This window comes from Oryctolagus cuniculus, chromosome 2 (assembly GCF_964237555.1).
Source record: "Oryctolagus cuniculus chromosome 2, mOryCun1.1, whole genome shotgun sequence".
Taxonomy (NCBI): domain Eukaryota; kingdom Metazoa; phylum Chordata; class Mammalia; order Lagomorpha; family Leporidae; genus Oryctolagus; species Oryctolagus cuniculus.
Genome location: NC_091433.1, coordinates 108,150,447 through 108,294,625, shown reverse-complemented (window position 1 = coordinate 108,294,625; position 144,179 = coordinate 108,150,447). Strand labels below are relative to the sequence as shown.

At 50.0% G+C, this 144,179-nt stretch overlaps 1 long non-coding RNA gene and 1 other non-coding gene across 6 annotated transcripts; one reads left to right on the top strand and one right to left on the bottom strand.

Moving 5' to 3' along the window:
• Positions 1-74,427: 74,427 nt before the first annotated feature.
• On the bottom strand, positions 74,428-137,422 carry LOC103346962 (uncharacterized). 5 transcript variants are annotated; one of them, XR_011386464.1, is made up of 8 exons: positions 136,805-137,422; positions 130,158-130,275; positions 104,685-104,763; positions 104,310-104,454; positions 102,865-102,946; positions 88,727-102,656; positions 87,535-87,653; positions 74,428-85,296 (listed from the first exon to the last, which is right to left on the bottom strand). It is a non-coding gene; the product is annotated as an uncharacterized lncRNA (long non-coding RNA). The 5 variants fall into 5 exon arrangements; XR_011386463.1 differs by having other exon boundaries at positions 74,428-87,653; positions 88,727-88,808; positions 88,961-102,656; XR_007915465.2 differs by having other exon boundaries at positions 87,535-102,656.
• On the top strand, positions 116,519-116,621 carry LOC127490425 (U6 spliceosomal RNA). The gene has a single exon (XR_007918380.1). It is a non-coding gene; the product is annotated as a U6 spliceosomal RNA (small nuclear RNA).
• Positions 137,423-144,179: the final 6,757 nt, after the last annotated feature.

Below are 144,179 nucleotides of genomic sequence, written 5' to 3'. Positions count from 1 at the left end.
CAAATATGATCACGAGGGGCGGGTGCCGTGGCTCACTTGGTTAATCCTCCACCTGTGGCGCCATCATCCCATATGGGCACCAGGTTCTAGTCCCGGTTGCGCCTCTTCCAGTCCAGTTCTCTGCTGTGGCCCAAGACCTTGGGCCCTGCACCCGCATGGGAGACCAGGAGGAAGCACCTGGCTTCTGGCTTCGGATGGGTGCAGCGCCGGCCATGGTGGCCATCTGGGAAGTGAACCAACAGAAGGAAGACCTTTCTCTCTGTTTCTCTCTCTCACTGTCTAACTCTGCCTGTCAAATAAATAAAAAAAAATATGATCACGATATGTCAGCTGCTAGGCGAGATATTCACATATCCAACACATACATGGGTACTTCAAAAAGTCTGTGGAGAAATGGAATTAAAAGATATGCTTTTTTGATATGAAATCTTTTAAAATGCATGCATAGGTTTTTCACAATTTGTATTTTACATAAACTTTTTAAATATCTTTTGTATGCATGGCTTTCAAAAATTTAAAAAGAAATTTGTCTTTTTGTCCCATTTTCATAAGCTTTTGAAGTATTCTTGTACATCCACATCAAGACTTTTACACAAATACCTACCGTAGCTATATTTGTCAGTTTGCCAAATTGGAAACAACTTAAATACATATCAAGAAGTAACTGGTTAAACAAATTGTGGTATATTCATACAATGGAGTACTGATCAGCTTAAAAAAAGAATTATCAGTTCAGAGCACAAGGCAGATGAATCTCAAAATAGTTATGCCGAGTGCAAGAAGACAGTTAAACACAGAACAGACTGAAAGTCTCCACGTGTAGTAAATTTCAAGAAAATGCAAGTGATCTAAAACGACATGAAGCCAAGTGGTGAGGAGTGTGGAGGGCGGGAGGAAGGGAGTGCAAAGGAGTGTGAGGAATATTTTGGAAATAATAGATGTTTCAATTATCCTGATTGTGGTCACTGGTGACAGTCTCAGGGGTATATACATATGTTAAAACTTATCAAATTATTTAAGTATGTGCAGTTTCATATCTACCAATTCAACTCAATGGACCTATAAAATCTAAAAATGTGGTTTTTCCCACAAAGAAATGTTCAGGCCGAAGAGTAGTCACTGGTAAATAATACTACACATGAAAGAAGAAATAATACAAATCTCACGCAAACCCCTCTGGAGAACAGATAAGAAGGAAATACTATCCATCTTGTTCTATGAGGCTAGCACACCCTTGAGAGCAAACCCAGACAAATAAGACAATACAAAAATTAAAAATATTGTCCGCTAATCTCCCTTATGATGAAAATCCCAAGGAAAAAATTAGCAAATTGAATCCTGGATTTTATAAAAAGTGTAATATATCACAAAGAAGTTGAGTTAAATTAACATTGTATTTCAGTCAATGTCATTCACTATCAAAATAGAAGTAAAACCAAAATATTCTTTTAACTCTATATATTCTAATATATAAACAGCATTTGAACAAATCCAATAGGTGTTTATTAAAAAACACAACAGTTGGCAAACTCAAAATAAAAGGGAAGTCTTTAATACAATAGAGTGTTTATAAAAATTCTATAATAAACATCGTGTGTAATGGTGACGTGGGGAAAGCTGTTACCCCATGGTCAAGCATGAAAGATGGATGCCCACTGTCACTGCTTCTATTCCATATCCTACTGTACAGCGTGGCCAGTACAGGAGATTTGGAAAAAAGTTAGAAGAATCGGAAAGGAAATAATAAAACTGCTACTTTCCACAGCAACATGACTGTATACACAGAAAAGACTCTACAAACTGTTATTAGAATTAATAATGAATTTAGCAGGACTATTGAAAATGGAGTCAACATATAACAATCAATCAATTGTATTTCTTTTTTTTTTTTTTTTTTTTTTTACAGGCAGAGTGGACAGTGAGAGAGAAAGAGAGAAAGGTCTTCCTTTAGCTGTTGGTTCACCCTCCAATGGCCGCTGCAGCTGGCGCACTGCGCCTATCTGAAGGCAGGAGCCAGGAGCCAGGTGCTTTTCCTGGTCTCCCATGAGGTGCAGGGCCCAAGCACTTGGGCCATCCTCCACTGCCCTCCCGGGCCACAGCAGAGAGCTGGCTTGGAAGAGAGGCAACCGGGACAGAATCCAGCGCCCGAACGGGACTAGAACTCGGTGTGCCGGCGCCGCAAGGTGGAGGATTAGCTTATTGAGCCACGGTGCGGGCCGTCAATTGTATTTCTATATACCAGGAACAGTCACAGAATAAAATTTTAACAAGCTAGCATTTAAAATATCATCACCACCAAGGATCATATAATCAGGAATAAATCTGCTTGAAGCTGTATGGTTCTTCTGTGTCGAAGATCACATGATGGGTATCTAGAGAAATTAAAGACCTGAGTAAATGAACTATATGCCATGTTCATTTTAATACTATAAAATCTCATTTCTCTTCAGATTTATCTGTTGATTTACATGGGAATGCAAAGAACCAAGACAAGTGATGACCATTCTGAAGAATACAAAGAAGGCTCAAGTTCTTGTTCAACCATTGGCAAGCTCCTATGCAACACAACAGCACCCAGAAACAGAACTGCACACATACTCTCGCTGCTTTATGACAAAGGTGAGACCTCAGTGCCCACCGAAATGATTTGTTTTTTAAGCGAAAGCAGCGCTGAACCAACTGGCTACCCATAATGGACAAAAACCTTGACATCTACCTCACACCATACAAAGAAAACAATTCCAGATGAATTGTAGATACAAATATGAAGGGTAAAAATAAAACTTCCAGAAGAAAACACTGGAGAATAATTTAATGACACAAAGGTAGGCAGAGATTTCTTAAAGGGGACACACACATGTACCAGCTAGAAAAGAAAATTGGTAGATTATACAATGTTGAAATGAAGAATGTCTTGCTCCCCAAAAGATACTACTAGGGAGTTAAGATACAAATCGCTGATTAGAACAAGGTTCTTGAAATTTAGATTTGATGAGAATTTTTTAAAGATTTATTTATCTATCTATTTGAAAGACAGAGTTACAGAGAGGCAGAGGCAGAGAAAGAGAGAGGGGGGGGGGGGAGAGAGAGAGAGAGAGGTCCTCTATCTGCTGGTTCACTTCCCAAATGATCGCAACAGCCAGAGCTGGGCCGATCCAAAGCCAGGAATCTGGAGCTTCCTCCAGGTCTCCCATGTGGGTGCAGGGACCCAAGGACTTGGGCCATCTTCTACTACTTTCCCAGGCCACAGCAGAGAGCCAGATAGGAAGTGGAGCAGCCAGGGCTCGAACCGGCACCCTTATGGGATGCTGGCACTGTAGGCGGTGGCTTAACCTGCTATGCTACAGCGCTGGCCTCTTGATAAAAATTCAATAAAGAACTCATATCAATCAATGAGGGAAATATAAACCTTGGACAAAACATGGAAGCACCTGTATCGCAGAAGGAATACATAAATGCTGAATATTAATAGGGAAAAGGGCTTAGCATCATCCCAGGCCAAAAGAGGACACTACCACATATACAGCAGGATGATTCAAGCTTAAAACACAGGCAATAGCAAGTGCTGACAAGCGTATTTTATTCAGCTTTGCATCACTATAACAAACCCCTGAGAGAAGCTAGTTTTGAAGGGAAAGGATTTATTTTGGCTCTCGGCTTTGGGGGTTCATAGCCCAAGACTGGGTGGCCCCGTGACCTGACATCTGATGAGGCCAGTGTCTGGTGGACTACACGCAGAGAAGGGACCACAAGGACAGCCGGGGGCAGAGACAGCATACTTGTCACCTACAGCTCTGTGGTCCCTCCCTACAGAGTCACCATGTTTTGATCACTGGGGCTCCACCCTAACCATCCCCTCCAATCTAACCACTCTCTCACCTCTGGACACCATAACTGGGTTAAGCCCCGTCCTTCACCCATCCATACAACACTCCAGGGCTCGTGCCTTTAACAGATGGGCCTGGGAGGGATGCCCAGACTGTTACCCAAACCACAGGATATGGAGCAACTGGAACTCCCAATCCCTGCTAAGGAATGTAAATTTGTGCACCCATTCTGCTGTATTTGTGAACGCTGTCTGCATACTTTCTGGCATTCTGCCCTCAGTGTATCCCCAACATAAATGTATTGAGCAGAACAGCTGTACAAGTTTCATGGAAGCACTCCTCATGAATGCCACAGCAGGAAACAACCCAAATGCCCCAGCAGTAGAATAAATGGCTACATTGTGCTGCAGTCATACAAAGAGTATTCTACAGAGAGAATCGGCAAACTATTTCCATCAAGGGTCAGATAGTAAATACACTTTAAACATTTTTAATTATTTGAGAGGGAATGAGAATAAGGGAGGGAGAGATCCAACCACCAGTTTGCTCTTTCAATGTCTACAACAGCTGGAGCTGGCGGGGCTGAAACCTGAACCAGGAACTCAATCCAGGTCTTCCACATGGGCGCCAGGAACCCAGTCACTTCAGCCACCACTGCTGCCTGCCGGAGTGCACACTAGCAGGAAGCTGGAGTCAGGAGTGGAGCCAGGTATTGACCCCAGCCCCTGGATAACAAACATTTCAGGTTTTGCAGGCCACTTATTATCTCTGCTGCAGTTTCTTATTTGGTATGTTTTACAATCCTTTGCAAAAGTAAAAGCCAGACTTAACCCATGAGTCATACAGAAACAGGCCATGGTCGGATGTGGTCTGTTTGTCCCTGCTCTAGACCCACGGCAATGAATGCATTGTTGCTGCATTCAGTACCGTGACTGAGTTTCACAGAGGCGTATCTGAGAAAACCCATTCACAAAAGAACGCATCCTTAACAATTCTAGGCAAAGGTGACGGCCACGGGAATCCGGACAGCAGTCACCTTGGGGGACAATGGTGGTGACGAAAGAGCCACAGAGAGGGCACAGGAGAGGCAGCAACACCGTCCCTGGATCTGGGATGTGGGTGGTAGTTACACATGCGCACGAATGCAGTGAAAACCTACTGGACTGTGCACTTGTGCTATATATGGTGTGTGTATACGTAATATATATACCCCTTTGTAATTTTACTTAAGAATCCCATGAAATCACTGGAGTCCGGTTCCCCCCTCCCCCTGCCTACACACACACATAATTTAATTGCTTTCTCCTAACTGCCATTTTACACCAGGTCCTTTGGAGCTGCCCGAATTAGTAAAAATCTTAGCCCACCAAAGTTTCTAAGCTCCGTCTACAGCATTCGCCAGTGGCCTGGTAGGTTATGTGTGTGTCTCACAGTCGCTGCGCTGTTATTAAATAAAAGCACCCCAAATATTGACCTTCCTGTTAACGAGTGGAGGAGGGCAGGAGACGGAGAGGCAGCAAGAGGCACCACGCTCCGGCATGTGGCCCGGCACTCAGATTTCAGCGGAGGAGAATTAAGAACACGGTTTAGTCAGACACACAAAGGCTCTCTGAACATATTTTTCTCATTTGGGCTTTATCCTAAACATTTGTCAAGATTTAGCAGCTCCCTCCAGCAAGCCCTTTTTAATGCACATTCCAGTAATAGCCATTTCAGAAATGCTTTCTGAAGGCCGCTGTTGTGTCCTGGCTCCAGCAAAGACAAGTGACTTCATTCTCAGGGGCTTGGGGCAACCTGGTGATCGGGACCCACGGGACAGGCGAGAAGGTGATCTCTCCGAGTGTGGCGTCCTCGTGCCCGGCTCCGGCGTCCCCCAGGAGGGGGCCAGGGCAGGGGGGCAGGGGGGCAGGGGTGGGAGAGAGAAACGTAGAAAACAGGTAAAAGTTGTCTTCCCCTGTAGGAAGTGCGGCTGGGCCTCAGCTCTGGGTGGAAAAACTGATGCATCCTGACTTTCCACTCCGTGCAGTTGAACTGGAGATGCAACAGGATTAGGCTGCTTAGAACAAAAACAACAACGGGTTGACATAAAGAGACAGATCTACTGGGGGGTACTAAGGGGGGAGCCCCTGGGAGGGGCAGGGGAGATGATGAGAAGCATGTGGGTAGGCAGGAGGTGGGATATGGGGAGAGAGAAACAGAGAGTGAAACAGAAGTGAAAGGGCGGAAGGAAGGTGCCAGGGCCAGCACCCCGTGACCACCCAGGGCCTCCTTGTCTGCCGATGGAAAAGACAGGGGCCGTGTGACATCTCAAACTCACCTCCTAAGCAGAGCAGGCTAGCGCTCCCTCGCCAGTGATCTGAGCCCCGCTATACGCCATTGTGCTATGCCCATGAATGGAACTCGGGAGGCAGGAAGGGTAGAAGTAAGAATAATACGTGGGCTGGCACCGTGGCTCACTAGGCTAATCCTCTGCCTTGCGGCGCCGGCACACCAGGTTCTAGTCCCGGTCGGGGCGCCGGATTCTGTCCCGGTTGCCCCTCTTCCAGGCCAGCTCTCTGCTGTGGCCAGGGAGTGCAGTGGAGGATGGCCCAAGTGCTTGGGCCCTGCACCCCATGGGAGACCAGGATAAGTACCTGGCTCCTGCCATTGGGTCAGCGCGGTGCCCCAGCTGTAGTGCGCAGGCCGCGGCAGCCATTGGAGAGTGAACCAATGGCAAAAGGAAGACCTTTCTCTCTGTCTCTCTCTCTCTCACTGTCCACTCTGCCTGTCAAAAAAAAAAAAAAAAGAAAGAAAGAAAGAAAGAAAGAGTAAGAAGCCAAGACATGGATGCTGTCCGACTTGCCCGAGGCTACCCAGCCACGAGTGGTGTCATTTGAGATTTTAGGACTTCAACTTACTGCCCCCCCCCCCAACAAAAATGCCTATCGCACAGATGACCAGAACTGGTACTGAGGAGGTCTTTTCCAAAGCGTGCTCCATTCTGCCTACCCCCCCAATTCCACTGGAGACTCATTGCAGTGGGATTTGTTGCAAAGAGCTCCTACACAAGCTCCTTAAGGTTTAAACCAATGGTTCTCGAACTTCAGTGCGCATGAGTCAAACGCGTGGCAATAACGAGGAATCCGATTGAGAGTCTTGGGTGGGATTGGGGATGGGGTAAGGGTGTGGACGTGGTGGCATCGTTCAATACTTTGAAGGGTGCACCCACTCAAGGGTTTACAGGTGGGTGGGGGACTGACTGAGAGATGGGTGACCATGGCAACGAGCTGCCATGGCAATGTATTACATTTTTTTAGGGCTCTCATAACAAACTACACAAACTAGGTAGCTTAAAGCAACAGAAACTAACTCTCTCAGAGTTCTGGAGCCTAAAAAGTCCAAAAGCAAAACAGAGGAAGGCTCCTCCCAACGCTCCCTCACCTCTTCCAGCCTCTGGTGGTTGTCACAAATGCTTGGTGTTCTTTGCTTGTAGAACCATCACTCCAGCCTGTTTCCCTCTTCTCCTGGCCTCCCCTCCTTGCATGTGTGTGTGTGTGTGTGTGTGTGTGTCCAAATTCCTCTCTTGTTACAACGACACTGGTCATATGGAATTGAAGGCTCACCTTAATTCAGTATGCCCTCCACTTCATTATAGCTGCAAAGGCCCTATTTCCGAATAAGGTTCCATTCACAAGTTCCGAGAGGACATGAATGTTAGGGGGCACTATACAAACTCAATTCGGACAATGATAGTAATTATACATGTGGGTTTCTCATAGATCTAAGCAGTGTCTGTAAAGGAAAGAAAACCCAGAACACTCAGAAAAATCATGAAGTTTCTATGGCAGCATTGAGGGAATCCCTTAATTCCTACAACTGTAGGACCACTGAGGACTAAAGCATGGGTCTGGATGTAGCAATTAAGTGTTGCTGCATCCATAAAGTGCTTGGCCCTACCAGGTCTCTTTATAACAGGTGTCTCAGGCCACTGCACTAGGGCACCGCTGGGAATGAGATGGGCTTTAAGAAATGGGATGAGGACATTTGGACAGACATGGAGCAGCTGAGAGTTTTGAGCCATTAAATCCCCCTTAATTTATTGACAGTAGAAATCAGACCCTGGCCCTCCCCATGGGGTAAGGGGTGGTGTCACAAGACCTACTGCTACCATCCCTCCTGACTTCCAGGCCCCAAACAGAGTTCCATTGCACTACAGACTTAATGATAGTATGTAAGGCCTGTTGCAGAAGGCAATAAATGATACACCCAAAAGAATTGTAGAACTTTGCTGGGTTTCACTTGCAAGCAACCAGGAAGCATGTAAGAAGAAAACGTTTTGAGTATAAAGCTAAGAAAGAAGGTATACAAAACATGATTGGACCAAATTAATTGTGATGTATAGATCAAGGATTTGGGATTTAAGATAATGGCTTGTGCACCTAAGGGTGGCATTCAGCATTGGTTAAGAGTAATTTAAGTCTGGACTCAAAATGGTAGCCTGTGGGGAGCAACTCGGACTAGACTAAGTTACTGGAATTAAGACTTATTCTATGCATCTGCTCTCCCACAATATGGCGCTGGGAGAGGAGTAAAAACAACTTTTACACAGCTGCCTCCAGTTCAACCAGTAACCTGCAGGAGCTGATCCCGCTCCTGATTGGAGGAGAGCAGCATGCTCGGCGTGTGGGTAGCAGAGTTGGGATTGGTGGAAGAGGACTATAAAAGAGGAGAGAGACAACATGCACCAGGAACATCTAAGGGGAACACCTGAGGAACATCTGAGCAGCCCCCGAGAAGCCCCCGAGAGAGCCGGCCGGCGGTGTGCCACTCCCCCGCGGAAATGGGGAAAGTGGCAGGGGGAACCGCCCTTCCACGGAGGTGGAAGGGACGGTAGCCAACCCGGGAAGAACCAGCAGCAAACCCGGGAAGGGCCGAGCAGACAAAAGAACAGCGCAGGGCCCTGTGTCGTTCCTCCGTGAAGAGGGGGAGCGACATAATGGTGCCGTGACTCGGATAGGAAACCTAGGCAGGGTTTAGTGTCATTCCTCCACGAAGAGGGGGAGCGACAGTAGCCTATGGTCAATGAGGCTAAACTCTAGTGGCAATGCTTTGAACACCTCAAACCCATAGGAGGGGACTGGTGCACAGCTCTGAGGTGGCCAGCCTCTGCAGGCGGGAAGTATTTGTAGGAGTGCCAACTTAGTGGATTTTCTTATCTCAATTGAAACTGGAAGTTTCAGAAGGAAGATGGCTGTATTAGGGTGCAGAGACAGACAGCTACAATGAGTACCATAAACAACAGAGACACAGCTGTTTTAAAAATGTTTTGACCTACGTATGAAAAGAGCTACTGGATGGGCAGCCTTTGATGGTGTTGCTTTACAAGAATATGTAGGAAGCGTCTAGGTCTGATGAAAAGAAACCTAACTTGAGTCCCCACAGTAGGAATCGAAAGGTTCCTATGAAGATCCCAGGCACAAGCCAGCTCATAGCTCAAGAACTTCTCCTTTGAGGGGAAGACTTGACTCCTTTGAAGCAGGACTTGGCAATGCACATGCAGAGGTGTGGAATCCTGTGTGCATTCTTTCATACCTTCCCCAGAAGGATGCGAGGTCCTTTTTCAGGACTGTGCCCTGAAGTCCCCAGACTTCCCAGGAGTTGTTAAATGCTGGCTCTGAACTGGTGCTTAATTCCCAGAGAATCAGAGCCACTGCGCTCCACATGTCGCAGTGGGGACCCTGTTGGGGAAGCTCATTGGCATACATCTTTTTCATCTATATCCAAATAGATCTACCAAGACTATGAACTCACCCTGTGACTAAGTTTCCCATCACTCTGGTTTGAGAGTCTGTTGCTTCTAAAACTCATGTTGAAATTTAATTGCCATCATAACAGTATTAAGAGGTGATTGGGACATGAGGTCTCTGCCCTTAGCCCCATTTTGCCTCTTTGCTCTTCTGCTTTTTGCCATATGATGATTAAAAGAAGGCACTCATCACTGCCTTAATATTGGACTTCCCAGCTTCCAGAACTGCCAGCCAATAAACTTCTGTTAATTAAATTATCTAGTCTGTAGCATTCTGTTACAGGAACACAAAGTGAACTAAAATATCCACTACCCTAATTAGGGTGTAAATAGATGTACATAGGAACTGGCCAAATCTCAGCACTGGGTCCTAGGCCTAAGGGATCAAGACTTTGAAGGTACCAGTACTGTGTTACAAGGGGTAAAGCCACCACCTGCAGCACTGGTATCCCATATGGGCACTGGTTTGAGTCCCAGTTGCTCCACTTCCGATCCAGCTCTTTGCTACGGCCTGAGAAAGCAGTGGAAGATGGCCCAAGTCCTTGGGCCCCTGCACCCAAGTGGGAGACCTGGAAGAAGCTCCTGGCTCCTGACTTTGGATCACTGCAGCTCCAATCATTGTGGCCATCTGGGGAGTGAACCAGTGGATGGAAGACCTCTCTCTCTCTCTCTGCCTTTCAAATAAATAAATAAAACCTTTTTTTTAAAAAAAAAGACTATGAAGGTAAGAAAAGTCAAATTCAAGTCCCTGAAATTGTCTCCAACACCTGTCATTAAGAAAGAAAACAAAAGGAATGCCAGGTCCCCAGTAACTTACAGAGATTAGTGCCGCTATGAAAGACCAGATACAGGCCTGGGCAGAGATGCCATCCACATCTCTACTTAGATCATCTGTTGAAATAGCCAGATGACTCCTGGGGAGTCACCAAGCTGATCACAACTTACCCACAGGGTTACGATGATTGCAATCAATGATGGTTCTGGTTGTAGCGTAATTATTGAAATAAATCTGATTATCAAAGGGGAGATTGGGTGATGCTACAGAATGGGAGTAAGAACAATTATATTTGTAACCCAGGGGATTTCCTGGTGTGCCTGATAACACTAACTTGCCCCAGAGCCAGCGCTGTGGTGTACAAAGCTGGCATCCCATATGAGTGCCAGTTCCTGCCCCAGCTGTTCCACTTCTGATCCAGCTCCCTGCTAATGAGTTGGGAAAATCAGTGGAAGATGCCCCAAGTGTATTGGCCTCTACCACCCAAGTGGGAGACTGGGATGAAGCTCCTGGCTCTGGCCTGTCCTGGAACTGGCCTGGCTCTTGCAGCTCTCTGGGGGAGTGAGCCAGCAGATGGAAGACCTCTCCCTTTTTCTTTCTTTTTTCTTTCTTTCTTTTTTTTTTTTTTTTTGAACAGAGTTATAGACAGTGAGAGAGAGAGAGAGACATCACCCCCCAGATGGCTGCTATGGCCGGCATGCTACGCCACTATGAAGCCAGGAGCCAGGTGCTTTTCCTGGTCTCCTATGCGGGTGCAGGGCCCAAGCACTTGGGCCATCCTCCACTGCACTCCCGGGCCACAGCAGAGAGCTGGCCTGGAAGAGGGGCAACCAGGACAGAATCCGGCACCTCGACCAGGACTAGAACCCGGTGTGCTGGTGCCACAGGTGGAGGATTAGCCTAGTAAGCCATGGCGCCGGCCGACTCTCCCTTTTTCTCTATAACTCTGACTTTCAAAATAAATAAATAAATCTACTTTAAAGAGATACTCACTTACTCATTAGGCAAAACACTGAAACTCATGTTCTGCTGGAATAAAGATTTGAATCACCTCACCTGTTTGGCCAAGATGTTGGCAGAGGGAAAGGAACCCATGGCATGCATGGTGGAAAAAAGAGGCTGTGGCATCACCTTGGGCTATGACCAGCTATGGGAGTGGGGACTGTAGCTGCTGGGTTTGAGAATGAGTTACTGTTACCTCTAGGTTACAAGACAGAGTAAAATGAAACTGTCTCTTGATACAGTCGCTGATGGGACTCTGTGTCCCTTGGCTGAGGATACCAATTATTTATCAAATGAAAGACAGTGAGAGGCCGGTGCTGTGGTGTAGCTGGTAAAGCTGCTGCCTGCAGTGCCGGCATCCCATATGGGTGCTGGTTCGAGTCCCAGCTGCTCCAGCTCTCTGCTATAGCCTGGGAAAGTAGTGGAAGATGGCCCAGGTCCTTGGGCCCCTGCACCTACATGGGAGACCCAGAAGAAGCTCCCGGCTCCTGGCTTTGGATTGGCACAGTTCTGGCCGTTGCAGCCAGTTGGGGAGTGAACCATTGGATAGAAGACCTCTCTCTCTCTGCCTCTCCTTCTCTCTCTGTGTAACCCTGCCTTTCAAATAAACAAATAAAATCTTAAAAAAAGAAAGACAGTGAAAGGAGCGGAGTCTGCTGGGTATGCCCCCACTGTCCTCTCGCCCAGCCTCTCTCCCCTTCTCTCCGCTCAGTGCCCAAGGAAGCCAGCCTGCGGGGGCTGCTCTCACAGGCCTCGCTGCTCCTTTCTTGTGGTTGATTGGGCCAGTGGGAGGCACCTGCAGGGGAAGTATTTACTTCCTCTACCAACTGCCTGCCTACGGCTGCCTCCCTCCGCGGAGCCCGCAGCTCCCCAAACACCACTGTTCTCTCCACTCCCAGCTGGGCCTGGGGAACAACAAGACTGCCTCCAGCACTGGCTGCTGCGCTCTCTCTTGTTGACTTCCTTCTTTTACGAAATCATTCAAGCACACGCCATGTGCTCTCTGTGTCCTGCCAGGACGCTGCTGCATACATAAAAGAACAGTTTTCACCACCCCCCACCCCGCCCCCATTCAGAAGGTGCAGTCCCATTTGTGGCACCTGGGCGTGAGATAGGGCGATGGGGGCTGCAGCCACAAACGCCCTTGCAGCCTACCTGTTTACCTGTCTCCTTTCCTTCCAACCAGAGGATCTGAGGGACCACGAACACCCGTGACCTGCAGCACCTCCACTTGCATTTCACCTGGGGCTTCCTCTGGTGATCTCCTGCCCCAAGCCCCAGTCCCCTTGACTGCTGTACTCTGCCTACCTCCCGCCCTCCCCAAATCTCTTCCAGATGCAGTAAAGGGATCTCTGGGAGCCAGAACTCATCTGCTTTGTCCTAGACTGTCTCCTGGTCACTGAGAACCCATCATTTCTAAAATCAGAGCCATTGTTGCCAGTTTACCACAAGGCTTGGCCACCAACTGCCCTTTGTGAGCCAGGGCAGTTCCTGTTCCTTCCAATCAATATTCTTGACCTCTGAGTTAAGCCCTTACTTAGTTTTGATTCAAACTTCCTTCAAACAGGCACACATATAGCTCAAACCAGACAGTTGCATAGCACCTAAAGCAGTGTTTATGCACCTAGCAGTTCCCCTAATAAAGGCCATGACGTGTCAGGAAGCACCATTGAAACCCTATTGCCCTGGAGATGAAGGATCCATTGTTGACTTATCTGTTGACCGTCCGAAGAGCCAACACGGGTGCAAGAGTTTTGCTACTTGGGGCAGTCTTTCACATAGTTGATATCTGTAATGTGACAGCGAACACAACCACACAGATTTATCTTTCAGAAGTGTCATTTTTTTTTCTCTCCTAGAGGTTGGTTAGAAAAAAGCTCACGTCCGAATCCACAGAGAAATGGTGGAAACACGGTATTGCACTCTGAGCGTGAGCTGGAGGCCACAGCTCACTAGGATTGTGGTACCCAAGTCTGCCTGCATGAGTGCATGGGTGTGTGTGATTGTGTGTGTGTGCGTGTGTGTGTGTGTGTTGGGGGCAGTAGCAGTTCCATGGCAGAGAAAGAAACAGCAGAGGCTAAAGATTTCTTAACTATATGTTAAGAAGAAAAACTTGGCAGAGGGACTGTTAGGAAGCAAATGGATGCCTTTCCCTGAGCAGAGTGAAGCAGATTGGCCAGGGAACATGGAAAGTTTCCAGGCCAATGTTGAGTCAAAAACACAAAAAAAGTTGTGCTCTTGGGTCTTAAAGAAGAGACATTGAGATTGCAACACTTAAGTGATGACACGAAGTTTAATTTGTACTGAGGAATTATATTTGTTTTAACCCTTGCTATACCTGGCAGTAATGCAGAGTTTTATAATGAGACATAATAACAATAATGACAATGGCAACTAAGATGTACTAAGCATTTACTACATGCCAGATGTGGTTCTCTTTTCTAAAAGACATCTTATTTATCCAGAAGGCAGAGTGACAGAGAGAGACAGGAGGGGAAGGGAGAGGGAGAGAGAAAATCTTCCATCCATTGGTTCACTCCCCAAATGGCCACAATAGCCAAGGATGGGGGGAATGGCCAGGCCAAAGCCAGGAGCCAGAAACTCCAAGCAGGTCACGTGGGTGGCAAGGATCCAAGTATTTGGGCTATTTCCTCCGCTTTCCCTGATGCATTAGCAGAGAGCTGGATCAGAAGCAGAGGAGCTGGAACTCGAACTGGCATTCCAACATGGGATGCCCATCTCGCTGGCAGCGACTTAACCTGTTACACCACAGTGCCAGCCCCCAGGTCTGGCTCTAAATCCTTAACATGCATTAGCTCACTTAGTACTGCTGACAACCCCCTAAGATACATTCTTCTAGTCCCCCCACTTCACAGATAAAGAAGCTGGGGATCACTGGGTCTGGGTGGTACGTTGCCAAAGTTTACACAGCAGTCGGGGTGGAGCCTGGGATTCAAGCCACACAGGTTCATTCCAGAGTCTTCGGGGTCTACCTGCAAAACTGATTCACATGCCATTTTCTTACCACTTCCATTTTTGTAGATAAAGCCGAGGGAGAGAATCATCTGTTTGATTGTTGTTATCCAATGCTGAAAAAAAAAACTAAATGCTTTATCCTACACAAACTTCCAAACTGTCTACCCTGGCATTAGCTAAACACAGGGTGGCCAACTGTCCCAGTTTGCCCAGGACTGAAGGTTTCTAAGGACTTGGGATTTTAACACCGACCTTGGGAATACCCCAGGCAAACCACGATGGTGGTCATCCTAAAGAGACCACTGCTCCACGGGAACCAACGTACCCCCATGGCCTCTCAAGTTTACTTTGTTTTGGCAACAAAAGTATCACCAGGGCAGTTTCTACATGTTGTCTCTGGCATCGGCTAGCACCGTAGTTTAAGTATAATGGCCTCATTCCCTCATTTGTTTTTCATTAAGCAGTGGCTTTCTTCCCAGGCATCCTGGGGTGATTTTGCTCTGTGGTTTCGGGGAAGGAGTGGGCAAGGGGACCCCCAGGCTCTTTAACCCACCGCAGGTCAGGGACTGCAGGCAGAGCTGGGTAGAAGGGAGTTCCTCTGTGGAAGGCAGGGCTGGGTGTGGGGGAAGGGCTGGGAAGCTTCTGGGACGCTGGGACTCTTTCTCCCAGAAGGTGCAACCTCTGTGACCTCGGAGGAGGAACTCTGTGGACAGCGCGGCTCTCGCTGGGCACTGGCGGAGGCCCTCGTCTGGTGTGGGTGTGTCATAAAGGCACAGATGCCAGCACGCACCACCCTGGATCCATCAGACGTGTGCTGGGTGAGCCCTTCCATTCTGCGAGGCCTGGTGCGCCGGCGGCACCTCTGATGTCCCCCTGCTAAGTGGGCCATGATCTGTGCCTCTCTCACTTCTTCACTGCATGGCCTCAGAGGCTCCTGTGCATTGTGCCTTTGGCTTTCTTAGTCTCGTGGCTTCCTGCCATCTGCTGATCTTTGCTTTCACTCAAGCGGCTTGGGAGACACGCACACGTTAAAACCAGTGTCCCCTGTGGGATCATCCTGCTGTTTGCCCCATGCATCCTCTCCTTTGTCGCAGCAAAGCCCTCACTCACAGGCTCCTACCATTTCCTCAGCCCAGGCGACAAAGTGCAGTGACAAGCACTGGAGGGTGCTTGTCGCTGAAGCCTGCAGTCGTGCCCGCTAATGACCCGCAGTATCTGGGCTGAGGCCTTGTAGGCTGCAGACATAAACTTGAATGGCTGCTCATTGCAAGTGGCATAGATAAAGTCACTGGGTCAGAAAGCAAGCGTGCAGGAGTCCAGCGCCTGCTTCAAAGTGTGTGACAAACAGTCGAGGAATGAATAACCTGGGATTCAGAATCACTAGTGTTAGGATTCTATTTGCATAAAGAGGGCTCCTGGACCAGAACCAGAAACTCTGGTTGCTGTAGCAGACTAAATCATCATGAGCGGTGAGCACTAAAATGGAACTCTGCATAATTTCCTGACATTTCCATATCTCCTCTGCATGAGAAATCAGTTCTGAAAACCCAAACAGCTTCTCAGGGAAAAAAAAAAAAGAAAAAGTATTATAAATAGGAAACTAAGTTTTATTTTCTCCCCAACTCTCCAGATGGAGTGGTACCACTTCAAAAGAGGTACAATTAAATCATTTAAAATCCCCACCTGAATCTACCATAAAACCGTAACAGCCCCATTCTTCCTGGGGGTGAGCCACAGTCCGCTTGAAGGATGCTGCGTGTAGTTATTTTGCCATTCTAAGCATAATCATATTTCTGAAGCCTGGTGTTTACTGTTCTGATCTATTTGTTTCCCTCCCGACCATCAGCTGGTTCCCCGTTACAAAGATGAGCCTGGAAGGAAATTAGGCCCTTTCTAAGAACTAATAAAAGACCATCTCTTCTGCAAGTGGTGTTTATGTTATGTTTGTCATCATTTGGCTGGAAGACACGCTAGGAGACGGGAGGGAGATTATTACACGAGAATACATATTGTAGGGAGAAATAAAGATGTGCCCATCAATTCTGTGTTCTATCCCAGAAATTACAGATCCAAGATGCTCAGTGATGTTCATTTATTTGCTTTGGGGGAAAGAGAAAGGGAGAGAGAGGAAGAGAGGAAGGGAAGGAGAGAGAGAAGGAGGAAGGGAGGGAGGGAGAAAGTTGGAAGGCAGCTCTGCGTAAGAAGCCAGCGCTATTGTGTGGGGTCCTGGCATGGCACCGAAGACAATCACTGAAGAATTCGCAATTAACTCATGATTAAAACACAACTAAAAGACCCTGGCATGGCCTGGTCTGGCCTGGCTGGTGGACACCCCAATCTAAAAAAGGGGAGGGAGCTCTTTTTCTCTGTCCAGTTTTGCCTAAGGGACCAGGGGGAGCTGTGCCATGGATCTAAATGCAGGGACTGTTGGGAGGAAACAGTGGGTGACACACCCCATGAGGCCTCACGGGCAGCGCTTTGAGCTGTGACTTCTCAGCTTCCTCCTGATACAAAAGCAATATACATTCACTCGAAGCCAAACCACACATTTAAGTTCTGTGTTCTCATCTTTTCCCTGGCTGGTGACATATAGCATGACGCTCTCCTGTGGTGCGGGGCAGCCACGGGTCCCAATCAGCCGGATGGGTGGCCAGGAGGGGAACCCCTGACACACTGCATCTTGCCAGCAGTTTTCGAATACAAGTAGTCAATAAATGACAAGGGAGGTGTCAGCACCTGGTTGGAAAATAGGCTTTGTGTCAGATGACGTTGCCCAACTTCCGGCCGGTGTGTGTTTTGAGTGAGGCAGGCCCGGCTAAGCAAGGATGCTCAGGGGTTGGCAGGATTAGATGCTTCTTCAACCTGACATGAGTTCATGGTTTTGTGGGCTTATTCACCCCCTGCTTACTCTTGCCCATGCCAGTGCTCCCTGTCTGAAGAGCTCATTCTTGCCTCCTTCCTGGGAGAAGCCCTGGGATTTCATCTGCCCCATGTAGTCCCTGCTTCACCTCCCTGTCTGGGTCTGGTGTGATGGTTTGTGTGATTGAAGACAGCTCCCAGGTCAGTGCTAACGGTCAACACCCCGGAGTCCCACGTGGCTTTGGCTTCTTTATGGGGATGTGTATTTCACTTCCGTGTTTCTGGATCCATCCAGAGCCGTGTGCGGATTTTCTGGTGGTACTCTGGGACTGTGCAAGGTCTCTAGATGCGCTTGCGTGTGGAGCAGGTGGTTCATGGGGACTGGGGCATCGAGGTGAATTGGAACATCAAATATTCATCTCAAGCCGTCAGAACCAACCAAAGCCAGATCCCCAAATTCAGGGGCTACTTCCAGGATTGGCATGTCTCTTGTTCCCTCAGGGTTCATGCAAGGAGGACCCATGTCAGTGACTTCCCGCTGACCTTTACTGTATCTGACGAATTCAATTTTGTTGCTGTCTTTGCTTGTTTTAATCAGGTTAGGCTAATTACCGACAAAAACAAAATCGGAGTGATTTTAAGCGATGACAATGTATTTCTTTTTTTTTTAAGATTTATTTATTTGAAAGTCAGAGTTACACAGAGAGAGGAGACGCAGAGAGAGAGAGAGAGAGAGAGAGAGAGAGAGGTCTTCCATTTGATGGTTCACTCCCTAGATGGTTCACAGCCGGAGCTGCGCCAATCCGAAGCCAGGAGCCAAGAGCTTCTTCCAGGTCTCCCACGTGGGTGCAGGGGTCCAAGGACTTGGGCCATCTTCTGCTGCTTTCCCAGGCCATAGCAGAGAGCTGGATCAGCAGTGGAGCAGCTGGGTCTTGAACTGGAGCCCATATGGGATGCCGGCATTTCAGGCCAAGGCATTAACCCACTGCACCACAGCACCGGCCCCGACAGTGTAATTCCAGCTCGTGTCACAGCCACCTTTTTTTTTTTTTTTTTTTTTACAGGCAGAGTGGACAGTGAGAGAGAGAGAGACAGAGAGAAAGGCCTTCCTTTGCCGTTGGTTCACCCTCCAATGGCCACCGTGGCCGGCGTACCACGCTGATCCGAAGGCAGGAGCCAGGTGCTTCTCCTGGTCTCCCAAGTGGGTGCAGGGCCCGAGCACTTGGGCCATCCTCCACTGCACTCCCGGGCCACAGAAGAGAGCTGGCCTGGAAGAGGGGCAACCGGGACAGAATGCAGCGCCGCGACCGGGACTAGAACCTGGTGTGCCAGTGCCGCAGGCAGAGGATTAGCCTGTTGAGCCGCGGCACCAGCCACAGCCACCTTTTCATCAAAAGGAAGCATTTATGGCTTCTCTTCAGCATATCCAAACCACCGGCATCCAGGGTCTTGTGCTCTGTGGCCTCTATAAAGTGGAATAAAAGTCTGTTGAACACATGCACTACAGTATCTTGACAGTGACTGATAAACCAGATTGCTACTAAATGACTAACAGTAGGGTAGCACACACAGTGTGGAAACACTGGACCAAAGGGTGCTCAGGCCCCAAGCAGGATAGAGTGGGACAGCATGAGATGTCATTAAGCAACTCCGAACAGTGCGTCACTTAAAACTTACGATTTGTTTATTTCTGGAGCTTTCCTTGGTTTACCTCTCAGTTGTTCAAAAACATGTTTTTAAAGAATTATGTATTTGGAGACAGATACAGATAAAGAGAGCAACAGACAGAAATGCTCCCTTGCACTGACTTGCTTCTCAAATGCTCATATTAACCAGGGCTGGGCTAGGTCGGAGCCAGGAGCCAGAAACTCAATCCAGGTTCTCCCCATGGGTGGTAGGGACCCAACTACGTGAGCCATCCCCTGCTGCCTCTCAGGGTGCACATGAGCAGGAAGCTGGAACTGGGAGCACTCCAACGGGGCACATGGGCAACTTAACCACGCGGCTGCAATTGCTTTTTATATATGTGGGACCTGCTGCTTGCGTGCAGTTATTATCCCATGTTAATGCGTCTGCTGAGCCAGCTCCTCTTTGCAAATCACAGACAAATGCTCACTCACTAAGCAGAGGATCTCCACTTCACAACTGGCCTTGGGAATAAGAATCCAGAGTCCTCAGGAGTTTGGGGGTTTTGTTTTGCTTTCTCAATTAGCAAGCGCAATCAGTGGCATTCATGCATGGACAACAGTGCGGGTAGCACTCGCTGTTTGCAGTACTACGGGGAAGATGGGGAGGTACTTTTGTGACCAAACTAGATTTCCCTGTAGCTCTGACTTCGATGGAAAACCGACATCTCTTAAAGTGAGATTTGGATGGGCCGAGTCCTTCTGTTCAACTCATATCGAAGAAGGGACATTTGTAAAGATTCGGTTTCTCCGCCCCGCCCCAGGAAGAACACTAAGGGATCGATTTCTGCCCTTCAGGGAATGAGTGCACTGACAGATTGAGAGGGACTCAGATGTTATCACTCAAACGGTGCAGGTTTGGGGAGCAAAAGTTGGAGCCGATTTCCGATTGTGATTTACGACATTTGGAAAATCTCAAAGCCTGTGTTTACTCTACGTGGACTAAAACATCTGGCTGAGAAACGGGACCAAGGCAAGACTTGTGCGTTTTGCTGCCTCCCCGGTAAACACCCACAGGTCCGGTACTGTGCAGTTTCCCAGCCAAGGCTGGACCAGCAGACACATCCGATGTTCTGCACGAACATCCCTGCCTCAGTCGCTCACTGAGGGCCGGTGGGGAGGGGATGGTGTCAGGTGCTCTAAGAAGCACCGAACAGCAAATGAAGGCACAGTGTCCCCCTTGTGACTTTCCGCAGCTCACTGGGGACGCAGGTGTAGGAGCTGATTCAGCTCCCAGGGAGGAGGAGTTGGGCTGTCCTGGGCTGTTCACCAGCATCACAGGGAGCAGTCACTGGCTGGGTGGAGGTGCTGGGTGGTGGGTACACTCTCTAGCTAGTGAGCCAGCACCTCCAGGGTTCAAGACACTCAGAACTCGCTTATTCACTAAAGACAGCACATGGCAAGAACGGGGGAGACCTCGGTGCAACTGACAACCAGAGCTTCACTGCCACACTGATGTAAGAATATACAGGTGGGGGCCGGCGCTGTGGCTCACTTGGTTAATCCTCCACCTGCAGCGCCGGCATCCCATATGGGCGCCGGGTTCTAGTCCCGGTTGCTCCTCTTCCAGGCCAGCTCTCTGCTGTGGCCCGGGAAGGCAGTGGAGGATGGCCCAAGTGCTTGGGCCCCTGCACCCGCATGGGAGACCAGGAGAAGCACCTGGCTCCTGGATTTGGATCGGCGCAGCGCCAGCCGTGGCGGCCATTTGGGGAGTGAACCAACGGAAGGAAGACCTTTCTCTGTCTCTCTCTCTCTCTCACTGTCTAACTCTGTCTATAAAAAAAAAAAAAAAAAGAAAGAAAGAAAGAAGAAGAAGAAAAGAAGAAGAAGAATATACAGGTGCGGCTCCTGAAACACAGTCACTTTGAGAGTGGAGTCAAGGGGAGGAGGGTCTCCCCCAAAACACACACACACATCCTTTGCAGGTCCTGGCACACCTCTGCAGTGCTCACAGGTGTCCTCGGAGGGCCTTCACCTCTGCAGTCAAGAGCACTCCCCTTTCCCCGTCACTGTTTCCAGGCTCCCCTGCCCCGGCCCTCCCCTGGGGCTTTAGTCTGACTGTGGCCTTGACCCGCCTTGTCAGTGTCATCCACCCACTTACCGCTCTGATGGCGAATGCTTGATCCACCTCTCATCCTACAAGATCCCAAGGGCTCTCTGTCCACCTGTGTGAAGACCTTAAAAGAATCAAATCCTCAAGTCATGAGCCTAGTGTGTCAGTGACAGGGGAGCTACAGCTATTCTCTTCCACACCTTTCACTTCAACATAGCCCCAAGCCCCACACCTGCCACACTTGTGCCTTTATTCAAACGCCCTAAAAGCCAAACTCACAACCGTCCTCTCCTATCCACCCTGATGAAACACACACACCTGCCGTTGCCAGGCCCTCTGTGGGCATTCTGTCCCCATCTGGCCTGCTCCCAGAACAACAGAGAGCCAGCGTCCCCTTCCTATTCCTGAATGTTCGAGGGTTCTGGTCTGGGGACGGCCAGGACACCCCAGGGCCCTACAAAACCCTGTCCCCACGTGGGAAGCCTGAATACAGAGTGTTGGGCAACTATGCGGTCCTCCCAACTTTTCCTGCAGGCTCAGCTTCAGGCCAAGACAAATATGGAGTTTGGAGCTCAAACCCATTAAGGGGATTTATGCGTGACTAAAAATAGAGAAAAATTCATCACATTCATTTCTTGTAAGAAGCTAGATTTACTTTGCCAAATGTGTCTCAGAAAGCGCATCTCTCTTTTTTTTCCTGTCAATAATTATATTTGCTGCCATTCTCATTATCCATTAGACAATCACAACCTAAGGGAATTCTCAGTAAAATGCCATCTTGGCCCAGGAGTGCCCAGGTACACCTTGCTCTCACAGATCGAGATGGTCTTCAGTGACTTCTCGGTAAAGCAACTCAGAAATGCCTGACATTTCTGGAAATTTTTTTTTCCTGTGCCTCTGACTTCAGAGAGGGGAAGAGAGAGTGGGGGGGGGGGGGCAGTGAGGGCAGGAGCCCAGCTGGTGCCTGGGCCTGGCTGTGGCTCCAGGAAGCTGGAGGCCCTGCCCGCCCCTGGGAGGTCACAGCTAAGCAAGGCCCCGGGCTCTGGGCTCCTCTTCCCCTCCGCCTCCCCTCCTTGCCTGCTTTGCACCATTATCAGCCCCAGACAGAAACCACGAGAGATGGGAACAGACGCCGCACGGAGACCATCACAGAAGCAGCAGGAAAGTGGTCTTTGCTTCATGCACGATTTACAGCGATCGCCAGCAACACAGTAGCTTCTGTATTGCAAGGTCCTCTGCGTACAGCTCTAAGGATGGCATTTGCTGTTCTAGAAGTTTCTGTGTGGGGCTTGGAAAGCTTCCTTTTTTAGACTCACACATTGCTTATATCGGGCAGGAGTCAGCTGGGGCAGCTGGCATCCCATTCACCCCCACATCTCCCCACTACCCTCAGATGTGCTGTGCAGAAGGACCCCACCCACCTGGGGCTCCCACGTCCTCTGCCCCCAGGTGGGGTCGGATGTGGTGCCCCACCCCAGAATCTCTCGGCAGAGCCACAGAGTTATAGGATCCTCTACGAGGACCTGCCCGGAAGCCGTGGTGGAGTCTAGGACGGCACAGGGCGGCCTCCTGTTGTACACCTCACACCTTCACCACTTCCCCTCATGGGGTCCCTTTTGGTGGTAACGAAAATGTTTTGGAAACAGAGGTGATGGCTGCACAACTTGACAAATGTGCTAAATGCCACAGAGTTGCACGCATTGCAATGGTCATTCTTAGGTCACGTGAATCTCACCCCAAAAACACAAAAATTAAGACACCTCAAGCTCATCCCAGAGCCAGGCCCTCAACTCCTTCAGACAGGTGCCCTTGCCTGGGACCCCCACATTTGCCCTCACAAACAGCTCAAGAGCATACACTTTTTTTTGACAGGCAGAATTAGACAGTGAGAGACAGAGAGAGAGAGACAGAGAGAAAGGTCTTCCTTCCGTTGGTTCACCCCCCAAATGGCTGCTACGGCTGGTGCGCTGCGCCGATCCAAAGCCAGGAGCCAGGTGCTTCCTCCTGGTCTCCCATGCGGGTGCAGGGCCCAAGCACTTGGGCCATTCTCCACTGCCTTCCCGGGCCACAGCAGAGAGCTGGCCTGGAAGAGGGGCAACCGGGACAGAATCCGGCACCCCAACTGGGATCAGAACCTGGAGTGCCAGTGCCACAGGCAGAGGATTAGCCTAGTGAGCCGCAGCGCCAGCAGTCAAGAGCATAAACTTTACATGGCCTGGCCATGGATGTAACTAACCTTCGAGAAGGGGCAGTCAGAGGCAAACAGTGACATTTCTGTCCACCCTGCTGGCTTAAACAAGGGGTGTGAGGAGTAGATTGGGGCACAGAAGAAGGTCTAGCTGTGCCTCCCCTCCCCTTTTTTTTTTGAGAGAGAGAGAGAGAGAGACAGAGCTCCCATCCACCAGTTCTCTCTCTAAATGGCCAACACAGTCCCCAGCTGGGGCCAAAGCCAGGAACCAGGTATTCAAACGGGGTCTCTGATGTGGGTGCAGGAACCCAATTGCTAGGGCCACCCAACTGCTGCCTCCCAGGGTCATCATGGGCAGGAAGCTGGAATCAGGAGTGGAGTTGGGCGTCTTAACCATCAGGCCAAACGCCTGTGCTTTGGGCATTCCATCCCCTGCATGACTGGGCATCCGCGGGTGAACATACAGCTCTCTCAGCCATACAGCTTGGTAACCTGCAGTCCAGCGGTCAGTGCTGGAGTTCTGTGCTCCTCTCCACTTACCGCAGTCTCTGTGCACTTCATTCCCCTCTCCTGTGATGGGATCGTAACACTGCTCGCTTCGTGTGGCCATGGGAAGTGCTAGGTCACGAGAGGAGGCCAGCATGAAGCCGGAGATGGTTAACGTTAGGGGCTCAGAGAACAGGACTGGCAGAATTACTCCAGCGCTTGGAGTGTTGACTTGTATTTTCTACAATATTTCAAAGTGTGTCCCCTTTTAACCTCAGCATTTCCAGGGAACCTTCCCAACATGAATCAAACATTGGGGTTTTCCTGGGACAGCAAGGATGTCTGGATTGGGCAAGATGAGGTCCCCGGACCTAAGCATAAGTTCCGGTTGAATTGGACCTTGCTCATTTGCTTCTATTTGCATGAATTACAGTTTACAAAACAGCTCCAGGATAATTTTCTCACTTGTTTTCACAACTGTCCCAGGAAGCAGATTTCATCCCCATCTTTAGAGATGAAAAGCTGGGTCTCAAAGAGGTTGGGCAGCCGGCGCCGTGGCTCACTAGGCTAATCTTCCGCCTAGCGGCGCCGGCACACCAGGTTCTAGTCCCGATCGGGGCGCTGGATTCTGTCCCGGTTGCCCCTCTTCCAGGCCAGCTCTCTGCTGTGGCCAGGGAATGCAGTGGAGGATGGCCCAAGTGCTTGGGCCCTGCACCCGCATGGGAGACCAGGAGAAGCACCTGGCTCCTGCCTTCGGATCAGCGCAGCGCACCGACCGCGGCAGCCATTGGAGGGTGAACCAACGGCAAAAAGGAAGACCTTTCTCTCTGTCTCTCTCTCTCTGTCTACTCTGCCTGTCAAAAAAAAAAAAAAAAAAAAAAAGAGGTTGGGCGAGTTGGCTAACACCACACGGCAAAGAGTTAGAACCGGAAGTTAAAACCAGGTGACTTCGCAGGCCAGAGCTGTGGCCACCAAGCCAGGATCCTCCTCAGCTGAGTGCTGCCACGAGCCCAGCACTGGTGCCACTAATCAAAGAAAGGTCCACGTGTAACCCCTGAAAGGGGAGCTCACAGTCTCCAAGGGGATGGCCAAAATCCTGCCGTGTGGCAGTCCAGCCCCGTGAGACAGGTGGCCCAGGAGCCATGGCCTGGTTCCTGGGCACAGTCGGGAGACCAGGCCCTGCCGCTGGGTGACCTGGGCAAGTGGCCAGGCTCTCTAAGCCTCAGCTCAGTTCTCTTATCTGTCAAGTGGAGGTCATCAGACTCTTACTTCATAAGCTTAATCTAAGCATTAAATGAGAAGAATACATGTGAAACATTTAGCACAGTGTTTGAAATGGTTATCACCCACTCACGTGAGCTCTGTTCCCCGTTGACTGTGTTTAGTAACAAGTCGGACATGAGTCGCCCCTTTGAGTTGTGTGCAGTGATTGTATCCTAAGGGGTGAGCTGCTTCCAGTGCAATGAATTTGGTCGTACCTTATTCTTGTACACGCATGCTCCTAGGCACATATCAGACATCTACAGAGCACTAAAAACACCACCATAATGAATGGAAGATGCCAAGTTTATACTTTCAAGAGTTGGTTCTTTTTTTTTTTTTCCCAAATCTCAGGCACAGAAAAAATTTGGGACTGGTGGCACAGTAGGCGGGTTAAGCCACTGCCTGCAGTGCCGGCATCCCATATGAGTGCCGGTTCGAGTCCCAGCTGTTTGGCTTCAAATTCAGCTCCTTGACAATGCGCCTGGGAAAGCAGTGGAAGATGGCCCACGTGTGTGGGTCCCTGCCATCCACACGGGAGACACTGATGGAGTTCCAGGCTTCTGGCTTTGGCCTGGCCCAGTCCTGGCCATCACAGTTATTCGGGGAGTGAACTAGCATATGGAACATCTCTCTCTCTCTTCCTATCTCTGCAACTCTGCCTGTCAAATAAATAAATAAATAAATCTTTTTAAAAATAGAAATTTAGGAAAAATTTTAATCATAAAAACATTTTTAATCTACTATTTCATTTAAATATCATGTGTACCTATACCCATACATGTACATATGTGCATGGCTATATGTATGGCATGCATATGTTTCTGATATGTATAGAATGCATGCATGTTTATGAATGTTTACATATGCATATAAAATACATACAGCTGACCCTGATACGTATATAAATATACATGAGTACATACATGTAATACACACATATATGTGACATTTGAATAAAACAGTAGATAGAAAAATGCATGATTTAAGAACTATCTTATAGAAGGTAAAATAAAACATTTATTTTTAAGGAAAAATATTGAGGAATGTTTAAGAAATAATAATGTCTCCCTCACATCTTTTTTTTTCCTTATCCATACGTTTTCTGGGGGAAAAAAAGGAAATAAAACGATTTTCCAAAGAGAGTCCTCCTCAAAGAAACACTGAAAGTAACCGCCTTTATATGCAATGGCAAGTTGGGTCAGCCACCATATTTAATAAAATTGATTAATGACCAAGCGTGAACAAAATAGGAAAGTGAGTAATCAGGTGGAATTTATGTTATCCTGGACCTGGAATAAAAGTCTATGAGATGGAAAAAAAGAAAAAAAGCCTTTGGGAGCTTGGCCAAGTTCTTAATCAGGAGGCTGAGCCTCAGCTCTCTCAGGAACCAGCGTCCACTCTCCCAGACAGAGCCTATTAAAAATTAACAAAATAGTTTGCGATCACTATTTTCAGCGTCATGAATTGGCAAGTGGCAAATACCTCGCCAAACAGACGACTTGCCTTTGATGCCTAATAGCCAATTTAAAGGAAATGGACCACAACAGGCTTTCCGTCTCAGAAGCGGCCGTCAGCGCTGAGACGGGGGGCGTGGGCCACATCTAAATGTTGGGATCAGCAGTGCCCCAGGGAGCAGGCATAAGAAGCCCGCATCTAATTTCCCATCAGGGCTGGGCACTTGCTAGTGAGCTGGGGGCCGGTCTGCCTCGCAGTGGTCTCAGGACGGGGGGCCCAAGCAGCGACATGGTGCGAAAGCTTAGACGTGATTTAAGCGTTTAGCTATTTGAGGGGCTTTTTTTAGACCACTGTGTTAACCATGATTTTATTTTCTGTACTTCCTGGTAGTTGACATCTTGGGATGGTGGTGACCCTGGAGAGGCTGCCCTGTCCAGGGATGCCAATTCTTGGAGATAGCAAATGCCTGGCCTGCCACATGCCTCTCGTCTGTACCCCCATCAGCTTCCTTCACCATACTCTCACACTCTGGGCCAGGCTGCACCTGCCCCAGTCTCCCCAGGTCCAAGTACCAGACAGCTAGAGACAGCCCCTACACCCCGGATCCTGCTGCAATGACCAAAACCCAGCAACCCCATGCCTGCCTGCCCTGCCTCACCCATTCCTTCCACAGTAAGGTCCTTTGCCTGTGTTTTCCGTTCACTGTCTACCTCCTGATGGGCCCCACATGGTCTGGCCTGCCCCTGTAACAGTCACTTCAATGGCTGACAGCTCCTGTGCTTTTGGCCTCGCCGTATCTGAATGACAATAAAAGCTTCATATAGAAACAGCCATATGATCAGCACGGTGTGCTGGCCACAGCGCGCCGGCCGCAGTGGCCATTGGAGGGTGAACCAACGGCAAAAGGAAGACCTTTCTCTCTGTCTTTCTCTCTCTCTCATTGTCCACTCTGCCTGTCAAATAAATAAATAAATAAATAAAAAAGAAACAGCCATATGAAATTGTCCTGGCTATTGAAGAAGTCCCATCAAAATGTCATGTAGCCGGGTGGGTGTTCAGTCGCCACCAGGGATACCCACATCCCATATCAGAGGGCCTGAGTTTGAGTCTTAGCTCTATCCCAATCCAGCTTCCTACAAATATGTACCCTGGGAGGCAGCAGATGATAGCTCAAGTACTAAGGTCCTTGACACCCACCTGGGAGACCTGGATTGAGTTCTAGGCTCCTGGCTTTGGCCTGGCCTAGCCCTGGCTGTTGTGGCCATTTGGGGAGTGAACTAGTGGAGGGAAGATCTCTCTCTCTCTCTCTCTCTCTGACTTTCAAATAAATGAAAACAAAAAATTTTTTTAAAAAACGCTGCATACTCGGGAAAGACAAGGCTCAGAAGGTGACTTTGGGCTCCATGGTACAGGGCCTCCGTGCGTAATTGACTTCACAGTCCGTGGAGAGCTTCTGCAGGCTCCTGGGCAAATGGGAAATGACTTCAGGTGTACTTGAACAAAGTGGATCAGATGCTAGACTGTAGGATGCAGTGAGGAGGCAGGGAAACCAGTGGGGAGGCAACAGGGCCAGGGCCAGGCCATGGTGGAGAGAACTAAAGGGACACTGTAGACCAGAAAGGAGAAGATTTGCTAACTAATGGAATGTGGTGAGCTGTAGAGGCTGAGCCATCGTGGCCCAGAGCCCCCTGAAAGACAGAGGGAACCAGGGCAGCAAGAAGCCCATTGGTGCAATGAGAGGGAGTACGGGTAAGGGACCTCTCCATTTCCTCTTTTCAAGCCTGAGTGATAGGTACCAACAGGTGCATCCTCATTCAGCAAGCACAGGCCTGGCTCCCAAGGCCCTGTCCTGGGTGCCAAGGTAAGGAACAGACAAAATTGCCCATCTGCACACAGCTTAAGCTCCAGTAGGGAAAATGCTGACGGATGCATTGCTTTTTTCTTCAGAGAGCATTAGGATTCGGACTTAAAAGCAAAACACTGTCATACACACACCCTTCTCCAGTGACTTGCTTTCCGTTTCAGCCATCCAAACATGTCAGCACCTGCCACATCAACCTCACTCACCCCGACACGAGGAGGTCATCAGAGCTGTTAGTGGACAGGCCAGAGTTGGTCGCACCCAACTTAGAAATCCTTATTTGTTTGTTTATTTATTTATTTTTCCCTCCAAGTAACCAAGTACCCATGAAAAGAGCCGAGGGGGGTCCACGTGAATTCTGGAGCAGCGTGAGTGCGTGTGTGAGGAGAGGGACTTCCCAGAAGTCACTGCTCCTGCACTGAGGCCAAGAAGCACCCCCTTCCCGTATCTGTAGCACACGTTGGGCTTTATTTTCCTCCTGCCTACAGAGAAACTGCTTCACTTCTGGTTGCTTCTCTGATCCAAAGCCCGGGAGCCACAGGTCAACAGCAAGCCCTCTGCTTAGGAATCAAGAGAAATGCTCAATGGGCAAACCAAACACATCCACGACAGGAGGAGGGCGTTGCCTACCGTCCGCCTGGGATCTACCCTGTGAGCTTGGGGGCCGGCTCTTCTGCCCTAGCTGTGAGTATTTTCTCATTGGCCCAAGTCATAAATGGTTCCTCTATATTCTCTCATTAAGGATGAATTTGAAGAGATTAGACATGGAAAAAAAAGAACCGAGCGGAAGGTAAAGGTTTTCATGACTTAATAATGTCAATTTTATCATCCCTTAGCATAACTTCTCTCTGCCAATTTTATCATCACTTACAATAACTTCCATTAGGGTAATAAGGCATTAAGTATATGTTGATTGCAAATAATCTGGTTATACTCACTAATTATATGGAGGCTGATTTTTCCCCTTCTTTAAAATGTAATTCTAAAACATCTCTACTTCCTAAAAAAACAAGACATACCCAAGTCAAGTGACACATACGCTGCAGAGATAGAAAATGCAATTTCTGTGTATTTGGCGAGTTCCTGATTACAAGATGAAAATCAATGGAGAATTTTCCTTTAGAAATAAAGAATGCAAATGGCTCACTCTAGCTGATTTGCTCCCACCTTCTCTCCCTTGGGGTCAAATTAATATGTTTGCTGCTGATAAGGCCTGCCGCGTAGCCAAAGAGATTGTGCTCAAACACTGTCTCAGAGAGAGAGAGAGAGAGAGAGAGAGAGAGCATCTCCCCGGATCACACAGTCTTTATAGACGCCAAGAGCAAATCGCCAGCCTCTGGGTTTCGAGTCTTCCACAGCTGTTTGGTGCTGGTTTAAGTGAGAGCTGCAAAGCTTCGGGTGCATCCTGCTGTCACTTGATTTCACAAAGCCACCCATTCTCACCCCAGCATTCAAGTGACTGCCATCACTCAGCGGGAACAGCGACACCGCCACCACAGGTAGCAAGGTGCCACCTGACCCCTGGCTTAAATGCACTGGATTCAAATGATTTGTTTCCAATTGGATAAAACATCCCGTGGCTGTTTGCAAGTTTGTAAGACGATAAGTGCTCTGTGTTATCCAAGCGAGAGCTGGATTTTCAGAGATGGCCTCTCTGGTATTTCTGGAACTGGAAATGGTTTCCTTTCAGCCACAGGCATTTTCTAATCTATTTTTCAGTAGTATGTTCAGATCTTTTTGGCTTAGAAGGAATAAAAAAGCCCTCAGAGTTCAATTTTAAAAAATTATAATGATAGTCTGGGCTGTGTTGTGTTTTCAACTACAGTAGGCTACCCACGGCTTTGCTTCTTGTGGTTTCTGTCCCCTAGTGTCAACTGTGGTCCAAAACATTCAATGGAAAATTCCAGAAATAAACAAATTCGTAAGTTTTAAGCTGTGCGTTCTTTGGAGTAGTGTGAAGAAATGTGGCACGACCCCACTGCATCCCACTCCATCCTGGCCTGGATGGGCCACCTCTTGGTCTAGCATAGCCATACACTGTTCACTGTGTGCCCATTAGGCTCTTACGGGTTGCCCTGGGTATCGGAACCACAGTTGCAGTAGCACCAGTGCTGGTAGTGAAGTAGCCCTTATTTTATAAATAGGGAAAAACTGGGGCCTGCACTGTGGTGTAGTGGATAAAGCCGCCGCCTGCAGTACCAGCGTCCCATGTGGGCACTGGTTCAAGTCCCGGCTGCTCCACTTCCAATCCAGCTCTCTACTACAGCCTGGGAAAGCAGAAGATGACCCAAGTCCTTGGGCCCCTACACCCATGTGGGAGACCTGGAAGAAGCTCCTGGCTCCTGGCTGCAGATCAGCCCAGCACCAGCCACTGTGGCTAACTGGGGAGGAGTGAACCAGCAAATAGAAGACCTCTCTCTCTCTCTCTCTCTCTCTCTATTTCTCTCTCTTTCTCTCTCTGCCTCTCATTCACTCTCTGTGTAACTCTGATTTTCAAATAAATAAATAAATCTTAAAAATAAATAAATAAATAATAGGGAAAAACTTGATATGTATATGGGGTCAGTAGTATCCAGTTTTAGGCATCCACCCAGGGGTAGGAACATGTCTCCTTCAGGCAAAGTTGGGACTCCTGCATTTAAAAACACTTTTATATTATTTTCTCACTCTCTCTTTAAAAATCCTGAGCATTAGGAGAATATTTGTTACCCTTTTTACTTTTTTTTTTTTAGATTTTATTTTATTTATTTGAAAGGCAGAGTCAGAGAGAGAGAGAGATTTTCCACCTGCTGGTTTACTCTCCAAAGGGCAGCAACACTAGGGCTGAGCCAGGCCAAAGCCAGAAGCTTCATGCAGGTCTCCCAGTAGGTGCAGGAGCCCAAGCACTTGGGCCATCTTCCATTGTTTTCCCAGATGCATTAGCAGGGAGCTGCATCAGAAGTGGAGCAGCCAGGACTCAAACCCACTAAGCCACAAGATTGGCCCCGCCTCTTTATACATTTAAACAAGTATTTGTCCATGTTACAGGTAAAGAATTGAGGCTTAGGAAGGCCACATGACTTGTTCAAGGCAACAGATCAAGTGAATGTCAGGATGAAGATGAGAAGGACCCAAGTGCCCATGCCCAGTGCACAGCTTGTCAACCACAGGACATGAGACGCCTAGGACAGGAAATGCAAACTTCTCTGTTCACTGTTAAGTAAATCATAGCATACCTTGGCTATCATTTCCCCCCCACATGAGGATGTGACTTTTGGTGCTAGCCTGGGCCGGGTTAGGCCCATGTAGGGAGCCTGCCTGTCTCCTTGCCTGGTGTCGTTCAACTTTGCATGAGTATTGTCGGTTGAACCAGAGAGGTGTCCAAGACAGTCAACACAGCCTGCCCTATGGTTGGCAAGTGGGCACACTTGAAGTGGCTGCTGGGGCACTAGCTGTGCTACCCCCACTTCTGAGGGCCTTGAGGGCCCTCTGTTCACCGCCTGTCCCTGCAAGCACCTCTCAATCAGCTCCATTACTCTGGGTTCCTTCCTAAACATACTGACAGATGGGCCTAAGTTCTGTCTTCCTGTAGGTTCCCAAAGACCAAGGAGAGGGGCACAGCTGCTCGTGACACCTGCATCCCACATCTGAGCACCAGTTCAAGTCCTGGCTACTTCACTTATGACCTAGCTTCCTGCTAATGTGCCTGGGAAGGCAGTGCATGGTGGCCAAGTACCTGAGCCCCTGCCGTCCATGCGGGAAACCACAATGGACTCCCTGACTCCTGGCTTCAGCTTGCGATGCCAAAGCAATGGAGGATGGCCCACGTCCTCTGGCTCCTACACCCACGAGGGAGACCTGGATGAAGCTCCTGCTCCGGCTTCAGCCTGCCCCAGCCCTGTTTCTAATTCACCCTAGGTTATAAGCCTGACTTTCTGATTGCCGACGGTGACACCAGGATGTGTTAATTCCCACTGATGATGCTACTACACCTGATCATTTTTATCTGGGGAAGAAAAGTGAAGGAAGTTTAGATCAGGAAGGTCCAGAAACCCCTCAACACAAGAGTGTGTTTTTATTCTAGTCTCTCCCATCTGGACAGACGCCTCACAACGGGAACCGCCCACCATAAATTCCCAGACCATGCCAGAGCCCAGGGAAGCAAGTTTTGTGTCCCCAGCCTGAATTCTCAGCACTCTGCATTCACATTCTGCTCTTGACACTGTAAGGTGCATGTTTAAACCACAAAAAATGATCGCTTGGCTTCCCTAAGTGTGAAATCACCACGGCTTCCCCCCACCACATGATTTCTCATTGAGAGCTGAAAGGTCATGACAATGACCCCATCGTCACTGCGTCCGATTTACTGAACAACCTTTGCAAGGTGCCATGGTGGAGGACGATCCCAACACACAGCCCGGCCCTCAGTCTCAGTGCTGACAGTCCTTAGATGAATGACAACACACTTCTAATTATCCCAAATTCTGCTACAATTAAGCCCAAATGCTCAATTTTCCACGTGTTTCCTCTTAATTAAAAATGAAATGAAAGAGGAAAAGAAACCATCAAAATTATATAAATAAAAGCAGATGGGATGCAGTATTGGATGTTCTCTTGGATACTAACATTCCCTGTAACAGAATTCATTGGCTAATTTGGTTGATAAAAGCAATGTTAAAATTAAAGAAGAATGAACATACACGGGTAAATATTTGCAGCCTCCTTCGTGTGCTACCACGATAAAGGTAATTTGGCTTAAAAGCAGTCATCATCTCTCTTCATAACTGATAAAGCATTACTAATTGTGTGTGTTAATATCACACAATATGGGATTGAATAAAGATTTTATCTTAATAACATCTCCATTAAATTAAGGACAATGTTGTAAGACAGGAAAGATAAGTCTGTTTATTCCGAACTAAACCATCAAATGAACAACTGTGGGGGATGACTTGGAAACTAACACGTTCCATGCTATTCTAACTGGTGACATTACATTTGTAGTCGGTGTTGTAAGCAATGCTTCATTTGTGAGATGATCTAGCTAATGTTTCATTGAGAAAAGTGATATTTGAATTTCGATGCAAACAATACTGCTCCTTCCCTTTCTGTATCTGACGGGATTTTTTTTTTATAAACATGATGCAGGGTAGGAAATAATCTGACTCTATTGCGATAAAATAACTGCCCTTTGTTACTGTCCTTGGGTCTCTGTTAGCCAGACACCAGATCACAGGCAGCCAGGGATAGCCCAGGAGGGACCTGGTCCTCTGCTCGTGAGAGTGAATAATAACGGCTTAACTGTGGCAAAGACGGTGCCAGGGCTGTCCACCAGACCCCAGCCATCTATGGGTGTGGTTGTCCTTTGCAGGGCTGCCCTCCTGCTGCTGTGCTCTCTCCGCTGTGCCCTCGCCAGGCGGGTAGGGCAGGATTCACTCTGGAGCACCAGCCAGTAGGAGGCCCCAGGCTGGAGAATGCAAAGCCCAGCTCTGATGGAGAAGGGGAGATTGCGATCCGAGGCCCAGCTCCCTTGCCCACGTGGGCCTGGGCAGTTTCGCTCTGATTAACACATCATTGCCGTGGCACCATCTGCCCTGGAGGACCAGGAGACATTTGGAATCTGAGTTATGCATTGCCATGTGGACAGGCTCCCACGTCATCGCCCTGTCTTTGGGAGAAAACATGCCCAGGGCACCACACACACGCAAGGGCCTCGGAAGACAGGGCTCTCTGCTGTGGACTTTGGCATTCGCATCAGGTGCACGTGTCTGATAAGAGGCAGCAGTAAGTGTGAACAGCCAGCGTCGATAGCAAGTACTGGCTGAGAATGAAAGCAGTTCAGGAATGACGATAAACCTCCCCCAAAATATGCTGCTCCAAAAGTCAGCCTGCAGGAGCGGATGCCAGCCCTATTTTTATACCAACCCGACTGAATTCTTAATGCCCGACCTAAAAGAAAATCGCGGCTTAACATAAAGCGAGAGATGTAATAAATAATGAACTGTACTAACAATTTAGCATCCAAAGGAGACAGATGGAAAACTTCTCTCCTGAGATGGCTGCTTCCAGAATTAGACAAAGGGCTCCCGGACATGTTCAGGGTACAGAGTTCAAGCCTCCCTATCAGTGAGGTAGGCATGGTTTTTGGTATAAAAGCAAGAATTTCACGTCTCCCTTCTAGGAAGCAGAGAGATGACAGCATGCATCTGTCTCACCCAGGACACGACAAGCCAAACCCCGGAGCTCAGGCTCTTCCAGCGTGTCCAATTCCATCTAGCCAGGGAAGGGCTGCAGGCGCTGTCTCCTGCAGAAGTGCTACGATGCCATCATCTGTCCAGGGAAAGAAAGGAAAGCTCTTCCACGTGCTGAAAAGCTATCAGAAAACAGGAGCATGGAGAAGAAAGGAATTGTTTCCATGAGCAAAGCAGGATCTGCCATTGGCTCACAATGGGCTAAAAGGCGAACACCTGCACCTCAGGGCCAAACCCCCTGCCCTGCCCAGCTCCAGGTCCTGGGCCCAGGGCTACAGCTGGGGTGGCCTGGTGCCGATCCAAGAGCAACGTGTGAGTGGCTGTGCCGCCCTGCCCAGCTCTGCTCTGTACCACGTAGCATGGCACAACCACCTCGTTCTCTTTCTAGGAAAGAGGCCCATTCACAGATGAACACAGAAAGGCACAGAGAATCTTGGAAAGCCTCATATCCCATAAAATCCTAACCCCTCTGGCTGCCTGGAGTCCCCTCTTGGACTAACCACCTCCTCTGCTTAGGTTATCGGATGGTGGTTTGTTTTGAGAGAAAGCTCTGTGCCCCTGTACTTTTCCCCACAGTCAGGAGACTCCATATCTGGGCTCCAGCCCCCATGCCTGGATACCATCCACAAGGGGATTCTTTTTTTTTTTTTTTTTTTTTTTGACAGGCAGAGTGGACAGTGAGAGAGAGAGACAGAGAGAAAGGTCTTCCTTTTGCCGTTGGTTCACCCTCCAATGGCCACCGCGGCCGGCGTGCTGCAGCTGGCGCACCGCGCCTATCTGAAGGCAGGAGCCAGGTACTTATCCTGGTCTCCCATGGGGTGCAGGGCCCAAGCACTTGGGCCATCCTCCACTGCACTCCCTGGCCACAGCAGAGAGCTGACCTGGAAGAGGGGCAACCGGGACAGAATCCGGCGCCCCGACCGGGACTAGAACCCGGTGTGCCAGCGCCACAAGGCGGAGGATTAGCCTAGTGAGCTGCAGCGCCGGCCCACAAGGGGATTCTGCTTTAGACTTTGGCTTCCTACCTGTTTCAAGTGACCTCTGCTGGCGTCATCATCACCGTGTTAACGTGGCTTCACGTGATAATGGCTTAGAGATTCCTTCAAGAGCAAAATTGGCATCACATACTGAGGAGGGTTTGGGGGCCACGCTGAGCACACCTGCCAGTTGGCTTTCCCCAGGGGGACCTGAGCTAATAGGTGGCTGAAATGTCACTACAGTTACAGGCTGCCACATCAAGAAGCCCAAATCCTCCAAACCCCAGCAGACTCTCACAGGAAGCACCCGTTTTAACATGACAAATGCATGTCGCCTTCTCTGGGGAACATTGCCAACAATGATGGGATCCCGTTCCACCCAAACGCCCCAGATGAAGTTTTCAGCCCCAACCCTTGAACATACGTGAATGGCAGCACAGACAGTGAAGGGCAAACTCAAGTTCAAAATGTCAAAAAAAAATAGGAGTTGCAGAATCAGATGAACTGACCTGTAAATGGCAAGAACGGTTAGGAAATGATCAAATTAAGGGCATCTTTTTTTCTCCTCCTCTAAAACCAAGAGGAACAACGACACACACAAGATGTTAGCAATCTGAATTGTGGGTGTGTCAGTGATTCAAGTCAGGCTGGGGAAGAGCGCGGATGGGGAGACACCCCACGGCAGGAGCTCTCATTCCCCTCTGTCTTCTCACCACCCACGTGATGGAATACCCACAAGTCAGAGAATGTGTTGGTACTCGGGACGGTAACCGGTCACGTGGCTGACAGAGAGCTTTTCTTTTCAAAAATACCTTGTTGCTTAAGATTTCAAACTCAGAAAATTTAGAGGGTGTGGGGAGCAACTCGGACTAGACTAAGTTACTGGAATTAAGACTTATTCTATGCATCTGCTCTCCCACAATATGGCGCTGAGAAGGGAGTAAACAACTTCTACGCAGCTGCCTCTCGCCAACTTGAGTGATGACCTGCAGGAGCTGATCCTGCTCCTGATTGGAGGAGAGCAGCGTACTCGGCGTGTGGGTAGCAGAGTTGGGATTGGTGGAAGAGGACTATAAAGGAGGAGAGAGACAACATGCACCAGGAACATCTAAGGGGAACATCCGGATAACACCTGAGCAGCCCCTGAGAGAGCCGGCCGGCGGTGTGCCGCTCCCCTGCGGAAGTGGGGAATGTGGCCAGGGGGAACCGCCCTTCCACGGAGGTGGAAGGGACAGTAGCCAACCCGGGAAGAACCAGCAGCAAACCCGGGGAGGGCCGAGCAGACAAAAGAACAGCGCAGGGTCCTGCGTCGTTCCTCCACGAAGAGGGGGAGCAATAAGAGGGATGAATCAATCCTATTTGTCCTTTTTCTGGAGTCACAAAATGACCCTATTTTCCTACACAGGCTTTAGAAGCACTCTTCAAAAAGTTAATGGAAATGCCTATTATGAGAAAACCATTTTTCCATGAACTTTTGGAAGGGCTCTCCCATCTCTCTCTAGAAAACACATTATAGTTTATTTTTGCTGAGGTTTCTCAGGGTAGGTTGTAGGTATGATGCCCCCTGGATAAGATTCGTTCAGAAGACATTTACACTCATTTCCTGTTACTGTATAACATACTGCCACAAAGCCAGCAGCTCAAAGCAATGCCTATTTACTATCCCATAGTTCCCAAGGGTCGGGAGTCTGGCCACGGCTCTGCTGAATTCTCTGCATAGGGCTGCATGAGGCTTTCCTCAAGGCGTCGGCCAGGCATGGTCTCCTCTAAGGCTGGACTGGCGAACAATCTGCCTTTCTGGGCTGCCTGCAGTCCCTGACGGCTGTGGGACTGAGGGCTTTGGTTTCCTGTGGGCTATCTGCTAGAGGCTCCCTTCACTTCCTGGGGTCACCCTCAGTCCCTCCCAGCACCGGCAGTTTGCAACATAGCGGCTTGCCTCTTCAAAGCCAGCAAGAGAATGAGAGACTTCAGCTACATGGGGCCTAAATCTTGTAAAAGACGCTCCTGCCACAATGTACATGCGACCACTGGCCTTGGGTCATTTTTGCCATATTGTGTTGGGTACCAGAAAGTCCTAGGTGCTGCCTACCTGCAAGGAAAGAGCCTTATACAAAGCAAGAACAGCAGGAGGTGGGGATGGCTGGGAACTCCTTAGGAGTCACCCACATAAAATGACCAAGCCCAGGCGGTAATACGGATGCTGTCCTCAGTACTTCAGTACTTGATGTCAGCTTGTCCCAGCTTAGTTTGTATTAACTCTAAATTGTTTGGGGAAGGCAGGTGGTGTCTACCAGGTTTCTCATCTGTTAAATCTCCCCATTTTCCCATTGTAATTTTGAAGTCACAGCCTGTTCTTCAAAAGGATGATTCTCTGCCTGTATCAACTATTACCATGATGGTTGCAAAATGGTGATTTTTGAACCCCTCATTCTTTTTTTTTTAGCTTCAGCATTGCAAGCTGGTATTCTGCCGTGACACAGCTTTCCTTCCTCCCAGGTGTCTGTGGGCTTTCATTGTTTGCTGGGCGGTCAGGCTGAGCTGCAAGCTGGATGCAACGTGAGCCCGGCCAGTGTTCAAAGGGCCCCCACGGGAAGAAACCAGCACAGGATTCAAGGTCCCTGGGAAGAGTCACCATGCAGATGGGGCTCCCGTGGTGCAGTGTCACTTAGAGCAAGAGACAGAGGGTGTGCACACAAGGCCTAGCTGCTGCTGCTGCTTCTTCTTCTTCTTCTTCTTCTTCTTCTTCTTCTTCTTCTTTTTGACAGGCAGAGTGGACAGTGAGAGAGAGAGAGAGAGAAAGGTCTTCCTTTTGCCGTTGGTTCACCCTCCAATGGCCGGCGTGGCCAGCGCGCTGCGGCCGGCGCACCGCGCTGATCAGATGGCAGGAGCCAGGTGCTTTTCCTGGTCTCCCATGGGGTGCAGGGCCCAAGCACTTGGGCCATCCTCCACTGCCTTCCGGGGCCACAGCAGAGAGCTGGCCTGGAAGAGGGACAACGGGGACAGAATCCGGCGCCCCGACTGGGACTAGAACCCCGTGTGCCGGCGCCGCAAGGTGGAGGATTAGCCTAGTGAGCCGCGGTGCGGGCCACAAGGCCAAGCTTCTCACCTTGCACTGATCCCCACGGCCAGCCAACCTAGTCATGGGACTTGGGCAGGGTGACTGCGTCATGCACCTCACTTTGTGCTGCAGGGCAGTGACCTGCACCCTAACTGCTCTCCCAGGGGGTCTGAAATACAGGAGGCTGGGAGTGCACCTGTGAGCCCCTGACACCCGCACTTAGGCAGAGCAGAGGAGTATGCATGAGTCTGAAACAGCGCGGGCCATCATCTTAGAGGAGATAAGCCCAAACAGGGCATGAGGGCTCTTTATCTCCCAATAAAGAAATGTTCCGGGCCCAGGGCCCATTCTGCAGTAAATATGATGGACAGACCACAAACCACTGCCTTTCCCAATAGTCTGTGTGGACTTACACGGGTAGGGACCCATGGACTGTTATTATTTTAATGGGTTGAGATACATGCTATCGCTATCATCATTTATTCTGATGCTCAGATTGTCCCAGATTTGGTCAATGGAAACCTTTTCAAGCTGGCTTCTGCCTCCTGAGCCCTTTTTAACATATTCCCCTCATTGTTTGAAAGCTTCCTTAAAATTGTGGCACTATACAGTCATCCAGGTCCATCTTGACCTTCCTGCCCGGTCCTGGGATCAGACATTTCTCCAAAGAGCCTTGGTTCCTTGCACTGCAGAATGGCATTTCAAGACAGAGATCAGTGTGGACGAGAGGGTTTCAAACAAAGACATGGGCAACTGGGGCAGGTGTTTGGCCTAGCAGGTAAGATGCTAACTACGATACCCACATCCCACATCCGAGGGCCTGGGTTCAATTTCCAGTTCTGGCTCCTGACTCCAGCTTCTTACCAATGCAAAACCTTGGGAAGCAGCAGGGTTTTGCCACCCCCATGGGAGACCTGGTTTCAGTTCCTTTATCCCTATTTTGACCTGGCCTAGCCCAGGCCATCATGGGCACTTGGGGAGTGAACCCGCAGTTGGCAGCACTCCATCTATCTCTATCTACCTGTCTCTTTCTCTCTCTCAAATGAACTAATTAATTAACTAAAAAAAGAAAACATAGACATGGGTAATAGATGGGAGAGGCCACTGCAGTGGTGATGGTGGGCACCTTGGATATGAGTGGGGCTGTAGGTACCTGAGAGGTTAAGAGTTAAAGTGTGGACAACATTTTTCTTAAATGCCCTGATCTGTTTAGAGTTACACTAAATCTCTCATACTTCACTGTGAGTATCTGGTTGATCGATTAGTCCATTCACTCACTATACTGCTCAATAATGGAGCCAAAGTTAGTTTATTGATACATTTTCATGGACTATTGCAATAGTACAATAAAGTGTGTGAGCTGCTAGAGGTCACCCAGCCCACTCCTGCACTTCACTAATGAGAGTTCTTGGACCTCAGTGAGGGAAATGCCATCTCCAGGTCACACACTTGGCAAACGGCAGAGCCAGGTCTGGATGCGGGTGCCAGCCCTGCTGGCTTGCGCCTGCTGCATCTCTCATCAGTTCAACTTGGTACAAGGTGCCAAAAAGAATCCATTCGTTTTCACAGAAAAAAAATCTAAGGCCTCCCTGTGATGCACCCAGTGTGGCACAGTGATAGCAAGCAGCATTACTCCTCACTCATTCAAAAATAAATGACATTTTCTTTCTTTTTTTTTTTTTTTTTTGACAGGCAAAGTGGACAGTGAGAGAGAGAGACAAGAGAGAAAGGTCTTCCTTTTGCCGTTGGTTCACCCTCCAATGGCCACCGCGGCGAGCGCACTGCGGCCGGCGCACCGCGCTGATCCGATGGCAGGAGCCAGGAGCCAGGTGCTTTTCCTGGTCTCCCATGGGGTGCAGGGCCCAAGCACCTGGGCCATCCTCCACTGCACTCCCTAGCCACAGCAGAGGGCTGGCCTGGAAGAGGGGCAACCGGGACAGAATCCGGCGCCCCAACCGGGACTAGAACCTGGTGTGCCGGCGCCGCAAGGTGGAGGATTAGCCTAGTGAGCCGCGGCGCCGGCCATAAATGACATTTTCTAAAAAGCCAGTTGTGAGTGTTGCTGTGCATCACTGAGGCCTCCATCTATGCCCGATCTCTTGTATACGCCCTCTCTAGTTACCATAACCAACTTTTACAGAAAAATCTGGGACCAAAGAGGTAAGCAGTCTGGTCTAAAGGCTGACCACGGTGTGGAAGCGAGGGAGCTGGCAGCTGCACCCTGATCCAGGGACTCCGAGCAGGGACCTCCTCCAGGCAAGGATGCAAAGGGCGTGAACAAGCTGAAAGGCTGAGTTGAGGGACCAGGCACTCATTCACCTGCTGCCCAGCACCTGGATTGGCCCAGATCTCCCCGCAATCCCTCCCCCTGCTCCCTCCCCATGCACCAGCCCTCAGGGAAGGCTCTTCAGGCAGAGCCTGGGCTCCCCACTGCCCACAGGTTTCCTGCCTTCCTAAAAGGATTCAGTTACAGCCCTTGAGGTTTTAAATCCCAGAACATTTACCAGCAGGGCCAGCCCATAAAAGTGCTTAGCTTGGCTGGAGGCAGACATGAGCCACCTTGAGTTTTCCCCTTGCGTTCGGAATTTGCCCGGGAGCACCTTCTAAGGTGTCCAGATGCCCGGATGTGAGCCTTGAGCTATGGGCGGCTCCTCCTGGTGTCTTCCCTGGGAGACACTTACAGGGCTGCACCTAGGGACGGAAACAGGAAGTACTTCTCCTAAAGACTTGGGATGTTTGGTTTCTACTGAGGGACCAACATTCAAATAAGAGCGTTTTAGTGACCCCAAATAGAACTGACACTGGGCGTTTCCAGCAACAATTAAGAGGTTACAGAATTTGGGGCTGGTGCTGTGGTGTAGTGGGCTAAGCCTCCACCTGCAGTGCTGGCATCCATATAGGTGCTGGTTCATGTCCTGGCTGCTCCTCTTCCAATGCAGCTCTCTGCTATGGCCTGGGAAAGAGTAGAAGATGGCCCAAGTGCTTGGGACCCTGCACCCACATGGGAGACCCGGAAGAAGCTCCTGGCTCCTGGCTTTGGATTGGCTCAGCTCTGCCCATTGCAGCCACTTGGGGAGTGAACCAGTGGATGGAAAACCTTTCTCTCTGTCTCTCCCTCTCTCTGTAACTCCACCTCTTAAATAAATAAATAAAATATTTTAAAGAATGAAGCTACAGAATTAGACATGGTTTCAATACCTTTTCTACCCCTTAGCAGCCATAGGACCTTGGGAATGTTATATAACTTGATATGGGCCTAAATATTTGCCACACCCTCCAGGGACTGGTCTGTCCTGGAGCTAATTATATCAGTCAACTTGACACTGCTGTAACAAAATTCCTGAGGCAGGCTGCTTATGCAGAAAAGAGGGTAACTTAGAGCCCGGTGTCATAGGTTCAGGGTGGGGGGGCATGGTGTCGGCTACAGCTCAGCTCTGGTGGGACCCTCTCAGCTGCATCTCTTCACAGCAGATGGCAACGGCAGAAGCCAATGATCACATCTTGGTTCAGGAAGCCAGAGGGCTGGATGGGGCCAGGCTCAAGGTTCATAACACCCTCTCAGGAGAACCACCAAAGATTGCAAGAAATGACCTTACTCCCTTCCAAGGCCACACCTGCTACTGGCCAGCAGACATCCCCTAGGCCAGTTCTCACATGTCCTGCACCAGCTCTCAACATCGCCACTGAGGACCAAGCTTTCTGGGAGATAAACCGCATCCAAATCATAGCACTGAAGACTTTGGGGTTTGGAATTTTGTATCCTTAATCTGAAAGGATTAATCTGATATAGGCTGAAGAGAATGAGTATCACGTACTGTTACATAAAAATAGCTTAATATGATGAGTATACAACGAGTAATACCCTATTAATATTCTATAAGGTTTCGTTTGCTGTTTTGTATCATTGGTTTGAGAAGTCTTTCCAAATGATATATCCTCCAAAGACTCAGATTCATGTTTTCCCATTTCTGTGGGCAATTTACCTGTTTAAAGTTTCCATTGCAAGGGCTGGCACTGTGGCGTAGCAGGTAAAGCCACGACCTGCAACCCAGCACCCCATATGAGTGCCTGTTTGTGTCCTGGCTGCTCCACTTCCAATCCAGCTCCCTAACAGCCTGGGAAACTAGTGGAAGACAGTGCAAGTGCTTAGGCCCCAGCTACCCACATGGGAGACCTGGAAGAAGCTCCTGGCTCCTGGCTTCGCTCTGGCCCAGCCCTGGTCATTGCAGCCTTCTGGGAAGTGAACCAGCAGATGGGAGACCTCTCTTCTCTTTGTCTCTCCCTCTCTATATAACTCTTTCTAATAAATAAATATTTTTAAAAAAGTCTCCACTGTTGTTTCTCCCTCAGGAAGAAGGGTCATGGTGGAATTGCTAGCTCTGCTGACCAGGGAGCCCAAAGTGGAGGCCAGAGTTCTCTGGGAGATGGCCTTGTCATACTGATACAGGTGGTGTTAGCAAGAGGAGCTGAGGTTTGACAGCCCCAGCTGACCCACAGTGACAGCTGTGGCCCAGCCCCTGCATGAAAGCCCAGCCCACGTGACAGCCCTACCTGCACTACCTAAACCGCCTTTCTGTTCCATGCATCACCTGAACCTTTGGGTGCACCATCAAGCAAGGCCCTCCCCCACCCTGCCGATTCTGCGTAGAGGAAACCCCAGGTTCCACAATGCTGTAAATTTAGAACCAGTATCAGGTGGAAATATCCAGTACAGCTGTAAGATGTGTCCTCACAATGACATTAGGTCATTATAATGTCATTACAATGAAATTACCATGGGGGAACTTCCACTCCCATCATGCACCAGACATGGTGACACTTTGGTATTTCCAAAGAAATGGGTAGTACTCGAGCTTTGTCTAAAACCCACCCCCTTCTGAATATTCAATTAAGCCCCACCGCAGTCACTACCCACTATGTCTCCTGACAGTATAAAGGACAGCTCAAACCTCATTGAGGGTTTTTTTTTTGTATGTCTTATATTTTTCTTTTGGTTCTCTCTTTCTCACACACTTAGGTTTTTTTTTTAAAGATTTTTTTTTCTTTTATTTGAAAGACACAGTTACAGACAGAGACAGAGGGATCTTCCATCCACTGGTTCACTCCCCAGATGGCCACAATAGCCAGGGCTGGGTCAGGCTGAAGCCAGGAGCTTCTTCCATGTCTTGCACATGGGTGGCAGGGGCAGAGCCCAAGCATTTGGTCCATCCTTTGTGTCTATCCCAAGCGCATTATCAGGGAGCTGATGGATCAGACGTGGAGTAGCCGGGACTTGAACCTGTGCCCACATTGGACGCCTGTGTTGCAGGTGGCACGGCTTTACCCACTACACCACAATGATGGCCCTGCCTCACTTAGTTCTTGAGTGTGTACCATCTCTTTGCCTTTCAATAAATCCTGCTTGATGCATACCTTGGATTCTGTTGTGTGTTCGGGGAAGAACCTAGAATAAGTCCAGCTGGGCCCCACCACTCACAACATAAGAGGTGCGCCAGCCAGGAGCTTGGAGCAGACATTGACTGGTGAGTTTTGCCTGACACTCGCTTCCCTTTCTCTTCTGTTCTGGCCCACTACAGACTGACACCCACCACCGTTACCTAACCACATCTGGCCCCTCCCGTGGCTGTTGGCAGTGGGAAGGTCGAGAGCCAACACTGTGCACACAGGACACTTTGGGTCCTCTGCGAAGGTCTTCAAGAGGACTGGCTCCCAAGCCATGCAATACCTGGATAGTCTTCTTTCTACCCAGCACGATCTGGCTAGGGACCTGCCGCCTTGTCTAACTTCTCTTTTGCCTACACCCACACATACACCTCTTGTGGTTTTGCTTTTTGGGGATGAATGCCCCATTATATATATTTTGTCATAGCCAATGAGATGCTTGGTCCCCAAGCTTACGTATGGCAAACAGATCGCCATCCTTCGAGCCGGGAGCACCCTTACTGTCTCTTCCTGGCTTTACCACCAAACAACTCTGACCCCTCCCATTTACTTTGGGGTTCTGCCTTCTTCACCACTGTTACAGTGTCGCCACCCTCTATGGGAAGCACAGAACAAGGGTCTTGAGGGAGTCCTGGGATACAACCGATGGGATTACTAAGGAATATTCCATTCAGAAGTTCCTCCATGTTCTTCGACACAAGGAGCCTCTACCCTCCCTTCAAATGATAACTTGTAGGCTTATTTTAACAGCCATATAAATGTGTTATTGGCTGGACCTGAAGCACCAAGCAGATGACTGCCTTGTTGAAACATTACCACTAAGGCGGAAAATTTCCCGTGACCAACTCTCGCTAAAGGTCTAGGGCCCAAGGATGCCTACGTACGACGGAGCCCGAGGTTCGAGACAAACACGTGGGCATGGCAGGGGGTTCTTAGGGAGCTCTGCCTTCCTTTTCTCCCCCTAGGTCACAAAGAGGCTGTTTCACCTGTGGGTAACTCTCCATCCGTTTCCATGGACTCACCCCTAGGTTGCCTACTGAGACATGGAGAAACTCTTGGACCACATCCAATCCCCATCCACATCTTGTTATAAGCAAGAAACAGCTTATTTCCTTTTGCAACACTTTGTTGCCACAACAAAAGTGTGAGCCTGGAGAGACCTAGCCACCAAACGAGACTCTCTGCTTTAGTGCCTATCTTCCAACTTGACCTTTTCTCTAAGAGGCTGCAGAAATGATCAGAAATTCCTGCACCCAGACCTTCCTGGAACTCTTTCCAGGCCCGGTCCTCAGGAGGAACTGCAGGCTGTCTCACACCCTTGTCCTCCAAGAGACAGGGCACAGGGAGGGGATTTGGCGGTCCTCTACCACCCAGGGCTCGGCCACCCTGAGCTCAGCACGGCCCAGTGCCAGAACCTCTCTCCCTCAGGCCTCGATTCTCCTCTGCCTCCTACTGGCCAACAGCCTCCCCACTACAATTCACCCTTTACCACAGCATCCCCCAACTGGAGTCACTCACAATGGGGTTTGCTACCAGTCAGATGCAAGTCAGCATTGGCCCGAGGAAGATGACAAACGGAGATGCAGGGACCATTAGAGTACACGCTCCCTTTTCTACAACTGACTTAGGACAACATGAACAAAAGCTAGTGAGGTTTTCAGAAGATCCTCCTAAATTTACTGAAACCTTTCAAGTCCTAACTCTGGTCTTTAACCCAACCTATGGTGACCTACACATTGTCTTGTGCACTTTTGCACCCCAGAGAAGAAACATCATATTTGGGACAAGGCCCAGGCTCTCGCTGACTCCCTGGCAGTTAAACTGTCCAACCAGCACCCTGCAAGAGCTATGGCAGTCCCACTAATAACCCCCAACTGGAATTATCAAAGAACCACCTGACTCTACCCATCTGGGGACAGAGGTCTTGATGCAGATAGTCTCACATCCTTAGAGAGAAAGGGCCACAAATTGTGTTAAGGGAGGTCACCCCAACTTGTACTCTCTGTCTACAAAATAACCCAGGTGGCCACAGCCAATCCCTCCCCCACTAACTCTGTACAAAGGAACTTCCTCTATGATTGGCAGATAGACTTCACTCACATGGCCCTAGCAAATAGGCCCAGATATATGCTAGTCTTCACAGTATCTTCATGGGGTGGACAGAGGACTTTCCAACCTGGACAGAAAACGCACAAGCAGTATCCAAATTCCTGCTAACAGAAATAATCCCACATTCAGAGGCTCCCAAGCTCTCTCTAAAGCGATAATTGGCCCCTCCTTTGTCTCTAAAGTAACTGAGCAGATAACCAGTGCTTTCCAAATCTTCTACCATCTCCCTGCCTCTTAGAGACTCCAATCTTCAGGTGAGATAGAAAGGGTTAACCATAATTTTAAAATGACTCTGACTGGCCGGCGCTGTGGCTCAATAGGCTAATCCTCTGCCTTCGGCGCCGGCACCCCGGTTTCTAGTCCCGGTCGGGGCGCCGGATTCTGTCCCGGTCACTCCTCTTCCAGTCCAGCTCTCTGCTGTGGCCCGGGGAGTGCAGTGGAAGATGGCCCAAGTGCTTGGGCCCTGCACCCCATGGGAGACCAGGAGAAGCACCTGGCTCCTGGCTTTGGATCAGCGTGGTGCACCGGCTGCAGCGCGCTGGCCACAGCGGCCATTGGAGGGTGAACCAACAGTAAAGGAAGACTTTTCTCTCTCTCTCTTTCTCACTGTCCACTCCGCCTGTCAAAAAAAAAAAAAAAAAAAAAAAAAAGACTCTGACCAAGCGTTGCCAATAGTCCACAGAATCATGGCTCAAGCTATTGCCTACTGTTCTTCTTAGCATGAAGACAGCACCCAAGGTCACCTCACAGCTTAACGATGGGCAGATGTTATTTATGTGAGATTCTTTCTCACCTCGGACATCCTCTTTGATTCAGGCACCCAAGATCAGATAAAGCACAATATCATTATAGGCACTGAAAGAACACGGCATCAAGATCCTCCTGGCATCAGAGTCCAAGAGTCATGACCAATCGATCTCCCCAGGACATGTAGTCTCGTTAAAAACATGAAGACAGGGATCCCACTCCATCAGTTACAGTCTAAAGAGAAGGGCCCCTAGCAGGTGCTCCCTGGCTCTCCTACTGCTATTAAGTTACAGGGAATCTCTGGCTGGGTACATCTGTCAAGAATTGAATTCAACCCCTTGAGTCTTCCCATGTATACCCAGAGGATAATCCTGACTACTTTTGCGAGCCAACTGAGGATGCCAAGTTTTTCTTCAAAAAGCGAAAACGTAAGTAGAATTTCTGCTTTACCATAAACTGTTCCTTAGAGAGAGAGACAGACAGATAGACAGACATTAAAGCTATCGCACCTTTGGCTGAAATGCTTTCCCTACTCCTCCTGTCTCAGGAATCTGCTATTGGCAGGAAAAGCCCCTGGTAAGCTTTTCCATCATAATAGGAGGGAATCTTACTACATCTCATGAAACTGCTTTGAGGAACCTGTCTGTTGCCCTGGGGAACTCAACCGGGATCCCTGCCAGACTCTACAGCAAGATCAAAGCTCTAGGGATTCCATAGCTAAAGTGGTCATGGACATCAACTATCCCTAGAATACTGACTGGCAGAACAAGGAGGAATGTGTGTAGTGATTAATGAAACCTGCTACGTTAACAACAGTGTGCAAAAAGACATATACACAAGCCAAGTGATTTTATGATTTGGTAGGAGAATCCTGTCGGCTTCCCCCATCTGGGAAGCAGTAAGAAACTCTCTCCCTTCTCTGACATGGTTCCTACCCTTGTTCCTTCTCTGCCCGATTGTACTCTTCCTCTGTCAAATTTGTCTCTTCAGAATCTAACAGTTCCATGTGAAAATGATGGACCTACAGGTATTCCAGCCATTGCTAAAGACTGGTGGCAGGCCTCTAGCTCCTCAAACAGCATCTGTGGATCAGTTAGTATGAGACTGGTGTTCCCTGGTTAGGCAGGGTTGGTGCCCTGACACAGCATGAAGAAGTTAAAGAAGGCAGACCTTCCCCCTTCAACCTCCCATTAAGATTAAGGGATGAAAACCTCTGAGCGGGGAATGCCATAGGCAGGCAGGTAGTGTTGGCAAGAGGAGCTGAAACTTGACAGCCCCAGGAGACACGTGGAGTGGTGAGACCTGTTCTGTTGCATGATGGTTGTGGTGGTATAACCCACTGCAGGGCAGCTCCAGCCAGCCTGAGCAGAAGATCTGGCTGGCTGGTGCAGCAGCTGCAGCTGCCCAGCTCACAACAGCCTGATCTGCACCACCCAAAACCCCTTCCCTCTGCCGCCATGCCCTCCTGCCTCCGTACAGAAACCACAAGTTATGCACTGTTGAGAAATTAGAACCAAGAAATATCCAACAGGGCCATAGGATGTTTCCAAGATCACCTTTAGGTCATCACAATGCCTTCATTATAAAATTACCATGGGGAGCACTCCCGCTTCCCATCACACACCCTGACACCATGATGCTTCTACAATTTCCCAAAAAAGCACATGGAAATTCGTGGTACTCAAGCCCTGGCCCAAACTCCACCCTCTCATGAATATTCAAGTAAGCACCACCCCTAGATACCACTCCCTATGACTCCCAATAGTGCACAAAAGCCTGACTCTTGCTGAAGGGAGTATTCTGTCTTGCTCGCTCACTTGCTCCCCTGCCTGCACTTAGTTCTTGATCGTGCACTACCCCTGTGCTTTTCAAAATATCCTGCTTTTCCATACTTCTTCACGTGTCTACCTTGAATCCTTTCACATGTGGAGGGATAGTGTGGCAGAGCCCCTCTCATAGCAAAGAAAAGAGGAAGTCAAGCTATCAAGGGGAACTGGCTAAGGGTAGATGTGGTAAGGGACTTTCTTGGAAGGGAACAAACAAGAGTGCATGGCTTCATCAGCATCTATGTGCCCATGTCTAACAATTCAAGCAATCCTACAGCTCGGAAGTATCCCATCAGAATGTACGGAAGACATCCGTAAAGGGGAAGTAAAGTTGCTGAAGGGTATATAAGGCATCACCCTGTTATGGTCCGGGCTCCGCCTTTGGATGCCAGTCCGCTGAGCCAGTTCCGGCATGGATAAAAGACGCTTCCTGCTGAAAGCCTTGGTGTCTAGTTCTCCATTCAAGCATCCTGCTACAATAGAACCTGAAATAAGCTCAGCCGGAGCACTGGTTGTCCATAACAATCCACATTCCTGGCTTTGGCTCAAGTCCCTCCCCTCCCCCACCTGTCTGATCTCATGAAACCCTGTAGATGGAAGTGCCTGGACAGAGCTACACGCTGTTCAAATGTGAGGCAGTCCTGTTTTCAGGTTTTGCTCCTGTGGCACAGTGGATCCTCACCTGGCTAATGCTGGCATAAAATGAGTCATTTTGAAAAACACCAAGGCCTTGGCTGGCGCCGCGGCTCACTAGGCTAATCTTCCGCCTTGCGGCGCCGGCACACCGGGTTCTAGTCCCGGTCGGGGCGCCAGATTCTTTCCCGGTTGCCCCTCTTCCAGGCCAGCTCTCTGCTGTGGCCAGGGAGTGCAGTGGAGGATGGCCCAAGTGCTTGGGCCCTGCACCCCATGGGAGACCAGAAGTACCTGCCTCCTGCCTTCAGATCAGCGTGGTACACTGGCCGCAGTGTGCCAGCCATGGTGGCTGATAGATAAGTTGAGACTTGGTTTACCGTGGAGGAAGCCTTCCCGAAATAAAAACAGAAGAAGAAGAAAAAACACTTATCCTGGGAAAGGAATGTGGCCATTAACTGTTTCAGTTTCTATTTGCTAGCACAGAGCAATAGTGTTAACCCTTGCCAGACAGCTCAGTATGTGTGTGGGTGTATTAAGAAAAACTAGTTGATCAGTAACTATGTACCCAGGCTCTGTACTATATCAATTCCTACAGTTGCACTGTAACATTACAATATCGGATCCAATGTATGTGTGTAACCGTATGTGGGGGACCCAGAAACTGAAAAGATACATAAGGAAAGGCCCTTCTTTGTTCAGGGCTGGGTCTATTTGGGTATGAACTCAACTGAGCCTTACGCCCATGGTGTCATCCGTAGCATCAAGACTGCTTCCTGTTAGAGGCCCTGGTGTCTATATGTTCATGAGTCCTGCTACGTTTTTCTGGGGACTCATGCAGGATTGTGATTTTTTCTTTTTCACCTCCCTTTTGGGATGATGTTTTATTTTTCACCTCCCTTGTGGACCAGGACATGGGGTCCCTGGAGAGTCAGGAGAGGAGTGAAGTTGTAGGGGGTGGTCCTCCCCTGATATACTGGGACTCGGACCCTGGAAGCACAAAGGAACCCAGTGAGCACCACCCATCGGAACTGGTAGCAACCTGGGTTCAGGATTTGGCAGACCTGCCCTGAGTGGCTGAAGGGGAGCTGGAGCACCTCCCAGAGCTGCCTGAGGAGACCTGTAAGATGATAGCGCTGTGGCGTGGCAGGTGGGGCCTCCACCTGCAGTGCCGCCATCCCAAATGGGCGCCGGTTCGAGCCCAGGCTGCTCCACTTCTGCTCCAGCTCTCTGCTATGGCCTGGGAAGGCAGTAGGAAGATGGCCCAGGTCCTGGAGCCTCTGTACCCGTGTGTGAGACTAAGAGGAGACTCCTGGCTCCTGGCTTCAGATCAGCGCAGCTCTGGCCATTGCTTCCAGTTGCAGTGTGAACCTGTGAATGAAAGACCTCTCTCTCTCTGCCTCTCCTTCTCTCTCTCTGTAACTCTTTCAAATAAATACATAAATCTTTAAAAAAAAAAAAAAAAGATAGTGTAGAGATGAAACAGCAACTCTAAGGCACTCAGCAGCAGGTTATAGCTGTATTTGATTTAAAAAAAACTCATGCATGAAAATGCCAGGGTAATGGCTCTTGTGCTAATTTGGTTCCTCTGTAACTGGATATTGGGTTTAAAGGGATTTCTCCCTTTTAAACCTAAAAAGTTACTGTCTTTAAAAAAAATTGCAGGGCTGGTGCCTTGGCTCACTTGGTTAATTCTCCACCTGTTGCACCGGCATCCCATATGGGTGCCGGGTTCCAGTGCCGGTTGCTCCTCTTCCAGTCCAGCTCTCTGCTGTGGCCCAGGAGTGCAGTGGAGGATGGCCCAAGTCCTTGGGCACCTACACCCGCATGGGAGACCAGGAGGAAGCACCTGGCTCCTGCCTTCAGATTGGCACAGCGCCGGCCATAGCGGCCATCAGGGGAGTGAACCAACAGAAGGAAGACCTTTCCCTCTGTCTCTCTCTCTCTCACTGCCTAACTCTATCTGTCAAATAAATAAAAAATAAATTAATTTAAAAAATTGCTTTGTAACTTGCTAAACTTGTTTTGCAATGCGGTTTAGCAGATCCAGCAGAAATAAAAATGGGTAATCAGCTCTTATTATAGCCCCTCAGGGTGGATTTTGCAATCTCTGGTTTATGTCACTGATTTCCAGCTATAGTTGTTTCATAAAAGGGGTAAAATTTCCTATAATTGTAATTTTGACCTTAATTCAGATAAAGGTATGATATAATATCTCGATGTCTTAAGTTACCTAGGTGTAATTACTAAGAATAAATTGGATAAATGTAAAAGAGATAAATGTTTCTAAATGTAAACTTAGATACTCTTAGCATCTTAAATTCTAGAAAAAAAACCTATTTGGGTTTGTTAACAAATATGTTTTCATAAATTGTCCATATATGAAAAATAATTCATGACTGCTTAAAAGTAATTAAGGTTAAAACTTGATATGTTCCTCTATTTTAAAATGTTGTCTTAATTTGAAGATTTTTAAAGTATTATTTCAAAATAAATTGAAAATAAGCAGGTGGTAAAAGCTCTCAAGCATAAAAAATGTGTTCTTGGTGAGAAGGGTTATGAAAGAAAGATTTTTTTTTAAGGTAGAAAAAGGATATTGCTTGTAAAAATTTTTTTTGTCCTTCAGGAAAATGGCTACTAGAAAGAAAAGGAGAGGGCAAAACACCTAAAGGTTTAGGTAAGTTGCAAAAGGTGTGAGAAAGTCACAAAAGATTTGAAAGGAATAAACCTTATAAAATTTGTGTGTGAGAAAAGTTTACTTTTAAAATATTGGTTACAGTGTGCCCTCTGTCAATTTTCTTTCTTTCTTTCTTTTTTTTTTTTTTCTTTTTTTGACAGGCAGAGTGGACAGTGAGAGAGAGAGAGACAGAGAGAAAGGTCTTCCTTTGCCATTGGTTCACCCTCCAATGGCCGCCGCGGCCGGCGCACCACGCTGATCCAAAGGCAGGAGCCAGGTGCTTCTCCTGGTCTCCCATGCGGGTGCAGGGCCCAAACACTCGGGCCATCCTCCACTGCACTCCCTGGCCAGAGCAGAGAGCTGGCCTGGAAGAGGGGCAACCGGGACAGAACCTGGCGCCCCGACCGGGACTAGAACCCGCGCTGCCGGCACCGCAGGCAGAGGATTAGCCTAGTGAGCCACGGCGCTGGCCCCTCTGTCAATTTTCTAACCAGCTCCAGTAAGCTCTGGTTCTGACTCTGCTAAATCGTTCCAAGTTATGGGATGACTCCATGTGCTGACTCTTATAGTCAGGGTTTTTATTTCCTATTTTGGTGTCAGACCAAAATCTAGATCTGATATCTATGTATCTACTGAGGTAATCTTTTGTGTTCTATGTCTCCTGTCAAAGTACTGATTGTTTAAAATAGCTACATTTTAAAAGAGTTATGGTCTGCTTCAATATATTCTTATTTTAAAGTATTCGAGTGATCACTTTATAACAATGATTAAATCTGGTCTATATTATATCATGAGGTTAAGGGATCTTGTTGCAGCCAGATATTTTAAGTCTTCTTGACATCCTAGGCAGGTATTCAAAAACTCAAAGTTCCAAATTATTTGGACTTTGATATTTCCATCTGGGCCTCTAGAAATGTCAAAGGATAGATCTCTGACCAGATAAAGACAGCGACTAATTAGGCTATCTCTGTCACCGGAGCAAAGAGCCGTGGAAGCCGTGGGGATCTTGTCTTCATGCAAGAAAGAATCCAGGCGTGAGACAGAGAGGAAAGTAATAAGGTTTTATTGGGGATAGGGCAGCCGTCAGAACAGAAGGGACAGAGAGAGAGAGCACCCAGTCACTCAGACTGGGGGAGAGCAAGGTTACATGGTTGAATGGAGAGAACACACCTGGGCAGGCCAGCTGGGCGGCTCAGCAGAGAGCAGAGGGCTGAGCGTGCGGTCTTTGCTTGCACTCCTGGTTTTTAAGGGAGTCTCTTTACTCCCTCCTCCTTCTCCTCCGGGATGTAGGATGGGGAACCCTGATGAAAGGGTTGGTTAGGAGAAAATTGATCAATTCATCCCCAAATTTGCTGGCCCTGGGCAGAGCAGAGGAGCCTCCCTTGGGGTTTCTGTGAAGGTTTTGTTGCCCCATGTTGTCAGGTCAGGTAACCCATCTGGTCCTGAGGAGACAGAATTCTCTGGGAGCTTCCATTGGCAGAAGGAATGGGACCACCTGGAAGGTTATCAGGGTCTAGGTAGGACTTTGAAGTGCAAAATGCTGGGCTTCTGGGGCTTCCAAAGCGAATGCTAGTTTTTTCAGGCTCTTCTCACACACACATAAGCTAATTTTTAACTTCCTACCCAACATCTGGATTATATTAAAGGTACTGTCAAGATATAAAATGATGCTAAACTTTAAGTTATACTAATATAAAATATACTGATACAAATGTCTGAAGTTGCAAAAGTCTAATAATCTTGTTATGCCATGATAGTTATCTAAATAAAAAAAAAAGACCCAGAGGCCTAAAAGGGATAAATGGTTATAAAATCCTACATGTGTTTTCTAAACTACTGTGTGGAGTAAGCAAGTGTCTCTTCTTGTGAATCAATGAATTTCATAATTTCAATCATGGCTATTTAAAGTCTTTCGTCATCCACAGTTTTGTATTCTCTAAAAGCCAATCAGATTTATGAAAAAAAAAGACTAACAAATGTTCTTTTTTTATTTTATTTGAAAGTCAGAGTTACGCAGAGAGAGAGGAAAGGCAGAGACAGGTCTTCCATCCACTGGTTCACTCCCCAATTGGCTGCAACGGCAGGAGTTGCAGCAATCCAAGGCCAGGAGCCAGGAGCTTCCGCCAGGAATCCTACACAGGTGCAGGAATCCAGGGACTTGGGCCATCTTCTACTGCTTTCCCAGGCCACAGCAGAGAGCTTGATTGGAAGTAGAGCAGCTGGGACTTGAACTGGTCCCCATATGGGATGATGGCACTGCAGGAGGCAATTCTATCCGCTATGCCACAGCACTGGTGCCTAACAAATGTTCCTAAATGCAGGTTTTATAACAATTTAAAAATCAAGGAACAGGGCATAGGGAGTAAAGCTGCTGTCTGCAGTGCCAGCATCCCATATGGGTGCTGGTTTGAGTCCTATCTGTTCCACTTCCTGTTCAGCTCCTTGATGTGGCCAGGGAAAGCAGTAGAAGATGGCCCAAGTCCTTGGGCCCCTGCACTCACATGGGAGACCTGGAAGAAGCTCCTGGCTCCAGATTGGCCACGGCTGTCATCTGGGGAGCGAACCAGTAGATGGAAGACCTCGCTCTCCACCTCTGCCTCTGTAACTCTTCCTTTCAGATAAATAAATTAAACAGCTTTCCCAGCAAACCACTAGGGCTGCACGCCACTCCAATATGTGGACAATCTCCTGCTAACAGAGCAGACATGGGAAGACTGCCCTGAGCAGACACGACTTCCCCTCACTCCCTGTCGGGGCTGGCTACAAGGTCTCTAGGAAAAAGGCTCAAATCTGCCAAGAAAAGGTAAGATACTTTGGCGTTCACTTGCCCCAAGGACATCATCAGCTCAGTCCCGAGAGAAAGCAGCTTGCTCAATCTGATCCCCATGGCCAGGCAACAGGTTGGAGAATTCCTTGGAGCTGCTGGTTCTGCGGGATCTGGTACCTAATCTCTAATTTGGCAAAGCCACTTTATGATGCAACATAGTTGGGGAGAGAGTGAAAGCCTCTGTTATGAAAACAGGCACAAACAGAACCTTCAGGGAGACTCAAAGGGTGCTCACCAATGCCCCAGCTCTGGGGCTCCAGGACATCACTAAGCCATTCTTTCTACATGTGCATGACAACACCAGCACTGCAGTAGGGGTACTGACCCGTGGGGGTCCTGGCATCACTTAGTGGCACATCCGTCTAAACAACTTGACTGTCTCAAGGCTGACCACCCTGCCTCCGCGCCCTCACCGCCACAGCCTTCCTAGTATCAGAGGCGGATAGACTTACTATGGGCCAGCAGTCAACAATCCGGGTTCCTCCCTCAGTCCTAACTCTGATGGAACAGGAAGGACAGTTCTAGCTGACCAACGCCCACATGGCCAAGTGTCAGACTGCTGTGTAAAAATCCACACACTCGCCCGGAGCTGGTACAAACCTTAAACCCAGCAACTCCACTGCCTGTCGGGCCAGGCGTGCCAGAGCATGACGGCACAGAGGTCATGGGTGCAGTGTCTTCTAGGCATCTAGACCTAGCAGAGCAGCCCCATAGGAACCCTGAGGTGGCATACTTGACTGACGGCAGCAGTTTTGTTAGAGAGGGAAAGTGCCCGGCAGAATAGCCCGTGGTGACTTTCCACGCGGCTACTGAGGCTAAGCCCCTGCCTGTGAGGACTGAGCCCTCCCGCTGGTTGGCAGGCGCCAGCACCAACATCTACACAGACTCTAAGTTCACCTTTGCCACTCTCCGGGTGCACGGAGCTTCATATAAAGGCAGGAGACTCGTCAGGTCAGGGGGAGAGAAGTTCTTGGACTTTTGCATGCTGTGTGGGCACCTGAAAGAGTGGCCGCTACGCACTGCTGGGGCCATCAAAGGAGAACAGCTTTTGCAGCTCAGGAAAACCAAAAGGCCAGCTGAGAAGCTGAGCTCGTGGCCATACGAAAACATAAAAAACAATAAAGCCAGTGGCCCTGACCTCTGCCCCTGTTTCCCAGCCCTCTTTGTGCAATGGGACCCAAACTACTCCAAGTATGAGCTAAGCTGGTTCAAAATCAACCATGAAATTTTATCCCCAGGAGAGGGAGAAAATCTGAGGACGGCCGGCTTGCTGTCCCCAAGTCGCTAGCCCCAGCTTTTGTCAAACAGTTCTGTCAAGGAGCTCATGCTGGCCCAAGGGCCCTGGAATCCACGTGGGGCCACACTTTTACGTCCCTGGGCTTTCTAGCACAGCTTGGGCAGTATGTGGACAACGTCAAATGTATGCCTGAAACAACTCCTGCCAAGGACCTAAAATGCCACCGCTCCCACACACACACACAGGTGCAGAGCAAGAGGATACTCTGTTTAAAAATTTAATTGTGGGGGCCAGTGGTGTGGCGTAGCAGGTAAAGCCACCGCCTGCAGTGCCGGCATCCCATATGGGCATTGATTCGAGTCCCGGGTGCTCTACTTCCGATCCAGCTCTCTGCTTGGCCTGGGAAGGCAGTAGAAGATGGCCTAAAAAAGATGGCCTAAGGCTTTGGGCCCCTGCACCCATGTGAGAGACCCAGAGGAAGCTCCTGGCTCCTGGCTTTGGATCAGCACAGCTCTGGCTGTTGCTGCCATCTGGGGAGTCAACCAGCAGATGGAAGATATTCTCTCTCTCTCTCTCTCTCTCTCTCTCTCTGCTTCTCTGTAACTCTGCCTTTCAAATAAATAAATAAAGACACTCACATTTTAAAAATTTTATTTATTTTATTTGAAAGTCAGAGTTACACAGAGAGAGGAGAGGCAGAGAGAGCTGGATCGGAAGTGGAGCAGCCGGATCTCAAACCGGCACCCATATGGGATGCCGGCGCTTCGGGCCAGGGTGTTAATGCACTGCGCCACAGCACCGGCCCCATAAATAACTCTTTAAAAAAAAATACTTAAATTGTGGACTTCACTGAACTTCCCCATGTTTGAGGTTGCAAATACTTAGTGGTCTTTGTGTGTACTTTTCGGGTTGGATAGAGGCTTTCCCAACCCATGCTGAAAAGGTCCAAGAGGTGGTCCAGGTTTTGCTAAAAGAAATGATCCTGGGGCAGGCGCTGTGGCACAGAGGGTTAAAGCCCTGGCCTGAAGCACCGGCATCTCATGTGGGCACTAGTTCTAGTCCCGGCTGCTCCTCTTCCAATCCAGCTCTCTGCTATGGCCCAGGAAAGCAGTAGAAGATGGCCCAAGTCCTTTGGCCCCTGCACCCATGTGGGAGACCCAGAGGAAGCTCCTGGCTCCTGGCTTCAGATTGGCTCAGCTCAAGCAATTCTAGCCATCTGGGGAGTGAACCATCAATTGGAAGACCCTCCCCGCCCAGTGTGTGTGAATGTGTCTATCTGTCTCTACCTCTCTCTGTAACTCTGTCTTTTAAATAAATAAAATAAATCTTAAAATAAAATTATCTCACATGTTGGAATTCCAGTTACCATGGGGTCTGACAATGGCTGCATTTGTAACGGAAGTGGTACAGATGGTGGCCAAGAGGTTAGGAATGACCCAGAAGTTACGCTCGGCCTATCGGCCATGGAGCTCTGAAAAAGTAGAACACGTGAACTGGTCACTAAGAACAATTAAATAAACTGTGCCAAGACACTCCCTTACACTGGGACCCGCTGTTACTAATAGCACTGTTAAAGATTCGAAGTAGCCATACCAAACACGCACAGCAGAAGACTGAAGAATCGGCTGCCCCATTTATTTTTTGCCTCCTCGTACTGGTTTTCTCTTGCAATGCTTTGAAATCCCTTATTTCTCTCTGTTACAGTTTTAGCCTTAGTTTTAGCAAGAGGGACTGGCGACAACCACTACGGCTGACTGGGATTGTGGTAAAAAGTGTCTCTCAGCCATCTTCTTCTGCCTCTGTGGGCCAGATGCTTCGTGGTCATTGGTTACTTCCAATCTGGCTCCCTTTCGTGGGCCTGAGTCCCTCGTCCTGTGACTCATGTATTCACTTGACCTGATCAGGCCAGGGTAGCAGCACACCCTACTGTACCCTGCCCATCACTCCTGCCAGGGACGGGTCTCAGAACGCTGCAGACACAATGAAACCACCTCTGCTCTCTGCCAACCAAGGAGTCTGCAGGGTCCCGCCACCTGGGCAGAGATGGGTCCTGGGGATATCCACTCCCATTCATGTGTTAAATGACATCATCAGGGTACGGGCTGTTGCTGAGATTATAAACCTATGAAAGTGCAAGAACTCTCAATATATCAGCCAAACCACATACTCCAATGTGCAATGCTATCTTCCAAAATCGCCTAATCCTGGATTACTTACTTACTTCTACAGGTGGAGTTTGCAGAAGATTTAATCTAAGCAACTGTTATTTACAAATAGATGATGGGGACAAGGTTAAAAAAATTACTCATCAAATGACAGAGGTCACCCACATTCCAGTCTAGACCTGGAAAGGGTGGAACCCGGAGACGTGTTTGGTTTTCCACTTTTGGTGGATTCAAATCTCTCAGAGGTGCTATGATTGTAATTGTGGGGGCCTGTCTGATTTGACCTTGCCTGGTACCCCTGTTTATGAGAACTGTCTCCAGCCTCAGAGAGGCCCGGGCTGAAAGAAAAAAACAAGCCGGCGCCGCAGCTCACTAGGCTAATCCTCCGCCTTGCGGCGCTGGCACACCAGGTTCTAGTCCCAGTCGGGTCGCCGGATTCTGTCCCGGTTGCCCCTCTTCCAGGCCAGCTCTCTGCTGTGGCCAGGGAGTGCAGTGGAGGATGGCCCAAGTGCTTGGGCCCTGCACCCCATGGGAGACCAGGAGAAGCACCTGGCTCCTGCCTTCGGATCAGTGTGGTGCGCCGGCCGCAGTGCGCCAGCCGCGGCGGCCATTGGAGGGTGAACCAACGGCAAAGGAAGACCTTTCTCTGTCTCTGTCTCTCTCTCACTGTCCACTCTGCCTGTAAAAAAAAAAAAAAAGAAAGAAAGAAAGAAAGAAACAGTTACACAGTCATGATGCCGTGGGAATGGAAGTCCTTGAACCAAAATGATGCTCTGTGACCCCTGGGAGGGTCTGAGCATCAAAAGGCATGTGTGTGAGTGTGTGAGTGTGTGAGTGTGTGAGTGTGTGTGTGAGTGTGTGTGTGAGTGTGTGTGTGTGAGTGAGTGTGTGTGTGTGTGTGAGTGTGTGAGTGTGTGTGTGTGTGTGTTAGAAGTTTTCCCTAAATAAAAATAGAAGAAGAAAATAAAACTTATCCTGGGAATGGAATGTGATAATTATCTGCTGATTTTAACTATTTCAGCTGCTTCTTGCCAGCACAGGGCGATGGTTTTAACCCTTGCCAGCAGCAGAAGAACTGTTGGGTGCATTAAGAAAACTAGCTAATCATTACCCATAACTATGTAGGCATGCAGTATTGTATCAATTCCTATAGCCCCCAGGTAACATTAGAATGTCCAATCAAATGTACACATGTAACCATTTAAGGAAGACAAAGAAATTAAAAAGACATATAAAGAAAGGCCCCTCTTTGTTTGGGGCTCAGATTTTTTTGATATGAATCCACCTGGCATATTAATAGTAATAATAATAATAATAATAATAAAGCCTGCTTCCTGTTAAAGGCCTTGGTGTCTTGTCTCTGTTCATGAACCTACTACACTACTACACAGGTTCCTGATGTGATTCATGTTCATTTTATGCGTCCAGGGCTAAAACCAAATCACTAACTCAGCTATAAAATGTGGGTGCTTTCCAAAGTTCCAGTTGAAATAAATTAATAATAAGGGGCTGGCGCTGTGGCCTAAAGCACCGGCATCCCATATGGGCACCGGTTCTAGTCCCGGCTGCTCCTCTTCCGATCCAGCTCTCTGCTGTGGCCTGGGAAAGCAGTAGAAGATGGCCCAAGTCCGGGGAGACCCGGAGGAAGCTCCTTGCTTCTGGCTCTGGCTTTGTATCGGCACAGCTCCGAACATTGCGGCCAATTGGGGAGTGAACCATTGGATGGAAGACCTCTCTCTCTCTCTCTGTAACTCTGCCTTTCAAATAAATATTTAAAAAAAAAAAAAAAAGAAAGTTGCAAATAATCTCTGGTCCTTACATTTTTTTCAGTATGACCTAAGAAGAGGTCTCTTCAAAAATATAATCTATTTGGAGTAGCAGACCAGCAAAACCATTGAAACCTGAGGGACACTTCACTTTGATAGGGCAAGAACAGCACACTGGACCAAGAAGCGGCAGGCGCCGGCTGCCGATACTCTCTTAAGTGACAGCTGCATCTATGGAAGAGAAATCTCCACACTGTCCTCTTCAGAAAAGCAACAGCCAAACCTTGCACTGACCTCAGATAACTCAGAACTTACTGTGTGTGCCTGTTGCTAGAGTTAAGACCATTGAGGCCGGCGCCGCGGCTCACTAGGCTAATCCTCCGCCTGCCGCGCCAGCACACGGAGTTCCAGTAACAGTCGGGGCACTAGATTCTGTCCCGGTTGCCCCTCTTCCAGGCCAGCTCTCTGCTGTGGCCCGGGAGGGCAGTGGAGGATGGCCCAGGTGCTTGGGCCCTGCACCCCATGGGAGACCAGGAGAAGTACCTGGCTCCTGCCATTGGAACGGCACAGCGCACTGGCCACAGCACACCGGCCAGGCGCACAGGCCATGGCGGCCATTTGGGGGGTGAACCAATGGAAAAAGAAGACCTTTCTGTCTCTGTCTCTGTCTCTGTCTCTCTCGCACTGTCTAACTCTGCCTGTCAAAAAAAAAAAAAAAAAAAAGACCGTGGGGCTTACCTCGGAAGGCAGGTGTGTTTTCCCCTGGAGGCTGGGAGAATAATGAGCTGGGAGCTTGCTCAACGTGCTGTCAGTGGACTAAGGCCCTGTAACCAGGAGCATGGGATTTAGGCAACAGAGAATCTGAAACAGGGTATCTGTTTTAGGACTGCCTGTTCTGGAACAGCCCTTTGGCCTGTATGAACACAAAAGAAAGAGAATCCCAGCAGGAGTGCTAACCCCAAATGCTGGGACCATTCAAACAACTGGCGGCTTATTTTCCTAAACAGCTGGATACAGTGTTCCCTGGGGATGGCCACCTTGTCTGTGGACAATTGCAGCCACCTATCTACTGATTGGAGAAGTGGAAAAATGAACTAGGGGACAATTCCCCAATAGCAGGTGGCAAATATTCTGGAAACAAAAGGGCGCCAAAGGTTGAGGCCAGATGCTGCAGCATCCAGCCTTGTTGCTGGCTACTGTGTGCGTGACTCGAAAGTCCTACCAGCCTCGGAACTTGTCACGCTGCTCCCGGATGCTCAGGCCCCTCTCCCATGTGATTGCTGTGAATTACAGACCTGGTGAACTCAAGCAGCAAAGATCTCAGAAGGGAGCCCCCGCCTAATGCAGAAGCACTACGGCTTGTAGATGGCACAGTTTTATGGTAAGGGGTCAATGGAGGGTGGGGTATGCAAGTGTGTCTTTACCTGGCACTGTTGATGCCAGGAGTCTTGCGCCAGGGATGCCTGCACAAAAGGCAGAAGTAACAGCCCCGGAGAGGACACTGGAACGGGGACTTGGAAAGGCTTCACCAGTCTGTAGAGACGCCAGGGGCTCCCCCGCTCTCAGGCATGGGAAGAAAGCGGGCTCTGAAATGCAAACCACAGAGAGATTAAATACGGTGAAGAAAAGCCCAGGCTGCTTCAGGCTGCAGAAAACCCTGCAACAGTGTCTGTTGTGCACTGCAGAGGACATCACAAAGGCGATTCTGTAGGAACACCGCAGGTAACAGAAGCCGGTGCTGCTGCCAAGTGGCCAGGCCTGACAGAGGGGCCTCCGGCTCCCTCTGCAACCTTCTCTGCCCCTTTCTAAGCTTAAGCCCAAGTACTCCCAGGCAGAGCCACAGGAAGCCAAGAAGAGGGATTTTAAAGGACCACTGTCTCAGGGGTGGATACCCCAGAACCAACTAATGGGCAGCTGGGAAGTACGCCCACTGTTCCACCCACTATGTATAACTGACTAGTTAAGGTAGTCAGAACCCCAGATTAAACAATAAAACAATGCCTTAAAAGTAAGGTGCGGAACAGGCCTCCCATTCCCCCACCTGACAACACAAAGCAGATGAGGGGTCGCCTGCCCAGAGATGGGAAGGTTGACTTCACAGCAATGCCTACAGCCCCCAGGCACTGAAATCCCTTCTCTTGTTTACAGATACCACCAGTGGGCAGAAACCCTCCCTTACCAAACTGAAAAGGCTGGAGAAGTCAGTAAAAGCCAGCTAAGAGACTTGATCCTCAGATTTGGTCTGCCTGGGACTATCCAAAGTGATAATGGGTCAGCCTTTGTTTCCAAGAGTGTCGGCTGGAATGTCCCAGGCTCTTTTGGGGTAAGTTGGGAATTGCATGCTGCCTGGGGACCCCAAGTATTTGCAAAGACATAAAGAAACAACCGGACCCCAAAGGTAACCTTAACTAAGCTTTGCCAGCCAACTTGTGAAAATGGGTTACAGTTCTTACCTATCTCCTTAGCCTGTGTTGGAACAGTCCCTGAAAGAAAATTAGGCCTTAGCCCCTTTGAGTTCTGTATGGGAGAGCCTTCCCCTGTGTGGCTGGCCCCTGGGCCTGTACAGGTATGGAACCTGAGAGGCCAGTGAAACACATAATACAACAGGGGCAGGTAGTGGCCGTCCCAACCTTATGCAAATGTGAAGCTACCCTCACACAGGGAGCGGAAGCTTCATTCATACGCACCAGGAGACTACATCTACATAGGCTTGGAAATTGAGCTCCTTCCAGAATCTGCAAAGTCCCATCAGGATGGGACCCTACTTGGTTCTGCTAACAACTCATCCTTTGCTTAAACTACAAGATGCGACGCCTTGTATTCACCAGACCTGAGTGAAGAAAGCTCCTGGGTCTATCCAGAACCCTCCTAACCAATACTCATGTGAACTGGAGTCATATCTCAAACCTCTTCAAAAAAAAAAAGCAACATGGGGGGCTGGTGCTGTGGCATAGCGGGTAAAGCCACCGCCTGCAGTGCCAGCATCTCATATGAACACTGGTTCGACTCTCGGTTGCTCCACTTCCGATCTAGCTCTCTGCTATGGCCTGGGAAAGCAGTGGAAGATGGCCCAAGTCCTTGGGCCCCTGCACCTGTGTGGGAGACCCAGAGGGGACTCCTGGCTCCTGGCTTTGGATCAGCGTAGCTCTGGCTGTTGCAGCCAACTGGGGAGTGAACCAGTGGATGGAGGACCTCTCTGTCTCTCTCTCTCTCTCTCTCTCTCTCTCTCTCTGCCTCTCCTTCTCTCTCTGTGTAACTCTGACTTTCAAATAAATAAATAATCCCAATGCCTTGCCATGCCTGTTGCGGCTGCTCCCAGTCACCCAAGACTTCCCTCAGTCTTGCAGAGAGAGTGAGTTTCCCTCCTCTAACCTGGGGGATGCTGCACCCCTACTCAGCAGGAAGTAGTTACAGAAGGACTTTCTTCCCCCCCTTACCCCTCAGGAGCAAGGAGGGAGATTTCTGACGGGGTGGGGGGGTGGGGAGTGTAGGGGGGGGGGGGGAGTCTTGTAACCAAGAGTGTAGGATTTAGGCAAGAAGGGAGCACAGGACGCGGGCAGAGAATCTGAGCGCTTGACTTGCTTGAGCCTGTTCTTAGGGGGTGCTCCAGGAAAGCTTATCTTGCAACCCTGTACTCAGGGAGGGGCGGAACACCACCACCCAGAGAAGCTGCCAGCAACAGTTGGAGTGAGACTTCCAAGCATGCGATGTATGCAGGGGTGTGTTGCTCGAGCACGGAGGGCTTCCTGCTCCCCCTTTTCTACATCCTGGACACGCCTTAACCCTTGCTATAAAAGCTCTGGCAGACTGCTTCTCAGGGGAGCTGTGTGTTCCTATCATCTCCTTTGCTTGTCACCATAAATCATTCTTCTAAGCCACTCCCACTCGAGGCTGATTATTGGGTGATACTCCAAGTGATGGCCCCTTCGTGTCCACTAATGGCTGCACTTAGGAATCTGCCCCTATCACACGCAGCTCAGACCACAGTCCATGAAACAGACCGGGCAGCAGCACAGCCTCAGGCCCCCGACTCCTTTCTCACTCCCAATCTCCATCACTGGGGGCCCTATGGGCTCAGCTCTGGGCTCCCAGAAACCACAAAGGGAAGGGGAGGGGAAAAGGAGAGAGGAGAAAGGCAGGGGAGGGCAGACGAGAAGAGGGGGCGGGATTGGGCGGGGTGAGAAGCTTGGCTGTGTTGCAACCCTGCAGAAGCCCCCAGCTGACTCCGTAGGACATAAGGATGGGCCCTCAGAGATGTCCCAAGCCAGGTGAGTGGCGAGACCTGGGCCTTTGACCCCTGCACTGCACAGTAGCCCCTGAAGAGGGCTGATGGCTAAGGAGTGTGCTCCATCACCACCAGGGAGTAAGCGCCTCACTCCTCAAGGGGACCCAGATGGCCCCAGACAGTATCCACCAGGATCCTCCGGATGACCCAGCCCTCATCCTCTCCCAGAGCTGTGCACATCTGACCTCAGCGAGAACTTCTTCCACGTGCCAAGCAAACACAGGGCGGGGGAAGTCTAGAGCCCTTCTGCATTACCCTTTTCTGCCTCTGAAGTCACACAGATGGACTCTAGTGGCTCTGCTCTTAATGGCCACATACATACTTGAAGGTGGTGACCTTCATGCAAGGCCAAGGCCAAGACCTGCCACATGCAGCCCTGCAGGTCCCTCAGCCATCACTGCAAAGACCAAAGTTTTCTTCAGAAATGTCTGTGTGCCAGACCCTCTTCTTAGAAAGCTTCCAGTTAATCCTTGCCACTAAGCCACCAAATAGAAGCTACAAAGTCATTATTCCCATTTTACCACCAAGGAGATTTAGACACACTCGGAGAGACGAAATAAGTTGGTGAACAATGCCACGCAGTCAGCAGTGCAGGCTGAATGCAAACTCGGGTTCCGGCTGACAGAGCACAAGGATCCACTCATTCCCCAGCAGCACTGCCAGCTCAGGGAGCGCTTGCATTCCTGCTCCGGGCCTTGAGCGCACCCCTTGGCGGACAGAGGAGAAGCTCGGAGGGTGGCCAAGGCCGCCCGGGTTAGGGGAACAGTTAGTGTTTGCACAGGAAGGCCTGACGCTCTCTCCTCCATCCAAGCATCCTTCCTTGGGGGCCCTGGGGTTCACCCCTAGGACCTTCTAGGGCTTCTGCTTATCAAAGCGAGTGCCTGGCCCCAAACTGCTCCTCCTTCTTGTCTTTTCCCAGGTCACTCACTGAAGCGTCACCTGTGCTTCCAACAGGTGCACTTGCTCGGCTACCCATGCTCAATGCTGTGTACCAGAAAGACATATGATTCCTGATTCTTCTAGCTTCAACATCAACCAAGCCCTTAGGTAGGCAATGCCCTACATCATGTGTCATGTGGAAATATAAGGATATTTATCTTTTTTGGTAAAGATTTATTTTATTTATTTGAAAGACAGTTAGAAAGAGAGGTAGAGACACAGAGAGAGGTCTTCCATCCGCTGGTTCACTCCCCAGATGGCCGTAACGGCCGGACTGAGCCGATCCAAAGATAGGAGCCAGGAGCTTCTTCCTGGTCTCCCATGTGGGTGCAGGGGCCAAAGCACTTGGGCCATCTTCTCCTGCTTTCCCAGGCCATAGAAGAGAGCTGTATTGGAAGAGGAGCAGCCGGGACTAGAACCGGCGCCCATATGGGATGCCGGCGCTTCAGGCCAGGGTTTTAACCCACTGTGCCACAGCACCGGCCCCAGGATATTTATCTTAAAAAGAAATCTCTGACCTATTTTTCAGGCTACCAACACAAGTACTCTTGGTAGGGCAGGTTCCTGTTAACTTGAATAGCTGAAGTGCTATCATTAATCCCAGGATTCACAATAATTCAATCAAAGACCCCTCTAGCGAGGGTCTCTCTCTCTCTCTCTCTCTCTCTCTCTCTCTCTCTCTCCTGCCTATGTATCTCTGACTTTCAGATAAATAAATGAATATTTAAAAACAGGAAGTGCTCATCACTCTTCAGTCCTTCGATTTTTAGCTGATAGAAGAAACTTCTTTAAAAGTATTTTTAGGGAATTGTATGATATCAAAGGGTACTCATGCTGCTTTAAAATCTGTCTGAGAAAAAAGTAGATAAATTCCTCCCACAAGAGTGGCATTGAACGAACACACAATTTGGAATTTAGAGACCTGGGCTTAAGCCCTGACTCCAGGATGTAAGAGCAGGGTGGCCTTGGGTGATCTTTATCGTTATGTTGTACTTTCTTAAGCTGTGAGCAGAAATCCCATTCATGCTGACTTTACCTCGTTAGCTGTAAGCCCACACCCATGCTTTATCAATTACAAAACTTGATCCTAGCACAGGGGAGCGTGTTTTGTTTTTGATTCACCACTAGAGAGGTCAAGGTTGGCAATGAGAATCGGAACAAGCTTTCGTTTTCATCACTCTTTTGCTTCCCAACTTGTCTTTCAATTCTCAGAGATACCCACCGTTTTTCCATCTGTTATCTCCTTGTGTAGCACGATGCAGATTATAACTTCATCCACAGCAAAGTGTAAATGTCTCCGGCAGGGACATTTACTTACAGGAACCAAAACTTACCCCTGAGCTGCCGCAGGTCCTCCCGTGAGGGACTGGGAGACTAATGTGGGACCAGGGCTGCATGCTGGAGTCTGAACTCAACCACTAGGCGGCTGTCTACTTGCGGACCTCTGGAAACAACAGTCCTGGTAGGAAGGATGTCATCGGATAGGAAGGGTTTTCTCAGAACCTGGAAGTGGTTTTCCTCCGGTTCAACCACCTTTGAACCCTTCCCACCGCACACCTCCTGGGGATAATCACAGCACCACCCTAACACAGCCCTTGACCGAGGCCCCTTGCCCCGTCCACAGTCAAACTCAGGGAAAACAGCACAGGGGACTCTTCTTTCTGAAGCTATTCTACTTTTAGATTGCTTGTTGCAAGTGCATAAAAACAACCGACATTTAGACAGTGATCTTTTTCTTGCAACTTTACTGAACTCCTGTAGAAGCTCTACCAGTTCATTGGTGGATCCGTTGGGATTTTTCTGTAAACAAGATCATGCCATTGCAAACAGAGATGTTTGACTTGTTCCGTTCCAGCCAGGTCCTGTCCTTTCTTTCTATTGCCCGACTTCCCTAAGGATGTGTTGCACGGAAGCGGTGAGAGCACACTGCCTTGCCGTGTTCTTGACCTCAAGGGGAGACCTTTAAGTCTTTCACCATGAAATATGATGTTGGCAGTGAGTTTCTCAAGGATGTTCTTTATGAGGTTGAGGAAGTTCCTCCGTATTTCTAACTTGCTGAGTGTTTTTATCAGCAAAGGCGTTCCCTGCCTCAACTGACACGACCATGTGGTTTTGGTCCCTACAGTGTTACTATGATGTATGCCATTGATTAAGTGTCAGAAGTAAATCATGTGGGATATGCTCCATGTGATGGCTAATTGTATGTGTCAATTGGACTGGACCATGATGGGGTGCCCAGATATCTGATCTCAACATTATTTCTGAGTGTGCCTGTGAGGATGTTTCTGGATGAGATTAGCATTTGATTTAGTTGAGTGAATAAAGCAGACCCCCTCCCCCTATAGTGTGGGTGGACCTCATCCAACCCAAGGAAGACCTGAGTAGAATAAGAAGCTCAGTAAGGAAGGAGTCTGACTTTCTGCTTCCTTGCTGTCTTCGAGTTGGGACATCTGTCTTCTCTAGCTCTGGGGCTCAGACCTGAACTGGAACTATCCCATTGACCTTCCCAGATTTGGACTTCTCACCCTCCACAGTAGCACGAGCCAATTCTTTCTAATAAGAGTATATATTCACGAGAGTCCTTCAAAGAGTGGAATTAAAAGGTATTTTGAAATCAATGCGTTATTTTTTCATAGTCGGCATCTTCATGAATTTAAGACCCTCCAAAGGCATGAATTTCAAAAATTTTTACACTAGAACAAGTAATTGGGTTCCTGCCACCATGTGGGAGACCTGGATTGAGTTCCCAGCTACTGGCTTCAGCAGGGCCCAGCTCTGGTTGTTGTGGGAATGTAGGGAGTGAACTAGCATATGGGAGCTCTCTGCTTCTCCAATAAATAGACGTCTAGAAACACTTAACGATGGTGGACGAATTCTCAGTGTAGAAAATCTCAGAGACACCCCCCCCCCCGAGTTGTCACTCGTAGCTGAGTCCCTGCCTTTGTCTGAGCAATTAGTCTCCTGTTCATGCACATCCTGGAAGAAGGGTGATGGTTCAAGCACTTGGGTTCCTGACACCCACATGAGACCTCTGGATTGACTTCCTGGCTCTCAAGTATCGTGCGTGTGAACCATTGTAGAAATTCAGCCATTGCAGAAACTTGGGGCATGAATCAGTGAATGGAAGGTTTCTGTCTGTTGGTCTCTGCCCTTCAAATAAATGTTTTTTGTTTTTTGTTTTTTGTTTTACAGGCAGAGTGGACAGTGAGAGAGAGAGAGACAGAGAGAAAGGTCTTCCTTTGCCGTTGGTTCACCCTCCAATGGCCGCTGCAGCCGGCGCATCGCGCTGATCCGACGGCAGGAGCCAGGTGCTTCTCCTGGTCTCCCATGGGGTGCAGGGCCCAAGCACTTGGGCCATCCTCCACTGCACTCCCGGGCCACAGCAGAGAGCTGGCCTGGAAGATGGGCAACCAGGACAGAATCCGGCGCCCTGACCGGGACTAGAACCCGGTGTGCCGGCGCCGCAAGGCGAAGGATTAGCCTAGTGAGCCGCGGCGCCGGCCTCAAATAAATGTTTTAAAAGTTCATTTTTGTTGAAAAATAATTTAAAATATATGCATGATTTTCTTTGAACTTTTATTTCAATATTTATTTATTTATTTGAAAGGCAGAGCTACAGAGGCAGAGAGAGAGAGAGAGAGAGAGAGAGAGAGAGAGAGAGAGAGAGTGAGAGAGAAAGGTCTTTCATCTGCTGGTTCACTCCCCAAATGGCCACAACTGCTGGAGCTGGGCCGATCTGAAGCCAGGAGCTTCTTTCTGGTCTCCCACATGGGTGCAGGGGCTCAAGGACTTGGGCCATCTTCTACTGTTTTTTCAGGCCATAGCAGAGAGCTGGATCAGAAGTGGAGCAGCCAGGACTCAAACCAGTGCCCATATGGGATGCTGGCACTGCAGGCAGCAGCAGCTTTACCCACTATGCCATAGTGTCGGTCCCTCTTAAGCCTTTTGAAGATCCCTTGTGTTACAGAAAAGATTATTTTGAAGTTTAAAATCAGTAGCCATGGATACCAAAGCACATGATGCATGGATGCCAGGGTTGGACCAATCACGCCTCCCCTGGTGAACTTGCTCTCACTGCCCTGAGCCCATTCTCCTGCCCATCCTCATCCCCTCCGTCCTAGATGCTGCTTCCACACACAATATGGAACGTTTCCCGACAAAGTTTAACTCCCTGAATCACTTGATCCACATATGGGCTTGTGAAGGAGCAGAAATGTGGTGAACTGAAATCCCCACCGGTTTGCTGTCCAACACAAAACACGGCAGGTGTCAATGGAGATGCCTGCAGCTCTTCTCAGAAGCTGGGGGAGTCTGGGTGACACTGCATGCTTCTCAGAGATGGCCAGCCCCCAGGAAAAGCACACGAGAGGGCTCTTGTTGTCTGACTTCTTGGACTGCTCAGACAGTCACTCACCAGAGGACTATCAGCAATGACCGCCACCCCTCCCCCACTGCACCAGGGCCTTTCAGAGTCGGTGCCTGGCTCCAGCCTCTTAGGCTTTTTTCTCCACTCTGGCCTGGCTGCCAGGAAGTTGTGGTCTCCTCAACATGTTCCTGTCTTGCTATCTCTGAGAGGCACAGTCATGGTTTTGGCTAATTACCACATAGGAATGCACTGAGGGTGCAAAGCTAGCCAATATGGGGAAGTGGCAAGGACCAAGGAATCAAGCCAACTTCTCACATTCTTGGACTATAGATACTGACTTCCTGCCTGCCTGCAACCCTATTGGGTTTTTTCCCCTTGTTCTCAAATTTTATTCCTGAGGGAGGGCTTGCCAAATTACCCCAATTAATTGGACTTTCCTTGACATAAAGTCATGGAGGTCCCTTCCCCTACAGGGTCTGTAAAGGCAGAACAGCAGCTGCACAGACACCTGTGTGACCCACCCTGGCTTCCTCTTGTGACCAAGCCACCATCCTCTCTGGCCGGGGTGACCCAAAGGGTCTCTTCACCACTCTCTCTGCCCCTGGCCCTGCCCCTACATGATCATCCTCATCCCCCAGACTACAGGACAGCTGCACCCCTCATATGCTCCAATTCCAGCCGTCTCTGTAAGCACCAGGAACACCCCTGCCTTCCCACTGGCTGTTCCTTCTGCCTGGGGCACACTCCCTCTGGGTGTTCACAGGCTTGCCTTTCACTGGCACATCCCTACCTTAGCTCTCGCTTCCACTTGGGCATCAGATCCTGTTCTCTCTTGCCTCAAGAACTTCACCCTAGCAATTTCCCTTCACTCTACAAGGGCATGCATATATGCTGAAACATCTCCCAGTGAAAAGGTAAAATAAAAACTCTCATGAAGTTTACCCGCTTTGAACTACACTCTCATTTCTCTGCTCTCCTTGAGGGCAAAGTCCTAAAAATGATGGTTTGTAGCCTCTGTCTCTACCTCTATCTTCCTCTTCAGTCCATCTCTCTATGTCAGCTGCAGTCAGGATCCTGCTCACGGCGCCATGTTTAACCCTGTAGTTGGTTCCTAACCTTTGTCTAACTCATGGTCTCCTTGAGACAATTGGAAACCTCTGGTGTCTTAGTTTGTTTTCTGTTGCTACAACCAAATTCCACAGACTGGGTGATTTATAAAGAATAGAAGTTTATTTAATGCACAGTTCTGGAGACTCAAAGCCCAAGAGCATGCTGGTGACATCTCACGGCCATCCAGTAAAGGTTCCTAACATCACAAAGGGCAGCCCTTGGCGAGACAGAGCAAGTGTAGCTCGGGTCTCTTCCTCTTCTTTTTTTTTTTTTTTTTTTTTTTTTTTTTTTTTTTTTGACAGGCAGAGTGGACAGTGTGAGAGAGAGACAGAGAGAAAGGTCTTCCTTTGCCATTGGTTCACCCTCCAATGGCCACCACAGCCAGCGCGCTGCAGCCGGCGCACCGCGCTGATCCGATGGCAGGAGCCAGGTGCTTCTCCTGGTCTCCCATGGGGTGCAGGGCCCAAGTACTTGGGCCATCCTCCACTGCACTCCCTGGCCACAGCAGAGAGCTGGCCTGGAAGAGGGGCAACCGGGACAGAATCCGGCGCCCCGACCGGGACTAGAACCTGGTGTGCCGGCACTGCAAGGCGGAGGATTAGCCTAGTGAGCTGCGGCACCGGCCGAGTTTTGAGTCACACGTGGGGACTCCCCAGGCTGAATTGTCCCAGCATCTCTGGGGATCATGCCTCCTTACTCTTCAATCATCTTCCAGCCCTTTGTAATATGACCTCTCACCCAACACAACCATCAGTAAGTTTTCCTTCTGGACCAGCATTGTGGCATAGTAGGTAAACCCACTGCCCGCAACTTCGGCATCCCATATGGGCACCAGTTCACGTCCCAACTGCTCCACTTCCTATACAGCTTCTACTAATAACCTGGGGGAAAGCAGCAGAAGACAGCCCAAGTGTTTGGGCCCCTGCACCCATGTGGGAGACTTAGAAGAAGGTCCCAGCTCCTGGCTTCAGCCTGGCTCAGCCGTGGCCATTGTGGCCATCTGGGGAGTGAACCAGCCAATGGAAGACCTCTCTGTGTCTCTTACTTCCTCTTTGTAACTCTGACTTTAAATAAATAAGTCTTAAGAAAAAAAAATGTGGCCGGCGCCGCGGCTCACTAGGCTAATCCTCCGCCTTGCGGCGCCGGCACACCGGGTTCTAGTACCGGTCGAGGCACTGGATTCTGTCCCGGTTGCCCCTCTTCCAGGCCAGCTCTCTGCTGTGGCCCAGGAGTGCAGTGGAGGATGGCCCAAGTGCTTGGGCCCTGCACCCCATGGGAGACCAGGATAAGTACCTGGCTCCTGCCTTCGGATCAGCGCGATGCGCCAGCCACAGCACGCCGGCCGCGGCAGCCATTGGAGGGTGAACCAACGGCAAAGGAAGACCTTTCTCTCTGTCTCTCTCACTATCCACTCTGCCTGTCAAAAGAAAAAAAAATGTTTCCCTTCATGTTTAAGTCTACACTATTCTGCAGGTTTGAACATTTAAGAAAAAGGATTTTTCCCTTTATAGAAAGTGTCATAGAGTAAATGTTCTCAACAGTGGCAGGAAAGTCCTGATTTTAGGAATGGCTCCTGGGGAGAGCTGGCAAGGTGCTGGCGGGGCATTCCTGAACCAGCGCCGAGAAACTCTACCGCGCTTTGCATATTTCCTCCTTTTAGGAAGGGGTCGAATGACTTCCTTGGTCACACCTTTCAAGTGTGAATCCTGGCTTGAGTAGGTCTAATGATGCTTAGGCTTCATACTAGCAAAGCACCAGGGCCCTCAACAGCTAATCCGCAGAAATTAAAGAAATATGTAGCACTACAAATATGAGCATTTTTTCATTCTTAAAAAAATATATAGTTGCCAGGTCCACAAGTCTCTAAAGCTTTGCCTGCCATCGGGCAGGGCCAGCAGTGTGGGTGGTGACAAACTCATCTGAGAAATGTGTGTGTGCCCCAAGAGAAACATGGATCATGTTTTATGAGCAGACCCACTCAGGGGTAGAGGTCCACGCTGGCTTTGGGGTGGTCTTGCGGCCACCTGGACAAGTCAGGTTTCTCGCCAGTTCTGGAACTGGCTCCTTTCCAGGCATCATTAGACAACGTTGAAACAGAGAGGGCTGGGGGGAGGCGGGGGAAGCTGTCGGGGAGCCTGGACGTGGTGGAACCTTGCGCACACACTACAGCCCTTCAGAGGGGACTCAAACCCATCCACCCAGCAACTTCCCTCTTAGGGTGGCTCCCTGGGAACCGTAGGGGAGCAGCCAGCATAAGGCCCATGCTGGGACAGGAGGGGGCGCAACAGGCCACAGATGGGATGGATTTGAGACTGAGGTGTGGCCAGCCAGCATAGCTGAAGTGTGTGTGCCACGTACGTGTGACCTTATAAGTTTGAGCCGATGTTAAACAGCATGTCTGGCTGTGTGACATGAGTCATGGCGGCTCTCTGAAAGCTCGGGTGCCCACTCGCCTGGATTTACCTTTCAGCCTAGGTGTTTCTGAGGCTTCCACTAAAACTGCGGGTGCTTCCCCACAACTGTGTGTGTGTAGTAAGGGGCAAGAAGAGATCAGAAAGTTAGAGACTGACCAGGAAGAGGAAACCAGGGACAATCAGGACGCACAGCTTAAACTATGAGGACACAGCAGGTCATTTATCAGACTGGCCAAGCTAAAAGTGGGTTGATGAAATTTGGCATTGGCAGGGGTTCTGGAGATAAGCAGGTGCCTAGATAACAAGGACAGGGCACCTCTTGGGCTTGCAACTTAGCAATATCAACTGAGATGGCCACAGTTCATATCTTCTAATCCACCATTATGTCCCTGCCTTCCAGCTTTGGCCCAGCCTTTGTGAGCATTTGCGAAGCGAACCAGCAGACGGGAGTGCTCTGTCTCTCCAATACGTATTTCTTTAAAAAGCTGAGGTACTGGGGGAACAAGTGACACTAACACAGGTGTGAAAAACAAGCCCAGGTGATGACTACCGCATGGCCACAGAGCTGCGTGCCGCAGGCGCAGGCTGCTGGGAGGCCCGGCTCTACAATGGGGCCATTGATCCGGCGCAGGTGTACACAGGGCCAACCCATTTCCCCTCCCTGCCCACGGCTCCTTGCTGCTCAGGAAGCCGTGCAGTCCACACTGAACCACACAGGCCGCAGCAGAGGACCAGGAGCCGGGGCTGCTGGGGGCTCTGGGCCCCACTCTTGCTGAGAGAGCAGCTTTTGTGGGACAGGCAAGACCAGAGCCCTCGGGTCCTCTGGGGGCTGTTCTGCAGGGCTCAGGTCTTTGCTGGCAGCTGCGTCCATGGCGAATTATGAGGTCATCGACAATAGCAGAGTCCGCTCAAGGTACGGCAGGACTTCAAAACGTTTATGGAAAAACGGAATTAAAAGAGAAGTTTCGGCTGGCGCTGCGGCTAAATAGGCTAATCCTCCGCCTGAGGTGCCAGCCCCCCGGGTTCTAGTCCTGGTCGGGGCGCCGGATTCTGTCCCGGTTGCCCCTCTTCCAGGCCAGCTCTCTGCTGTGGCCCGGGAAGGCAGTGGAGGATGGCCCAAGTGCTTGGGCCCTGCACCCACATGGGAGACCAGGATAAGCACCTGGCTCCTGGCTTCGGATTGGCGCAGCGCGCCGGCCGCAGCGGCCATTGGAGGGTGAACCAACAGAAAAGGAAGACCTTTCTCTCTGTCTCTCTCTCTCTCACTGTCCACTCTGCCTGTCAAAAAAGTAAATAAATAAAACAATGGGAGTTCTTTCTTTCTCTCTTCCTCCATCCCTCCTTCCCTAAAAAAAAAAAAAAAAAAAAAAAAAAAAACAAAAGAAGAAGTTTCTTTTGGTGCAAAAACTTTTGGGAATGCAAGTGTAATTTCTTCATCATATATATTTTCCATGAACTTTTTGAAGACCCCTTTGTGGATACCCTGTGCCAGCCGTAACCACATGACAACCCCACCAGTAGGCACCACGATGATAAGCGCACTGCAAACTGTGATGTAAATGAGTTATCCAGAGTCTGCCAGCGGGAAGTAAAACAGTCAGGATTCGAACTCAGGTCTGCCAGAGTCCTCTCCTTCTGACATTGCTGCCTTTGACTTTTGCCTTTGGATCTTTCCAGATGTATCTCCCATTGCTTCCTCCATCCATGTGGGTAGGCAGCACAACACTCTTTAAGATTTGTTATTTGAGAGAGAGATACTGAGAAAAAGGGAGGTCTTCCATCCACTGGTTCACTCTTCAAATGGCCACAGTGGCCAGGGCTGGGACAGACTGAAGCCAGAAGCTTCTTCTGGGTCTCTCATATGGGCAGCAGGGGCCCAAGCACTTGGGCCATCTTCTGATGCTTTCCCAAGCATATTAGCAGGGAGCTGGATCAGAAGTGGAGTGGCCGGGACTTGAACCGGCACCCATATAAGATGCTGGTGTTGCAAGTGGTGGCTCTGCCTGCCATGCCTCAGTGCTGTCCCCTGCACAACACTCTCTATGCTGAGAGCAACCCAGTGGAAAGCTAGACCTGCCCAAAGCAGGATTTTACCATCCTCTCTATTTGCGGCACTCCTTTGACTGCATCAAAAGGCTCATCGTGGCCTTCCAGCCACACACGAGCTGAGATGTCCATGTCCCACCTGGAGTGTCTGGCTTTGGCTCCTAACTCATTTCCTGGGTGGCAGCAAGGAAGGGCTTAAGTAACTGGGTTCCTGCCACCCACGTTTCATTGTATCTTAAAAGAGGACTGGATTGAGTTCCTGGTTCCCAGCTTTTTGGAAGCCAAGCCCTGGCTGTTGCAGGCATTTGGGGAGCAAATCAGTGGGTGGAAGCTCTCTCTCTCTCTCTCCTACACACACACACACACACACACACACACACACACGTATGTGTCACTCTCTCTCTCTCATCTCTCTGCCTTTCAAATGCACTTAAAAAAAACCCTGTAAACAACAGCTCATCTTGGTTGGTATTCAGAAATCCACTACAAGCCTCAGCAATAATCACAAAGCAGTCACTCCCTCAATGCCACACTGGTTTCCAGGGCCTCAGAGAGCACCCGGGCTTCTCCAGGTCTCAGCCCCACGTCACTGTGCAAGCAGGACCATCACACACACAGAAGGGCCAGGTGTCAGCTGCACCCCACCTCCTGACCCTGCACTCCTATTTACCACAGGTGACACTGGCTCTGGGCTCTCATCACACCACCTGCTCCAGCCCATCCAATGCCTCTTCTGATGGCTTGGAGGGTAAGGCTTGTAGGTGCTGTTTTCTGGAAAAAAAAAAAAAAAAAAAAAAACAAACAAAAAACACAAACATACACACACACACACACACAAACCCACATGCTGAGCAGAGTTTGCAGGGCAGGCTGAGGACAGCTCATGGCTGCCTCTTCCCCGTATGACTTCCCCTCCACAGGGGAGATCCCTGGTCACCACGCCATCTCCAAATGCAAAGGGACAAGTGCCTAAAGGGATTCAGTCGCCCACAGGGGAATGCTGGGGAGCAGCTTGGGAGGGGGCGGGGAGCAGGAGGGGTGGCTGGATGGAGGGGCCTTCCTCCCGCCCTCACAGCTGTTACAGGTTGTGATATGTTTCCCCCCAAATCCGCGTGTTGCAATCCCAGCCCCCAGGACCTCACAGTGTGACTGCGTTTGGAAACAGGGTCACTGCAGCTGTAGTCAGTTAAGATGAGAGGCCCCTGGAGCAGGCTGGGCCCCTGTCCAATAGAGCCGGTGTCCTTATAAAAAGGAGGAATTTGGACAAGACATACATATAGGAGAACACTGTGTCACCATCCAGACAACTGTCCACGAGCCAAGGAGGAAAGTCTGGAACACATCCTTCCCTCCCAGCCCTCGGAAGCAGCCAAACCTACGGACAGCCCCATCTCGGCCCGCAGCCCCCCGCGAGTGGGAGGGAGGCAGCTGCCCGGTTCATGCTGCTTTGTTCTGGGAGCCCTGGGAAACCAGCGCGAAAGCTCATTTGTAAAGTTCCACGGAGGAGCCAGAGCGCTCTCAACAGGTGTGAGTCGTGCCCCAGAAGGCAGAGGGGGCAGAGCTGGGTGCTTTTGCCCCAAAACGGGGCCACGGGGCCCTGGGGCACCTGGGACCTCTCCCTCGCTTCTCGGGACACTTTCTAAGAACCACCTATGGAGAGGACCCTTTGTGTCCTGGAGGAGGTGTGTGTGTGTACCAACAGACTGCAAATAAGCACAGAAAACCAAGCAGTTCCCACTCTACGCACGTCTGGAACTCTAAACAGAAGGTCCCAAGGATTAGACAATAATTTGGTGCATACTCGTAACTTTCTACCTCTGCAAAATTACCAGTTGGGGGAAAAATCTATGTATCTGAAAAAAAAAGGTTTAACGTATTCACTTAGCCATTTTTATATTTTTATATTATGCTTAAAAAATGCATCTGTAGAGCACAATCTTTAAAACAAATGGAATCAAACCAAGATTTCTTTGTTCGCTGAACGCATTCTGAACGAGGGCCGTGAGGACATTCACAGCTTTGTGGCAATTCTGCAAAACTCGGTTTACTCTGATGACTCGATAAAACTCCGCACCCTTATCTCCAGACATTCTGATTTTTCTGTAATCTGACACACGCTTTGCTGGGTCAAGGTAGAAGCATGGCTTCCTTTTTGTTTCTCTCCCCGCGGCAGCCAACACCTAACAGGCAGTCAGGAGGTGAACACAAAGGTGAGGCTGTGCACTTAATTTGCTTTGTGTAGCACTGACATGGCACACAGGGGCATTGCTCCTGTCATTCAGTCATTCAGCCATGCATTCATTCATGCAACTGACTTGGTCTTCCCACCACTCTGGATGGTGAGGAATCCTACAGGCCAGAATAAGTCGGCGCCAGCCGCAGAGTACAGCAGGCTACTTCCCTATCCCGGGGACGTGGTCGCTGTATGTGCGCATGCGCCACCTCATTTCCGGTGCCTCGGGGCAAGCTCGAGAAGCCAGTTTCTTACGTGTTCTCTGAGGCCCTGGAAGGTGCAGGTTGGTGGTGACCTTACACTTGGGCCAGAGGGGAAGGCTGTAATAGAGAGACTGTCGTTTCCGGTTTATCGCTGTTGACTCAGATCACAACATTTGCTCCGACATCCTGACTGTCCCAATCAGATTTAGGCAAAGAAGAATCTGCGATGGAGTGAATTCAGCTGTGGGAAGGCAAAGCTCTCCGGGACCCCGCAGGCGGGAGGCTGGGTGACAGGCTGAGCAGAGAGGAAGGTTGCCAGATGTCGCGTATCCTCTTCCACCAAGGTGCGCGCAGTGCATGTGGCCTGCTTCCCTAGGCTGCACCCCCAGGACAAGCTGCAGGGAGACAGCGCCTGGGGAGTGGAAGCCAGCCAGAATCTAGACTTGAATGAGAACCTTGAGGGCAGAGCCTCCCGGATCCAGCTGTGCACACAGCAAATACACACTCATTGAAGAAACGGCTGGAGCCAACGCCGAGGACATTGGAACCATCCTTCCAACGGCCCAGGCCCTGTGTCGGGACATCTGTGTAGAAACGGGGCTCCTCCTATACAGTGCACTCGGCTTGCAGACCTAGAGTCAGGGGCAGGGCTGCTCTCACTCCATCCTGGGGCACCAAGTTACGAATCAATAGACTGTAGGCATCCTCCTAGCAACTTCAAAATCTAATGGAATAAAACAAAGGCTCTACAGAAAGCAATCCTGAGAAATAGCTGAAAATTATAAAGGTCACTCCACCGTGGCCCACGGGGACGAGTGTTTATTCTGCTTTGTCTTCTCAGAAACTCTCAGCCACCTTAAGAATCCTCTATACCCGGGCTGCGGCCTCTGCGGCTCAGCAAAGCCAGTTGCAGACAGTCGGGGCTGTGGCTTCTCCCAGGGGGGAGCAGCAGATGACCACTCGGATCTGCAGCAAGGCCCAGCCATCTGGGAGCTGACACCGCTGGGTAAGCCAAAGGGCATCCAGTACAGTCCAGGCATGTTCTTACAGCCCTGCTTGGAGAAGGCGTACAGCCACCCCCACGGCACGCGTGAGCAGCCTGTATGAGATGTCTCTGTACCCAGCATCCATCCCAGCTGTCCAGCATGGGCCGATTTGGACCCAGCATTGAGTGGCGTCTCTTCCATCCCCCACTGGTTTTGGGTGACAGCCCTCTGTCTGGTGACACTGTCCACTTAACACTAATGACCTGTATCAAACAGGAGAGAGCCATTGGCTCTGGGCTGGAGGTGAATTCACTGAACGACCTCACACTAATGGCTCCCATTTATTATTCTCTCTCTTTGCCAGGGGCTGTGCTTAATGTTCATTATGAGGGGACTTCCAAAAGGCCATGACAAATGCATACTAAAAAAATTATGCAGGGGCCGGAGCTGTGGAGTAGCGGGTAAAGACGTGCCTGCAGTGCCAGCATCCCACATGAGCGCAGGTTCGAGTCCCGGCTGCTCTACTTCCGATCCAGCTCTCTGTTATGGTCTGGGAAAGCAGTAGAAGATGGCCCAAATCCTTGGGTCCCTGCACCCGTGTGGAAGACCTGGAAGAAGCTCCTGGCTCCTGGCTTTGGATCAGCCCAGCTCCCGCCATTGTGGCCATTTGGGTAGTGAACCATCAGATAGAAAACATCTCTCTCTCTCTCTCTCTCTCTGTCTCTCTCTCTCTCTGCCTCTGCCTGTCTGTAACTTTGCCTTTCAAATAAATATTTTTTTTAAAAGAGCAATGCATGAATTTCAAATTTCTTGTACCACAAAAAATAAATGTATCTTTTGCTTGTCTTTTCCCATGAGCTTTCGAAGTCCCCTCCTGTCTCACAACAACATGATGAGGCTGTGAGTGTCTTTATTTGACAGATAGGGACACTGACACACAAGGAGGTTGAGAAATCTGCCCACGGTCACACAGCCAGGAAGGGAGGTGGCCAGGACTCAACTCCCATTTGGTTCTGAATCCAAGTCCCAAGCCGACTGTTCTGCAGAGCCCCAGGGCAGACAGCGCCCCTAAAAGTGCACACTCTGGGGTGGTGTCCGTGCCCCGCTCTGTCGCCGACGAAGGCCAGCACAATCCATCAAGTCATGTGAAGCGGCTCCGCGGGGAACGGAACGGCTGGGAACACCGGCGAGCAGGGCCCCCCAGGACTGTCTGTCTGCAGTTAGACTAAGCCCTACCCTATAAATCTTGTCCAGGAAAAAGAACACAACCTGGGCTGTGCAGGGGTAGAATTACTCCAGCTGCCGGCCCCCCTGCTCGCAGGCTCCTGGAGATCAGAGGCGTGGCCCAGCCTCCGCTTGCAGCCACCCTTCTCAGGTTTCCCAGGAGGCCAGGTTTGCTGGGAGCTGGCAGGGCGAGCCTGGAGACCACGTTTCGTGCCCATGTGGCTCCTGAGAGAAGGGGAGGGTGGCAGACTGCATAATGAGCTGGGCTGCCTTCCACCTCTGATAAGATTGGGGGCCTCTGTCTCTGGCCCATTATCAACACCGCTCAGGCGGGAAGAGGGGCCAGCACCATTCTTGGCATCAGAAGAGGCGAGGGACTCCCTGTGGGTATAGGAGTGAAGGCACTGCCAAAGCTGCAGGCCCTTATGAGATGGCCGGGTCCCACTCCTGGTGACCCAGGGGGCTCAGCCCCAACTTACACTTCAGACTCCTGCCATCTCTCTCTCCCTCTCTCCCTCTCACTTGCAATATCATCGGGTTTACTAAAACACGGGTAGTGTGCAATACATACCGCAGTTTCATAAATCCGCCTGTGAGATCCAGTGGCATGCTAGAAAATCTTAAGGAGTGTGCATCGGCTTCCATTACTGCTCGCCTCCGAGCGGTTCCTCTAACCCTGACCAGCGGGAACCCTCCCAGAGAGACAGTCCCGACTCCGCAGAAGAACCCAAGCGCTCCCTCCACTGCAGGGACATGATCAGCATCGCACCCCTAAACGTGCAAGCTGGCCGCTGGAATTCACGCGCCCTGCACTGTTGCTGTAAGACACAAGTTTTCATCCCGGTGAGCAGTGACTGCGCTGGTCCCAGCTGGACTGCTTGCCCTCCCCGCAGCAACCGCGCTCTCCCGGGTCCACAGCGCCCCCTGGTGCTAAGCACTGAGGGCTGCATCCTCCGTGCTCCACGTGCTGCCCTTCCGGTCCCCAGTGCTCCTCCCCACCGCCCCTTTGTCTTTAAGAATACAGGAAATAAGTATACAGAATTAGTGGATTCCACCGTGGACACTCCCAGCTGAGTTCTCACTCATCTCTTGCTGCCTCTCGTTCTCTTGCCACTCGTAGGAATTTTCTGCAAGAAAAATCTCAGTTCATTTCCTAACCCTCTTTCCCTTCCATTTGGGAGCCAACCAACCACGGAAAGTAGGGGTGCACCATGTAACGGAGGTGCTGGTGACGTACGTGCACTAAGGACAATGGCCACACGACACTCCGCTCTGCTCCCTTTCGGCAGCTCTGGGATGTTCCCGGAATGTCTTTCCATCTCAGTGATGGCTGTAACTACGTCCTTTGAATCCTCCAGTGACACCTGCCTTCCTCAAGCTCCGGTATTCCAGACGAACTGTTAAAACACTACTTTAGTCAATGCGATTGTTCTTTCTGTTGACTTCCTTCGCAAGAGCCTGATGGCCATTACTTTTCCATGTGCAATTTATCTAGAGTGGGCTCAGGGTGTCTGTAGCCAGGTCTACTGGGTGCACTGGCCACCATATACTCATAAGGCTGCGGTCTGACCATGCAGCATTCTCCACACGGCCCGTGCCTCACTCCCTATCCTACCACTGTCATGGAACAAAGCTGTGCAGGGTGCAGCCAGCTCCACACAGACACCCCGGATTCCCCCACAGCTGCCTCAAGACGTCTCTCCCTGATGCTGAAGTGTGAGACGCCTGCTAGAACCATCTCACGTACGTCACCTGGAAGTACAGGAGAGTCAGCCCCTCCAGAAGCACAGGCTGGGAGGTATCAATGCATCCCTGCATCCCCTTCTAGGTGGAGGGGCCCGAGACCAACTCTGCAAGATTCTCCAGGGAGCCCCCAGGAGCCAGCACCCAGTGAGCCTTGGTGGTCCCCAACTGTGAAGGAAAAGCTGCTCCTTGCTCATTTAGGAGACAAAAGTCAGGTTTTTGCCCCATCAACAGAAGCACAACCACACAGAACTAGCACAAGGTCACAGAAAATGACTCCGGCTGGCACCACGGCTCAGTAGGCTAATCCACCACCTGTGGCACTGGCACCCCGGGTTCTAGTCCCGGTTGGGGCACCAGTTCTGTCCCGGTTGCTCCTCCTCCAGTCCAGCTCTCTGCTGTGGCCCCGGAGTGCAGTGGAGGATGGCCCAAGTGCTTGGGCCCTGCACCCACATGGGAGACCAGGAGAAGCACCTGGCTCCTGGCTTTGGATCGGTGCAGCACTGGCCATAGCGGCCATATGGGGGGTGAACCAACGGAAGGAAGACCTTTCTCTCCATCTCTCTCTAACTCTGCCTGTCAAAAAAAGAAAAAAAGAAAAAGAAAAATGACTTCGACATGCGTTTTCAATTTCTCATGCTGCTAGACACGAGGACATCTCTCACGGTGTGGGGAGAAGAGACCGTATCTATTCTGAGTTGGCCCAGATTATTTGTGCTTTCATGGCCTGGATCTGCATCCAGAAATGTGTCTATCAACATTGCTGCAAACATAGTTTTGTAAAACTTTGTTTTATACCTTTGTGAAAACAATCGTTAGGAATGTTTTTTTAAGATTTTTTATTTGAAAGACAGAGTTACAGAGAGCAGCAGAGAGAGAGGTCTTCCATCCGCTGGTTCACTCCCCAGATGGCTGCAACGGCTGGAGCTGCGCAGATCCGAAGCCAGGAGCCAGGAGCTTCTTCCAGGTCTCCCACGTGGGTACAGTCCTACATAGGTGTTGGCACAACTGTTGAGAAGGCTTAGTCCCTGCCAGAATTCTCCGGAAAGTGCCTTCCTCTGTTTGCGATGCCATGAAGCGTCTCCCACTATAGCCTAAGCCATCCTGATGAGCTCTGAACCTGCCGTTGAGCTGTCGAAAACCCAGTGAGGTCGATTCTCTGCCTTTTGCAGATAAAGTCACTTCCTGACTGGGTGTGGACTGAAACAGGGTCCCACCTGCTCCGAGTAGACACAGGTTGTCCCCCGGCTTCTCCCACTCAGAACCTCCTCCCAGCAGCACTGCAGCTTCCCAGTGCAGCTACTTTTCCCTGGGGCCATGCGCTGATGGGGCGTGGTTGTGTGCCCGGACTCCACAGCCGGTGAGCCTGCCTTGGTGGCAAGAGTGGGATGGAGCAGAAGGGAATCAGAAGGGAACAGCCCTGCAGCCGTCACTGCGTCTCCCCTGGAGCAAGGAGAAAAAACAAACGCTGGCTCGGCCTGAACCACATCCAAGCATTCTAGAAAGAGTGTGAATGGCAAATTACTTTAAGAAGAGAAAAACCCAACCACCAAGCTTTGGTTGAGGTCCCAGCCTGGAGAAGGCAGGAGGCTGGGCCTCCCATCGTCCCCTCTCACTTCTGGAAAGCTCAGCCCAGGGCTCTAGGGGAGACAGTGATCCCCCTGCTTGGGGGCGGGTGGGGGTGGGCAGGCTGATCCACTTGTAGCTCCACAGTGCCACCTGGAGGCAGAGGTGCACTAAACACTCAGAAGGACAGAACATGCCTGGTGGCAAAGCCCTGTCCCGGGTCCCCACATTTCATTCATTTGCTCTAAGGAGGCCTGAGAGGCCCCGGTCTTGTACCGCAATCCCTGGACAGGCGTGAGCAGGACCAGGGCCCTTCACTCACCAGGGCCCAATAGCAAAACGGACACAGAGAGAGGTCAATGTGTTCGAGTTTTGTTCTCCACATTTCATCTCACTAGATAACTTTGTAACTTACAGACGCTCAGAACTCAAGGGGGGAAGGTTTATTTTTCTGAACTAAGTCAACATAGAACAAACGGGAAACCCACACTTGTCGACTCAAATTCTACTACTGCCCTTGATTCTTCCTTTGACGATGTCACTCTGTCCCAGACAAAGATTGTGACTTGTAAGTCCCCAGCCTAATTACGGGTGGCTTGGAGAACACGATTTTGAGCTCCTGGTTCCTAAAGAGTTTTAAGACTCCTTTTATGTTATTTAATTAATGTATTTATTTTAAAGGCAGAGTGAGAGAGAGAGGAAGAGAGAACACCACCTGCTGGGCGAGACTGGAACAGCCTGCAGGCCTCAGTCTCTGGGAGGGAGACTCAATCTCTACTCTTGTTCTATGGCCCAAGATGGAGAGCCAAAGCAGAGGTGAGCACAGGAAACCAGACAGAGCCCCGTATTCCAACACTCAGGTGTGAGGTGGTGCCTGGGCACGCAACAGAACCGGGTCTCCATCAATGCCCTGTGACAGGAGTTTAAACAGAAAATTTCCGAGTTCTCACCACTTATCGTCACAGCCATTAGAGCCATCCATCAAGCATCGTTGTCCTCCATGTTCTGAGGGCATGGGAGGATTTCACTTCCTAACCCTCCCTGCCTCTCGTGCGATGGGAACAGGTGGCTGGTTACTGCTAGGAGACCTTTGTCCTCATGCCCAGAGTGGCAACAACCAGAGACAGCCGCTGCCTTACCAGCCTGAGTCCCTTAGACGGACAGTGCTCCCTTGAAACCCGGAGTAGCTGGGTGGCTGGAGGAACGGGGAAGCCTGTGTTCTGAGCCTCTGGACTTCGGAGCCGTGTGACAGTGGCATGAGCTGGTCTGAAGGCAGTCACCGGGGCCGCCCATCCGAGTTGTCCAGGAGCTTTACAAAGTCCTGGTGCCCGGCTTCCACCCCATCTTCCATTCTAACATCACAGGCGTGGGTGGGCAGGGAACTATGATATTCTGAAAAAATTAGCCTTTTAAGATTTTATTTATTTATTTGACAGGTAAAATTACAGACAGTGAGAGAGAGAGAGAGAGAGAGAGAGAGAGAGTAAGGTCCTCCCTCCGTTGGCTCACTCCCCAAATGGCCACAACAGCCAGAGCTGCGCCAATCCGAAGCCAGGAACCAGGTGCTTCCTCCTGGTCTCCCATGGGGTGCAGGGCCCAAGCACTTGGGCCATCTTCCACTGCCCTCCCGAGCCACAGCAGAGAGCTGGCCTGGAAGAGGGGCAACCGGGACTAGAACCAGCGCCCATATGGGATGCTGGCACCACAGGCGGAGGATTAACCCAGTACACCATGGCGCCAGCCCTAAGCCTTTGGTTTTAAAATATTTGTAGCTGTATGGGAAAGTCGACACAGTCACAGGTGTTCACATTCTCCTCACCCCAGCGCTACATCTTACATCACCATGGTCGCTTCTTCCCAACTACTGAACCAACACTGATGCGTCATCACCGGCAAAGGCTCACTCCTCAGTCAGATGTCCCACGCCTGGTAGCCCTGGCCTGTCCCGGGATCCCACATGACATTTACCCGTCATGGCTTCTGAGGCTCCTCTTGGCTGCAACAGTTTCTCAGACGTTCCTTGTTTTTGATGACCTTGGTTTTGAGGAGTCCTGGGCAGGTGTTTTGTAGACTGTCCTTCATTTGCGGTTGGTAAAAATTGATGTTTTTCTCATGGTTGTCCTGAGGCTATGGAACTGGGGGAGGGGATATCCCAAGGGCAGGTCTATCGCTTGACATCACTGCTGATGCTGGCCTTGATCACCTGACTGCGGTTGGCTGCTCAGTTTTCCCCACTGTCAAGTGGCTCCTTCTTCCCCTTCTCGCAGTAGACCCTCTGAAAGTCACAAAACACAGCCCATGCCTGAGGGATGAGAGTTGTGATCCACCTCCTTGAGGGAGGAGTGTCTACGTAAATGTTTTCTCTATTAGTCAGCTTTTCATTACTATAGCAAACTACCAGAAGCAGTCTACTACTATAAGACAAAGAGGTTCAAGGCTCACGGTTGTGGAGGTTCACAGGCCAAGACTGGGTGGGTCCCATTGGTTTGGTGTTTAGCGATGTCATTCTTGCTGACAGCACAGAGCACCATGTGACAAGACACAGAGACTGCTTTTTTTTTTTTTTCCTCATTTGTGTGGTCTCTAACAGAGCCAACAGGATTCAATCATGGGGCTCCAACCTAATGACCCAATCCAAACTATTCATGACCCAAAAGGGCCCATCTCTAAACACGTAATTGGATGAAGCTTCCCGTCTCAGTACCATTAACACAGGGTGGGGAATCTTTTTTTCTGCCAAGGGCCCTTTGGAGATTTACAACATCATTCATGAGCCATAGGAAATTATTGACTTAAGAATTAGCCTTCGGGGGCCAGCATGGTGGTACCAACAGGCTAAGCTGCTGCCTGCTATACTGGCATCCCATATGAGCACAGGCTGGCATCCCGGCTGCTTTGCTTCCAGTCCAGCTCCCTGCTAATGCACCTGGGAAGGCAGCAGCCGATGGCCCAAGGGCTTGGGCCCCTGCCACCCATGCAGGAGACCAGGGTGCTATTCCAGGCTTCTGGCTTCAGCCTGGCCCAGCATCAGCCATTGTGATGGTTTAGGCAGTGAACCAAAGGATGGAGTCAATTAATAACTAACTCCACTTTACAAAGAATAAATCTTTAAAAAACAAACTAGCCTGCTACAGACTTATTGAATTTTGAGCCCCACCCGTAGCTGCCAGACCAAATAATTTCACAAGACTTTAGGGCCTGCAGATCAGTACTTCCCTACCCCCTGCATTTGGAAACTAAACCTCTGAGTTGTGGAGACACACATTCAGACCATAACAGTTCTATAGAGGAAATTTTTATGAGTCTCTCCCATTTATTTGCTTACCCAATCATTTATTTACATCAGTGTGGACACACGGATATTTATTTTATGCACCGGGTTCCAGGCCAGGACTTTGGCCATTGCTCAGACTGTCCCAGTTCGGGCCAGTGGGAGCTCTTTCAGTTGGCCCCTATCTTGAGTTTGTGGAATACATCCTTCTTCTCTGGGAATACAGGGTGCCCCAGGCTTACCTCGTATCTGTCCTGCTCCAGTCCTAGAGTCCAGCATTTGTGCAAGGAAGCCTGGCTCCTGCTGCTGGAGGACAACATTCGAGGACAAGCTCTTGGTCAAGTGCTTGGTTGGCTATGGGGATTTTTTTCATTCTAATGTGCAGCCAAGTTTGGGAACTCAGGCGCTCTTAGCCCTGACTGCACATGAGGAGTACCCTGAGTGTCAGCCGCAGTGTGGCAGGTGCTTTGTCACGTCATGGAATATATGGCTCCATGAGGCTTCCCCTTCCAGCACACCACTGCGTATCATAATTATTTACCAGATAAGAGAACGCACACACACATCTTCACACACATTCAGCCGACTCTGAAGCAACTTCCAAGCTCTCTTTCTACCAGTGCTGACTGGAGTGTCAGTGTCTTAGCAGAATTTCAACTCACGCACCAACTCTTCTCACAGCTTAGTCTTCTCTCCATAGCCAGAGAGCACAGGAGGTAGAGAATTGACTCTCTCAAGGCATCAACTCGGGATACAGCCCAAGGCCCCTGAGATCAAGACACTGAGGTAACTTTTTTTTTTTTTTCTGCAACCAGGAAATTTGAAGTATGTGGTGTGTGTATGTGTGTGTGTGTGTGAGAGAGAGAGAGAGAGAGAATAGGTGTGACTGAGCATGTGCCTGTGTGTGTGTCCATGTAACTGTGCAGGTGAGTCGCTGTGTGTGAACAGAAGCGGGCGATGGTGGTGTGTGAGCTTGGGAGTGGGAGTATGTATGCGGTCTGTGAGTCAATGTGTAAAAGGGAGTGTGTCTGTGGGTTTGATGTGTATCTCAGGGTGTGAATGGTTTGTGTGTGTGATGTGTGAACTGGAGTGTGTGAGGATGTGTGAATGAATGTGAGTGTAGGCGTGTGTGTGTGTGTGTGAACAGGAGGGTATGTGAGTTTGGGGTGGGAAGAGGTCAGCTCCAGTCCCTCCTCAGCCTTAGACACAAGACCCATGAATTGCTTCTCTTTCTCACCTTACCTTGAGCCTGCCAGCCAATGCCTCCATTCTAAGCTCTCATGAAGAGAACAGAGTCTTGGGGACCGGGGCTCCACGCTTGGCACCAGGCCAAGCCTCGTCTCTCTCTGCCTCCTGCAAGCCTGGGTGCAGCACAAAACAGACAAATCTCTCCTTTTTTCATCATCACCAGCAGTAGCGCCTCAAGCTTGCAAATCGCTGAGTTAGCTCACCACCTTCCTTGGCTGTTTTCTCATCTCACACCAACACTAGTCAATTCTCCCTTCAGAGGCAAAGCAGATTCATGGGATGGCCTAGGTAAGCAGATGCAGGTGCCCCAGAGAGAAGTCCAGACTCCTGTGGCCTGTCAGTCACACCACAGCGTGGTCCTGGGCAGGGCTTGGTACCCAGAGCATGTGGCCTTGACCATGGGGCTGAAATGAGCAGGAGGGTGGGCCCTGGGCATCACTGAGGTGTCTGCAGGGTTCTGCCCTCTGCTGGCCTTTGCCCCTCCTTGGCTTTAGCAGCAGGCAAAGTGGCGGTGAACCTCTGGCCCTGCTGTCCTTCATGGCTGCCGGCACTGAGCCCATAGCAGACACAGCCTGGGGTGCAGAGGGCAAACTCCCCCTCTCCATCCCCCTCCAGCTGCCCACGTGCCCAGCGGCCCTAGCATCTTGGAATGAGTGCCCCTCGGGGACACAGAGAACTTTCTCAACAAGGTTCTTTTTCATCCCCTTGGAGGGGACTTGATGCAGACACAGAGCAAGGAGAGAGGGCTTCGGGCCCCAGGGTACTCCTCAGGCACCTGGAGCAGGTGGCCCCCTGGCGAGAAGGAGAAAGGGGAACTGAGAGTTGTGGGTGTGCATCAGGACACAGGACACACCACAAACCCACCAAGACTCCCTTGGCAAAAAGAAGAAAAACAACCCCAGGCTATTTTTTGTCCGAGTTATTCTAGTGATTTTGGTCGTCTTTGGGTTTTCTAGTCTGCATTACTCAAACAGTGACCCCAAGTGTGTATCCATTTTACCGATGAGAAAGTCCCTTCTCAAGGGAAAGTTTAGGGCTGAGGCCACCTTTTTTTTTTGTATACACTTTAAGTAGACTTTGGTTTTCAGCACAGACTTAAGTTCCAGCAAACTCGAGGGGAAAGTACAGAGATTTCTCACTCTCTCCCGCCCCTGAACACCCCACTGCCATGATCAACATTACTCACGAGACCGGTGCATTCATTGCAACTGATGGACCTATGCCAACTCGTTCTCCTCGCCAAAGGCACTAGGATGCTGGTAGACATTCTATGGGTTCAGACAAATCAATAATGCCATGAATGAATGCATCGCCCATTACAGTACCTCTCAGAGAAGTTCCACTGCCCTAACCTTCCCCTCCTCCCAGGTTGCCCCTAGCACTGGCCAACCACTGATGCATAACATCTCCCTAGTTTTACCTTTCCACAGCAGGTCCCATCACTGGACTCATGCACTCTCCTCTTCCAATTGGCTTCTTCCACTTGGCAATATGCATTGACAATTCCTCCGTGTCTTTTCACTACTTGATAGCTCATTTCTTCTTAGCACCAAATACTACTCCGTTGTCTGGATGTACCACAGTTTATTAATCCATTCACCTACTAAAAACACCTTGGTTGCTTCCAAGTTTTTGCAATTTTGAACAAAGCTGCTATGAACACCTACGTGCAGGGTTTTGTGTGGACGTGTTTTTTCAGTTCCTTTGGCTAACTATCAAGGAGTGCAAGTGCCAGACTGGACAGGAGGGGTTGGTCCAGCTTTAACAGAAACCACCAAACTGGTCTTTACAGCTTATATTCTCACCGCAGCAAGTGAGCGAGCCTGTTGCTCCATACCCTCGCCAGCACTTGGTGGTGTCTGTGTTCTGACGCTGGCCATCCCGATAGCCACATGGGGATAAAAGGTGTAACTCATCACTGTCTCACTTTGCAGTTCCCTGATAATATACAAAGGGCATAACCTTCTCTGCCACCCACACATAGATCTGCTCAGCCCTCTGTTTTCGGCCTTTTGCTAACTGCAAAATCGAGAGGTTGGCCGGAGCTGTGTCTCACTAGGCTAATCCTCTGCCTGCGGCGCTGGTACTCCAAGTTCTAGTCCCGGTTGGGTTGCTAGATTCTCCCGGTTGCTCCTCTTCCAGTCCAGCTCTCTGCTGTGGCCTGCGAGTGCAGTAGAAGATGGCCCAAGTCCTTGGGCCCTGCACCTGCATGGGAGACCAGGAGGAAGCACCTGGCTCCTGGCTTCGGATCCATGCAGTGCACCGGCCATAGCAGCCATTTGGGGAGTGAACCAACGGAAGGAAGACCTTTCTCTCTGTCTCTCTCTCTCTAACTCTGTCAAAAACAAAAACAAAAACAAAAACAAAAACAAAAACAAAAAAACAGACTGCAGGTATGCAGGGACTGTGTCTGGGCAGGCGAGGTGCCATCGGCTCCCCCTGCTGCCCTCAGCCCAGGGTCTCTCAAGATTTTCTCACCAGCAATGTCCTGCTTGCTTGGACCACTTCTACCAACAAGCTCCACCCCCACACCCCCAAATCCCTCGTGCACACACTGTCTCAGGAGAGGCCGTGTGAGACTGTGGTTGCATCCGCTCCGTTTGCCCAGGCACTCAGTGACAAGGTGACTGGGTGACTGCTGGGGCCATCTCAGATGACACCTCTTGTCCCGGCTTCATGGCAACAAATTCTCAGTCTGGACAATAACAGTGGTCACGTGACTTGGAGAAGAATGTCTGAGGGGCAACTCCAACTCCCTGGCCTCCTCCCTGTGGGGAAGGGTCAGGCTCACTTCCCTGCAGTTCTGGGAGAGCTAGGAAGCAGAGAAGGCGAGAGCGATCCTGGGCTGAACTGACTGCCCTGTCTGGGCCAAGACCTAACCCTTCATCCTGCAGCACCTCTGCGTGTCCCCATCCGGGGCCTCTCCTTCTTCGACCTCACAAGTCTACACTGAGCTTTTCTTCCCTTAGCACACCTGTTTGGAGACAGGCAGCATAGAGCCAGGCTCAGGGACACAGGGGACCACTTCCAAAAAATCGCAGAAAAATGGAATTAAAAGAAGTTTTATTTTGGCAAAAAATTTTACACCTGTGGGCCCAGTGTTGTCACGGAGTGGGTTAAATCATTGTCTGCAACACTGGCATCACTGATGGACAGCGGTTCGTGTCCTGGCTGCTCCATTTCCCATCCAGCTCCCTACTGATGGCCTGGGAAAGCAGCAGCAGATGGCCCAAGTGCTTGAGTCCTTGCCCCCATGTGGGAGACCTGGATGATGCTCCTTGCTTTGGCCTGGCCCAGTCCTGGCTGCTGTGGCCTCTGGGGAGTGAATCAGCAGGTGAAAGCTCCCCTCCCCTCCCGCATCCCCTCTCCCACCCAGGAGTGCTTCTCCTGTCTTCCTGGTCCCACCTCCTGCTTCCCCAGGACCTTTGCTTCACCTTCAGCCAGTTTTTCAGCCTCTCCCTCTTACTCAAGGGCTCCCCTGGGAACAGGCACATGATTGGTAGACCCTCTGCACACCATGGGCACAAAGAACCATCAATGGCCTCTGGAAAGACCCCCAGGGCAAGCAGAGGAATGCAAACTAAAACCACAACCACGCCCCCTGCAGGCACATCAGATCAATGACTGAGAGGAAGTGTCTCCCCAGGCCCAGCGCTGGGCAACATTGTTAATGACTGCAGCTTTGTTTAGCACAGGAAATGAAGAGAAGCTACATGTTCACAGAAAGAGGATGGGTCTGTAAGCCGAGATGCAGTCTCACAACGCAAGGACAAAGTTGGGAGCAGCCGGAAATAGCAGGAGGAGGATGCCTACCGGACACCAGGACACCTGGGTATGTCTGAGCCTGATGTGGATGAGCGCGCACCTTGGTGAAGGTTACACTCATGTGTTTTATTGAGGAGCAGCAAAGAGTGCAAAGGATGGACCCAAGTCTAAGAATAAAAGTGAGTGGCTGTGATGTCCTTTTTTTTTTTTTTTAACAGGCAGAGTGGACAGTGAGAGAGAGAGAGACAGAGAGAAAGGTCTTCCTTTGCCGTTGGTTCACCCTCCAATGGCTGCTGCGGCCGGCGCACCGCGCTGATCCGATGGCAGGAGCCAGGTACTTCCCCTGGTCTCCCATGGGGTGCAGGGCCCAAGCACTTGGGCCATCCTCCACTGCACTCCCTGGCCACAGCAGAGAGCTGGCCTGGAAGAGGGGCAACCGGGACAGAATCCTGTGCCCCAACTGGGACTAGAACCCGGTGTGCCAGCGCCGCAAGGCGGAGGATTAGCCTAGTGAGCCGCAGCGCCGGCCTGTGATATCTTTTTACATCTTCCGTTCTAAGGAGCCCCACATCCAGGGGTCTCAACACCTTGCGCAGAACGGGGAACCTTCCAGACTACAGCAAGCCGGTTCTGAGGGCCCATTGCTGTGTGTGTGTGTGTGTGTATCCCTGTAATTTTTCATTTCTTAAAAGTAAATGTGGAGTGGGCATTTAGCCCAGCAGTTAAGATGCTGCTTAAGATACCCGTGTCCTACATCAGATTCCCAGCCCTGGCTCCCGATGCCAGCTTCCTGCTAATGCAAACCCTGGGAGATAGCAATGATGGTTCAAGTAGCTGGGTTCTTGCCTCCCACACATAAGATGTAGATTGAGGGGTGGGCACTGTGACGTAGCCGGTAAAGCCACTGCCTGCAGTGCCGGCATCCCATATGGGCACCGGTTCAAGTCCTGGCTGCTCCACTTCCAATTCTGCTCTCTGCTGTGGCCTGGGAAAGCAGTAGAGGATGGCCCAAGTGCATGGGCCCCTGAACCCACATGGGAGATCTGGAAGAAGCTCCTGGCTCCTGCATTCGGATCAGCGCAGCTCTGGCCGTTGCAGCCAATTGGGGAGTGAACCAGTGGGTGGAAGACTTCTCTCTCTCTGCCTCTCCTTCTCTCTCTGTGTAACTCTGACTTTCATATAAATAACTAAATCTTAAAAAAAAAAAAAAAAAAGATGTAGATTGAGTTTCCAGCTCCCGGCTTTGGCCTAAACCAGCTCAAGTGAACCAGACGAGAGCTCTCTCTCTCTCTCCCTCTCCCTCTTTTTGCCTCTGTCTCTCTCCTCCAAGTAAGATAATGATAATACTAGCAACTTCATTCCTTTCCCTTTGTGTTAAAAAAAAATCAATCTATAAAACATACGAATTGGGGCCGGTGCTGCGGCTCACTTGGTTAATCCTCCACCTGCGGCGCCAGCATCCCATATGGGTGCTAGGTTCTAGTCCTGGTTGCCCCTCTTCCAGTCCAGCTCTCTGCTGTGGCCCAGGAAGGCAGTGGAGGATGGCCCAAGTGCTTGGGCCCTGCACCTGCATGGGAGACCAGGAGGAAGCACCTGGCTCCTGGCTTCAGATGGGCACAGCGTCGGCCATAGCGGCCATTTGGGGGGTGAACCAACAGAAGGAAGACCTTTTCTCTGTCTCTTTCTCTCTCACTGTCTATGACTCTACCTGTAAAATTTTAAAAAATGAATCAAACATGGAAACATGTTAGGGTTTGGCAGGGTTGATGGTAGGGCCAGTGAGTTACCACTTCTGTACTTTCCTGTACTATGAGACAGTATTTTCAAAAACCTATCCCTGCCGGCACCATGGCTCACTAGGCTAATCCTCCGCCTGTAGCGCCGGCACCCCGGGGTTCTAGTCCTGGTTAGGGTGCCGGATTCTGTCCCGGTTGCCCCTCTTCCAGGCCAGCTCTCTGCTGTGGCCAGGGAGTGCAGTAGAGGATGGCCCAAGTACTTGGCCCTGCACCCGCATGGGAGACCAGGAGGAAGCACCTGGCTCCTGGCTTCAGATCGGCGCAGCGCCAGCCATAGCGGCCATTTGGGGGGTGAACCAATGGAAGGAAGACCTTTCTTTCTGTCTCTCTCTCACTGTCTAACTCTGTGTATCAAAAAATAAATAAATAAAAAAGCCAAAAACCTGTCCCTAGGTCCCGTCAACTTCCCATCTGTCTTCCCAGATAGAAATTAGGAACCAGGAGAACTTGCCAGATTCTGGAAGCTTTGCAAATAGGCCCCAGCTGTGCTCCCTGCGACCCGGCCTCTCCCCACAGGTGTTAGTAACGCAGTGTCTGCAGGCAGCAGAGCCCTCTGCACGAGGGGTCTTCAAAAGCCCCTGGGAAGCGTACGTCCCGGCCAGCCTCCCAGGCATCTCCACGTCCCTGTTGTGCCCACGTAAGCTGACCTTCGCATTCTTCCTTCCCATGAACTTCTTGAAGTCCCAGTATGCATTTTGGGGGTCAGAAAAGGAGGCTGAGTACCTGGGAGCCTACACGCACCTCTAAAGCCAGGCTTGGGGAATAGGTTCCCAGGGGTGAAGGAGGAAGACACAGAGAAGAACAGGGCGAGGCAGAGGGATCCAGGGCTGAGCACAGGCGTGGACACACAGGGCAGCATCCTGCGTGCTCCATCGTGCTGGGCGGGGGGGGGGGGCCCTCCTTCCTTCCACAGCTGGCCTCTGCTCTCCGCCTCCAGGGGCGCACGCCATCTCCCCTTTCCACACCGCCTCCTGGCGAAGCAGGGTGCAAGATGGAGGAAGTGCGAGCCAGGGCAGGTCACTAAACAGACACTGCAGCCCAGTTGGAGGAGGCTGGACCAAGGGCACGAGGCAGGCCCTGGGCCCCGTACAATATGAGCCCTTGCAGGGCCATGTGGTCAACTTCCACTGCTAGAAGAATGGACAGGTGCTGCTGCTCCGGGAGTCGTCAGAATCCAAATAGAGGCACTTGTGTCAAACCCTAATCAGCCAACTAAAACACCACCTCGAGTCTGGAGACAACCAGCAGGGCGTCCCACGCCAGCATACCAACAATGAGAACCAGCACAGGGGCTGCCAGAAGACACTGTGGCCAGGACGCCTGCCCAGCTACTGTCTGTCCAGCCCTGGGCCGACACTGCCCTTGGGACTGCACCTGTCACCCAAGATTGCCGTCTTCTGGAACCCTCCTCGCTCTCTCTGGCACAGCCTGGCCTCTGTGCGTGAGCACGGCAGAGTTTGCTCCATTGCATGCTGTGCTTTCTCGGTCCCCTGTTGGGTTTCTGCAGGTGCGCTGGGGTTTGTGACCGAGCTGGACACTGCCCGTGGCTTGGGAGGAACACGCGGCTCCAGCCTGCAGGCCCTGACTCCCGACGGCCCACCACGCGGCTGCTGCCTGTGCCCACCTCGGGAACTGTTCCTTTACCCAAATGAAAACACGGTACACGGTGAACAATGGAGCCAAAGCAGCCAGAAGTGGGAAGGGACACGTGAGCGGCTCAGAGTGCTGACTCCATACCTGACCAGCCTCCGCCACTCCTCGCTTTCCTAAGCTGGGGCTCTCCTTTCACGGCTGGTGGCAGCTACACAGAGCCTTTGATTGTGGGCTAAACACAGGAAAGCCCTTCCCTCAGCTTTCCTCCTCACCTTTGGAAGGCTGGCATTTGGGTTTTGTGCTTTTTTTTTTGACAGGCAGAGTTAGAGAGAGAGAGACAGAGAAAAAGGTCTTCCTTCCACTGGTTCACCCCCCAAATGGCTGCTGCTGCGGCTGGTGCACCATGCGGATCCGAAGCCGGGAGCCAGGTGCCTCCTCCTGGTCTCCCATGCGGGTGCAGGGCCCAAGCACTTGGGCCATCCTCCACTGCACTCCTGGGCCACAGCAGAGAGCTGGACTGGAAGAGGAGCAGCCGGGACAGAATCTGGACTGGGACTAGAACCCGGTGTGCCGGCACCGCAGGCAAGGATTAACCTAGTGAGCCGCGGCGCCGGCCAGGTTTTGTGCTTTTCCAAGGGAGAATTTCTTCCGTGGGGAAGACATCAGCGTGTTATTAACATTTAGTGCCAATGGGCACGTGCCTGCTGGCTGGGAAAAGGTCTTACTAAAAAGCAAAAATAAAGGGTGGCTGTTGGGGTGCAGTGGGTTAAGCCGCCACTAGGGGTTCCCACAGGCCACATGCCAGTGCCTGGAATCCAGTCTCAACTCTGCTCCGGATTCCAGTTTCAGGCTGATGCACACCCTGCCAGGCAGCAGATGATGGCTCAAGTAGTTGGGCTCCTGCTACCTACGTGGGAAACCTGGATGCAGCGCCTGGCTGCTGGATTTGGACTGACCCAGCCCTGGCTGATGCAGCCATTTAGAAACTGAACCAGCAGATGGAAGACTCTCTCTTTGCATTTCAAATACATAAAAATAAATACACCTAAAAACATAAGCAAACAAAACCCCAAATTGACCACTGCACTGCCAACCAGCTGGATCTAGGTTCCAGTGATATGTGGAGAGTTTGAAGTGAAATGGGTGTTAACTTTAAAATCCAGATTCCGAAGATTAAAACAAATCAGGGCTGGCGCCGTGGCTCACTAGGCTAATCCTCCGCTTTGTGGCGCCGGCACACTGGGTTCTAGTCCCGGTCGGGGCACAGGATTCTGTCCCGGTTGCCCCTCTTCCAGGCCAGCTCTCTGCTGTGGCCAGGGAGTGCAGTGGAGGATGGCCCAAGTGCTTGGGCCCTGCACCCGCATGGGAGACCAGGAGAAGTACCTGGCTCCTGCCATCGGATCAGCGCGGTGCACTGGCCGCAGCGCGGCGGCCGCAGCAGCCATTGGAGGGTGAACCAATGGCAAAAGGAAGACCTTTCTCTCTCTCTATCTCTCACTGTCCACTCTGCCTGTCCAAAAAAAAAAAAAAAAAAATCAGGTAGCTTAATAATAACGGTTATAAGGCTTACATGTTGAAATATCTATCATCTTAGATGTTAAATAAAATCTATTGCTAGAATTACCTTCACCTGTATTTTTTTGACTTTTAGCAATAGGGCTACCAGCACTAATAATGGGACTAGCATGTGTGGCTAACATTGCTCAAGTGTTGAGAATGCTCCTCTCTCTGAGGGTACTTTAAAAAGTTCATGGAGAGGCCAGTGCTGTGCCGTAGTGGGCAAAGCCTCTGCCTGTGGCACCAGCATCCCATATGGGTGCCGGCTGCTGCTCTTCTCATCCAGCTCTCTCTGCTTATGGCCTGGGAAAGCACTGGAAGACAGCCCAAGTGCATGAGCCCCTGAACCCACACGGGAGACCCAGAGGAGGCTCCGGGCTTCTGGCTGGAGATCGGCTCAGCTCCGTCCATTGCGGCCACCTGGGGAGTGAACCAGAGGTTGGAAGACCTCTGTCTCTGTCTCTCTCTCTATAACTCTGCCTCTCAAATAATTAAAATATTAACAAAAAATTCATGGAAAATGAGGTTAAAAGATAAGTTGATTCTTCCATGAACTTTTAAAATTACTCTTGTATGTATTAAGGAATCAAGGTTTTAAAACAAACAAAAACACCCAAAGTAACCACCAAACCGAACGCACTGCCTCGGTACATGGATATCCCAGCGCTGGTGGCAGCTGCTGCCCTGGGAGCCGGCGGTAAGAGGCGCGGTGCTGCATGAATTTAACCACCACAGAGCTGAGAAAGGCACTGCTGTAAGCATCCGCCCAGCCCAGGTGAATGGCTCCCACAGCTCCGCCCACCCCAGGTGCGCGCTGAGTCCTGGCCCAAGGCGGAGTGCGTGTGGTGCGTGCGTGCGTGTGCGCACGAGGCGCGGTGCACAAGCGCCTGCCCTCCTCCTCCAGGCCCGTCGCCCCAGAGACACAGGTGTGTGCCCGGCTGTGCAGGGGCCCCGGGACCCCGTGGCCATCACCCTCCCAACCTCCCTGTGAGCCAACTCTCCCGGCCTCTCCCACTTTCCCCTGGGCCTTCCAGCTCTGGGCACTCTCTGGAACGCGAAGTTGCTTGCTTCTGCTAGGATTCAGCACCTACTTTTGCCGTGGGGCCCTGCCAGGCTCCGCCCCGTTCCTGTGCGTGGCCCCCAGACCCATCCGAGGCAGCTGAGTCTACAGAAGCGAATTCTCACGCTCCAGGCCCTGCCAACCTCTAGGAACGCCACCCCTTTCCCACAATGCATCACGGCAGCCAATTGATTGGACAGGACCCACTGCAAGGACAACGTGCTTGATGCAATCTAGCGCTTTCTGTGTTAAGCATCCAGAAATACCCTCACAGACACACCCAGAATAACAGCTGGCTAAACATCTGGGCCCCGGTCAGGCTGACACGTCGCTCCTTGCAGGGATGGGCGTGGAGGGGACGAATCTGCAGGCCCCCAATCCCTAGGGGCAGCACAGCTTGCTCTGCATCCCTCCGTGGGCCATTTGGCCTCTGCATGCCGTGTCCTCTTCCCCCCAGGAGGGCTGTGGCAGCAACAGCAACCCCCCACCCCGGGGAGCACAGGCATCGGGCTCAGGGCTGTCCCTGGTACACGGGGCCAGCGTTGGTAGCCTTGTAGTGTGGTTAGGGCCGTGACCAGAGCAGCCAGGAGAAATCAGAACAGGAAAAGAATGAGAGGTAAACAGGGCTTACCCAAGGCTCCGGATTAAGCCCTGCATCACGCCCGTGCCTTTGCGGCTTATTTTTCTTTCATTGCATTTTGGCTTTGGGATTTAGGACCTTTGGAAGCGAGCGGCTGACCAGACTGCAGAACCGGGGACAAAATGTACTTCTCGGGGTCTACCCACACACGCGTGGGTCAGACACGCAGGAGGCCAGCAGCCCCGCCCGTGTCGGGGGGCTTCCCAGCCCCGTGCTGACCCAGGAAGGCGGAGTCCAGCTCAGCTCCTCGCTCTCTAATCCGAGCTCTCAGGCGGAGCGCTTCAGGTGATGTGCGCAGCAGCACAGGGAGCCAAAGCTGAGAACAGTCACCGACCGCCAGAAAAACCAAAGCAGGGACCACGGCCATGGCGGCCTTGCCTACATCAGTGGCCTTGGGTCCGCTGTGTATGTATTGAGCACCAACTGTAAACAGGGTATGGGGGCGGGAGACCTCCGTCTCTTTGCTCAGGGTTCATCCTGTTTGCACAGGGCGTGCCCACCACTGGGGCTGAGGCTGAGGGGCAGTCACACACTGGTGCCGCAGAGGGTGTTAACGCCAAAGGGTGCAGGTGTGTGGCACCGTCAGGGGAGAAATGGAGGGCGGGGCTGGAAGAAGGAGCCACCCCCACCCCCAAGGCCCCCCAGGTTGAGGATTTCACAAAGTGGCCAAGTTTCGGGAAGACTTGGGGAGGCAGTCATGGGGTTGCTAGATCTTTTTTTTTTTTTTTTTTTTTTTTGACAGGCAGAGTGGACAGTGAGAGAGAGAGACAGAGAGAGAAAGGTCTTCCTTTGCCGTTGGTTCACCCTCCAATGGCCGCCGCTGCAGCCGGCGCACCGCGCTGATCCGATGGCAGGAGCCAGGATCCAGGTGCTTTTCCTGGTCTCCCATGGGGTGCAGGGCCCAAGCACCTGGGCCATCCTCCACTGCACTCCCTGGCCATAGCAGAGAGCTGGCCTGGAAGAGGGGCAACCGGGACAGAATCCGGCGCCCCAACCGGGACTAGAGGGGTTGCTAGATCTTTATTTCACCAAGTAAGGGTGTTAAAAAAGCGACCACGAGGGTCAGCCATACTTCGGGAGAGAAATGATATCATCAGTCCCAAAACTTCCCAAGACTTGCCTAAAACGAGTAAACAAATCTCTCCTTAGGAAAGCATACAGACAATGGGTTTTCAAAGAGTTTGTGGAAAACACATGCTATTAAAAACTGCATGGATTTCAAAATCTGTACCAGAATAAACTAATCTTTCACTTCATTTTCCCAAGAACTTCTTTTTTTTTTTTTTTTTTTTTTTTTTTTTGACAGGCAGAGTGGACAGTGAGAGAGAGACAGAGAGAAAGGTCTTCCTTTTGCCGTTGGTTCACCCTCCAATGGCCGCCGCTGCAGCCGGCGCACCGCGCTGATCCTGGCAGGAGCCAGGAGCCAGGTGCTTTTCCTGGTCTCCCATGGGGTGCAGGGCCCAAGCACCTGGGCCATCCTCCACTGCACTCCCTGGCCATAGCAGAGAGCTGGCCTGGAAGAGGGGCGACCGGGACAGAATCCGGCGCCCCAACCGGGACTAGAACCCGGTGTGCCGGCGCCGCAAGGTGGAGGATTAGCCTATTGAGCCACGGCGCCGGCCCCAAGAACTTCTTGAAGTGCCTCCAGGTGTACAGACACAAAACACATATGTTGTCTTATATATTACATAACATACTATGATATAGAGTATCAAATGCTGTATGATTTTATATATAGTATCTATTGGTGTGATACATACACTATACTTTATATTTATTAAATATAACTAAGTTAATGTTTTCCCATTTACTCTGCACTAAGCACCCCGGCATCTGGGAAAGTTGCAAGGACACTTGGCAGCCCTGGGACGTATTTTCACTTCATTCATGGTTTGCACAAGCTGCTGCAGCATTGAGTAGCTGTGCTGGGAACACTTCCCGTGGAAGCTGTGATTGGGCTCAGGCGCCCTGAACACCTGCGACGGGCAAGGCTTGGTCACTCCCACCTGCACCTGCGCACACCCAGCCATCTTGAAGGGGGTATCTGGCCAGACTCCTATAAACCAGAGCGCGCTGGGCATACACAGCCGCACTTCCCTGTGATGTGCACACAAGGACTCTGCTTTGGAGTGGATCATGGGTCATTTCGTCAGCTGCCCCAATGAAATGAAAAGTCAACCACCTAACTCGGGGTGGTGCTGTGCTCCACTTCCAAGAGCACGGGACAAAATATGGACATCAGACGCACAACATGGGGACCATGCTGTAGCTTAGCAGGTAAAGCCGCCACCTGCAGTGCCGGCATCCCATATGGCCTCTGGTTCGATTCCCGGCTGCTCCACTCCCAATCCAGCTCTCTGCCATGGCCTGGGAAAGCAGTAGAAGATGGCCCAAGTCCTTGGGCCCCTGCACCCACAAAGGAGACCAGGAAGAAGCCCCTGGCTCTGGATAGGCTCAGCTCTGGCTGTTGTGGCCAACTGGGGAGTGAACCAGCAGATGGAAGATCTCTCTCTCTCTGTCTCTCTCTCTCTGCCTCTCTGTAACTCTGCCTTTCAAATAAATAAACAAATCTTTAAAAAAAAAAAAAAGGCAGCACAACTTGAATTGGGATGGACAGAGCATCTTGAAAGGACCCAGCGTGCGTGGATGGGAGTTTGTTCCTGGCTCCTTGGCTATGCCCAAGGCTGGATGCCTGTCCCTGTGTTAGCAGGTCACAGCTGTGGTGGTGTGGAGAGGGGAACCACATCAGAGCTGATTGCCTTATTGATTTTTTTTCTAAAGATTCTCATTTCCAAGTAAGAGTTACAGAGAGAGTGGGGGAGACACAGAGATCTTCCATCTACTGACTCACTCCCCAACAGCTGCAACAGCCAGGGCTGGGCCAGGCTGAAGCCAGGAGCTTCATCCAGGTCTCCGAGGGTGGTAGGGGCCCATGTACTTGGGCTATCCTCTGCTGCCTTCCCAGACGAATTAGCAGGGAGCTGGATGGGAAGTGGAGCAGCCGGGACTCAAGCGACACGCATGTGGAATGCCGGCATTAGAGAGCAATCGCTTCACCTGCTATGCCACAGTGCCGGCCCTGACACCGCTGTTTTCATACCGTCTCTGCCTGGCAGGATAGAATAAAATGGCAGATGGAGTGCACCTGGGGTATCTGCCCACGGCGTGGGTCATGGCCGGGCCGTCAAGGCGTGCCCTGTGCAGCACAAGTGCCCTCCCCTCTGCGCCACCTCTTGGTTCTGTCTGTGAGCCTACTTTGCACCACTGTGGCAGGTACACACGTCCCAGTAGGAAGCCCTCCTGAAGGCTGGCCATGGTCAACACTCACAGACCTGGTGTGGTGCACAAGAGGTGTGCCCACTTTATCCATCTGGGGCTGGCCCAGGGAACATGAGAGGCCCTGTTCCCTCTGCTTCTGGGCTGACACAGACCTCGAGGGTCCAAGGAGACTCCACGATCCACAAAGTTTTTTAAGATCCTCCTATGCGGGTCGGCGCCGCGGCTCACTAGGCTAATCCTCCGCCTTGCAGCACCGGCACACCGGGTTCTAGTCCCAGTCGGGGCGCCGGATTCTGTCCCGGTTGCCCCTCTTCCAGGCCAGCTCTCTGCTGTGGCCCGGGAGTGCAGTGGAGGATGGCCCAAGTGCTTGGGCCCTGCACCCCATGGGAGACCAGGAGAAGCACCTGGCTCCTGCCATCGGATCAGCGCGGTGCACCGGCCGCGGCGGCCATTGGAGGGTGAATCAATGGCAAAAAGGAAGACCTTTCTCTCTCACTGTCCACTCTGCCTGTCCAAAAAAAAAAAAAAAAAAATCCTCCTATGCATGGATTTCAAAAATTTTTGCACCGAAGAAACTTACCTTTTTAAATTCCATATTCTATGACATCTGAAGTCCCGGGCATTTCCGAAGACTCGTTTCCGGAGCAAAGACCACAGGACCCTGCCCTCCTGACTGCAGGGAGGGGCTTGAGCTGGCTCCCCGCAGGGCAGCTTTGCAGAAGAGACGCCATTGTCTCTTCATTCCTGAGGGTGTAGCGACCCCACGTGGCCATGGCCTGGTGCAGCCACTGACTAGGGGCTTAACTGGCTCTATTCGATAAGCAACCAGCAGGTGGCTGTCAAGTTTTGCTAAGCAGCCTGATGGTTTGCAGCTGGGCCCTTGAGCGCACAAAGTGGACTGAGCACGCCCCCTTCAGGCAACAGTGGGAGGTGCGGCGACTCAAAGGTCTACTTCTTCCTTTGGGCCCCCAGCCCGGTCCCCACCAGCTGCTTCGTGTTAGAGGAAAGTTGAGAGGCAGATGAGCCCACAGGAGCTCTGCCTTGGCCTAACCACAGGCTCAGGAAGTGGAGATGGGGTCTGCGCTGTGAGAGGCTGGAGGGTCGGTAGGGGTGATCTAAGCCAGGCCCATAAATGAGTGAGGTCCCCCCACCTTAAAGCTACCCCTTGCTATCAGCTGTGAATCAGTGAGGACATGCACATGGCTGCTAATGCATCCTGAATGCAAGGAATTGTTTTTCCCTCACATAACCCAGAGTCCCTCAGAGGGAGGTGGCCAAGGAGTACTAGGGGAGCCCCCGTGACATCATGTGAGACCCCAAGTCTGTCTTCTGCTTCAGCAACCCTAGAACATGGCTTCTCTCAACAAGATTCAAGCATCCTGGTCACAATGTGTTTGCAGGAGGCACACCCATTGCCTCTGAGCTCCTGGTAACAAAAAGAACAAAGAGGGAGAAAGGAAGAGTCGTTTGCCAGAGATAGTCTCTAAAATGGCACTGCGTAGCTTCACCCAGTCATCTCCCTTTCACCTTGCTGGCCAGCCCCACCTGCAAGCCAGACTGGGAAGTGAGATTTTGTAAGCTAAGCCTCTTCCTGAGCAAACAGGGGAGAATCTAGGAAGGATCAGAGGTCTCACCTGTAAGTGGTGGCGGTAACAGCCACTAGTTCCTCCAGGCGTACCATGTTTACATGGACTCGCGGATCTTGCCCGCTAGCTCCTGTCATGGGTAAGGAAGCATGGGTTAGTGAGGGTATGTTACCTGCATTACAGCTGGTGATTGATGGATGGAGACAAAATCTGAACCTAGATGAGACTCCAAATTCCACAGTCTTAACTTTATGAAAGCACCTTCAAAAAGGGCAGAGACATAAGGCGTGGGCCACATTCTCCTACCCCAAGTGGGGCTCACAGCAATGTATAAAACTGGCCCCAACCTGTCTCCGTACAGTAGTGAACTGCAACCTAACTGGATGTGTAAATAGGCTGTAACCTATTCTATCCTCAGGCAATCACAACCAGCCACCTAGTCAAACCCCGTTCAAATCAGACAGACATGAGCTGTAGCCACTCGCCTGTCTCTCTGCCTCACTTCCATTTGCTGGGTGGCATGACCTGTTCTCTGGCTATAAAGACCCTACCATGTGTTGGGGCCAATGGCACTCTGGAGCTAGAATTGCAAGTAAAGGCAATTAGGGTGCATAACATTGGTTGTAGTGTTGTAATGTTGGATTTTATCAGTAGCATTTCCCGAATCTTTGAAAATGTAGAAAACACTAAAACATCCTTGTTGTGGTGGGAGGTGCTCCTGCCATCACGGAGCGGGCAGAGGTGTAAATTCAATAAGAGAGTTTGCCCAACAATTCACTTTCCCCACACCCTGAATCCTTTCTCTGCCGGCTGCTGCTTTTCGAATCTCAAGGGAAACCATCCACATGGCCATGAGTCTAGGTTATTTTGGTTTAACAGTGATCAGTACAAGGTGATCTGTCCATATTTTATAGTTTGTACATCTGTGTAGAATTGTTTTAAAAATTTAAATGTCTAGAACATAAATTCCTTGGCTTTGTAAATTAAAGGTCCTTGACGTCATAAAAGACTTATGCCAGGATTCCTGTCCAGGAAAGGGCTAGAAACCCCCCAATATTTTTTAAGTAGAAAATATTTTAAAATATAAACTACTTGGCAAAGAGGCACAAGGACAGAGAAACGGAGGCTATGTGACCACTGCCAATGGAAGATAAACTGGAAGTTATGATCCTCATGACGAGGGTCGGTGTGGGACGGAGCTGCAGTGAGAGGCAGGACTTTGGCACAACCGGCCGCTTCCACCACGGCAAGTCCAGTTCTGCCGGGGACACTGACAACGAGCTGCAACACGGAGGGTGGGCCTGGGGACGCACTCTGCACCGCACCAATTGCCTGTGCTTTATTCTCAGGGAGCCATTTGTCACAGGGTCTCAGCAAAGGATTGGCAGCGTGGCTGGGACAGCCAGGGCAGGAGAGCCTGCCTGCTCCTCGCATCTCTGCCCTCCAACCCTCTGCAGTACTGCACGACATCCAGTAGAGGGAGCCAATCACACCTTCTCCTGTCCTTTAGAAGGGCACTTGTCCCAAATGGCAGCTCCTTGTCTCCCTCCTTGACGCTTCCCTTCTCTGGATCCGTCTCTTCTTCGCTGATTGACCAAATATCCGTGAAAGCCTAAAAGCTGACCTCCTTGCAAGTTACTGTGGAGATAAATGAGAACAGGGTCTCTGCTTTCGAGGAGCCCAGAGTGTAATAAAAGAGAAAAAGGAACCACTGACATGCAGGAGATGCATGCGCCCCAGATGCAGCATCGCGCTTGCGCTGGTTCTCCCAGCCCACAGCCCTGTCTTGTGTGTCTCCAGGTCCCCATTCCACACAGACTGCAACCTGCTGGAAGCTCCCTCAGCCCTCTAAGCCTCAGTTTGCTTACCTGTGAAATCAGCCTCGCCATAGATTTCTCCAGGAAGTTTCCAGCAAGTCAGCATAGAGGAGTTAATTTACTGAAGCACCTGTTATGTAAAAAAAAAAAAAAAAGTCAGTGTTCCTTTCAACCCATAGCATGTTCATTGTTGCATGCACACGTTTATCGTAAGGGTGTGTGTTACACAGCTATCATATGAGGAAGTCCTCGTCACAGGAGGCCCTGCATAGGCCCCTCACAGGGCCACAGGCCACTTCCGGCTCAGCTGGTGGCCTGGCTGTTTGCCACCAAGGGTTCCCCAGGGCCATGTAATTTATCTCAGGTTGTCCTCAGGGTATCGGGTCCCTCAGTCTCCCTGCACATGGAGGGTAGTGAGACAGGGTACATGGTCTTTCCTGACTCGGCTGGGGAGGTTCTGTAGAGACAGAACACCCATAGTGTTAGGGAGTGAGAGCCCCCACCTCAAAGACATGACCCCTACCCCAGCACACACTCCTGCCCTCCTCTCTTCCCCCCAGCCCAGAAGCCGGGAAGACTCCAGGTGGCCTCGCTCCTCCCTGCAATCCCCCTCTGTAGTGAGTGGTAGGTGCACGCCCTCACACTGCCCTGAACCTCCTGGGCGCTCCTGCACAGCACCACTGGGTTTCACTCATTGGAGGCCAAGTTCTCTGCTAAAGGGTCCAGGGCTGGAGTCTTCTTAGTTAGATTAACTAAGAGGCAGGGTCTCCACGAGGCCTGGGGTCCAAATCAGACCTGACACAGGTCAGCCTCTGGCCTTGGCAGTTCCCTCCACCATTTGGGGGTCAAGTGAGGGGTTGGGCTACATCTGTGGATTCCAAACCTGTTGTGTTGTGGCCTCCTTTCAAAAATACATTTTTTACTGGGCTGGCACTGTGGTGCAGCCAGTTAAGCCGCCTCTTGCCAACACCAGCATCCTTCACTGGAGCGCCAGGTCAAGTCCCGGCTGTTCCAGCTCCCTGAGGAGATGCCTCGGAAGGCCCTGGAAGATGGCCCAAGTACTTAGACACCTGCCACCCATGTGGGTGACCTGGATGGAGTCCCTGGCTCCTGGCTTCAGCATGGCTCAGCCTCGGCTGTTGCCATTTGGGGTATGAACTAATGGATGGAAAAATGCGTCACTCCACCTTCCAGATAGATAAATCTTTTTTTTTTTTTTTCAAAAAGAAGAAAACCATTTTACCTGACTGCCCACGGGGTGCTCACTGTGGCTGCTCAGGGCTGGAACAAGAGGTTGGAAAAACCAAACCTACCCTGTGCGTGCAGTGCCTTCACTGTGTTCTATTCCACTCAGTTTTATGAGGCCTCTTCCAGCAGTTTGTGGGGAACTGACTTTACAGATCAGTTTATTTTGGTGCAAAAAATTTTAAAATCTGTGCATACAAGGAGGGAGCTTCAAAAACGTCACAGAGGTGTATAGTCGTGGGAGGGGGGGTGCTGTGGCACAGTGGGTTAAATCATCATCTGCAGCGCTGGCATCCCCTATGGATACTGGTTCGAGGCCCAGCCGCTCCACTTCTGATCCAGCTCTCTGCTATGGCCTGAGGAAGCAGTGGAAGACGGCCCAAGTCTTTGGGCCCCTGCACCCATGTGGGAGACCTGGATGGAGCTCCTTGCTCCTGGCTTCGGCGTTGTGGCCATTTGGGGAGTGAACCAGCAGGTAGACGATCTCTAGCTCTCCCTCTCTCCTCTGTAACTCTGCCTTTCAAATAAATAAAATAAATCCTTTAAAAAAAAAAAAAAAAGAAATGCCTGTCAAAAAAAAGCCACTCTGCCTGTCAAAAAAAAAATGCATAGTAGGAAAACAATTATCCATGGACGTCAAAAGGTTTTGCTCCATAATGAATGAATCTTACAATTCCATTTTCACAAACTTTTTGAGGTCCCCTTGTGTTTCACTGTTTGGGAAGAGGCAGACCACCCACTGATTTGCTGTCCTGGCTTACAAATGGGTCATGATTTCCAGAACCAGTCACGACACCCCATGGTGAACCGCTGGGCTGTGCCTTTGACCCAGGGACACTCCCGGAAGGCCACCCTTGGGAACATGAGAACTTGGGAAAGCGTCAGCTCCCCCCACCCCCGGCTATAGCAGGTGGAGGTGGGATGCGCAGGACACAGAAGTGGCTTCTGCTAGGTGAGCCTCTCCTACAGGCCCAGCCCGCTGGGGCTTGGAGGTCAGAGGTCACTGTTCCCAGGCCCAGACCAGGCGCTTTCATCAGCCAACCTGCTCATGAAGGTGCCTGGGCCACGTGTGGATCTGGAGCTCTGTTTCTACCCGGCTTTGCCCATCAGAGTCCTGGCTCCGTGGTGCCTCAGGTGAGCACGGGAACCTGCCTCTGCTAGTGCAGGGACCCGCCAGTTCACCCCTCACTGCTGTGCACACAAATGGCTGCAGCCTGATTGTGGGGGCTACATTATGCAACTTTACCTGTGTGTTTATTTCAGTTGCAGCAGGGGGCCCCACGGCCTCTGGTCCTCTCGTGCCACCTCTTGCCAACAGCAGCTGGGCCCTTGCCCTGCCCAGAGGTGGCTGTGGTAGCAAGGAAGCATCATACCAAGCAGCCCTGGAGTGCACACAAGGAATCCCCCTGCCCCTGCCCCACCCCCGGCCCCGCAGCATCAGATCCAGTCCCAGGGTTGCACTCTCCTGGAAACAAAACCAATCACCAGAAAACGGCAACCCCCGGTGCCGCCTGGAGGTCTCGGTTGTGAGCTGCTCTTCTGAGGAGCCGGCTCTTTGCCAGCAGGGCTGCACTTCATGGTAATCGTTTGGCTCTGCTTTGCGGGGTGTTAATGGAACTAGGATCTCTCCTCCAGGATGCATTTCTGAAACAGGCGCCACACAGTGGAGAAACCGGGGAAGAGGCTGTCGGGGATGAAGGTCCAGCTCGCTTTCCTGGAGGCTGCCCGTGTGCGCCATCCCCAGGAGCCTGGGCCCTGGCGCTCGGCAGGAATCCTGTGCCGTAGGCTGCTCTCCAGGAGACAGAGGACGCGACTGCTGCGCACAGGGGCTGCTGCTTTCTCTCTCCTGTCTTTCCCACGTGGCGCTTCCCTTCCTCTTCTTTCAGAACCAAGAGCCCCTCCCTGGCTGGTGCTCCTGCAAGTGGGCTCCTGAGTCTTCAGGTGCAAAACGGGCCCTGGAGCAGCAGGCTGCCCATGCACCTCTGTAGCCTGTGGCTCTCCTCTTTCTCAACAGAGCTGTCACCTTCCTGCCCAAGAGCTGGCGAAGGAGTGACCTGGTCCTGCACCTGGAGTTCCCGTTCGCTGCTGCAACGAATGACCACCAGCTGGAGACTTAAGACGACGCAGGTTTACTATCCCACAGTTGTGGGTGTCAGAGGTGCCGCAGGAACCCCACTGGGCACCATCAAGGGGTCAGCAGGGCTGCTCTGTTTCTGCAGGTGCTGGGAGAGACTGTTTGCCTTGCCCCTCTGGCTTCTAGAGGCTGCTTGCATCCCAATTCTGGGCCCCCCTCCTCCATCTTTAACACCAGCAGTCACAGCACTGTGATGTCCACTTCTCCCACCTGTCCTGTCTCCCACCTCCTGCTTTCACAGCTAAGGATAACCCAGGGTCATCTCCCCATCTCGGGGATACTCAACTCGACTGCCTCCATAAAGCCTCCTTTGGCACAGAAGCTGTGTGAGTCTTAAAAGAACAGCACAGCCCACGCAGCTTTAAACCCCAGACGTGGTGAGCTCTCTTACAGTTCTGGAGACAAGTCCAAGGTCAAGGTGCCAGCAAGGTTGCTTTCTGCTGGGGCCTCTGTCTTGCAGATGGCCTTTTCTCTATGCACACACAGCACCCACTGGTCACATTATGATCTCATTTGACCTTAATTACCTCTTTAAAGGCCCTGTCCCCAAGCACAGCTACATTCTAAGGTCCTGGGGGACAGGACTTAAACACATGTACATGCATGGCCATTTGCAGGTCCCAGGGATGAGGACATGGAGAGCTTGCAGTGAGAGGGCGTTATTCTGACTTTCATGGAGGATCGAGGACATGCAGGGGGCACCCACACATGGGGCAGGCCCTGAGCTCTTCAGCTCCAGGCAACAGAGGCGTGAGAACCCGAGTAGGGGGCTTCAGTGCCTGGCCCAGCCAGGCCTCCTGGGATTGGAGGGCGAGTGGCAGCAGCCCTGTCTCCTCCTCCCACTCAGGGCCAACCGCGGCCACCAGGAAGGTGACCACCCTGCCTCCTGGTCAGCTTGACATGCCCATGTGGAAACTGCAACTTCTCATTCGCCATGTCTCCTGCTGTGTCCTGAGACAGCAGTCACTCTTTGAGCACACAGACCTCTCAACCTTCAGAGCTCAGGATTAAGGGGAGGGGAAGAACAAATGCTCCAGGTGCACTGGTGGAAGTTAGAGTAGCCACCCTTGCTTCCCCACCGTGAGCAGAGCACCATGTGACGGTGCCTCATCCCAAGTGTCTCTCACGTCCCTGTAGAGCCACACCAACCTCCTATGAGTGCTTCTGTATGGGCCACGCATCCCTGGCCACAGGCCCACCTCTATGCTTTCGCTGGTCTTTCACAATGCTGATAAAGCCCGCAGGCCATGCCCACCACAATCACGCTTCTGGGGGTCAGGAAGGGTGACCCCACGGTCAGGAAGGGTAAACCCACACTCCGAGCGACGGAACCAATCACTGGCCCTTCCAGGGTGAAAAGAATCCATGGTGCCAAGCTTGCTCCCACGGTCAGCACTTGTCTCTGTTAATAGCAGAATGGACATTTAGTGGAAGCGGTACTGACACTTCATCTTTGGTAAGTTGAATCCCATGCCACTGGGCCCATGTGGTCCTTTCCACCACTGTGGAGGTCAATGACAATGGCTGGCTGATGTTCCCTGGTGGAGGCAGTTGTGTCCACGGGGGTGTTAGGTGCCCTTTCCGTGGGGGACGCTTCCCAGAGAACACTAACTCACGTGTGTTGTCATCACACCTGCCTGCCTCTCCTACAGGTTTACCCACACATCTCAGCACCAGACCACTCTGACCCAGGTCTTCCCTCCTTGACCTTCCGGACTCCTGAGTCCAGGTGGGTCACTGGCACTTCCCACAAGTCTAGATCTAGTCTAAATTGGGCCTGTTTCTCTTTCTACACAAAGCAGACGGCCAGGTGCTCTGCCCATTGGGAGGTCTCCCCACTCCCTAACTCTCTCCCTAGATCACCTCTGATCAAGACTGGATGCAGCCATTGTCTTTGTCCAGCTCACATGCACACATCAAGTCCACCTGGCCAGGAGCTAAGTGTGGACTGTTCCTTCCATCTTCTTCTGGTCATACAGAATCCTCCGTGTAGCCATGGATGTGGATGGGTAAGATGCACTGGTACAAGTCCCTCTTGCCAAGACTGCCACAGCAAAGCGCCACAGACGGGGTGAAAGCTCTGGAGGGGGAATTTTCTGAGCTCGGGTGTTGGGAGCAGTCAGGAAGAAGGTGTTCCGGGTGTCCCATCTTGGCTTGTAGGTGTCCATCTTCCATCAGTGTCTTCGCACGATCTCCCCTCTGCACCTGTGTGTGTTCAAATGTCCTCTCCTCATAAGGACACCAGTCATGCTGGACTAGGGCTGGGTCTAATGACCTCACTCGGAGCTACCTTTACAGCGACTGCATCTCTAAACAGTCATATTCTGAGGTCCCAATGTATGAATTCAGCAGAATGGGGGTGGGCACAGTGCAGCCCAGAACAGCCATGAATGACACCTCTAATACCACAGCCTGCCAGGTTATGTGGCGCAGTGTCAGGCCACCCCAGCCTGGGCCTGGGGCAGCGTCCTTTCCTGCTGTGGGTCCCACCCTAGCGGGCAGCTTTTGTTTCTCCCGGTACACAGGTCAAAGATACGTCCTTTGCTGCTTCCAAAGCCTCATGAGCCTTACAATATACCATGCTTTCTGCATTGTGGGAGGAGAAAGATGCCATTGTTTGTCCTTTACTGGGGGTGGGGTGTCCTGCACACCCCTCATCATGGGACACATGTGGGAAGCCCCTGAACCTCTGTAGGGTTCAAGGCCCTGTCCTCTGGAGTGCTGTGTCTCACCCAGGCCTCTGATAGGTCAGCGACTTCTTGCTCATCCCATTTGATTAGAAAGGTATCCGTGGTACTGGGGTGATGTGATGTTCCAGAGAACTTCCGGGTCTCTCCAGACTTTCATTAGGACAGAGGGGTCAACAAGATCCCCAGACCAGAACTATGAACATATACAGTGCCGTGCCACGTGACTGTAAGTGCCTCTGTCCTGACAGGAAATGCACTTGGCAGAATCTCTGTTTGTACAGAGAATCTCTGTTTGTGCAGGGGAGTGTGTTCTAGCAAGGAGGAGCAAGTGACACCGCAGACTGAAAGCAGGAATGGTACTTGGCCGAGGTCAGGCGCACTGGCTTGCATTCTCCAGGAACTGCCAGGATTTTCTAACAGTCAGACATGTAAGTTGCATAGAGAAATGATGAGGCCGATCCACCTGCAGCCGTCACATAGGTAACAGTGATGCTAATTTCTGCCACCCCTGTGGGGATAGGACATTGTGTTAATTTACTGCCACAGCTGAGGGGGACAGCGAACAGTTCTGGGGGCTTCCACTTGCCCCTCCTCATTAGAATAGCCCTTCCTTCCCAAGCCAAGGGTGTCTCATCAGTGAAAAATAAAACTTTGCCACTGAGAACACTGACTGGGGCCGGGGGAGGGGGATGTTTGTTACTGCAGCACAAGGTGGCCCATCCTGACTAATTTACCTGACTTCATACAGGAAGAAGGGGAACAACTCTCAAGTCTCCGGAACACAGTGGAGCCTGGACAGGAGCACAGGCCTTGTCATTCTGAAACACACTGACAGACAGCGGGCATTTGGTCTAGTGGTTACAACGTCCATGTCTCGGAGCCGGCACTGTAGCACAGCAGGTAAAGCCTCTGCCTGCAGCACCGGCATCCCATATGGACACTAGTTCGAGTCCTGGCTGCTCCTCTTCCGATCCAGCTCTCTGCTATGGCCTGGGAAAGCAGTAGAAGATGGCCCAAGTCCTTGGGCCCCTGCACCCAGGTAGGAGACCCGGAGGAAGCTCCTGGCTTTGAATCAGTGCAGTTCTGGTGGTTGCAGCCATCTGGGGAGTAAACCAGCAGATGAACGATCTCTCTCTGCTTCTGCCTCTCTGTAGCTCTCCCTTTCTTTTTAAAATTTATTTTGTTTATTTGAATGACAGAGTTATAGAGAGAGGTAGACACAGAGACAGATTTTCCATCTGCTGGTTCACTCCCCAAATGGCCACAATGGCTGGAGCTGAGCCAATCCGAAGCCAGGAGGCAGTAACTTCTTCCAGGTTTCCCATATGGGTGCAGGAACCCAAGGACTTGGGCCATCCTCTGCTGCTTTCCCAGGCGCATCAGTAGGAAGCTGGATCGGAAGTGGAGCAGCTGGGACTTGAACCGGCCACCCATATGGGATGCTGGTGCTGCAGGTGGGGGCTTTAACCCACGATGCCACAGCACTGGCCCCTTGCCTTTCAAATAAATAAATAAATCTTTTTAAAAAAGGTCATGTATCAGAGTCCCTGGGTTTGACAGCTACCTCCTGCTCCTGACTCCAGCTTCCTGCTAGTGCAGACCCTGGGAGGCAGTGCTGATGGCTCAAACAATTGGGTTCCATGTGAGAGACCTGCATTGTTTTCCAGCTCCTGGCCCAGCACCAGCCTTGATGGGCCTTTGGAGTGTAAAACTGAAGATGGACGCTCTCTGTGTTTCTCTGCTTCTCAAATAAAAATAAATTATAAATTTAAAACCATTTTGACTCAACCGTATTTCCAAGCACACACAGGTAGATGAGTGAGGTAGCCAATTGTTTTACAAAATACCTACAGCCTTGATTAATTTTCACCAAATTCACTGTCTAGGGCTCCAGTGTGGACTACATTCAGACTTCTACCATAGCCCACTGAGGCCTGGCAGAGGGGACTGAGCTGGGCCACAGGGAGTGGGGGGCCTTTCGGTGAAAATGCCTGGATCACAGTGGAATAAATAAAATAATTCGGTTCTCCAGCCACGCTAACCACATCTTAAGTGCTCAATAGCCACATCTGGCCAGTGGCTACCAGATAAGACAGCCCAAATAATAATAATAAAAAAAAAGACAGCCCAAATATACAACATTTCTGTTATCACATAAAGTTGCACCACACAACATGCATGGAACCTAGAAAAATGCTTGAATCATACAGCTCACCTATAAAATAAATCAACATAGATTTTTCCAAATTTGACAATAATCCTAATAACTTACATATTACCAATAATAACTTGAGAAAATAGATTATTTTTTTTCAAAAACCAGAAAGAACTTAAATACTCTTTACAAATGCTAATACTTTACTAATATGAAATTGTCACAAAAAAGGTGACTAAAGGATATGCAAGCTAAAAAAAAGGGAAGGAAAAAGTATTGTAAAGGTATCAGAAAGTTAATAAAAATATTTTTATGATTTTGTGATGAGTATACTATGCCAAGTTTTACATTTTTAATTTTATCCCTTTTAAACATCTAAATACACACTTGCACAGCTAACTCCGCACTGGCTGTTTTGTAGTCCTTTCCTGAAGAGGCTATCTCTACCTCCCAAAAAATAATATATAAAGTTCAGTTCCTTTAGATCTTTTGTTTTAAACCTAAAAACGTATCTTTTTAAAAGAGAGCAAAGTATGGACTGTGAAGTAGTGTCCAATAAAATGTAAATGTTAAACACTGGATATCGCACCTGTGCAAATACAGCATTCTTCACTCTCTTGATAGATCTGATCTTAGAAAGTAATCACTGGGCCTTTAAGGCAAAATCCCCGACAGCCTGTTCTCACTTTTTGAATACTGAATTAAGGGGGTATAGTTCCACACGGGCACGGTATTGAATAACGTCCCTCTCAAATCCGTGTCCATCCAGAACCTGTGAACAAGACTGCATTTGGAAATGGGGTCTTCTAGATGTAGCAAAGTTAGGAAGAGCTCATCCTGGAGTAGGGTGGGCCTTAACTCCAACACCCGGTGTCTGTGTGTAAGGACAGGGACAGCTCGGGGCGCAGGTGCACAAAGACAGGGACTGGAGCTGCGCAGCCTCCTGAGACTTGGATGTGGTTTTAGCGCATCCCCCAAGGTCCTATGGGTTGGAAGCCTGGCCCTCTTGCTAGAAAAGGCACGGAAGAATTCTTCTGGGAGCTTCTGCAAAAATGGCTGCCCCAGCACTGTGACTATGGACTTCCGGCTGTGAGAATAAGTCGTCAAACCTGTAGTATTTATTAGAGTAATCCTAGGAAACTAACCCTATACCCTAAGTACTGAACTGATCTCATTGTTCGTCATCCTATCCTATAATTTGTGTGCAATAATTTATTGAAGAACACTTACGATACTAAATTTTATTTATGCCAAACATCACATATTAAACATACAATTCCAACTAATTAAAATGAACAGTACAAGAACACATGAAATAAACACTACATTCAGGTTTGACCTCAGTGAAGGCACAGGAAGTGTAATACGCTGCTGCTACACCTTCAACCCCGACTTAACAGACACAAGTAAAGCCACATGAGAAATCTATGAAGCGTGAGTGCGACAACACACTGCCTATCTCTATCAGCTTAATAAATGTATACATAAGTGTGTTCGTTCATATCTGCTCTTCTAAATAAAGAGAAAAATACATTAACTGTAATGGGTAAAATGATTTCACAACCATAAAACTGAGTTGCTAAGGACACCAGCCTCCTCGCAAAGAACAATATACGGGGAGCATACACACAGCATCCCACCCTATGGATCAGCGGTTTTTGCCAGGGTTCAGTGGAAAGTTCTGTGTGGGGGTGGGGTACACAGCGTGAGGGGAAATTCTTCATGATCAAACTGTACACAGTACAGGACTGGGCGCAAGCGGTAAAGGTAACACAGCATGGAGGGCAGCAAAGGCCCCGCCGCAACCTTTAAAAGCCATCCCTGAAAAGCCAAAGGTCAGAGAGATTCGTGTCCCATACCCCATCTTCATCCTTAGAGGCCACGTGTTGCTGGCAGCAAAGCTCCTCCGTGTGCCTGTCACTCAGGTCCCGTCTTTCTGCCCGGGAGCTGCCACAGTGTGGAGGGAGCAGGGGACCCGCTCTGATGACTGAGAGCAGAGCCCTTTGCTGCAGGACAACAGGCAGGGGTTCCACTGCTGAGAGTCTGCACGCACACACCTACACACACATACACACACATATACACACATATATACACATGTACATATACACACATATACACACACATACACATGTGCATACACAGATACACCTATACATACACACGTATGCACACACATGTAAACACATGAACATGCATACACATGTGTGCATGCACACATACATATACATGTGCACTCATATGCATATATACACATACATGTGTATACACACATATGCATACACACATATACCATACACATACATACATACACATGCACACATACACACAGATACACATATACACATACACATGCACACATGCAATGCACACAAACATACATATACACATGCACACATATACATAAACACACATACACACATGTGTGCATATGCACACATATGCACATACACATATGTATGTGTGCACATGCATGCATATAGATGCACATATACATGAATACACACATATACATGTGCGCACATATACAGATACACATATACATACATGCATACACACATGCTTGTGCACATACATGCACACAGATACATACACATACATGCACACATACACATATATACACATGCACACATACATGCACACACATGTATGCATATACACACATACACATATAAAAAACATGTACATACTCATGGATACACATACACACATACACATACCCACACATACAGATACACACATACACACATATATACACACATACACATACATACACATACACGCATACATATACATACACATACACATATACACATATATACAGAGATACACATACACACATGCCCATGTACACACATACATGCATACAGATGCACATACACACACATATATATGCATTTGCACACATGCATTCACATACATACACACATACACGTATACACATACATAAACACACACACTCACATACACACACACGAAGGGGCATGCTCATGAGCCCAGACCTGCCCTTGCTGAACAAATTGAACTTGGCCTAAACTGACCTCCAGACTTGGGTGCTGAGGTCAGAGGTCAGTCTCTGTGCCTGGTGAACAGCATCCTACCAGCAAGCTGCCACCTATCTAGGAGTCCACCCTGGTAACCCAGCAACTGAACAACTGCCAATCACGGCCACTGAACCCTCAGCCAATCCCAGGCTGAATACTGTCAAGCCCCACACACGCTGAAAGGTGTTCCATCAGTGACAGTCTGCATACATGCTGGTGGTCCAAGCGAGGCACCAGGGGCCCACTGAGCCCAGCCATCTCCCAAAGTAGCTGGAGCACGTGAGTAAGTTTCCTTCTCAGAACTCAAGCTCTACTCCTTTTATGTCCTGAGCTCTCAAAATTGATCAAACAATCCTTTTCCTCCTTCCTTTGCCCCCTTTTCCTACTTTATTGGAATCAGTTACAAGGCCTCAGGTGTCCAGGTTAGACATGGCTTCAGGGTTGGGCTGGATCCAGTGAAGGGCCACAGGTAGGGATGTTTTTTATTATTATTTTCAACCTTTTATCTTTTTATTCTTTGCCTCGTGATAATGGGCTCATCACAATCCAAGGAGTTTAGGACTCCACTTTCTGGGGCTGCAGCTAAGTTCACGTATCAGAGTAACGACCCCAGGTGCCGGTTTCAGTAGCCCAGATACCAAAACTGGAATGGCTCAGAGAAGACTAGCACGGTCCCTGCGCGAGGATGACACACAGACCTGTGAAGCGTTCCCTGTGTGGGGCCCTGGGTGCAGCAATTTAAGCTGCTGCCTGCGACACCAGCACCCCACGCTGGAGTACTCAGGTGCTGGCTACTCCACACTTCTGATCCAGTTTCCTGCTAACGCACCTGGGAGGCAGCAGATCATGGTCCAACTACTTGGGTTCTCACCACCCTCACAGGAGACCTAGATGGAGCTCCTGGCTTCTGGCACTGGCCCGGCCTAGCCCTGGCTGTTGCGGGCATTTAGGGAGTGAACCAGCAGATGGAAGCTCTCTCCTGACCATGCCCTCTCTCCCTTTAAAATAGATCTTTAAAGAAAAAAAAAAAAGAATTATGACCCCAGTACATATGTGTTGAGAGGATGGATTAACCTAACTGGAAACATCTTAGAAAAACAGGAGAAAACTTTAACTTGAGTAGAATTATTTGTGAAAGATTTTAGAAAAACAAGGGTCAATGAACCCCATATAAACATTGGAATATGGTCTTTAATTCGTATGTGGAGGCACCTAAAAGACTAAATAAATGATAAATTTCCTCCTTAAAAAACTCTGCAGGGTCTGGCACTGTGGGTAGTGGGTAAAGCCGCTGCCTGCAGTGCCAGCATCCCATTTGGCCTCTGGTTCGAGTCCTGGCTGCTCCACTTCCAATCCAGCTCTCCACTATGGCCTGGGAAAGCAGTAGAAGATGGCCCAAGTCCTTGGGCCCCTGCACCCACGTGGGAGACCCAGAAGAAGCTCCTGACTCCTGGTTTTGGATCTGTGCAGCTCCAGCTGTTGCAGCCAATTGGGGAGTGAACCAGCGGATGGAAGACCTCTCTCTCTTTCTGCCTCTCCTCTCTCTGTGTAACTCTGACTTTCAAATAAATAAATAAATCTTTAAAAAAGACTCTTTGCTAAAAGCAAGTAAAAAGCTTAAACAACAGATGAAGGACACAACAAAAAAGGACTGTTCTTTGCCTGAACTAGCCCCAACCTCTCCTTCTCTCTGGCCCCTTTGCCTGAATACTTGGACACCACTACCTGTTCTCCATGATGAAGTTAAAGAAGCAGTTAGCTAGATGCATAAAGAGAGAACTTCTGACCAACCAGCCCTCCATGACTGCCTTTTCTCCCTGGTCTAAGGCAGAGAACTAAGAGCCATTGCAAGAGATTCCCCAATTCCCAAAGCCACTCCTCAAAAACTTACCCAAGAATTTATAATCCCATAGGAGCTTACAGTTCAGAACTCCCTGACCTTCATCCGCGTATCACCTGATCTTATCAGAAGTGGGTGACGCAGCAGAATTGAAGGAACCTGAGGAGGATATTAAAGGCCTATCCAAGGCCTCTTCAAGGAAGGGACCGAGGCGAGGTGAGAACACGGCTACACGCCTTTTAACATCAATGCCTAAAGTTCGTGCACAGAAAACTGATCTGTCCATGATACAACCCTGTAGGCAAAAGGGGATGAGCCAGTTTCAGATTACAGAGCTCACTCAGAAAAACTGTGAAGCACTCCAGGCTCAAAATACATCAAGGAATATCTCTTGTGAAAGACTGAAACGGCATTAGCTGCTTTAAATGGATTTTGTCCCAAACTCAGCAGGTTAATTAAGAAACATAAACTGGAATGGAACGTTACAAAGACAGCTGAATTAGTGGCTGCCGCTGGCCATTTTGGTAGGACAGTAGAACAGGAAAAAAAAAAAAAAACCTCAAGGGGTGTATCTCATCAACTACAACTGCAGGGATCCTGACCCAACAGACTTCCCCGTGGTTGTCTGAAACCAAAGCTGAATGAGGAACTGGGTGCCTCCAGGTCTCTGCGAACAACCAGGACCCTGGAGAAGTTGTTCACTCTTAGGGCCAAAAACAAAGCTCTTTCTTTGGAGTTGTGCTGTTTGCCCACCAGGGGGAGCCCTCAAGAAAACAGTCAACATTGAAGGAGTTCTGAGAGGCATCCCAGTAAAATGCTCCCTGCAACTCATGGAGTAAACAGGGAGAAAGAAAACCCAGGGGCCAGCGCCGCGGCTCACTAGGCTAATCCTCCGCCTTGCAGCGCCGGCACACCGGGTTCTAGTCCTGGTCGGGGCGCCAGATTCTGTCCCGGTTGCCCCTCTTCCAGGCCAGCTCTCTGCTGTGGCCAGGGAGTGCAGTGGAAGATGGCCCAAGTCCTTGGGCCCTGCACCCCATGGGAGACCAGGAGAAGCACCTGGTTCCCGCCTTCAGATCAGCCCAGTGCGCCGGCCGCGGCGGCCATTGGAGGGTGAACCAACGGCAAAGGAAGACCTTTCTGTGGGGAGCAACTGGGAGCAACTCGGACTAGACTAAGTTACTGGAATTAAGACTTATTCTATGCATCTGCTCTCCCACAATATGGCGCGGGGAGAGGAGGAAACAGCTTCTACACAGCTGCCTCCAGTTCAACCAATAAACTGTAGGACCTGCTCCTGATTGGAGGAGAGCAGCGTACTCGGCGTGTGGGTAGCAGAGTTGGGATTGGTGGAAGAGGACTATAGAGGAGTAGAGAGACAACATGCACCAGGAACATCCATCTGAGGGAACACCTGTGCAGCCCCCGAGAGAGCCGGCCGGCGGTATGCCGCTCCCCCGCGGAAGTGGGGAAAGTGGCAGGGGGAACCGCCCTTCCACGGAGGTGGAAGGGACGGTAGCCAACCCGGGAAGAACCAGCAGCAAACCCGGGGAGGGCAGAGCAGACAAAAGAACAGCGCAGGGTTTAGTGTCGTTCCTCCACGAAGAGGGGGAGCGACACCTTTCTTTCTGTCTCTCTCTCTCACTGTCCACTCTGTCAAAAAAAAAAAAAAAAAGAAAAAGAAAATTCAGGATGAATGGGGAGTCCTGTGCCATCCTGGTGATGTGGGAGCTGCCTGATCCAATCTACAAGCCCTACTTTTGCAAATCAACAAACCCCTTGGGGTCACTGCAGTGCTGCCTTTGGGCAGAATTGACATGGTTGAAGTCCGGACCTACAGTTTCTCTTTCTAAAAGACTTGAATGTTTATGGGCTGCTGCTTCTACTGTTTGTAGCAAGGCTTAAGAATGTAGAGACTGTAAAAATCCCAACTGATCATTCCATACAAGATCCACTGCAACAATTCAAGGACTCCCGTCAACTGTAGCAGACGTGATTGAACGTGGCTTTACAATTCTACCAGTAAAGAAATCAAATGTGTGAAGGTCACATGTTCAAGATTGACGAGCAAACTGATAGAACTGTGACACTGAGGTTTCCCGTCGTTCCAGATCCTCGCCCATATGGTCTACTGTGCCCACTGAATTTCTACCTGCATTCAATGCATAGGTGATTTGTTACTTCCCACTAAATAGTGCTCTGTGACTGACTCAGTTTACCTCTTACAACAACTTGTGCAAGGGTTTGGTGGAAATTTAGGGTATAACATGACAGCGGAAGTAATTTCCCTCTCACTTGACGGAAGAACTATGCAAAGTTTTCCGTTCCCTTATAGCTAAGAGAGAGTTCAGAGGTTTTCTTGGACTTGCAGGATACTGCAGGCCCTGAGTGCCAAATTTCTCCTAATAGCCACACCACTGTGTGCATTCACTAGAAAAGCACCACTAGAGCCATTACCCTGTAAACACAAGCACAAACAGGCTGCTAACCAGATGAAACTGGCCTTACCACAGCTTCTCTGGGACTTCCAACTTATACTAGACCTTTCATTTGCTTTGTTCAAGGGCTTAACAATCAGGCGTTAGAAGAGGTTCTCCAAGAATGTGGAGGAAAACATAGGCCTACTGCATTTCTCAGCCTAATGGAGAGTCTACTGAATTCCAGCCAAACTCAGCATCTTTCAGGAAGCAGACCAACATCTCTGCGACTTACCCAGCCCTGCCAGTTTACTGTATTTGTGGGAGGATCATGATTGTGTGAGTGCAGTATGAGGTTTAGTGACTTCCCATGCAGATGTATGGGGATACACCACTGGATAAGCCTGACTTGATCATTTTTGTTGATGGGTATTACAGCAGAAACTTAGATGGGAAATACCAGGCCGAGTAGGCTGTTACCACCCAAATGAACTAATAGAGAAAGAAACTTTTCCCCATGTTAACTTAGCTCAACCTGTAGAGCCTTAGGCTCTTACTTAAGCTTGTCATATAGCTAAAGACAATTTGGAAAATATTTATACTAATAGCAGACATGCTTTGGAGTTGTTTTTGACTTTAGTATGTTATTAAAACAGAGATAATTTCTCACTTCTAGTAAGACTCTCCAACAACAACAACAAAAAAGATTGCAAGTACATGCAGTCCTTTCTGTAACCGGTTTCCATCACACATTGCTGTTAAGACTGAACCCCAGGGCGGTCGCTGTGGCACACCAGATAAAGCCACAGCCTGCACTGCTGGCATCCCATGTGGGGTGCTGGCTCACATCCCAGCTGCTCCACTTCTGACCCAACTCCCTGCCAATGGCCCGGGAAAAGCAGCAGATGGCCCAAATTTTTGGGCCCCTGACACCCATGTGGAAGACCCAGACAAAGCTCCTGGCTTTTGGCTTTGGCCTGTCCCAGGCTTGGCTGTTGTCACCACTGGGGGGAATGAACCATCAGATGGAAGATCTCTCTCTAACTCTGACTTTCAAAATAAATAGATAAACCTATCTATCTATCTATCTATCTATCTAAAGACTGAATCTCATATCTGTAAAACTGATGCTGGATAACTAAGGAAGTGTCATGACAGACTGTCATGCCAAGTCAACTAATGTTGATATGGTTAGGCAATTTGAATGAACTCCCTAAGACTGATCTAAGTCAACTTCTCTAGGATGATCTGCTCAATAAACAATACAGTGAACCCAATTCAGAAAAAAAAAATAAATAAAACTGTCATCTGAAAAGATGGAAGTGAGTGTTGTGTATGGATTCGCAGGCGTTTGCACAGCTTCCTGGCCATCCCTGAATCCTTGACGCTTCCACTGCTAAAAGCTTTGCACTCCACAACTGACATGAAACAGGCAAGATAATCCGAATTATGAAAAAAAAAATCAGTGGGATGACTGTCCTTAAAGTGGTTAAAATGGTTTATAGGTAATGCTTGGGTTGCCAAGCCCACAATCCTGGGAAGGAAACAACTTCAGATGATGCATTTGCACCACTTGATGGACCCCTTGGACATTACATATGGACTTCATCCAGCTGCCACGCCCATGGGGGTACCAGTGTGTACTGTGATAGTCCGAGTGTTTTCTGGCCGGATAGATGCTTTCCCAAGCAGGAAAGCTGAAGCTGTAACATTAACTGAGAAATTATCAGGAATCATGTTTCCTTTATGGAGCGCCCCAGGAGAGATCTCCAGTGATGCAGAAATCCATTTTACCAGACAGATCACAGAACAGTTCAACAAGATGCTGCAAAGAGGACAGCACTGCTATTGTTCCAGTTACCCTCAGTGTTCTGAAAAAGCTGAAATTGGAACTGAGTTTAACAGAATCAGCTGGATCACCTTGGTCAGCGGTATTACTGTTGGCTTTAACAGCAATAGGATCCACTCCTACTGGGAAACAGAGATCGGGCCTGTATGTGACAGCTAGTGTAAGGCCTACATCTTTCAGGATAGGGAATATATGTCTCGTATGTTCACTAGAACTAGACACTGGGTCTTTTAGAAACGACATCAGAGAAAACTCACTGAATAGGAGCCCCTCACGTTCTTCCCACTGCCTAAACTACAGCAAGTGCTCACGGCCTTGAACCCTGACCCCGTATTGCCCGGCTCCCAAGGACCCCTCGGGACTCCAGTAACAGCACACCTGTCCAAGCCTTCAAGGGAAAGCTGGCCAAAGAAATTCCTCGTCAGCAGCAGATGGCGTCCCGAGACACGGACAGCTTTCCCGAGACTGCGGGTCAAGACTTCCGTCACCGTGTCGGCCTTGTCTTTTCTCCTCTTCCTCCTTTTCCCTGCCATTCGAGTGCTTTCCCTCTATACACAGGGAAATGCACGCAACAGTAATCAGTGGGTGACTTTAGCAAAGTCTTGAGCTCTAGGAAGAGACAAGAATGATTGCCGGATTTGTGGAATAATGCCAAAAATGCAGGAGACGATTCCAGCAACGCCAACACTTTGTGTTTCCATCAAGAAACACTCTGAAGCACCGAAAGAAGAATGGAAATTCACCTCTGATATCTTAAATGTTACTGCATTTTGCTCCTGTAGGCTCACCAACAGCAGTACTCTGACCTTTGCAATCAATAACCCAGCAGTTGCCAGGTAGAAAACCTGTCCAGGGAGCCGGCGCTGTGGCGTAATGGGTAAAACTGCCGCTTGCAGTACCGGCATTCCATATCGGCGCCAGTTGCAGTCCTGGCTGCTCCACTTCCAATCACACTCTCTGCTATGGCCTGGGAAAGCAGTGGAAGATGGCCCAAGTCCTTGGGCCCCTGCACCTGCATGGGAGACCTGGAAGAAGCTCCTGGCTTCAGATCAGCTCACCTCCAGCCATTGCATCCATTTGTGGGGTGAACCAGTGGATGGAAGACCTCTCTCTCTCTCTCTCTCTCTCTCTCTCTCTCTGGCTCTATCTCTCTCTCTGTCTTTCAAAAAAATAATTTTTTTTAAAGTAAACTGCATGCTTTCAACACAATGAATCATCCACATTTAGCTATGACGGCTTTGCTAAAAACGTCACGGGCTTTTAGAACATTGCCTTTCAGGATCTCAGCTGTGTCTGACACAGGCAGGAGGGAAATTATGCCAAGCCGCTTCAGGAGAACGAATGGAAAAATACCAAACAGAGCGCATGGCACTTCGGGAAGGAAAACAACTCCCCCACACCGCAGTCCTCTTTGCTGCTTTTATTCCAACGGACTAGAGCATCATGCGGAAGCACCTTCCACCCAATTAACCTGGAATGCCCTGACTTAGAATGAGAGATTACCCCACTTTGAGAAAGCCTGGGCAATGACATCTCCCTGGTGGAAAAGAGGGGGAGGAAGAAGCACACTGTCCTGCTTCAGCCGGGTCTGTACTGAACCCAAGTTTGAGTCTCTTTAAGTTTAAAAGGAGGCTTCCTTCCTAACACGATGGTGCCATCCCATTACCCTGGTCCACGTCCAGGTACACAATGTCACCTAACTGCACAGGGAGAGAGGACCGGTGTCGCTCCCCGTCTTCGTGGAGGAACGACACAGGACCCTGCGCTGTTCTTTCGTCTGCTCGGCCCTCCCCGGGTTTGCTGCTGGTTCTTCCCGGGTTGGCTACTGTCCCTTCCACCTCCGTGGAAGGGCGGTTCCCCCTGGCCACTTTCCCCACTTCCGCAGGGGAGCGGCATACCGCCGGCCGGCTCTCTCGGGGGCTGCACAGGTGTTCCTTCAGATAGATGTTCCTGGTGCATGTTGTCTCTCTCCTCCTTTATAGTCCTCTTCCACCAATCCCAACTCTGCTACCCACACGCCGAGTACGCTGCTCTCCTCCAATCAGGAGCAGGTCCTACAGTTTATTGGTTGAACTGGAGGCAGCTGAGCAGAAGCTGTTTCTCCCTTCTCAGCGCCATATTGTGGGAGAGCAGATGCATAGAATAAGTCTTAATTCCAGTAACTTAGTCTAGTCCGGGTTGCTCCCCACAGACCGGTCTGCTCCTACTTTGCAATACGTGGAGGGGGCATGCTGTGCAGACAGCGTGCAGTGATCAAAGCTGATTCCATTTCATATCAAAAAGCAGAAGCCCTGTCGCTGTCCTCTACACTATTAGTGATGTGCAGCCTTTCACATGAGAACATTCAGAATGAGAAGACCCAGGGAGAAATAGTTGGTTCCATCTAGCACAAGAATTACATGCATTACGACATTTAAAGAGTGAGGATGAGAAAGCTATAGCTTCCACATGTTATAGGAAACTCTAAGCAAGTAAATGTCACTTCAGGAGAGCTGCCGGAGAAGCTGTGGTCACACTGTGGGCGTTTGGACAGGTCCAGCCATGACGACTCTTCCAATGTGGTGTTATAGCACAGCACAGAACAGCAAACAGCAAGAAAACGGACAGTGCTGATCAGCTTTTATAACCAACGCTGATCAACTTTTATACTCATTTTTAGTAAAACTCTTCTGGCATAGGAGATGTAGTTTTGTTTTAAATGGCCAGATTGGGCTATAATGCCTAAGAAAGCTGAAAACTAATCTTAAGGCATGAATTAATAGAATCTCTCAGAGGGGCTGGCATTGTGGCATGTAGTAAAGCCACTACCTACAACGCCAGCATCCCATGTGGGTGCCGGTTTGAATCCTGGCTGTTCCACTTCTGATCCAGCTCCTTGCTAGTGGCCTGAGAAAAGCAGTGGAAGATGGTTTAAGTGCTTGGGGCCCTGCCACACACACGGGAGACCCAGATGATGCTCCTGGCTCCTGACTTCAGTCTGGCCCAGCCCCAGCTGTTGTGGCCATCTGGGGAGTGAACCAGCAGATGTATGGTTGGTCTCCCTCTCTCTGTAACTGACTTTCAAATCAATCAATCAATCTTGGGGGAAAAAAGATTCTTTCAGAAATTACTTTGTCCAACTGCCATTAAGCTGTGTTTGAGATGAGGTACGAGATTCAAACACAGGAGGCATGTGAAACACGCCCCTCTTCAGGGGTAGATGTCTGTCTGGCCCAGTGCTTCAGACTCTGGTTGGGGTGCCCACATCCTGTCTTGGAGGCCTGTGTTCAAACCCTGGCTCCAGCTTGGTTTTTTTTTTTTTTAAAGATAGATGTATTTATTTATTTATTTACTTACTTATTTGAAAGTTAGAGTTACAGACAGAAGGAGAGACAGAAAGATCTTCTGTCTGCTGCTTCAGTCCCCAAGTGGCCACCATGGCCAGGGCAGAACCAGGTCGAAGCCCGGTAGCTCCAGCTTCTGATTCCACTTTCTTGTCACTGTGCACCCTGGAAGGCAGCCATGACGGCTCAGGCACTTGGGTTCCAGCCATCCACAGCGGGAACCTGGACTGCATTCCTGGGCCCTAGCTCCGGCCTCCTGGTCAAAGTGAACCAGCAGAGGGGAGCATTTTCTCTCTCTCAAATAAATGAATAATCCGAAAATTTCTTCTTTGTTATTAAGTTATGCAATTATAGTGCTTTCAAACTTCTACGATGAAACCGAGTTTTAGCTACTGGAGAATACAATATAAAATTAATAAAAGGATCATAAGTCTTCCTGATACTTTGTGGGCCGATAAATCATCAACATTTTTCATCATGAAACATACTTCTCCAAATTCAACAATCATGAGCAGCACCAAGATGGCGGAATAGGGAGGGAGCTGGCTGCTCTAGTCTAGGGGAAGATAAAAAACATGCAAAGAGTGCAGTCTCAGGGAAGAGTTAGGGAGAAAACAGCAGAGGAAACTCCATGCAAATTAGAGGGACACTGTGGATCTACATGGAGGCTGTGGCCGTGCACAGTGTAGGACCCCAGCAGCCGAGAACTTCTGCACCAGCGTGGGAGAGGAGGTGAGACCAGACTGCAGCAGCCCCAGCCACTGGTGATAACGCTGCAGGAAGAACCCAGTGTGATTCTGGTTTGGAGCTCTGGGGCAGGGGGAGAGGGGACAGAGTACCTGCCAACCTAGAGGAAAAAAGGGGGGGACACAATTCTCTTTCCCCGACCACCCTGCACCCATGTCCTACAACTAGCAGAGTGGGCAGGTGCCATTTTGGACATATGTAGCAGCTGCACCAGCTTGTGCCCATGCGCCCAGCAATCAGCCAAGAGGAGATGCCTCAGACTGGCTGGGAGAACTGACAGGGGGCTGGGTGCTCGTGTCTGTGGGAACCTTGTGTATTGGGACTGTGAAAATGCTGTGGCTGCATTGGAGGGTGCAGGGTGTGGCTGGGTCTTTGGGCAGTCACTGTGGGCGACTCCACACGCTCAGGGCTCCGATTCCCTGGTGAGGGTCACTGCTGCAGGATCTATGCTCACACCGAGGACTCCATGGATCCTCTGTGTAGTTCTTGTGGCAGCATAGATGAATATCGTACCCACTGGGGCTACTGCCCAGGCATTGGTCTCCTTGGAGAGGAGGTGAGCACGAGACTATACCAATGGAGTTGAACAAACCTCCCCTCTGATTCTTCAATTTCTCACAGCTAACTTCTCACCAGAAACCCTACAGGCTGGAAGACAATGGCGAGATATATTCCAATCTTAAGAGAAAATAACTGTCAACCCAGAATACTGTACCCTGCAAAGCTCTCATTTATGAATGAAGGTGAAATAAAGACCTTCCATAACAAAGAGAAATTGAAAGAATTTGTCACCACTCATCCAGCCCTGCAAAAGACGCTTAAGGATGTGCTACACACAGAAACACAGAAACACAGTCATCCCTATGAAAGAGGCTGAAGGCAGAAAATCTCCCAGTAAAAGTACAAAGGAAATTCAATGCATACAATAGGAATGTTTATGGAAAAATGGCAAGGCCAAGATGTTTCTTATCAATAGTCACCTTGAATGTAAATGGCCTCAATTTGCCAGTTAAAAGACACAGACTGGCTGAATGGATTAAAAAACAAAACCCAATAATACGAACCAATACATACATGGCTCTCTCACCCAACTGCAGGCAGAGTGGTCACATGTACTTAGAAATGCTCCACAAACCTACATCCCATTCATTACTTAAAGAACCACCTTCAAATCCAAATGGCCTGTTGACACATGAAAAAATGCTCAGGATCACCAGCCATCAGGGAAATGCAACTCAAAACCACAATGAGGTTTCACCTCACTCCAGTTTAAATGGCTTTCATACAGAAACCAACAAACAACAAATGCTTAGGCCGGCGCCGCGGCTCACTAGGCTAATCCTCCGCCTAGCGGCGCCGGCACACCGGGTTCTAGTCCCGGTTGGGGCGCCGGATTCTGTCCCAGTTGCCCCTCTTCCAGGCCAGCTCTCTGCTGTGGCCAGGGAGTGCAGTGGAGGATGGCCCAGGTGCTTGGGCCCTGCACCCCATGGGAGACCAGGAAAAGCACCTGGCTCCTGGCTCCTGCCATCGGATCAGCGCGGTGCTCTGGCCACAGCGCGCCAGCTGCGGCAGCCATTGGAGGGTGAACCAACGGCAAAGGAAGACCTTTCTCTCTGTCTCTCTCTCTCACTGTCCACTCTACCTATCAAAAAAAAAAAAAAAGGTACCCTAATCCACCATTGGTGGGAATGTAAACTGGTAAATTCACTATGGAAGTCAGTTTGGAGATACCTCAGAAATCTGAATATAGACCTACCATATGACCCAGCCATCCCACTCCTGGGAATTTACCCAAGAGTGATGAAATCAGCACATGAAAGAATTATCTGCAGCCCCATGTTTATTGCAGCTGAATTCACAATAGCTAAGACATGGAATCAACCCAAATGCCCATCAACTGAAGACTGTATAAAGAAATTATGGGATATGTACACCATAGAATATTACACAGCAGTAAAAATAAATGAAATCCAGTCATTTGAAACAAAATGGATGAATCTGGAAAACATCATGCTTAGTGAAATAAGCCAGTCCCAAAGGGACAAATACCACAAATGCCACATGTTAACCCTGATCTGTGATGATAGTGCACCTGAAAGGAAATCTGGAGAAGTGAAATTAACACTCTGAGAAGCAATGACTTAAACAGCCCTTGTTGTGACTGTTGAGGAACAGCTTTCTTAAATACTATTTGTCAAACTCTTTACTTAACACAGGGTTAAGCATATGTGTATAAAGTCAATTGAAAATAGATCTCAGTAAAAAATAAGAGTGGGAAAAAGAGAGGGAGGAGGAAGAGGGATAGGGAGTATGCATGGGAGGGTGGGCATAGTGGGAAGAATCACCATGTTCCTAAAGCTGTAATTATGAAGTATATGAAGTTTTCAATTGTAAAGTTTTATAGTTCTGCATACATTCCTATGGACTTACTTCTAAGAGTTCAGTTTAAAAACTTGCCATGGGACCCCAAATCCCCTTAAGCTGGGTGGTAAAAATACCATTTTAACTGTTAAGGTGATCATATGGATAGGATTAAGGGTCTGGTAATAATAGATAGAATAAAAAGAAGTGGGTGCTGGCACTTTAGCATAGTGGGTAAGGCTGCCACCTGTGGCACTAGCATCCCATATGGGTGCCAGTTTGAGTCCCAGCTGCTCCACTTCTGAACCAGCTCTCTGCTGTCTCCTTTTTAATTCTTTTTTTTTTAAGATTTATTTATTATTTGAAAGGCAGTGTTACAGAGAGGCAGAGGGGGAGGAGAGAGAGAGAGAGAGACAGAGAGAGAGAGAGAGAGAGAGAGTTTTTCCATTCACTGGTTCACTCCCCAATTGGCCACAACTTCTGGAGCTGAGCTGATCAGAAGCCAGGAGCCAGGAGCTTCTTTTGGGTCTCCCATGTGGGTGCAGGGGCCCAAAGACTTGGGCCATCTTCTACTGCTTTCCCAGGCCATAGCAGAGAGCTGGATCAGACGTGGAGCAGCTGGGACTCAAACTGGCGCCCATATGGGATGCTGGCACTGCAGGCGACAGCTCCACCAACTAGGCTACAGTGCCAGCCCCTCATGAAGTCTTAAAGAAAAGGTTTCTTTGGGGGAAAAATAAATTTAAGAAATTTATTATAAAAAATAAATTTAAAAATTTTAAAAATAAAGAACCATCTTCATGGGCTAGCACTCTGGTGCAGTAGATAATGCTGCTACCTGCACTGGTGGCATCCTATGTGGACACCGGTTCTAGTCCTGGCTGCTCCACTCCTGATCCAGCTCCTTGCTAAAGGCCTGGGAAAAGTGCAGCAGATGGCTAAAGTGTTTGGACTCCTGCTACCCATGTGGGAAACTCAGATGAAGCCTCTGGCTTTGGCCTGGCCCAGCCCTGGCTGTTATGGCCATCTGGGGAGTGAACCTGGCAGATGGATCTTTCTCTTTCTCTCTGTCTCTCCCTCTCTATAATTCTTTCAAATAAATAAATGTTAAAAAAATACCTCAGAGAGCAGAGCACTCTAGGGAGCATCAGAGACAGCTCTGATGACTGGACAGCAGGACACGAGGACAGGAACAACAATTCCAATTTAATAGAAACTACGGTGTTTCTCTTCCTCTATTCAACACCTGTGACTAAGGCACAAGGCAGTGAATGTGCAAAACATGAAGTGTTCGTGCCAGTATGGAAAAGCTGTAGAAGATGGCCCAGGTCCTTGGGCCCCTGTATCTGCCTGGGAGACCCTGAGGAGGCTCCTGGCTCCATATCAGCCCAGCTCCAGCCATTGTGGCCATCTGGGGAGTGAGCCAGCAGATAGAAGACCTCTCTCTCTGCCTCTGCCTTTCTGTAGCTCTGCCTTTCAAATAAACAAATAAATCTTAAAAAAAAAAAAAAAGAAAAAGAGTAACCTAAGTTAGTGTTTCTTATCCAAATCTACTTGGAGACTTGGTCTCTAAATTGGTGTGGTTTGGTATGAAGTGTATTGCTAACTTAGACTACTGTAATTTAGGGGAAGGATACACTCTCTGTAGGTAGCTAGTCACAATTATCTTTATTCTTAAGAAAATCCCATAAACTTACATTCAAAGCTAATAAATACAAATACCTTAGTCAGGAGAGGTTCATTGTGACAAACTGTGTGGCATCCTGGAGAGCGTTCTCATAGCTCTTCATGGTTACACGTAATTCTGCTTACAGTAGCAGTAATGAACCATCATCAGGAGCTGAAAGACAAGAGAAACAGAAACACGTAACGACGGCATTCCAAAACAAGTCATCCTCAAGCCATTAAAAATAATAAATTAAGAAAATAAGCCTAAACATGAAGAAATAATTTTTCTACCTGTGGGGAGCAACTCGGACTATACTGTTACTGGAATTAAGACTTGTTCTATGCATCTGCTCTCCCACAATATGGTGCTGGGAGAGAAGAAAACAGCTTCTACACAGCTGCCTCCAGTTCAGCCAATAAACTGTAGGACTTGCTCCTAATTGGAGGAGAGCAGCGTACTCGGCATGTGGGCAGCCGAGTTGGGATTGGCGGAGGAGGACTATAAAGGAGGAGAGAGACGGCATGCACCAGGAACATCTAAGGGGAACATCTAAGGGGAACACCTGTGCAGCCCCCGAGAGAGCCGGCCGGCGGTGTGCCGCTCCCCTGCGGAAGTGGGGAATGTGGCCAGGGGGAACTGCCCTTCCACGGAGGTGGAAGGGATAGCAGCCAACCCGGGAAGAACCAGCAGCAAACCCGGGGAGGGCCGAGCAGACGAAAGAACAGCGCAGGGTTTAGTGTTGCTCCTCTACGAAGAGGGGGAGCGACATAATGGTGCCGTGACTTGGACAGGAAACCTAGGACGGATAGGAAACTTAAGAGGGAAGAAACGGGAAGAAGTAGAAAAATATCGGAGAGAGAGACTAGCAAACAGCCTAGGGAAAAGCCGGACGAAAAAGGTGCCGGAAAAGCTATTGAAAGCCTAGGCATAGACTCGGATACAGACTACGGGGGGAAGCTGGGAGAAATCTCTAAGGTCGAAAGCGAAAGTGAAAGCTAGAACAAACAGACTCGGATGCGGACTGTGGGGAGAGGCCAGGAGAAATGAGGGAGGAGTATTGTTGGAGGAAAGCTTGGGGAAATATACCGGGTAGAGAAAAATGTTAGGGAAATTGAAGCCGCGGGGGGCAGGCCGAGGCGGAAACGAAAGCCACTTTGGGATTCTCAAGTTAGCCCGGGAATAGGGGGCGAAAAGTTAAAACCAGAAGCGGAAACGTAAGCCCGGTTGGGATCCGTCTGATTAGCCCGGGGAGCAAAGGACAGGAAGCCAAATTGTGGGGCGGAGACGTGAGCTGGGTTGAATTCGCCAGGTTAGCCCGGGGAACTTGGATTGAATGCTAGTGGCGGAGACGTAAGCTACGCTGTGTGACTCGCGGAGGCTGCCGCGCGCAGAGAGAGCGTGCGGGGCACAAGTAGATAGGGAACGCGGGGCTAGTGCGAGACCGTGGAGTGTGCGCGCGAAGCCGAGCCGCGCAGAGCCGCAAAGCCGCGCAGATAAGAGAAGCGGGCTGAAGCGGCTCAGCCGGGAAGCCGCCGAGAAGCAGCCTCGGGGCGGGCGCCGGGAAGCCGCAGGGATAAGAGAAACAGAAGTTTAGAAGTAAAATGAGAGAAATAGGAATGCTGGAAGATAGAAGCAAAATGGGAGAAATACGAATGCCCGGAGATAGAGAAATAGAGAAACAGAAAGGCCTCCCCACAACATGGCAATGAGAGAGCTTGGATTCAGTCTGCCTGATTAGTGAGGCGATGAGCACCTGCGGGCGGCTAGCAGCTTATGCGCCGCAGGTCACCGAAGACAGGCACATTATTAACATCAATAGTCTCCCCACAATACCGCAATGAGAAGGCTTGGATTTGGTCTGCCTGATTAGTAAGGCGGTAAGCACCAGCAGGCGGCTCGACCAGAGTATGAGCCGCAGGTCACCGAAGACAGGCACGCATCAGCGCCTAAAAACCTCCTCACAACATGGCGAAGAGAGGACCCGGATTCGGTTTGCCTGATTGATAGGACTTGTAAGAACCTGTGGCAACTCTAGCAAGTAGAGCAGAGTGTGTGCCGCGGGACACCGAAGACAGGCGCGTATCAACGCCAAAAAATAAAAAGAAAGGGGGATCTGTGGGGAGCAACTCGGACTATACTGTTACTGGAATTAAGACTTATTCTATGCATCTGCTCTCCCACAATATGGTGCTGGGAGAGAAGAAAACAGCTTCTACACAGCTGCCTCCAGTTCAGCCAATAAACTGTAGGACTTGCTCCTGATTGGAGGAGAGCAGCGTACTCGGCGTGTGGGCAGCCGAGTTGGGATTGGCGGAGGAGGACTATAAAGGAGGAGAGAGACGGCATGCACCAGGAACATCTAAGGGGAACATCTAAGGGGAACACCTGTGCAGCCCCCGAGAGAGCCGGCCGGCGGTGTGCCGCTCCCCTGCGGAAGTGGGGAATGTGGCCAGGGGGAACTGCCCTTCCACGGAGGTGGAAGGGATAGCAGCCAACCCGGGAAGAACCAGCAGCAAACCCGGGGAGGGCCAAGCAGACGAAAGAACAGCGCAGGGTTTAGTGTCGTTCCTCCACGAAGAGGGGGAGCGACACTACCCAATCACAGTAGAGTTTAGTTTGATAAGCATATTTTATAAGCTTTGCTCAGGAAACAGAAAAATGTACAAGTCATCAAAGTGCACCAAGAAAAATAGACTACTATTTTTGTATTGAGTATGCTTGCACATATACTACTTACAATATAATCTCAACAATAAATAAGTGACTGTGGAATCTTTTGTTTGTTTTGAGGAAGACATGCAGACAGTGAGAGACACACAGAGAGACAGAACTCTCATCTGCTGGTTCATCGCCCAAATGCCCCCAATGACTGCAGCTGGGCTGGACTCAGATACAGGAATTCAGCCCAGGTCTTCCATGGGAGTGGCGGGGACCCTGTCGCTCAAGCCTTCACCTGCTGCCTCCAAGAAGCTGGAATCAGGAGCCACAGGTGGCCCTCAAACCCAGACATTCTGATATGGGATACAAGCATAAGTGTCCTGGCTATGATATTCTGTTACAGCAGCAGAAAACAGATGAAGACAAGTTAAATAAAATAAAATGCACTGCTTAATTTCCAAATATCTAAACATATGCTACCCATCTGCTACTTAGTTTAAGTTCACACAGTGTTTAAATAACTTATATTGTCTGATTTTAGTCTTTTAATATTTATGGCAACTGGTTTTATGGCCTAACCCAGAGTCACCAAACACAACCACAGGCCCGGTCCAACCAGTACGCTGTCTGTGGTTCTATGAACCCGAGTAGATGGTGTGTTCTGCAATAGTTGTATGTACTGACACATTTGGGGGACTTCAAAAGGCTTGTGGAAGAATGGAATTATAATATAAAAATAAAAAATAGCAACTATATTTCTCAGCATAAGCTCGGTTAGGTTCAATACATTTCTGTAAGTGATGTCAGTCATTTAATCCACCCCTAAGCAGTCAAGGGTCCTAGAGGTTTCACCTTTTTTCAAAGAGTTATTTTTTCATGTAAGAGGCAGAGTTACAGACAGAGAGGAAGGTCTTCCATCCACTGGTTCACTTCCCAAAATGTTGCAACTGCCTGATTCGAAGCCAGAGCCAGGAGCTTCCTCCCTCCACATGCGTGCAGGGGCCCAAGCACTTGGGCCATCTTTTGCTGCTTTCCCAGGCCATCAGCAGAGAGCTGGATCGGAAGAGGAGCAGCCAGGATACGAACCAGTGCCCCTGTGGGATGCTGGCACTGCAGGCAGAGGCTTAACCTACTGTGTCATAGTGCCAAACCTCTCCTGGAGGTTTAACAATGGCAATGCAGTCTTTTTTACATTATTAAAAGAAGAAAATGGCTGCCCTTTGAAGATTGTTTTAGGACTAGGAAACAAAAAGAAGTCAGATGGAGCCATCAGGACTGTAAGGTGGACACCTAATGGTTTCTCCAGGAAGCTCTTGAAAAGTTGGTGCTTGGCTGATGAGAAGAATGGGCAGGGGCATCGTCACAGTAGAGACAGACTCTCGGATGATTTCCCAGGCATTTTTCTGCCGAAGTTTTGGCTAAATTTCCCAAGACATTCTAGATGTTACTGTTCTCTGGCCCTCCAGAAAGGCAACAAGTAGCATGCCTTGAGCATCCCCCAAAATTTTTGCCAGACTCTTGCCTCTTGACCAGTCTGCCTCTTTGACTGGGCCACTTCCACTTCTCGGTAGCCGCTGTGTTGATCACGCTTTGTCTTTGGAATCATATTGGTAGAGCCATGTTTCATCTCTTGTTCAAATTCTTCAAAGGAACACTCCAGGATCTTGGACTCACTTGTTTAACATTTCCATTGAAAGCTCTGCTCTCGTCTGAAGCTGATGCGGGTCTAACAGTTTTGGCACCCAGCGAACAGGAAGTTTGCTCGACTTCAATCTTAATAGTGAAAGCTGAGTCAACTGCGATACCTGTGGTGTTGGCTAGGGTTTTGCTTTTAATCATTGGTCCTCTTCAATCAAGACACAAACAAGATGAATTTTTCCTCGCAAACCTATGTGATGTTCCGCCGCTGTGGGCTTCGTCGTCATCATCATCACCTCCTTTCCTAAAACAAGTTCTACGTTTGTAATCCGATTCCTTTGGGGGTACTGTCCCCATAAACTTTTTGTCAAGCATCAATGACTTCCCTATTCTTCCATCCATATTTTACCATCAACTGGATGCTTTTTTTCATTTCAAAAATTTTGCTTCTTTGAACTTAAGAGATAAATAGAATCAAATCTAAAAATTCTTTTGGGTCACTGAATATTATGTTTATGAGATTCACCCCTACGTACTTTGTGGCTGTACCTGGGGTATTTTCTTTCCATATGGTATTCCATGAAGACCTCATAATCTAGGCATTCACTGTGCTCTTAACAGACGCTAGGTTACTCCTCTCTGGGGAGATCTCTCATGATGCTGTACACTCTTGACATTCTCCTACCTTCTGTAGGTGTGTATATGCATGCACCTCTTTGAGATGGCAAAAAGGCCTATATCATTGGTAGAAAAGGACCCAAATAATATTTCAGGAATCTATCAGCAGTAGCATATGCTCCCTCTCATTTTTCTACATCTTCTGTAAAATCTAAATATAGATGAAATATTTCAGATGAAAATTTTGTGTCCAAATTGAGGAGTGCAGTAGATGCAAAATACACAATGGATTTGAATGAGTGAGTTAAAACAGTAAAAAAAAACTCCAGTTTTTTAATACTGAACAATGTTGAAATCATAATTTGGATGTGCAGGGTTAAAATATTGTTAAAATAAACTTCACTTGCTTTTCACCCTTTTAAATGTAACAAAATTTAAAATGATATTGGTGGCTTACCCTACATTGCCATTGAACAATGCTGCTCCACACTGTATATACATAATTTTAAGATGGCTTAAAACTCAAAAGTACACAACCTGTTGAAGTATGGGTATTGGCTGCAAAAAGCATGCAGAATATTTTTACAATCAACAGCTCTCCTCCAGCAGAGAACCCCCTCATTTAGATACAGTTATGGATCACTTGTGTAATTACTGTTTCATAATGAGTTCTGCCAGACAACCCAACTTCAAGTCGCTTCAAGAGTGTCCCTTCTAAAAAAGAAAATGGTAACCTTAATATTAAAATAAAATGCAGGGCCGGCGCCGCGGCTCAATAGGCTAATCCTCCACCTTGCGTTGCGGGCACACAGGGTTCTAGTCCCCGTCGAGGTGCCGGATTCAGTCCCGGTTGCCCCTCTTCCAGGCCAGCTCTCTGCTGTGGCCCGGGAGTGCAGTGGAGAATGGCCCAAGTGCTTGGGCCCTGCACCTGCATGGGAGACCAGGAGAAGCACCTGGCTCCTAGCTTCGGATCAGCGCGGTGCTGGCCGCAGTGCGCAGGCCAGCGGCCATTGGAGGGTGAACCAACGGCAAAAGGAAGACCCCTCTCTCTCTCTCTCTCTCTCTCTCTCTCTCTCTCTCTCCTGCAAACCCCGTGGGAATGAAGGAAACAGACCATCCTCTATACACTGGTCCCAAACCATGGCCAACAGAGAATGCCCAACTGACACTCAAACACAACAGCATATGATTAACAGGGAGTGGCTGGTTGGAGGAGAGACAGACAAATGAATAATAACCACCCCCAGTGGTCAGCATAGGAAACTAGATAGGCCACAGAAACAAAACGGCCTTTGGGACAGAAAAGAGGAGGCAGCCCGGCAGGCCGTAGTACGAAAAGGCGCTCTCTCCGAAACGCCCGGGCTGAACCCCCGAAGCAAAGCGCGCGCCCAGCACAAGGCACTGCGCCCTGCACCTGCAGGACCTCAGTTTCCTGCGTTTTCCTGCCCGATGAGCAAAAACGCCGTGACAGCCTCCCACTCAACAGCTGAGAAGGGGGTAGAAAAGTAACTACAGGTCCAGGCGGAGCTGCTGGGGGAGGAAGCACAAAACAACACAGGGGCCTGGAAGAGACACATGCAGAGTGGTGCGCCTGGCCTCTTGACACCGGCCAGCCCGGCTGCAATCCGCCCCTGTTAGCACCTTTCACCTGCACCTGACCACTCACCGGAAAGCAAAATGACCCCTAGGCCTGAACACCGCTCCCATAGAATCCTGGGCCACCCCTCCACTCCCAACGCCGCTGCTCGCTCGGGCCGATAGGTGTGCGCCCTGGCGGCCCACTTACCCAGGTCCAGAGCCGGGGCGCACCTGCGCAGCGTGGCCTCGGGCTGCGGCCGGCGCTGCAGATTCCGCGCCTGGCCCGTCAGCCTGCGCAGCCTGCACTTGGCCGCTCAGCACCACGGTGACGCGCCGCGGCCGGCTCCACGCAGCGCTCGCAGACCGTGAGCCCGCACCGCAGCGCCACGGGCTTGTGCAACAGCCGCCGGCAGCCCAGCAGGTAGCCGGGGGCAGCCGAGTCTGGAGACCCTCGCGCAAGCCGACGGCGCGCGCCCGGCCACGTCCCGGGTGCCCCAGCTCCTCGGGCCGCGGTCCGTCGGCGCCAACCCGGCCAGTGTGGAGCAGAGCAGCTCGGCTGCCATCGCGCCCTTCTCTGTGTGCTGGGCGAATGGCTTCCCGCAGGCACAGCGGGGACACTGGGCGGCGGGGAGGGGGCACCGGCTCGGCAGGGAGGATGCCTGGCTGCGTCCAGGGGCTGCGCTCAGCAGGCCGTGGCGACCCCTGGGCGGGGGCGGGCGCCAGGCTCCGGACGCGTCCCCACCCAGCGCTGCGTGGGCGGCTGCGGGGCGAGCGCCGCGACCCCCTGCCCAGGCGGGGCGCCCGGCTCGCTTCCTCAGCGGACGTAAAAGCCGGGTGGCTGTGAGAACCGGAGAGCGCATCTCCCCCAAGCCCTGGAGCCCCGGCGACCCCGCCTGCCCCGCGGGACCACCGGCTGTTTCTTAGTGTCAAGTGTGTACTTAGCACATCACTCTGCCATTCCTAGGGATTTAAGAGAAATAAAAGCAGATTTTCATTCAAAAACTTGGACATGAAAGTTCAAACCAGCTTTATTTGTAATAACCTCAAGTTAGCAATAATTCAAATGGATAAGCAAATTGTCATATATCTATACAATGGGATACTGCTCAACAATAAAGAATGAACTTTTGATACAGGGATCAACATGGATAAAATTCAGAATAATTACACTTGTCCCACCAGAATCCATGCATGAATGCTTTTAGGACCCCCTTGTGGATACCAACATCTATGGGTCCTCATTGTATTAGGTATTATACGTAACCTGGAAATGACTTTAAAAGAGAGTATGTGCGGGTTACATGTAAACCTACTACAGTGTAAATGCTATGTAATAGTTGTTATACTGTACTGGTTAGGGAATAATGACAAGGAACAAAAGCCTGTACAGGTTCAGATGTTTTTTTCAAGTACTTTTGATCCACAGTTGGTTTGAATCCATGGGGTCAGAACCCCTGGATAAAGAAGGTTGACTGTACCTAAAAATTACAGTTTTTAAATCTATGTCTCTATACTTATACTAGAAAAGAGTAAAAGCTGAAAACAGCAATGTGCTGAGCATCCAACTCAAAAACTTTAGGAAATCAACCAACCAAAGAAACTGCAAAAGTAATAAGAAGACAAGGAAAAGAAATTAATGGATAGATCTTATCTTGGTAAGAAAAATATATAGATAGCAACTCAAATGATTAAAGTGAGGCGACAGATGAAACTTATTAGGATGACAGCAATCCGTGCAAGTACGTAAATAACTATGATAAATGTAAGACTCGACGTGCTGATCAGTGACTGACATGGCAGTCTGTAAAACTCCAGTCCAGGGCCGGCATTGTGGCGGTGGGGGAAGCTGCCACCTTTGATGCTGGCATCCCACATGGGCACTAGGTGGGGTGCCAGCTGCTCCACTTCCTATCCAACTCCCTGCTAACAGTCTGGGAAAAGCACAAGTGTCTGGGCCCCTGCACCCACGTGGGAGACCTGGAAAAAGCTCCTGGTCTTGGCTCCTGACTTTGACCTGGCCTATGGTCCCAGCCATTGCAGACATCTGGGGAGTGAACAGCAGGTGCAAGATCTGTCTATCACTCGCTTTCTCTCTCTGGCTCTCTCTTTTCTCGAATCTGACTTTCAAATAAATAAATCCATAATTAAAAAAAAATCCAGTCCAACTGTGTTATTTTAAAGAAACACGCAAATTTTAAGAACTATGAAATAAAATCTTAAAAGCTGAAAAAAGGTAAATCTAATAAGCCTAAGGCCAGAGAGACTGAATTCAATTTACAAGCATCATTAGTGACAGTGTCACAACTGATGCTAAGAAGGTCCAGCTCTCCATGAGGATGAGTTCAGTTCTAAGCAGGCATGCAACTGATAAAAAGAACTTCAAATTATATAGAGAAAAGATGGATGGAGAGACTTGGGCAGTCACAAAGCAATGAGGAAGACTGAACATTCACTTTTTCTAAAGGGATAATTTTTGTTTTTGTTTTTAGAAAGTCCTTTATTAAAGATCTCAAGCATATGCAAAAGTAGAAAGGATAGAAGTAATGAAGTTCCATGTACCCATCTCCCTGCTCTGACCCCTCTCATTTTCCACTTTCCCCTTCCCCTCCATTTATTTATTTATTTTTTTAAAAGATTTATTTATTTATTTGAAAGGCAGAGTTACAGAGAAGCAGAGGCAGAGAGACAGAGAGGTCTTCCATCCGATTGTTCCCTCCCCAAATGGCTGCAACGGCCGGAGCTGTGCTGATCCGAAACCAGGAGCCAGGAACTGCTTCTGCATCTCCCACATGGGTGCAGGGGCCCAAGGACTTGGACCCTCTTCTGCTGCTTTCCCAAGACCATAGCAGAGAGCTGGATCGGAAGTGGAGCAGCCAAGACTCAAAATGCATGGTGTAGAAACCATGCAAGGGGCTGCATTGTGGCACAGCAGGTTAAGCAGCTATCTGTATCCCATAATCTACAGCAGCTAATTTTTAAATGGATAATTTTGAATGATCTGTGAATGATGGCCCTCGGCAGAAAAAAATTCCCCAGCCTGGTGGAATGTTCTCTAATCCCAACCTTCCTCCTCTGACCTGAAATGTTCCTCCTAAGAGATTTTTATCGTTGCTTTTTTCTTATACATTATGTGGGTGCTCCAGTCTAATCTTAAAATTATCTGCCAAATAGTCCACTTATCTTTGGTAGTCGTTTCCACAGGGTTAACATTACTGTACATGAAAAATGATGTCTTGGTTCATGATTGCAGGTGGGCTATGAGACTGTGATGCCAATCAAATGCACTTTACAGAGGAGTGCTATTTCATGTCCAGCTCAAAATAAAATTGGAGATTGTAAGAAGATTATATTGGAATGTTTTCAAACAATGTGTGTTAATTACAGTAGTTGCTGTAAAATTTGGCAACTTTAATTTTAATGTCTGGCTTTGTGCTTAAATATCTGTTTTTTCTTAAGTGTAGAGCATTGTTCTGGTATAATGTTATGTTATTTTCAGTTCATCTATCCATCTTTCCTCCCTTCTTTCTTTTTTCCTCTTTCTTTCTGAAAAGCCCAGAACACAGTCTGACGTCTCCACAAGGGTGGCGGGGATGCAAGTACTTGAGCTATCACCTGCTGCCTCCTACATTAGTAGGAAATGGGGCTGATGCAGGCAACCCAAGAAGCATCTGTACCGTACCTACAGCGCACCTGCACTTTGAGCTCTTATTGAAATTTTTTAAGAAGCTGTGCTAGGGCAAATCCAGATTTGCCTTTGTTCTATGGATAATATTGCTCCATTTCTTTTTTTTTTTTTAAGATTTATTTATTTATTTGAAAGAGCCACACAGAGAAGGAGAGGCAGAGAGAGAGGTCTTCCATCTGCTGGTTCACTCCCCAACTGGCTGCAATGGCAGAAGCTGAGCCGATCCAAAGCCAGGAGCCAAGAGCTTCTTCTGGGTCTCCCATGTGGCTTCAGGGGCCCAAGGACTTGTGCCATCTTCTACTGCTTTCCCAGGCCATAGGAGAGAGCTGGATCGGAAGTGGAGCAGCTGGGACTTGAACCGGCATCCATATGAAATGCTGGCGCTGCAGGCAGCAGCTTTACCCGCTACATCACAGTGCCAACCCCATTTCTTTTATTTATTTATTTATTTATTTATTTGACAGGCAGAGTGGACAGTGAGAGAGAGAGAGAAAAAGGTCTTCCTTTGCCGTTGGTTCACCCTCCAATGGCCGCCACGGCCAGCACTCTGCGGCCGGCACACCGCGCTGATCCGATGGCAGGAGCCAGGTACTTATCCTGGTCTCCCATGGGGTGCAGGGCCCAAGTACTTGGACTTTCCTCCACTGCACTGCCTGGCCACAGCAGAGAGCTGGCCTGGAAGAGGGGCAACCGGGACAACCGGGACAGAATCCGGCGCCCCGACCGAGACTAAAACCCGGTGTGCCGGCACCGCAAGGCGGAGGATTAGCTTAGTGAGCCGCGGTGCCGGCTCTTTTTTTTATTTTTTATTTTTGACAGGCAGAGTGGACAGTGAGAGAGAGACACAGAGAGAAAGGTCTTCCTTTGCCATTGGTTCACCCTCCAATGCCGGCCGGCGCATCACGCTGATCCGAAGCCAGGAGCCAGGTGCTTCTCCTGGTCTCCCATGCAGGTGCAGGGCCCAAGCACTTGGGCCATCCTCCACTGCACTCCCGGGCCACAGCAGAGAACTGGCCTGGAAGAGGAGCAATGGGGACAGAATCCTACGCCCCAACCAGGACTAGAACCCGGGGTGCCAGCGCCACAAGGCGGAGGATTAGCCTAGTGAGCCATGGCGCCGGCTCCCAGCCCCATTTCTAACATGTGGCCCTTCTGTTTGTTTCTATTCTGGTCCAGGCAGACTCTCCACTCTGGCTAATGTGGCCAAGTATTCTTTGTAGGAGTGTGTGGGCGTGGGGAAACACAGCTCCTAACTCTCTCACCTCTCCTTGATCCACCTTCAGGCACTGCCCCTGTGCTATTTGGGGTCCTGTGGTGTGGGCTAAGTGTGGCTGCAGCTCAGCTGTGCTGAGTGACATGGCCAGTCCCAACTCCCTCCCAAAGCAGCTGGGGCTGCCTGGGCCTCAGCCTCCCCCCTCAATCCTCCTCAAATCCCGACCTCCACCAGAGAAGTACCATTCACCAGGCCTCCCTCCCAGCCAGCTGGCTTTCTGCTTCTCTACTGTGACAGTTGAAATCCATTCCAATTAATGGCTGCCTAATCACCAACCTAATTAGAGGCACCTGCTGGGGAGAGCCACTCCATCCCAGGTTCCTGCTATAACTGCCACTGTTGATTTGCATCTTGGTTCATTTTCTGCTGCTATTGCTGAACACCTGAGACCTGGCATAAAGAACAAAGAATTATTTGATGCATGGGTCTGGAGGCTGTGAATTCCAAGAGCACAGTGCCGGCCTCTGGTAAGGGCCTCCGCGCTGCATCGCAGCATGGTGGAAGGGCAGGGGCTGAGCTCAGCCTTTTGATCAGGAACCTGCTCCTGCATTAACTAATCCTCTCTTGTGCTAATGGCATCCATCCATTCAAGAGGCCAGAGTCCTCATGGTCCCGTCACCTCTTCAAGGCCCACCTCTTAATATCCTGAAAATGGTAGTCAAGTTTCTACATGAGTTTTGGAGTGGACATTCCAACCCCGGCAATTTGTCCCTGGAGAACCAGATGTTTGGTTCACTGTAACTCGGCTCCCACACAGTCAGCCCATGGTGCCGGGTAAGCCACAGGGAGAAAGGCACCCCAGAGCATGCTGCTCTAAGGGGGTGTGCTCACCAGCAGCGCTGGCACTGCTGGCCTGTGCGTGGGATGAAGTATCTCAGGTCCCATCTCAGAAGAGGGAGCATTTGCCAGAGCCAGGGGTAGAGAAGCACTAAACTAGACAAAGGCATAGCCCCCGAGAGCCGTCCAACATGGTTGGGGGCATGTGGGAGCAGCCAGCCAGGGACAGCATTTCTTCTAGTGTGATAGGGCAACCAAAGGAGCATTGACTAAGCAGCGGGAATGCAGGGGAACCAATGCAGTTACACCTACAGGGAAGGGAAGGAACTGCTGCTCTTTTTTTTTTTTTTTGACAGGCAGAGTGGAGAGTGAGAGAGAGACAGAGAGACAGGTCTTCCTTTGCCATTGGTTCACCCTCCAATGGCTGCCGCGGCCGGCGCACCGCACTGATCCGAAGCCAGGAGCCAGGTGCTTCTCCTGGTCTCCCATGGGGTGCAGGGCCCAAGCACTTGGGCCATCCTCCACTGCACTCTCTGGCCACAGCAGAGAGCTGGCCTGGAAGAGGGGTAACTGGGACAGAATCCGGCGCCCCGATTGGGACTAGAACCTCCCCCTGATTACTCCCAAAGTAGAATTCCTTCTCTGAAAGCTCTAGAGATATCTGCACTGTATTTTCTTCTGTAAAAATATGAGTCCTCTAACTAGGCTCCTATGATGGACTTAGGTTTCTCCCAAAGCCCCTAAGGTTTTTATGTTTGTGAGTTCTGTGTCTGCCCCCCACCTATGCTTTTTTTATTTCACAAAAAAAGCTGAACTATACGTGAAAATAAATGCTCATAGTTTCAAAAAAAAAGAAAAGAAAAAAACTATGCATGGATTCAAAATACTGCAGTGCTAGTATCCCACATGGGTGCCAGCTTGAGTCCCAGTTGTTCCACTTCTGATCTCCCTCTCTGCTATGGCCTGGGAAAGCAGTGGAAGATGCCAAGTCCTTGGGCCCCTGAACCCATGTGGGAGATCTGGAGGAAGCTCCTGGCTCCTGGCTTCGGATCTGCGCAGCTCCAGCCGTTGCAGCCATTTGGCAAGTGAACCAGCGGATGGAAGACCTCTCTCTCTATCACTTTCATTCTCACTCTCACTTTGCCTCTGCCTCTCTGTAACTCTGACTTTCAAATAAATAAATAAATCTTAAAAAAAAAGAAAAGAAAGAGAGATATCTTCCATCCGCTGGTTCACTCTCTGTGGGACTGCAATGGCTGTGGCAGGGCAAGTCGGAAGCCAGCCAAGGGCTTCATCTGGGTCTCCCACGTGGGTGCAGGGGCCTGAGTACTTGGCTCACCCTCCGCTGCTTTTCCCAGGCCATTAGCAGGGAGCTGCATTGGGAGTGGAACAGCTGGGACTTGAACTGGCACCTGTATGGGCTGCTAGAGTCTGAGGCTTTGCCACAATGCTGACCCCCAGAGAGAGGCCATTCTTCATTATTTCCCCCCAAACAATGGGGGAAGAAGCTTTTGAACCATGAAGCTACAAGAGCTACCTGCCCCCATCCCTACCCTGAACACAAGATTCGTTCCTAAAAGCCTAGGGAAATGCTTCTTATTCAAAAGTCAACAACAGGAAGAATTGTTATGTGATTCTGATATAAAGGTTTACTGGCTAAGAATATCACATAAAATAATATAATGGAACCAAAAACAAAAGAATCCCTTGTATAATTCAAAATATATCTCTAGTTAAAGTATATGTCAACAATGATTTTTAAAAAGGTGGGGAGGAGGGGAGTGGATTTAACTTAGCAGGTGAAACTCCACCTCAGAGTGCCCGAGTTTGATGCCAGGCTCCGGCTCT